Here is a 143,310-nt window from a genome sequence, read left to right on the forward strand (position 1 = left end):
TAAATAATGACTTGTAAGGGCCAGAAGAAGGATGCAAAATATTGAGGTGTATAAGTCCCATGTCATTCCCTCCCCCAGGTGGGCTGTTGTTGATAATATCACTAGAAAAAAAATACCTTTCTTTGCCTATTTAACCCAGATTTATCATTGCATTACAGTTGGATGGAGTCTTCTCAAGGTACAGGGCATACTGGCATGAAAAAAATAGACCAAAAGCACGTAAGTCACATTTGTGATGCCAGATCTTAGTATTTTCTCCCTTAGGAATGTTCTCTTTTATTTTGATCTTATTATAGCCAGACAAGGCAGAAGTTTTGTTAAAATAAAGCCATTGAATGTGGATGGATCCTTACTAGTCAAGAAGTCACGTTTATAATGAGTTCTTCTGTTGCTGTACAAGTGTTATGCCCAAGTCGCGAAATCTCCCAATGACCACCAGGGAGCCGATATCCGATGCAAAAGCAAGAGAGTTTTTATTACCAAGCTCGAGCTGGGGCTCCCACTGTTACTGACGCAGCGGCTAAGGAAAGGAGCTGCGAACTCTGGGTTATATTGCTTATATAGGGTATTCTCGCACGAAAAATTAGAAAAACGGGAGTTTCCGGGTTGGGAGACGTCTAATTGGTTACCTTCTGTGGAAGGGTTAGGTGTTGGGTTCTGATTGGTTTTCTTATTTCCACGGTAAATCATTACTTCCAAGGTAAATCACAAATGTAACTCATTACTTCCAAGGTAAATCACAAAGGTAAATCATTACTTCCAAGGTAAATCACAAAGGTAAATCATTACTTCCAAGGTAAGTCACAAATTCTTGAACTTAAAGTCAGGAGGTTTAAACTAAGGGCTGATTGGCTCGCGCACAGTGGGGCAAGTTTAGGCAATATCCAAAGTCTAAGTCTGTTTGCCTGGTACCTTTGCAAAATGGAGCTCTTTTACAAGATGGAGTAGCTTAGGCTCTTCACAAGAAGGTAGGTAAGATATGACAGAGCCGAACTGGAACGTGAAACTGAGCAAGTGAATGTCTTACATGAGTGTGAAGAATCGGCCTTAAACCAATTTAAGTCGCCACCTGAGGAAAGGGCTCTCAAAGTCCTTTAGCCTCTATGAAATGGAGTAATCTATTATTCGTATCTTAATTTTTTTTTTTTTTTAAAGCAAACAAGCTATCACCAAGGAATGAGCTTTGGGTCTTAGAGTCTCCTAATGATTAGGGTTCTGATGCTTTCAATTCAGGGAGGGGCTGGTAAGGGAGCATTATTTAAGCAATTATCAAATGATTCATCAAATCAGTGACATCCTCAAATGCCTGTTAATTCCTCTGTTGGCAGCTGCTTTCCACCCAGGCTTCAGGGAAGGAAACAGCCTGGGCCCCAGGCAGTGGCAAAGGAGTTCTAGGATTCTGGGCCACTCACTACTCAATTCCTTTTCCCTGTTCCATTTTGCAAATTTATTTTGAGACCATCTATTTCAACTTTGTCGCAGGCTGCTGGGACCTGGAGGTTTAAAGGGCTCATTTAGCATTTTAAACCAGATCTTGGCCTGTATTGGAAGTCTTCCTGACTTTTCCCAGATGCTCTCAAGTTACTGACATCTCATTTAAGAATAAGGAATGGCATCAGTGCCAAATCCTACTTGCTTCTTGTCTTACCTCATAATATTTTCTTTATCTAAAGGTAGAATAGGAATAAAGGGATTTAGGCTTGTATTGGAAGCTCAGTTCTGTTCCACATTAGCTGTGTGATGGCTGGGGTAGTTATTTAACTTCTCTGGTCAGAATTTTATCATCTGTGAAACTGAGCTAGAAAGTGTAATCCCAGGTTGACTGTGAGGATTAAACAAATATCAGTGTGAAAGGCTCAGGTACTCCGATGGTCTAGCACTCATCAATCCTAGTTTTCTCTGCTAAACTATGACCCCCATCTGACCTGCGAGGCTTTAATGAATATTCTCTTGAGTAACTTCTTTTTCCCTTCTGGTTTGATTTCTCATATTTAAAATGAGAGCCTTGGGCTGGATAATACCTGAAGTCCCTCTTAGTTGTAAGAGGGACTTACAACTTTTTAATTTAATTTTCATTTTTTTAAGGTTTTAAAAATAACATTTGTTTCTGAAAGCTGACATGTACGTAATAAGAAAACAAACAAACAAAAAACAGGAAGCAAAAAAAGTCATCCATAATCACAAGCAATTTAGCATTTGCTGTGTGAGAGCCTTACAGCTTGCTTCAGGCCCTGGCTACTTAGCTCCTGTTGCTGTGTCCCCAGGTCTCCTTTTTTTCCGAGACCAAAATTGGCAGATGAATTTTCTACAGCACAGGGATTCTTTACATCCCTGCCTTGACCCTAAAGGAAGTTTTAAAAGAAGTCTATACATCTGCATCACTTTATGCTGATTCTGGACCCATGGTGGGGAGCATAGGGAATAGCCGAATATAGGGGTTTAAATGACATCATTAGAACTTTGCATTGCTTGGTTCTGCTTTCCTATGTTAACTCTCTCCAGAGGGCAACAAAAGTAGCCACGGGCCTCAGAGAGAGAGCGCAGTCCTTTTCCCTGACATTTCTGCCAAAGTAGAGAAAGGACCCTGACTCTTCTTAGGTCACATACTTGTCTCTGGACTAACCACTGTATCTCTTAGGAGGATGACAAACTCTGGTCATCTTGAGGAACAGGGCCATCTTGAGGCATGAGAGGTGGAGGGCTGTAGGACCGATGGCCCCACTAGACTTACGTGGAACAGGAAAGAGCAGTTTACAAAACAGTATATATTTACCACTCACATGGGCTGCACACATCATCCCAACACACTCACAGCTCCCTTCACCACATGCTATCATCTTGGGATCTGAGATGAAAGAAGGCACAGTCCTCGGCTTCTGGCAGCCACAAATTGAAAGTTGACACAACCCCCTGCTCCCACCCCTGGCTTGTACTGTTTGCCTTGATGGGAGAAAAAACTATCACATTCAAGTTGAATAGTTACTAACCAAGGACCTTTGGCAGAAACTTGTCTAGAAGCTGTAGGATGTACTCTTAACACTGGCTAGAGTTGCCAGGGTCCTGAGTCACTTCCATGTCCCGGCTCCCCAGTAGACCACTGGCTTCTGCTGCTCTTTCATTGGTTGTATTCTGGGGTAGGAGGCCAGGGTCAGGGCAGAGGAAGGGCTTTGGGAGTTGCCTAAAAAGTCAGTAGAGCAGCTGGATTTTTATCTGCTACTTTTTATCTGCATTTCCATTCTTGTTAACAACTTCTCTAGGTTAGCAAATACCCGGAGGATAACTTAGTGACTAGGGACTGGAAAAACCTTAACTTTTGCTTTTAAGAAACCATGAAGGGGAAAATATTCGTGACAGAACAAGGGGAGGAAATAGGTCACATACTAAAGAGTGATCCCTCCAGCTTATCAGGAATAAGGGAAGAGACCCAAGATTTTGAAGAGAGGTCCCTCCCAATAGGCACCACTATCTGAATACCCCACCTGAGAAGCTATTAGTGTATGTCTCACATGAATGAAAAAAGGTGCCCCCTGAAAATGAAAGTTTTTAGCTCACAGCCACCCCTGACTCTGGGGCTCATGTAGGTCACAGATGTGCAGCCTAACAGGGTGGGGACCTTGTTTCTCACCAGAACATGAGGTTCTCTAGAACAGATGCTGTTTCTTTAGTTCTCTATTATGTACCCAATAAAATTCAGCGTACCTGCAAATTAATAGGATCCCAATAAAATTGGGATGAAGGAATGAAACCATGTGTCATACTCTGAAAAACAGAGGAAACAACTGCTTTTGCAGCTGAGTTTAATGGTCAAGTGTGTGGTCTGTTGAGACTGCATCTGGCTTTTGGAAATGTTCTGATAGATATCCTGCTGCCAGTCTGTGAGCATAGTATATCACATGGATAATAATTAGCGGAACATAAACATGTTAATGTTTTCTCATATAATGTTACAGATTATCATTCTTTGCTAACCAAAAAGGAATTGAGGTTCTTGAGGTCTTCCATATCTTTTCTTTAGAGGGTTTATTATTTTTGGCCACCAGAGGGCAGTCTTTGAACAGTAAAATTTTAATTTGTCCTTTGTTCCAAATCTTTTTGGGAAAGAAGTTTTATGTGAGTCTTTTATACTTTATGTTTGCTTTTCTCTGTTTTTATTTTATTAAAAAAATTTTTATTTTTATTCTTTTTTTCTGTAATTCTTTTATATTTTAGAATCAGTGTTTTAAAATAAAATATAGAGGGGTTTAAAAAATAGGCTTATGTGTGTTTAATTGATCTCCTATTTAAGATAGAAGTTTGACAGAAAGCCACGGTACAGATAAGAATATAAAACGCACATGATTGATAGGGGAGGCCATTTGGTTTGGAGTTAATGAACAGGGAGGCCTGGTGTGCTGCGATTCATGGGGTCGCAAAGAGTCGGACATAACTGAGCGACTGAACTGAACTGAGACTGAAATTGGCTAGAGTCAGGGTTGAGGTCTGATTCTGGCACTTATCAGATGGGGATCTTGGACATGTCTGGTGCATGGTAGACACTGAAAAATATGCTAGTTCATTTCCTCCCATTTCTTAAGTTGATCCCAAGGTTAGTAACTCTTGTTCCTATCACATATATACCAGGAAGCAGCACTGGAAATAGACACTTCTCCTGGGCATATCTTTGAAAAGTGTCTTTATATTTATTTGTTTATTTCTAATTGAAGGATAATTGCTTTACACTATTGTGTAAGTTTCTATCATACATCAACATGAATTCTTGAACCTCCCTCCCACCTCTACCCTATCCCACCCCTCTAGATTGTCACAGAGCCCTGGTTTGAGTTCCTTAAGTCATACAGCAAATTCCTGAAGAAGTGAAGTGACGTGAAGTTGCTCAGTCATGTCCAACTCTTTGTGACCCCGTGGACTGTAGCCCGCCAGGTTCTGTCCATGGGATTCTCCAGGCAAGAATACTGGAGTGGGTTACCATTTCCTCTTCCAGGGGATCTTCCTGACCCAGAGATTGAACCCGGTCTCCCGCATTGGAGGCAGACGCTTTAACATCTGAGCCACCAGGGAAGCCCAGCAAATTCCTACTGGCTATCTATTCTACATATGGTAGTGTATAGGTTTCCATGCTGCTCTCTCCACTCATCCCATGCTCATCCCATGCTCTCCTCCCCATCTCCCCTATGTCTATATGTCTGTTCTTTATGTCTCCATCTCCTCTGCTGCCCTGCAGGTAGGTTCATCAGTACCATCTTTCTAGATTCCATATATATGCATTAATATGTTTGTTTTTCTCTTTATGACTTACTTCATTCTGTATAATAGGTTCTAGTTTCATCTACCTCATTAGCATAGACTCAAATGCGTTCCTTTTTGTGGCTGAGTAACATTCCATTGGAAAAGACCATAATGCTGGGAAAGATTGAGGGCAAGGGGAGAAGGGGATGATGGGGGATAAGATGGTTGGATGACATCACTGACTCAATGGGCATGAGTTTGCACAAACTCAGGGACCTAATGAAGGACAGGGAAGCCTGGTGTTCTGCAGTTCATGGGGTCACAAAGAGTTGGACATGACTTAGCCACTGACAACAATATTCTACTGTGTATATGTACCACAGCTTCTTTATCCATTCATTTGTTGATGGACATCAAGATTGCTTCCATGTCCTAGCTATTGTAAATAGTGTTGCAGTGAACATTGGAGTACAGGTGTCTTTTTCAATTATGGTTTTCTCAGGGTATATGCCCAGTAGTGGGATTGTTGGGTCATATGGTAGTTTTGGGCTTCCCTGGTGGCTCAGATGATAAAAAACCCACATGCAATGCAGGAGACCTCGGTTCAATCCCTGAGTTGGGAAGATCCCTGGAGGAGGGCATGGCAACACGCTCTAGTGTTCTAGCCTGGAGAATCTCCATGGACAGAGGAGCCTGGCAGGCTACAGTCCATGGTGTTGCAAAGAATCAGGCACAACTGAGCAACTAAGCACACACACAGAGTAGTTTTATTCATAGTTTTTTAAGCAATCTCCATAAAGAGGCATTATGTTTACAGTGATGTTAATTTGATGGTTCAGTATTAGAGGAAGCATTGTCAAAGTGAGATGAATGATCCAGAGAAGATGAAGGGCTATGTGTGCATTTTTCACAGGCTGCTGCTGCTGCTAAGTCGCTTCAGTCCTGGGATTCTCCAGGCAAGAACACTGGAGTGGGTTGCCATTTCCTTCTCCAATGCATGAAGGTGAAAAGTGAAAGTGAAACCGCTCAGTCTTGTCCAACTCTTCGCGACCCCATGGAGTGCAGCTAGTTTCTCTCGAAGCCTCTTTCTGATAAATTAACCTAGCTTCCTCTCTGTCCTCCAGCTCTTCCATTACTTCTGTCTTTTAAGCAGGCAAAATAAGTGCCCCAACCTCAAATAATATCAAAATATTAGAGCTGGAAAGAACTTGACAAACCAGGGCTCCTGAAACTTTGATGGAGTCACAAATTCTGAGAATTTGGTGAAAGCTATGGATCCTTTCCACATATGTACTTTTTATACAAATCAATAATATTTGGATTTCCTAGTAGAGGTTCTCAGCTGGGGTGTGTGTGTGTGTGTATGTGTGTGTATCCCTTAGATTGTTTTGAACCATCTGGTAGGGCCTTTTTCCAAACCACATACAGAAATTCATTCTATTACTAATGGGAAAACATCTAATACTCCTGTATTTTGGAGGCAGACAAATGTTTAATCTCTTTCCTTAAGAAGTTATTAAAATTCTTTAGTCTAATAGCCTCTGATATCCCATTGAGTTATTTGGGACACAGAAGTAATTGTTTTAACACCAGTGACAAACTTAAGTCTTTATAAATACCAAGAATGCTGTTGTTGTTGTTTTTTGAGGCCACTAAGCTTGTGGGATTTTAGTTCCCCAACAAGGGATTGAACCTGGGCCCTCAGCAGTTGGGAGCACAGAGTCCCAACCACTGGACCTCCAGGGAATTCTGTAAACACCAAGAATGCTTATATTCCTAAATTCACATTGAGACAATATATACTAAAATATTAATTGGTAATCTTCTCTGGATGATGAGGATGTGAGTAACTTAGATTTCATTATGTTGTGCATATTTCTAATTAGCTACTATGAATATGTATTTGAGGATGTGAGAAAAACCAACTTTTATTAAGAGTCATAGGTCACAAGGGAATGCAATCAACATTTAGTTACTTATATTAATAGCTGGTAAAGCCAAACATGGCCAATAATTTTAACAAGTCATATCAGTTCTTCAGGCCTCTACAGACTGAAAAACATCCTGCAAGTCCACATTCCAAGCCTTTAACAGGTTCACTTGGGCCTTAGAATGACACAAATGAAGGTAATTCATGTTCTGGACCTGGTTTCTCTATCACTAGGTTTAGAAAAGTAGATCTTCTCTGTTTGCCCACAGCCACAATCGCTTTTTGCAGAGATATCAACTACATTTTGTTCAGAATTGTTGTACACAGCGACTTCCTTTTTGTATTCACAAACGTCTTTTCGGCAGCCACTGAAGTTCCACGATCTCGTGTGTTATATTGATGTGGCACATTACTAGTGTATTAAGTTTCCAAATACTGAACCATCCTTGAGTTTCGAGAATGGATCCTCTTGATTCCTAAGGGCTACTTTTAATGTTGACTTGGACTCAAGGAGACATTTTTGATGATGTGGGAATGGGTGATGAGGTTTATAGATTAGTTCATGTGTGAGTGCTTTGTGGCCTGGAAACCAGACTTCAGACATAAAGTATCATGAGAAGTGGAGGAGCAAATTAGATCTGAACATTAGGAGGAGAATGGTCAAGATTTTGGTTTTAGATATCCTTTGTGGCAAAGAGTTCAAGTAATGAGAGAAGTGGAGAGGTCACAAAAAGAAGTCAGGGAAACTAAACCAATCTACTTAATGAGAAGGTAAACATTTGGGGAAGACCAGCCCATGGACGGAGGAGCCTGGTAGGCGGCAGTCCATGGGGTCGCTAAGAGTTGGATACGACTGAGCGACTTCACTTTCACTTTTCACTTTCATGCATGGAAATGGCAACCCACTCCAGTGTTCTTGCCTGGTGGGCTGCCGTCTATGGGGTTGCACAGAGTGGAACATGACTGAAGCGACTTAGCAGCAGCAGCAGCTCAGATGATAAATAATCTACCTGCAATGCTGCAGCCAGCCAGTATATATGTTATTGGCTCTTACACAGTTACTCTTCCAGATGTACCTTCCCTCCAACTCGTCAGATTTTATTTCGAAATATCACTAGGCTTTTGACTTTGATGGTTTTTAATTTATCATCTAAAGGGAGGCATATTAACCATATTGGATTGTCAGAATGGATTCTGATGACAGGAGCTAGGTCTCTAGTGGATATTATGGGTGTGTGTGTGTGTGTGTGTGTGTGTATGTATAGAATGATGGTGGTGGTGGGAGATAAAACATAGAAGCCTTTCCTTTAGCCTTGAAATGAAATATGTCATTTCAATAGGCATTTTAGAGGAAAAAGCGAATTTATTTGGTAAGTCAGCGCTGATGAATTTTATGAGACAAAACAATCTATGTGTAAAAAGGGGTCAAGGCCAAATGAGCCAATATAGTTTGATTTAAAGTGTTAATATATTATAAAATCACTGAATGCACATTGAAGAGTTGCCATAGTAACAGTGATGTTCATGAAATGATTTTAGATACTAGATTCTTGAATAATGGCATGCCTTTTTATTTACTTCAAGGCATCTTTAGTGCTCTCTCCTTCTCTCCCTTGTCTCCTCAGAGGATAGAATACAGGACAGGGTACAGTTGTACCTGACAATTCTTTGATTTCAAAATTATTTAATTAAAAACTTGAAATCAATTTAAATTCATTTAAGCAAAAAAAGCATATTTATAGGATCAAAGGATGGTTTACAGAGTTGAAGGACTGTGAAAGAGGGGGTCTTCAGTGGAGTCAGGATTATGGAGCAACTCTAAGAACCTGGGAAGCAGTAATCATGACATAGCCTCATCAGGGCAATCAGGACGAGGAGTGAACTTGTATCGTTTTTGGTATTGTATCCCTTTGTTCAAGGCTCAAATTCTAGGGAGTTTCTTATCTCCTGGTTTACAAAAAATGTGTACATCACCCTCCCCACCCCCACCCCCACATTTGTTTTTCTTGTAGTAAGGATTCTTACGGAGAGATTCTCATAGTCGTTTACAACCTCTTCCAAGTTATGAGCCACAGGTAATAGACCAAAGATGGTCATATAAGAAATGCCAGTTTCAAATGGAGAAACACCTTGTGCTTGAACAGGTTTACTTTTATGTGCAGGTTTCTTAAAACTTGTCTTTCTGTGGGATTTTCTTTCACACTCATATATATATGTTTTCTTGCTGTCTTGTCTTGTTTTTCTTCACTCCTGAATTTTCACTAGTGAATTTCATTCATGAGTGTGTTCTGCTCTGTTTTCTTCCAGAGACCTCCACTGTGGCACCTCCCCCAGCCCTTCCTCCCTCATGGACAGTGTCCAGAATGCTATGTATTTTTGGACCCCACTTTCCCCCTTTCCTTCTGTCCTGTTTCCTTAGTGAATTCTTTTTAAGTCTGGCTAAATATGAAACCTCTTCCCAGAAGAATGATGGCATGTGGAGCACAGTTGCTCCCCCATAGCACACACCCACAGCATGAGGCTGAGCTGTCCCATCCCACCGGCAGACTTATGAATGTGAGAATAAATGCTTCTTGTTGCATGCCTCTCTGTTTTGGGTCAATCTGTTAAGCAGCATTTTAGGGGCAATAGTTAACTGTTACATTACTTTTCTAGCAAATGTATTTTCATTTAAACTGGAGTATTCTGGAGTTCATGCCTTAATCTTTGTGCATATTTTACAGAGTCTTTTGCAGGGTAGGGGCTTCCCTGGTGGCTCAGATGGTGAAGAATCTGCCTGCAGTGCAGGAGACCTGGGTTCTATCCCTGGGTTGGGAACATCCCCTGGAAAAAGAACGGCTGCCCACTCCAGTATTCTGGCCTGGAGAATTCCGTGGACAGAGGAGCCTGGCAGGCTACAGTCCATGGGGTCACAAAGAGTTGAACACGGCTGAGTGACTTTCACTTTTGGGCTTCTCTGGTGACTCAGCTGGTAAAGAATCCGCCCGCAATGTGGGAGACCTGGGTTCGATCCCTGGATTGGGAAGATCCCCTGGAGAAGGGAACAGCTACCCACTCCGGTATTCTGGCCTGGAGAATTCAATGGAGTATATAGTCCATGGGGTTGCAAGGAGTCAGACATGACTGAGCAACTTTCACTTTCACTTTGTAGGGTAGGCAAAAAATGCTGAGCAGAAGGTATTTTTTGGGGTCCTCTCAGTATATAACAAGGGGCAAAAACCTACTATGTGCATGCTGGTTTCACACACTAAATAATCAGTATTTTTGCCAGAGAAGTGAAGCAGATTCTGGAAAGCCTTTATACACCATGTAATTATCCAGAGTTTTTCCCTGCTGAGTATATTGTCATCATGATTCTAGTATAGGTTGAGCTGTGGCTCTGGTTAGTATAAGCTCCTTTGATGGGCTTTGAAACTCTGCTTAATATACTTTCCAGCAGATTTCCAGGCAGAAGTATTCCAAGGGGAAAGTCATCAGCACTTTCCTGGATTTGTCCTATCTATGAGGTCAACTCTGAGTTGACTCTAGTTTGTTTGTGTTTTATCTCTATAAAAAAATCAGTGTTTATTAAGAATCCCCTTATTTGTGGCAGCAGATAGTATATAGAGGAGTATTTATCTATCATCCATGATTTCTAGGAGCTCATTCTTTGAGAAGACAGCATGAATTTTATTTTAATGTTGTTATTGTTTTTTATGCTTATGAAAAATCTGCTTCTTATAAAATAGTCAAACACATAAATAAATGACATTGAAAGTAAAAGTCTCAGCAGTCCTACACCTTAAGAAAATGATTCCTGATTCCTTAAGATATTTTTTCTAGGCATATGCAAAAATATGCTTTTTTCTTTTTTTTTTACAAAAATGGGGTTACACTATAAATGCCATTTTGCAGTTGTTTTTTTCTACCTAACAATATATTTCAGATCTCTTTCTTGTTAGCTATTATTCTAGTTTTGTTATTTTTAAATTTTATTTAAAATTTTAAAATGTTTATTTAATTTTCTTCATAGAACTATTTGTAAGGTGATTCTCTTTGAGGCATAATTTGTTTTCTTTTCAAAGATTGTATCCTAAAGCAACATAATTGGTTTTTTGCAACTGCTGAAAGCAGTAAAAACTTGGAAGAAAAAAAAAATGTTGGATAACCAAAGTCAGTGCTAGCAGGTCCAGGCGATAGAAATTCACAATCTTTACTCAGGGATGGACCTTAGTCTGAGCCAATTTTTTGCTTTTACTTCACACTCAATTTTTTTTACCTTAGTATAAGCCCTTAGTTGAAGTTAGAGGGGAGATGAATTGCTAGAAGCCTGTGTGATGAGGGCAGCAAGAAGTGACAGGTGCCATTCTGTTTGGAGGAAGAATTCAGAAAGAGACATTTCAAAAGATCCAACAGTTTGAAAAAAAAAAGTCATCTAGAGCATTTTATTGATAGTATAGAGAGAAAGTATCAGTTGTTTTTTAGAGTTCCTGACGGTAGTCTTAGGAGGAGGGCTTATATTCATCAAACTCCTGAGCCATAGGAAATGTTTCATTATTGATCTTTCTGTTGAAACAGGAAAATTATTATGCATAAATATGTGTAAAATTAAAAACTTAAGTGTTTAAAGGGCAAGCTCCCCTTATAGGAAGAAGTTAATAGGGAAATTCTTTCTTTGCCTATTGAATAAACACAATCATCTGTTCTTTTTATAAACCCAATCGTCTGTTCTTTTTGTCGGGGTGGGGAAGTAATGTGAGCACCCTTCCCAGGCTTCCTTGCAATTAGGTTGGCCTTGAGACTGAGTTGTATCAAGGGAATGTGAACAGAAGTAAAGGGCACCTCGATCAGATCTGGCTCATAAACAACATCCTTCTTCATTTTCTCTCATCTGCTGGTGGGACTCCGATGTTCAGGGCAACCTGAAAAGCCAAGTGGTGTAGATGGCAAGGGCCTCCATCAACCTGGCTTCTCTTCTTTCTCCTTATCCCAGGCTGATTGGACTTCTAAATAAGCAAGAAAGTAGTTTTCATTTTGTTCAGCTATTGAGAAAATAGGTTTCTCTTTCTTTACAAATGCATTACTTGCACTAACATAGAGGAACATAGTCCTACCCCAGGGAATCTGGAAATCTGTGGAGATAGTCCAGCTCCACTTGATTATGTTTGTGTGAAATCTGATTACTACTAAAACGTGTTGACAGATGGACCTGATATGCCTTTGACACAGTGTCTTCCCCATTGTCCAGTCCAATGACTGATGACTAGAATCCTGCAGGAAGCCCAGTTTTCTAGGTTTGGGCATCAGTAAGTCACTGGTTTTGGTCTTGAATGGGGTCTCAGATGTCCTGGCAAACTTCAGTCTTAAAACTCTTGCAATTCCTGGAAATAGTCTGATTCATGTCTTCCTTGATGACTTCCAATATAGTTTTGTAACTTTCAATCTATATCCTCTACATTTCTTCTTAACTTTATTCCTAGTGGTTATTCTTTATATGTAAAGATATTCTGTTGGCAATAGGAGTGATTTATATTTTTCACCTGTTGCTAATATAAAGTTAGTAACTTGTTTCATAACTAGCTCCTTAGTGAACAGTCTGATTAATTTTAATTAGTTCTGATTGATTTTCCAAAGTTTTTAGACAGACTGTCATGTGTTAATTCTCTCCGCTCTGATAGTAATACTTTTGTTTTTCATTGCCTTCTTCTCACTCCCATTTATCAAAATATTCAAGGCAGTGTTAAATGATAGTTGTAATATTGGATATCCCGGTTTTCACCCTAAAACATATCTATATAAGAGGTTTGGTTTCTCATTTTCTGTTTTTCTATTCAGGGATATGTGAGTTTTATTAAATGAAGGGAAACTGTTTTCTAAGTTTAATGCCCTATAAATGGATTACAGAACATGGAAATTATCTGTACCTTGAAAATGTGTTATTTTCAAATTATGTCTACTGGGGTGTTAGAAAATCACATAGATCTTCATTAGGAAAAAGGAAAATTGTAAGAACAGAAATAGGATTTTCCCCTTTAAGAACGGAAGTCACCTTAACAGTAAAGTGCTCATTAGCTAGATTTTAAAGGTTCAAGAAAAGTCTCCAAGACAAGTGCATTTGCTTTGACTGAAGTATTCTCCAGCTTCTGCCCCAAGGAGAAGATAAGAACTTTTCTAGTCCTAAAAAAAAATCCTGTTAGTTCTTTTTCTGTAGCTCACAATAAAGCCTTTGTTTCATCATTATCTCTGGCACCTATGAACTATTGTTTAGAAAATTATATTGTTATTATTTTAAACTCGTGTTTATTTTTTTAAAGATTTTTTTGATGTGGACTTTTTTATTATAAAATAACAGTCTTTGTTGAATTTGTTACAGTATTGTGTCTGTTTCATAACTAGCCCCTTAGTGAATAGTCTGATTAGTTCTAACTAGTGGTTTTTGTTTTTTTGGCCATGAGACATGTCGGGGAGGCCTGTGGGATATTAGCTCTCCAATTAGGGATCAAACCCGCACTCCCAGGATTGTAAGGCAAAGTCTTAACCACTGGACTGGCAAGGAAGTCCCAGAAAATTTTATTATTTATTAGTGGTTTTTATGAAGAGAAATAATGAATGGCTCAAACATTGTTCAGTGTTGTAATGATTCACAGTAAATTTCCAAGAGCTTCCTTAAAGGTGAATTGTAACCAACATTTATATAAAAACACATTGCTGATTTCTTCTTCAACAGTAGATTTTTTAAAAAGAATCTTTGCCCCCTGAAACAAACACAATGCAATAAATGATAGAGTGAATAATTACACGCTCATAGACAACCCCAAATTGCGCTGTAAACTGAACTCGTTAAGTCAGTGCACAAAATGGATTTATATAAGCTTATTTGGCCCACGTTACATTGGGAACTAGGTGCACACTTCTTAGTTATGGGCATCACCCACCTTCCTCAGTCCTGTGCTCTGCCCGCCTCCTTCACTCCACTCCTCCTTTTTGAGAAACTCACTTGCAGAGAAACCCACTCAGCCTCATCTCGCGTTAATTAACTTCCTTGACTTTCTTTTCCCTCTCCATCATTTGCCCTCCCTAGGGCTAAGCTTGAAGGCAGGTGAGGTCACTTTTTAGCCTTAGGTTTTTTAATTAGGAGAATAAAAGAAATAGAGAATAGTCTGTTAGGTTTAAGAGAGTGTTCAGTGGACAAAGGGAGTGTAACTCAGGGCAAGTTGAAAAATCTTTTTTCCCACTGGTGTGTTGTGAAGTTCTTCTTGACTCTGTGCGAATACTTTTTTTTAGCCTGATGTGGTCACTTGAAGGAGCCCCAAGTCAGTGAAGGGTGGGAAACGCTTGTTTCACCCCAACAGCCTCTCTCCCATCATTGAAATTCTCCTCACATATTAGTCTGGTTATTTTCTTTTGCATTTTCACAAGGCATCTATGGGATGAGTTACAGTAAGGGGCTCATTATAAGAATGTGCCAAATTACAAAGTATTTTCCCCCTCTAATGGCAGATTCAAAAATTTAAAATTGTAGTGATTCAATAAGCTTTAGAGCATGATTTTTGAAGCCCCATACCTATATTTTGCTAATATAAACTGGAGTTTTTACTATAAGATTAATTAAAATTGTTATTTAATTCAAGCATTCTCAAATTTAAAACAATTGTCCCTACAGAGTTGTACTCTTCAAACTGAAATGAAAGTTACCATAAATGGATGCAAAAAGGGAATCACAAAAACAGGTGCTGCTTTACTACTAGTGTGTGGAATATGTGGGATGTGTATGCACGTGTGTGTATGCATGTGTTTGTGTGATTTGTGTGGCAAGGATGTCTTATAGTATATGTGTATTTATGTGGTGGGTGTGTGGTTTGTATGTTGGGTATATACGTTATGTATATATGAATTGTACGTGTGTGTATTTATGTTGTATTTTTTGATGATGTGTGTGTATCATTTGGTTTAAGTGCATGGTTTGTGTAGTATATGTATGTGATGAATATAGTGTGTGTGTGTGTGTGTGTGTGTGTGTGTGTGTGTGTGTGTGTGATCTGCAGGGAGCTGAGATCCTGAACTTAAGAGTTTTTATTTTAAAAGTATCTCTGCATTGAGATCAATTGGTAACGTCTTTTCAAATGTTTCATTTCCCCAGAAATCATTTGGAATGTATTTTCTTAAGAACAAATGTTTGTTTTTCAGGAAGAAACTTCAAATGTTATAGACTGCTTTAAGTGAAAATGATTGCTGAAGTACTTTAGTCTCAGCAGACCCTGTAGTTTAATTTAGCAGTCAAAGGCACTTGCATTCAGAGTTATTATGCTCAGAGCTTCCAGAGGTCCCATCTCCTCTGCTTCTGACATGAACTCCATTTCCCCTGTTTTGTTGCAACAATTTCTTTCTCTCCAGAGGCAGTTGTGGGGGACGAGGTGCTTATTTTGGCATCTGTCCTCACTGATCCAGCGCCATCTCCTGGGAGACAGTGTAGCTTAGAGGCTAAGCATGAAAGCTCTTGCGTAAGAATGCATGGGTCCAAATGCTGGCTCCACCAACTGGGTGAGAGCTTAATCTTGATGAGTTTCCTCATCTGTGAGATGGGGTAACAGTGGCTACTTACCCTGCAGGATTGTAGGAAGGCTTTCATGACATAATGATGTAAACATAGTGCTTGGGAGTTACTAAATGTTCAGTGAGCACAAACTTTGGTGACGAAGTGGGTCTTGTATGGATCTGGCTGTGCCTCTATAGGTATAGGAGAAGTAGAAGCTGTTAATGGACCATTTCTTCCAAGATTTATGGTGGATTTATTCCATTTGGCCTGCATAGAACAACTATATACCAAGATTTATGAGTGACCTCTCAGCTCTTGCATCTGATTTGTTGGTGGGGTAATGCTTAGAAGGGATTTTTGAAGATGCCAGTGGTTCCAGGTCTGGTCCAATGTTAGGGCAACAAGTCCTCCAAGCAAAAGTGCTCTCCCTCACATGTTGCAGCTAGCCTACTATCTGTCTCCTGCTCTGGAATAGGTAAGTGTCTCAGCACTGGTGAACTGTACTTTGACAGCATTAAAACCCACCACCCCAAAACTCTGGCATGTTATATAAGTTACTCTGACTAACATGCAGTTATTTGGCACAATTTTCAAATGAAACTTCACATTTTGTCCCTGCCATTTCGGGACCCCTCTATAGACATTAAAGTCTGAGCAGTGTATCCAGTAGAAGGTTCTGGGTGCAGAAACAGAGGGTGTGGATATGGGGCATCTGCTTTTCATTTTTGCTTTTTCCATCCAATTTGGTGGGAGGGTCTTGGCCCTTCTCTTGGTGGAGGAATGCAAACTGTAGATTTTGGAGACATGTCAGGTGGTTGGGTGGGGATACCTACATAGAAATACCTGGAAACTTAAGACCTTGTACTTGTCTAGCACTGCAGCTACTCCCAAAGAGTTTTGTGAAGACATGGAGTGTCCAAGAACTAGAAAGAGGCCAGTGGGGACTGTTGCCGTGTCCACCATACCAAGATCCATCAGAGAGGGAGCAGCCCTGCCAGGTTTCTATCAGAATTTACATCTCCCTCTCTCTCTCTTTCTTGTCTTGTCTCCCTGACTGCAGTCTAGGGCCCACAGGACCATCTCTAGGATTCCCTCTTCCAGGCAGTTCTCAAGCAGTGCTAATGAGAAAGCCTTCGGCTTTAATCCCAAATTTATCTCACCTCCCCTCAACCCCATTCACTTTGCCAAAGGGTTTTCATTGTTTCTCCAGTAAGATTTGGATCTACATCGGTAGAAAAATGGCTGCACTGTAAACCAACTACACTTCAATTTAAAAAAGGATGACTAACCCAACAGAACGAGCAAATACTACGAATAGGCAAGTCACAGAAAAGGAAACTTCATTTTAAAGTGAATAGCTGAAAACAATAAACAAAGATAGTAAGAGAGTAAAATGTCAGTTTTACCCACCAGAGTGGCAAACATTCAAAAGGACAACTACATCCAGACTGATGGTCTCGTGGGAACTGGGTTTTCTCGGAGACAGTGAGTGTTGCTGCTACCATTAGCCTGTATATATTAACATTAACATGACATATTCTCTTTTACCTTACAATCCCAATTTCAGAATCTTTTATACCAATAAAAGATTAACAGTGAAGGTAGTTTAAGTAATATTTGTCTAGTTGTAGGTCCATGAAAAGCAACTCAAGAGAGACTAGCATCAGATCTTTTCGCAAAGAGATCCTATTTGGGAAAATAAGGGAAACACAGTGGATGGAGTGACTGTTTCTGGACTTAAGGAAGCCCTGAAACAGCAGTCAGGATGCCTCTGCATCAGCTCTAGGCTAATTTTATCACTTCTGATTTTATTATCCATTATTTTTTTATGACTGAATACACCCAAATTATAATTAGAGCCTGGAGAGTGATTCTTAATTATAGGCCATGGAGTATTTACTGCTTTCATTCATTTCTAGCTTGTTCCACTTCCATCAGCGGTAGCTAAACTGCCACGCTGCTGGCACAGAGCTGGACCATGGTGGTGGTGGTGTTGGGGTGCAGAAAAAAGACACCACCTAGCAAGGGAGAGATGGTGGGCAAAGCAGAAAGAGATGAGCAGATAAACGTAAAGTTCTTTACTTTCTCCTGGCCTCCTCCTCACTCCAAGAAAAAAAATGAAGCCCAAACCCCACACCTGACTGCCTAAGTCCGTGATAGAAGAAAAGTGACTAAACAGCAGTGTCTGCCAAAAAGATGATGAATTCTATATGAATCAACCAAGTGACTCAGCAGCTAAATAAAAGATTATCTCGAGTGTTCCGGCAAGGGAGCAGGTGGTCCTGCTCTGGCCTGTGGTCAGTCCTCACTGGTATTGGCAGGCCAAGGGCTCAAACGTGGTAACGTGCAGAAGGCCAAAGGGTTGGGGAAGAATTTGCAAACAATGACAGAGCAGGCAGCGAGAAACCTGGGGAAATGCTGGGAGAAACGACCAGATGCCTTTGAATAGCTAAGGGCTAGCAGTGGGGAGATGGATTGGGGTTTCTCTGTGTGATTTCAGAGGACAGACCTGGGTTTGAGCCTGTCCCTTGCAGGAGCCAGTCCCTGACTTCACCAAGTTCTATGGACAGTTTTCTAGATGATTTCGTGCATGTAGGTAGTGAGCTCCCAGTTATTGAGAGCATCCAAACAAAAGCAGGATGACTACCTGATGGAATGTGGCAGTGGTGGTGGTGGTTGGTGGGGAGTTGAGAATCAAGTAGTGGAATCTAAAAAAAAGAGGACTTCCCTGGTGGTCCAATGGTTAAGACTTTGCCTTCCAAAGCAGGGAGTAGAAGTTCGATCCCTGGTCAGGGAACTAAGATCCTATATGACCTGTGGCCAAAACCCAAAACATAAAACAGAAGCAATGTGGTAACAAATTCAATAAAGACTTAAAAACAAATTTAAAAACGGTACAAATGAACATCTCTACAAAACAGAAATTGAATTATAGATCTAGAAAACAAACTTATGGTTGCCAGGGGTTAAGGGGAGGGGAGGGATCAATTGGGAGATTGGGATTTACGAATACACACTACTATATATAAACTAGGTAACAAATAAGGACCTACTGTATAGCACCGGGAACTGTTCAATACTCTGTAATGACCTATATGGGTAAAGAATGTAAAAGAGTGGATATAAGAATATGTATAACTGATTCACTTTGTGGTATACCTGAAACTAACACAACATTGGAAATCAACTGCAGGTCAATAAAAGTTAAAAAGAAAGAATCAACTATTGGGTGAGGGCTGTACCAACTGGCCTCCGTGATCTATTTAGACTATTTAAAATCCAGTGATGCATTTACAGTGCACTCTTTTCCTTCAGGTTTTATCTTCTGAGCCTTGTGTGCTTAAGAGCTGGAGTCATCAAGTAATTCCTCCCAGAGGACCACAGTTGAAGCTGTGAATCACGTTCTTTTCTCCCAATCCTGTCTTCTCCTCCCTTCCCCTACTTTAGCTGACTAAGGCAGATCTCCTTGCCTTGTCCTCCAAAGTCTGATTTTTTAAAATATAATTATTATAGATTTGTGCCTCCTGTATTGGATGCTGGGGGAGTCACAGAACAGAAAAGTTACCAGGAGCATGCTCAAAGAGAGTCCTTTTGGCCTTGGCCATTGATAGGATGCTAAACAGGAGGTAGTTTCCATAGAAAATGTAGCTGTTACTGATAATTAGACTTTTTCAGGAAGATAAAGTGAAGCCTTAAAGGAGAAATACTATTGCAAATTCTGGCTGGATTTTTTCCTTTTCCTTCTGGGCTGATGATCTTCTCACACTTGGCATTGCTCCTGGTGAGGTTGAAGAGGACCTCAGAGATGATACATTCCAGATTCCTTACTGTCCAGAAGGAGGAAACTGAGAACTGAGGAGCAGGGGGTGGAACGTGAGGGTTAAATCTTTGGTCTGGCCAGGGTCACCCAGAGCCTCAGGACAGAGCTGAGACTGCGTCAGAATTCCGTGCAATGCCCCACCCCCACTTGCTCATCCCTAGAAGCTCCCTCTGTGCTCCTTCCTGAAAAGGTGGGAGGGGGGTTTCTAGTTGCCCCCGGACCTTGAGCAACCAGAGACGGGATCTGAAGCTGTATATTGAAAATTATGAGCAGGAAAACTCAGCCCCTGGCCGTACAACTCTCCTCTGAGCCCCTCAACTTGCTGGTTTTCAGTTGGCGAGTGAACGATACTGCCCACACCTGCCCTGTGCCCCCATCTCCCCGCAGCCAGCACCAGAACCACACTCAAGCCCCTAGACCTTTCTCTTAGGGCTCAAACATCCTGGGTCAGAGTGCCTGACTGTTTCTTCCCCAGGAAGTATTAATGGCTATGCCTGTGCAGCTTCTGCGTTGGTCCTCTCCCTGCTAGGGAGTGGCATGACTGCTCTCACCCCTCTGCCCCATCAAAGGCCCCTGCCACAGAGAGTCTGTTGGCAAGCTTCCTCCTGCCAGCAGAGGGAACTTGGGGCTGGTGATCAGTAAGTCCCTTTGCAAATAGGATCAGCAGCATAATTTGTGAGGCTCCATGCACTATGAAAACGCAGGGCCCCTTGTTCAAAAACTATTGAGAATTTCAAGACTTGGACAGTAGCTCATCAAACAACGCATGGGGCAGCAGGGTCCCGTGTTCATGAAGCCCACCTGGTTTGGCTGGGTCTCAAGTGGACCACACTTACTTCAAGTCTGGGACTCAAAGCCAGGGAGGCCTTCTAATCTTCTAAATGAATGTTCTGTTCATCCCTAAGAACCTGTTTCTGTTTCCTGCAGCCTAGCAGGTCTGCCAAGGGACCACCAGGTCACTGTAGTGGTTTGGGAAGCCATCATTTCATACTTTCTGTGTTGCATCACAACATCGCTCTCCATCACACCCCCGATATTTCTGATGCTGTTATATGGAGCCGGAGGAGTGGCACATTTGAAAAATTAAAGTTCAATCCCGCAGCGGAACTGAGGTTTTATTTGGGGGCACCAGACAGGGGCGCGGAGCATCCCTCCACTCCTGCGGAGCTGGGCGCTCGCCGTGCATGTGAACTCAGGCTCTCCCCTCCTGGGGCGCCGTGCCCCAGCACTGAGCGCCCTGGGTGCGACCCAGCACCCCAGCGTCTGTCTCCACCGGAGCCTTTTGCTGTGCCGAACGCCTCCCCTCCTAAGCCCCCGCGGGGTGCTGCACCTGACCCACCTCCCCAAATGCCCACCCCCCCGCATCTCCGCACCGCTTCCCGCGCCGGCTTCCGGAAAGCTCTCGGTGCTTTCTACGGCATTCTTCGGGCGTCCTGCAGGTTTGGAGCCATTCCCAAAGTGGGTGTACACGCAGCGGAGCGCTGTAAACACGGGAGCCTCACCGTGCAGTGCACGCGGGGTCGCCAGAAGCTTGTGGGCGGCGCTGACGGGTGAGATGTCCCCACCCTTCCAGTCCCCTGCGCAGACCCCCGCCGCCGGGAAGATGAGCGTAGGGGTGGGGGTGGGGGGCCGCCAGGCGAGGAGAGGATGGTCGCTGGTAGTCCCAGGGCTGTCAGGGGGTGCTTTGGGTGGAGTCGGAAGATCCAGGGAAGGGAGGTGGCTGGAGCCCCATCGCCAAGGAACCTAGTTGGGGACCGAAAATTGTGGGGTCGGCGCACAGGCAGGGACTCGGGAGCCCCTTTGTTCATGAACTCCAATCACAGTTCTGTGGGGTAAACAGGGTAGATGTTAGTGAACCTACTTTTGTGAAGATGGGGAAACTGACATTTGGAGAACTGACGCTGCTGCTGGAGTGGCAGAGCTGCTTCCTAATGCACCAGAGTACATCAGAGAAACGTCGCGCAACCTCCTCAGATTTCAGATGCGCCAGAGTACATCAGAGAAACGTCGCGCAACCTCCTCAGATTTCAGATGCGCCAGAGTACATCAGAGAAACGTCGCGCAACCTCCTCAGATTTCAGACATCTGATTCAAACTGTCACATCTTACAAATGAAAATCTGGAAGGATAAACAGAAAGAAAAATCTCTAAAGATACCCAGAAAATAGGTATCAGAATTGAGATTAGAACCCAAGTCTTGACCTTTCAGAATTTCTGGACCTATTGAAAAATGAAGCTGATTATTACTATTTAAGAGTGGGGTCAGGAATTTAAGAGTAAGTGCTGGTATTGTAACAGGATGCTTTTGAGAGTTCGTTATAATAATAGTTGGAAATTACAGACAATTTAAATGATCAGCCACGTGGGATGGCAAAATAAGGTACACCAGGTAAGAGACTATTACACAGCTGCAAAACTGTGCTTTTAGAGTGTATTTGAAGATAGTGGATGTATAGGATCCAATTGTATGCAAATACACAGAAAAGAGGAAAGAGACCACAGTGCTACTGGTTGCCTCTGGAGGGTGTGAATTACAGGCGAATTGTTTTGTTTTTCTTTTTGGATGAGTTTGCCATATTTGGGGAGGGAGTAGGAGAGGAACTTGGGCTTTGGGCTTTGAACCCTGCAGCTTAGTCTGCGTGACAGTGTCTTCCCCATGGCTTCCTTTGGGGAAAGGAGAGCTTTTGAGAGGCTTGTTTAATCAGTTCAGTTCAATTCAGTTGCTCAGTCGTGTCCGACTCTTTGCGACCTCATGAATTGCACCACGCCAGGCCTCCCTGTCCATCACCAACTCCCGGAGTTCACTCCAACTCACGTCCATCGAGTCGGTGATGCCATCCAGCCATCTCATTCTCTGTCGTCCCCTTTTCCTCCTGCCTCCAATCCCTCCCAGCATCAGAGTCTTTTCCAGTGAGTCAACTCTTCGTACGAGGTGGCCAAAGTACTGGAGTTTCAGCTTTAGCGTCATTCCTTCCAAAGAACACCCAGGGCTGATCTCCTGTAGAATGGACTGGTTGGATCTCCTTGCAGTCTAAGGGACTCTCAAGAGTCTTCTCCAACACCACAGTTCAAAAGCATCAATTCTTCGGCACTCAGCTTTCTTCACAGTCCAACTCTCACATCTATACATGACCACTGGAAAAACCACAGCCTTGACTAGACGGACCTTTGTTGGCAAAGTAATGTCTCTGCTTTTCAATATGCTCTGTTTAATCAGAGCAGTTGGCAACCAGGTGCCCTAGTCTGGAGATGGGAGGGAAGGGGAGTCAGTGCAAAGGGAGGGCAATTTGGCCCCACAGCCACTGTTCTGGTACTGCCCTTGGGCTAGTATCAATATCATCTGCAAGCTTGTTAGCACAGCAGTCTCGGAATCAGAATCTGGTGTGATAACAAGACTCCCGGCTAATTCCCAGGTACTTTAAAGTACCTGGAGCAGCAGGGAAGGACCACAAGTGGCCTCTGTGTGCCTGCTTCCTTTCCTCTGTCCTTCTCTCTGTGCCACCTCCTCCCACTTCCCCAAAAGATACTGTGCCAGTGCCCACAATTGGTCCTACGTCTACTTTTGAAGGAGTCAGAATTTGCAATGATGACATAAGACCCTTGTGTTTACAGAACACATTCACATCTCTGAGATCTGTATTACGTCCATTTTACAGATGGAGAAACTGAGGCTTAGATATCAGTGGCTTGGTGACAAGGAAAGAACACTGGGCTGGAGGGTTGGGAGGGCTGGGTTCTCATCCTGGGGTTGCCACCAGCTTGTTGCAGGCCTTGGGGAGCCCCAGCCTGTGTCTGGGTTCTGCCTTACCTCTGAGGTGATTGGGTGGGAGACAGGTCCCTGTCCCAGGTCTCAGCTCCATGACACTCATGGTCCCCAGGCTCCTGATGGGAGATCCTGTACTGACCCCTGCGTTTCCCGACTCCTCATCCAGTGCTCCTACCTTTGGCTTCCCTGTGTTTCTTTTCTTCAGGACCCAATGCCCTGTCTTCCAGTCACAGCCTATTTCAAAGGCTGGGGTATGGATTTCTACAAAGCCTTCACTTATGGGGGAGGAATGCTCTGCTGGAGAGGTGTTTCTCTCTGGCGTGACAAAGCCTCTGTCCCTGCTCCAGGCGTTTCAGGCCTCAGTGAGCAGCAGGGGCAGTGCCTGGCAGGCCTAAGATAGCACCTTGGCTTAGCTGCCCACCCACCATCTCTGAGGAGGGCAGTGACCCACTCTCCTCTCCCATGCTGCTCAGGGACCACAGCCCAGCTGCCTTAATAATTGTGTCTCAGGAGAGACTTGCCTTATTCATTTTTCTCCCAAGGGTTCCAGCGGACCTGTGGAGGAGCTGAGAATGGCTTCAGGGTGTGCATCGTTTCAGGAAGGGGAGAGCCCCTTCCCATTCTTGTTAGGGTGAAGCGGGTGAGTTCAGATGAGCAGTTGTGAGGAGGAGGGGTGCGGGGTGGGAGAGGGATGCAGGGAGAAGGATTTTTGTTTTGCAACAACTTTAGCTTTGGGGGAAGGATCCATTGTGTAAGACCAGCTGGTCCAGGGCTCAGGGCAGCCAGCCAAGTGATGGTGGGAGGACCTTGGGAGAAGCCCTGCTGTGGGCTTAGAGGGAACAGCCAAGTGAAAGGGACCTGGTGGAGCAGAGAAGCGCTGCTCCCAGCAGGACTTCTTCTGGGGAGTCTCCTTGCCCCTCCATGCTCCCCCCACCGTGCCCCCAACCCACCAGTCCCTTTGGCCTTGCCCCTCCCTCTCTATACTCCCTGAAGACCACTGTCCTCCTCGCCTCACTCTACTTCCATCCATGCCTCCTGCCTCAAGTCTCACGCTGGGGATGATAAATGGATTTATTTCCCTGTGTCAGCTCAGAGGGTCTGAGGCTGTCACTGCTTCAGGCCCTTTAAAAGCACTTTCGGGAGGTGTTGAGGCTTGGTTGGGGAATGGTGCTGTGACCCCAAGCCCTTTCTGGATCTTTTATCTCATCTGGCTGCTCTGTTCCCAGTCAGCTTGGCCCAGTACCCACACAGCCCCCCATGAAGCTCCATGAAGCCTGGACCATTGGGGCCTCTGTGGACTTCCCTCTTGAGTTTCCATAACGCTTACTACCTGTGTCTGCCACCTTTCCACCTACAAAACCAATGCCCTGGGTTCAGGAAAGAGAAAATGTCATTCATTAGGAGGGCTTGTCATCCTTCGGAGCCTAGCTTTTGGTTCCCCTCTTCTGCTAGGTCCTTCCTGACACCTGTCTTCCCTCTGCTCCACTCTTGTCCTGTGAGCTGACCAGCTCTCTGGGGTAGTAGTTAGAAACCCAAATGTTGAGATCAGAGGTGGGTGGGAGTCTATCTCCACCCTCCCAGCTGTATAACTGTGGGTGAGTATCTTGATCTCATTATGATTCTTCATCCTCATTTATGCAATGAGGTGAAGGCGGTGTTGAGAGTCTTAGATAAATCTAACATGTATACTATCATGTGAATTGAATCGCCAGTCTATGTCTGACGCAGGATGCAGCATGCTTGGGGCTGGTGCATGGGGATGACCCAGAAAGATGTTCAGGGGAGGGAGGTGGGAGGGGGGTTCATGTTTGGGAATGCATGTAAGAATTAAAGATTTTAAAATTTAAAAAATAAAAAACTAAAAATTAAAAAAAATGCATATGATAAAATGCATTAGATAAATCTTAGATAAAATCCAGCATGGTGCCTGGCCCAGGATAAGCACTGGAGAAGCCTGGGCTATTACTTTCCGTACTTTGGTAACATTGTCTCATTGTATTTTTCAAACGATGTGGTGTGTCTGATCACAGTCTCCTTGTGGAATGGTGTAACTAAGTCAGCTTGGTGTCCCCGTCACCTGACACCGTGCATTGGAACAAAGACCACCGAAGTTCAGATGTTTCCTTAAACTGCATTCCAGAAAGGACTGTATCCAAAAGGATATTATTTTATATTTTGATGCTTAAACATCAAATTATCCTTCCAGGATTTTTTTTTTCCTTGAACATTTTCTTCTGCAGTTAGTTAGGCTGCTCCTCCAGAGCCCCAGGGGCAGACTGGGTTATTTCTCTGGGTGTGTCTGCTCCAGTGTTTGCATTTCTGAGCAGCTGGGTAATTGATTCTCAGGCCCTGGGTCTTTAGTGCGCCCTGGAAATGGAACCTGGAATGGAACCTGTGTCAGAGTGAAGCTGGGACCCTGAAGGCTGCTTGCCAGGGGTACCCCAGCTATGGCAGCCCCTAGATCCACTGGACTTTCTGACCCTTTCAGCTGGTTCCAGGATTGTATTCCCAGCACCACCCGTTCATATCATCCACCTCTCTGCCCTTTTCCTGCAGAAACGTCCACCGAGGGGAGTAAGTATGTGAATAAAGAAGTTAAAAATGCCCTCAAGGAGGTGAAACAAAGACCGGCATAGAACAAACCAACGAAGAGCGCAAATTACTGCACAGCTCCCTAGAGGAAGCCAAGAAGAGGAAAGCGGTGAGGAAGAGCTCCGTGGCCCCAACCTTGATCCTCTGTGCTGGAGGGAGGGAGTGGCCCTTGCTCTTCCAGGTGCCCTGCCAGGTTGCCATGGTGACCTGCCCTCCTTCCTTTCCCACTGTGTCATCTGATACCAGGGGCTGTGGTTAACAAATAGGGAAGGTTTATTCGCTTTTGAAAGCTTCAAGAGGTGAGATTTTGGATCTGGTTTCCTTATAAGCCTGCTGCCAGATTCATTTCAATAGATTTTTCTAAACCCGGATTGTGTGCAAGCTCCAACATCGGCTTTGGGTAGGGTCTGTCACTGTCACGGGTTAGAAGGGGGATGGCACCCTACCTTCAGGAAGCTTATCTAGTGTGGGTAATACCTTTGGGGGTATAGCAGGCACACACTGTATTGCCCACATCTGAGTTCTGGACTACTTTGTAAAGAGACACCTAAATCAACAGTGAACATACACAACTAAACCAGTCATTCAACAAACAGCTTATTTGTGCTGTGCTCAGTCCCTCAGTTTTGTCCAACTCTTTGAGACCCCATGGGCTGTAGCCCGCCAGGCTCCTCTGTCCATGGGATTCTCCAGGCAAGAATACTGGAGCAGGTGGCCATTTGCTCTTCCAGGGGATCTTTCTGATCCAGGGATCAAACCCACGTCTCTTAAATGTCTCTTGCCCTGGCAGGCATGTTCTTACCACTACCGCCACCCGGGAAGCCCAGCTTATTTAAAAAATCAATAGTCTTTGTCACAGTATCCTCAAATTCTACTCTGATTGCTACCCTACCCCTAATGACAGAGATGCTGAGATGGAGCCAATGGTCTCTAATGTGTGGGGTGAAATCATTATAGACTCAGAGAAGTTCTGCAGTAAAGAAACACATGTAACTTCATTTAACCCAAGTGCTTTCCAAATCCAATTGACCAGGAAATCCATTTATTTTTTTTCCTGATAGCTTGTAGCACAATTTCATGGTAGCCACTTGCAGAAATGTTGGCCTGGGTGCAGCTCTAACTTTCTCTGAAACTTAATGCCCTTTCTTGGCGTGAGTAGAAATTCCTGCCATGCTATGAGAAACCTCCTAGAGTCCACTGAGAAGTGGCAAGTCTTGTTCTTGAATATTTGTGTTTCTCACTGGAATTTGATATTTGACAATCCAGGTTCTATAAAGCACATCATGTTTGGAAAAAGACTCCATGACAACTCCGTTGAGAAATATGAGAACCGGAAAGAAAAGAATTGCCTGTGAATTGGCCTCATAGAAGGTGTGGTAGCCTTCCCCATTTGGGAGCAAGAGGCAGTGGACACAGACCAGGGGACAGGGGACATGGAGCAGGAGATTTCACATGGCTCCTCCTGGCCAGACATTCCTAGTGCAGCTTCATCTGGGGGTATAAATGGTCTACTTAATTCTTTGAAGAATAAAACAGTTATTTTTCAAGATTTTAATGTAGAAAAGCAGAAGAAAAGTTTTTCCATAATCCTTTTACTTTAGGACGATTCCTTAGGTATCTAAGGGTACCTAAGTTTGATCTATTTCTTACTACTTTTTCTCTTCTATACTTTTTGGACAGTGGCTGTACTCAAACTCATGAATTTTTTAACATGAGAAATGCTTATTGTAATATTTAACACTTATTACAAACATCCTTGGTAATGTTGTCCTTGCTACAATTTGTAGGTACAACTGTTTCCTTAACTTGTCCCCTAGTTTTGAACATCTGAGTTAACTCCATTTTTTTTTTTTTGCCATTCATGAATCTTGTAAAAAATATCTTCAGGCATACAGATTTTTCCTTGATTGCAGGGATTCCTTGGGATAGATTCTTGCAGAATTCCTGGATCAAATGTCATGGTCATGTTAGAGACTTTTGGTAGAAGGTGTGATTTTGATTTCAGAAACTTACCTATTCCCATGGCATGCTGCAGACTGTGGTTGCCATAGAAAAATAAGATTCAAGGAAGCTTTGGAAGATGACATTTAAATTCCTGAAGTTGAGAGTAGAAAGTGGGGTATTTAGTGAGAAGGGGGAAGTCTCGGGGTAAAGACAGTAGGTGCGGCATCAGAGAAAGATGTCTAGACGGGCTCTAGTGGCCAGAAAGGACCAACGAGCAGGATGAAGATGGGAGGATGTTTAAAACCAGATGAGAAGGGACATCCTGGTGGCAAATGTGGGACCTGTGAGCCAGAGCGGGATGGAAATAAGCACCCCCTCTGCCCAGGTTGGGCAGAGTTGGGGGTGGGCACCCATGCCTGCTTCGGGAGGGGGAAGCCCATGGTTTCTGTGGCTAAGCCAGCCTGTGTCATCCCCCGGAATGCCCTGAATGACACCAGGGATTCCGAAACCAAGCTGAAGGCATCCCAGGAGGTGTGCAATGAGACCATGATGGCCCTCTGGGACGAGTGTAAGCCCTGCCTGCAACAGACCTGCGTGAAGTTCTATGCTCGTGTGTGCAGCAGCAGCTCAGGACTGGCTGGCCACCGGGTGAAGGGGCCCCGGCCCTTCAGTACAGCATGGCTCAGGCAGGGGAATGAGAACTGAATATGCTTCTTTGATTCTGCATTGAGTTCCAAGGGTGGGGCTTTCCCTACCAAGGGGTTCTCCCACACCAGCCGGGTGCCCTGCAGTTCAACTCAAGTTGAACCCCATCTACCTAGAGACAGCGTCAGACCCCGCAGCTTCAGGGCTCAGTCCCACAAGTCTGCCCCGCCACGCCCACCCCCGACTTCAACCGCCAGTCATGAGTCCAGGTGCTCACCTGTGCTTCTGACTGGCTGGCTGTAGATTAGAGTGTTCCATGACCGCTTCCTTTTATTGTTGAGTCACTAAGTCGTGTCCAACTCTTTCCAACCCCATGGACTGTAGCCTGACAGGCTCCTCTGTCCATGGGACTTCCCAGGCAAGAATACTGGAGTAAGTTGCCATTTCTTTCTCCCAGGGATCTTCCTGACCCAGGCATCAAACCCATATTATCTCCTACACTGCAAGTGGATTGCCCCCTTGAGTTCAATTAATTTATTCAAGAAGCCCACAGAACCTGGAAAACATTTTACATACTGGATAATCAATTTATTATAAAAGGATATAAGTTGGGTGACTTCCCCGGTAGTCCAGTGGTTAAGTATCTACCTTGCAGTGCAGGGAACATGAGTTCGAACCCTGGTTGGGAACTAGGATCCTAAATGCCACAGGGCAGTTAAGCCCGTGTACCACAATGAAAGGTCCCACGTGACACAACTAAGGCCTGACACAACCAGAGATAAAGTTTAAAAATCAAAAATAAGTAAAATCATTTTTTGAAAAGCCACCAATGGATGACTAGCCCATTGGTCATCCATTATAAAAAGTAATAAAAATAAAAGGGTATAAGTCAGGAACAGCTAGATGGAAGAGACGCCAGAGATAGGGATGGGAGGGGTGGGGAGCCTTCCTGTCCTCTCTGAGTCAGCAGTCTCTTGTGTCTCATTGGTGCATATGTTCATCAACCCAGAAGCTTCCCAAGCCCATCCTTTCAGATTTCACAGAGGCTTTGTTACACAGGCACAATTGATTAAATCCTTGGCCATTGGTCATTGATTTAATTTCCAGCCCCTCTCCCCTCTCTAGAAATCAGGGGCTGGGGCTGAAAGGTCTAACCCTTTAATCATGTAGTTGGCTCTCCCAGCAATCAGCCCCCATCCTTAGTTACTTTCAAAAAGTTACTTTCCTAACATAACAAAGACACCTTGATTGCTCTTATCATGGGAAATTCCAAAAGATTTAGGACCTCCTTGTCAGGAACCAGACCATATATATATTTCTTATGATAAATCACAGTATCACAGCTTCATTTCACAGGCCATTTGCAACTGATTAGTTCTGGCTGCATTGGAGCCCAGAGTGTTGTGATCTATTGGTAATGTCTGCTATGAGTGCAGTAATGTGGGATGGTGAAAAGCACCTGTGTCAGGTATTTACCATCTTAGAAGACTCTCATCCAGCAATTCTTAGCTGCATAAGGTAACAAATGGCTCCACGGTAGGACAGAGCCCTGTGTCCACTTTAGCAAAAGGAATTAAGAATTTTTAGTATGTTAATTTGGAGAAGGAAATCGCAACCCACTCCAGTGTTCTTGCCTGGAGAATCCCAGGGACGGGGAACCTGGTGGGCTGCTGTCTATGGGGTCTTACAGAGTTGGACACGACTGAAGTGACTTAGCAGCAGCAGCAGCATGTTAATATCCATCTGGACTTCCCTGGTGGCTCAGACGGTAAAGCATCTGCCTACAATGTAAGAGACCTGGGTTCAATCCCTGGGTCAGGAAGATCTCCTGGAGAAGGAAATGGCAACCCACTCCAGTATTCTTGCCTGGAAGATCCCATGGACAGAGGAACCTGGTAGGCTACAGTTCATGGGATTGCAAAGAGTCAGACATGACTGAGCAACTTCAATTTCCAGTATCCATCTACACTCCCCTATAGGCCTTGCTCAATTAGGACTCATGAATTTTGCCCTTCCCCAGAGTCCTGTCAGTTTGCACTTGGTTGATTGGGGAGGCGGTCAAAGAGGACAGCAGACTAGTCTCACCTGGTGGGTCTTGTGACTTTCTTGGTCTTACAGGTCTTCCTGCTCCTCCACATTGGAGTCAGTAGATTGGAAGGGGCTGGGCTGGACATTTCAGAGATGGGGAGCCATTCCCAGCCAGGCTTTCTACCCCCTGCTGGGACTCCTAGATGTCCCAGGTGCAGCCGGGACAGGCCTGGCTCATCTTGACAAGGGAGGCACCTCTGATTATCCTCCATCTCCTGTCACAGCTTGAGGATTTCCTGAACCAGAGCTCCCCCTTCTACTTCTGGATCAATGGTGATCGCATTGACTCCCTGATGGAGAATGACCGGCAGCAGAGCCATGTGATGGACGTCATGGAGGACAGCTTCAACCGGGCATCCAACACCATGGATGAACTCTTCCAGGACCGGTTCTTTCCCCAGAGGCCCCAGGACACTCAGTACTACTCCCCCTTCAGCTCATTCCCCAGGGGGTCACTCTTCTTTAATCCCAAATCCTGCTTTCCCTGGAACTTGCCTTTCCCTGTGTTGGAACCCCTCAACTTTCATGATGTGTTTCAGCCCTTCTACAATATGATCCACCAGGCCCAGCAGGCCATGGATGCCCACCTGCACAGGACTCCCTACCACTTCCCCATGGTGGAATTCGCAGGAGGTGAGAAGGAGGGGGTGAGAACTCATGGTTCACTGAGATGCTTAACCCAGTCAAATGGGCTGTGATGCTAAAGAAAAGTACAAATAACTAAGGAGCTAAGGGATTGTGGAGGTAGGGAGCATTAGATTCTCATATCTGTGCCCAGGACTTGGCCTATGCCATCTGAACCCCCACTAGCAACCTGGGGAGGGGGCTACCATCCCCTTTGATGGAGAGTGTAGGAGCATTCCCAGAGGTTCACGGACTTCCGTGGTGGTTCAGCGGTAAAGAATCCACCTGCAATGCAGGAGGTGTGGGTTTGATCCCTGGTTTGGGAAGATCCAAACCAGGATTTGGGCTGGTCAAATCTAGCCCTACAGGACTTGGAACCAGTGTTCTTTTGAGTTTTCCAGGTCCTTCCAAAAATTGGTGGGCATGACCCTATTTCCTCTAGAGCAGGCATCCCCAACCTCTAGGATCTATTGCCTGTTGATCTGAGATGCAGCTGGTGTAATAATAACAGACATAAAGTGCACAATAAATGGAATGTTCTTGCATCATCCTGACACCCCCTCCCCTACCCCTCGGTCCATGGAAAAAATTGTCTTCCACAAAACTGATCCCTTGCTCCAAAAAAGTTGCAGACCACTGCTCTTGAAAACTAGATCCCTTTGTTTTGGGAACTCAGGTGGCTTTATGTGGACACCATGCTTATACTGGCAATGAATTGTATAATCAGCTCATTGTACAGTTAAGAGAGCTGTTCGTGGCTATAACCTTAGGATCTGGTAGAGAATGGACACACAGTATCTTTTGAATGAATGAACTCTAACATGGACATGAAAAGCCAAAACTTTTAGAAGTGTCTTCTTTCAGTGAATCAATAGACACTGGTTGGCCAACCCAATCTCCTAAATGCTACAGTTTGACTGGCACTGGGGTTTGGCTTGTAATGGATTGGAAATACAGGAGCGTATTGGCTTGAATGGGCCTCCCTGGTGGCTCAGTGGTGAAGAACCCACCTTCTAGTGCAGGAGACATGGGTTCAATCCCTGGGTCAGGAAGATCCCCTGGATAAGCAAATGGCAACCCACTCCAGTATTCTTGCCTGGGAAATCCCATGGACAGAGGAGTCTGGCGGGCTACAGTCCATGGGGTCACAGAAGAGTCAGACATGACTTAGCGGCTAAACAACAAATTGACTTGAATAAGCATTTACTGCATATCGTAAGGTCGGGGCAAGGGGTGCCCTGTGTTATAAGGAGGTTCCAAGGTGAATCTTACTCCTGCCTTCAAGGGGCTTGCTGCCTGGCCAGAGGGAGAGAAATGAGCCAGACAGAATGCAAAGCAAAACAGGTTATAATACCAAAGAGAAGTATGGACAGCTCGGAAAATGTGGAGGTGGGAGAGGTGTCAACAGGTGGAAGTGGTGAGAGGGAGGCCATACCCAGCTCAGGGGGCCCCAGGAACCACCTCCTGGTCCTGCTGCAGGGAGTACCACTGCTGACCCAAGCCTGTGTCTTTCTGCAGGCAGACAGCCAGATGCCAACCTGCTCTGCCTGCAGAACCATCTCAAAGGGCCAGACAGTGGTATGGAAGGGCTCAGAGAGATGGGGCGGCCCATGTTGCTCTGTGTGACTTCCCTTGTGTGTCCTCAGAAAACAATGACCGCACCGTGTGCAAGGAGATTAGCTACAACTCCACAAGATGCCTGTGGATGAAGGGCCAGTGCACGAAGTGCCAGGAGATCTTGGAAGTGGGTGAGTCGGAGACCCTCTGGTCTCCTATGTCCTCAGGCTCCCAGCACCTCACTGAGGCTGCCTTTAGGGCATCAAGTGGATGGGAGTTCAAATGCCAACTCTGCTACCTTCCAGTTGTAGCTCTTGGTGGGACAGGGGTCCTTTGCTTGGTTCTGCCTGGATCCCCCTCTGGGGTCAAGGGTCAAGATGCAGTTCAGTTCAGTTCAGTTCAGTCACTCAGTCGTGTCCGACTCTTTGCGACCCCATGAATCGCAGCACGCCAGGCCTCCCTGTCCATCACCATCTCCCGGAGTTCACTCAGACTCATGTCCATCGAGTCTGTGATGCCATCCAGCCATCTCATCCTCTGTCGTCCCCTTCTCCTCCTGCCCCCAATCCCTCCCAGCATCAGAGTCTTTTCCAATGAGTCAACTCTTCGCATGAGGTGGCCAAAGTACTGGAGCTTCAGATTTAGCATCATTGCTTCCAAAGAAATCCCAGGGCTGATCTCCTTCAGAATGGACTGGTTGGATCTCCTTGCAGTCCAAGGGACTCTCAAGAGTCTTCTCCAACACCACAGTTCAAAAGCATCAATTCTTCGGCGCTCAGCTTTCTTCACAGTCCAACTCTAGCATCCATACATGACTACTGGAAAAACCATAGCCTTGACTAGACGGACCTTAGTCAGCAAAGTAATGTCTCTGCTTTTGAATATACTCTCTAGGTTGGTCATAACTTTTCTTCCAAGGAGTAAGCATCTTTGAAGATGCAGAGTTGTCCCCAAAGTTGGGAGACAGAATACAAAGTATCGGGTTGGCCAGAAAGTTTATTCAGGTTTTTCCATAACATTTTGTGGAAAAACCTCAAGAGCTTTATGGCCAACCCAATACTTATTGCATCAGTACATGGTTAACAGGCTGACGATAGGAGAGGCAGCTGTGCTTTCTAAAAAGCTGTCATCTTGTGACTTCCTCCAGTTAGTCTGTCCCCAAGGGCTAAACCCAGTAGACATCCTCATTTTTGGCTGCAGATGATGAAAATTTAGACAGTATGTTGCTGTTACTGTTGTTTTGTCACTAAGTCGTGTCCATCTCTTTGCAGCCCTGTAGACTATATAGCCCACCAGGCTCCTCTGTCCATGGGATTTCCAAGACAAGAATACTGCAGTGGGTTGCCATTTCCTACTCCAAGGGATCTTCCCGACCCAGGGATTGAATTCGAGTCTCCTGCATTGGCAGGCGGATTCTTCACCACTGAGCCATTGAGGAAACCCTTCGACAGTGTGGACTCTGTTAAACTCTTGCCAAATGTTTGTTACTGAACACTCTTCTTCTAAACACTTCATATTTACCCTTCTCCCTTGGATAACTGGGGTGGCTGCCTGTCTTACAGAGGAGACTGAGTTAGAGAAGGTCCAGTGACCTGCTCAGGATTACAGGCCATCCCTCCTGTGGGGTGCCTGGAGTGTGTTCCCCACCAGTGCTGCTGTGTTCTCTGCCCTGAACATACAGGTCTCACTTTGTGATACCTTCACTTCCTGGCCACCTTCCCTGTGGTTGGTTGGTCCCCGAGGCAAAGGAAATAGCTCTCTTCTGCTGTTGCTCTCTGTTTTATCGGGGGAACTGAATTCTTCCTACTTGGAGGTAACAGCTATAAAAGCAGAGACACACTTCCTGGCTCACAAAAGTTTATGCTCAGAAGGAAAGAGTTAATAGCCCCCCACTACCACTCCAACAAGTGGATCGATCCTGTGGCTTTGCTGTTACTTAATTCTTTTGGGTGCCTGGGCAGGCCTTCAGAGTCTGGTTAAATATTCCTAATCTCAGTGCTGTGATTTTAGAAGCCACTGCAAAAGTATAAGTGCTATATGAGGCTGATCTGTGAAGAAGTAAGGTGAGTCTACAAGCACGCTCTTGGGTTTAGCCCATAAAATATCACAGCTAGAAAGCCGTAAATCGCACAGTGCCTCGCAGCGAGAAAGTCACCTTAGGGCCAGGAGAAGAGACCTACCGGTGCCCAAGCTCAGATCGGTGCCCCTGGTACTGATCTTAACGGTCACTGATCACAACTTCCTGAAACACTGGTTTTCTTTTCTGCACTGAGGAAGATTTATGCCTTCTTATCTAAGGTGCTTGCAACCTTTGGAGCGTGTGCTGCCTGGGACCTCCAGACTGAACTTTTGCAATTTCCATTCTCCTGGCATTTTGGACCAGATCATTCTCTTTTTTATGATAGGTTTCATAATTTTTTAAATATTTATTAAAAAAATTTTATTTATGTATTTGGCTGCTTAGGCTCTAGCTGTGGCATGCATGACCCTCATTGTGTCATGTATTGCAGTGGGTGGGTTCAGTTGTTGCAGCATGCAATGTGGGATCCTAGTTCCCCAACCAGAGATCAAACCCATGACCCTGCATTGCAAGGCAGATTCTCAACAACTGGACCACCAGGGAAGCCCCTGGACCAGATCATTCTTTGTGATGGGGGCTGCCCTGGGCACTGTAAGGTGTTTCACAGCATCTCTGGCCTCCAGTAACCTCCCATCCCCTACCCTGCCAGCTGTGACAACCAAAAGTGTTTTCAGACCTTGTCAAATATCCATGGGGACAGCACTGTCCCAGGTGAGAGCCACTGCTCTAGACTTCATCCTGGTTCTCAATGACTGTCCTTATTTTCAATGACTCTCTGGCACAAAGAGTTAAGGTTAGTCATTGTACATATTTTTCAACCCAGGTTATTGTTCATAATTCTATGTCTTGCTCCACCTGATGTTTTATTTTAATTTAATAGAAATGATTAAAGGGCTTCCCTCATAGCTCAGTCAGTAAAGAATCTGCCTGCAATGCAGGAGACCCCGGTTCTATTCCTGGGTCAGGAAGATGCCCTGGAGAAGGGCATGGCAATTCACTCCACTATTCTTGCCTGGAGAATCCCATGGACAGAGGAACCTGGTGGGCTACAGTCCATGAGGTTGAAAAGAGTTTCACACGACTTAGTGATTAAACCTAAACCAATAGAAATGATTACAACCAGCATGATGAAGCGTGCATAGAACTCCTCCTTTTCCCTGACTTGCTTGAGTTTCATGTGCTCTTTTGGGGATATTTTTCAACAGTTAAGGGAGAGAAAAACAGTAGTTTTTAAAGAGAGAGTGCATTGTTTCCAACCCTTGTCTACCTGACCACTTGCAGTGGCTGGGGTGGTGGGGTGGGGGGACCAAAAGCAATGAACTTCCCTACTCTCTGGTGAGCTTGGCAGCCAGCCACACTGGGCAGATGGGCAAACCTGGACCCCCACACTTCCTGTGTGTTTGTGGTCTGAGGATCCTGGCTGGCTCTTCTGCTAGCCAGGTTCTTGGGGCCAGAATTTCCAACTCTGTAGATACAGGCAAACTTGGAGAACTTTGCAGAGCCACAGACTCAATAGGAAGAGCCCAAGTTTAGGAGTTAAAGCCTTGAGTTCACCATCCTGACCTGCCAAATAATTCATCCTGTGACTTTAGGCAAATGATTTAGCTCTGTGCTCCTCAGTTTCATTGTTGGACGTCAGAATATATCAGACTATTAGAGATTACCACTACACAGCGTGTTCGGTGATGCCTGGGGCATAGCGGTACCACACAAATGGCAGCCACAGGCAATGTCCACCGTTTCTGGAAATGACTCCTGGGGGGACAGGGACAGCAAAGAGGAGCTCCTAGTCTTTGCACACGGAGCCCTGAAGTCCATGCTTCTTGAGATGTGGACAATGTCCCTCCTTGCCAATCTCCAGGGAGGCAGGATCTTGCACCCAAAGAGAAATCAGTGATGTTACTGAAACAATTTACTTCAGCTGACACTGTCTCCCAGAGCAAGACTCTTTTGATGAAGATAGTATGTGCTGATTCCCACTCAGGACGAGCTCTCTGCTTTGTCTTGGGCTGACAGTGAACACACGGTGGAAAGACAGCGCTCAGAGTAGCTCTGCCTTAGGTACTGGCTGTGTGACCCGACTGCCATTTGTCTTCATCCCTGTTGAGCTCTCCCTTCACATTTCTGTCATTTGTTTGTGTTCTTTCCATCTCTGGGCGGACTGTTCTGCCAACATCCCGACTCAGACGCTGCTGTGCCAGCAGCTGAACGAGTCCCTGCAGCTGGTGGAGAAGTTCAGCAGGCTGTGCGACCAGCTGCTCCAGTCCTACCAGCAGAAGATGCTCGACACGTCGGCCCTGCTCAAGCAGCTGATCGAGCAGTTCACCTGGGTGTCCCAGCTGGCCCACCTCATGCAGAACAACGACCAGTACCATCTGCAGGTCTCCACGGTTAGTCCGTGCTGGCCACACATGGCAGCTGCACTCGCGGTGCAGCCTGGCGGTCACGTGTTCCTCCCCCGGGGGTGAAACAGGATCAAGATGCTCACAGGGGCATGTCTGCTTTGATGGAGCACTTGTCCTACTGCAGGAAGCAAACACTCAGGTGCAGCGGTGCACAGAGACCTCATTGCCTGATGAGGCCGAGTGTCACAATCCTATTTTATGGGTGAGGAAGTGGCGAGGTTCAACAGCTTCCCCAGCATCTCCTACCTGAGGGGTGATCACCTAGGTGTTTGAACCTGTCTGCCTGGCTGCAGAGCTCTCTTTCCGGAGAGCTGCCCTGTGCCATGTAGGATGCCTCATGAATTGATCCATTGTTCTCCTCCAGTGATAAGCAGCATCTCTCTAGTACCAGGAAACGTTTCTTTTTCTCTCCCTGATTCCTCTTCTACCACTGCCTGGCTTGTTGCTGCCCAAAGGAAGCATGGCAGCTCGGAAACCATGTTTTACTTGGGGGGGCTCCCCCTGGGCTGGTCCTTTGTGGAAGGCATTTACCCCAAAAAAGTAGTGTCTCTGAGGGCGTTTCTGTTCACCAAGTTGTCTAGTTGTGGAGGTTAGGGAAAAGCAAAGGGGTCCACAGATTCGAATGAAGCCTTACTTTAGTTGCCAGCTGAGTCTGGGTTGACCATCTTCCCCACCTCCTTGTTACTTTTTCTCCTTCCAATTGAATCCCCACAGCTCTGACCCCAGAATTCCGTCTGGCCTCACCAAGGTGGTTGTGAAGCTCTTCAACCCCTTCCCCATCACTGTGATGGTCCTGCAGGAAGTCCCCAGTCCTAACTTTATGGAAAACGTGGTGGAAAAAGCGCTGCAGCAATACTGCCACCTCGGGCCCTCTGGGGCGAACAGCTCCTTGGGGGTCCAAAACACAGGGCAGAGGCGTCACTGGAGCTACAGCCAGAGCCCACGCAGGAAGTTGGGAAGCTACTAGGAATTTGTTTCTTTCTTTGGAGGATGTTCTTTCTGGGTTGATGAGAATCAAAGTGTTGGTTGCTGCTTCTCAGTGATTATCAGCCCTCACCTTCCCCTCCCCTGTTTCTTTCTCAGGGAGGAGTGAGGCGTGAAAGTTGCTTTTCTAAGTATGGGGGCATCTGAACCCACTTGCCCCTGAGATGAGCTTCAGGCCCCTCTAGAGAGTTCTGCACATCACCAGGTGACCAGGCCCTGGGCTCGAGGCCCTCCTGACGCCACCAGCCCCTCTTTCCTCTGAACTCCTCTGAAACGCACTGATGCCTGCGTTTGCTGATCACCGGAGGAACTTGCTCACATGCCCCTAACTCAATAAACCGCCTTGTAATCTGAATGTTTTGCTGTGTCTTTTTTTTAAATTTTTTTGGCTGCGCCCTGAGGCATGTGGGATCTTAGTTCACTATTGTTGTTGATTAGTCGCTCAGTCTCTATTGACCTCTATTATGACCTATGGACTGTAGCCCACCAGGCTCCTCTGTCCATGGAATTCTCCAGGTGAGAATATTGGAGTGAGTAACCATTCCCTGCTCCTGGGGATCTTCCTGACCCAGGGATCAAACCCACATCTGCATTGGCAGCTGGGTTCCTTACCCCTGAGCCACCAGGGAAGCCCCTTTTAGTTCACTGACTAGGGATCCAACCCACACTCTTGGCATTGGAAGTGTGGCGTCTTAACGTCTGGACGACCAGGGAAGTCCTGGTGTGTCCTCCTTAGGCTGCTTGTTTTGTTTGTTTTAACCCCCGAATGTCTTCATTTGAATATGGGAAAAAGAAAAGAAAAACCAATGGCTAAGATGGTATAATCTCAAGTAGTTGAGAATAAAAGGAATGGGATGATGAAGCTGGTCCAGTTCAAGGATTTCCTGCTTTTAGGAAGAGACGTGCCCAGCAGCCAGCTAAAGCATGTTTCTGAAAAACGAACCGTTTCCATTTTCTTATAAAGTGGATACATACTATGATCGGGGTGAGGATGATCTCCCGAAGGAATACATTGAAAATTAGGGTGTGTAAGGGTAAAAATAAGGCATACTGGTTATTTTGATACATAATTGATATTTTCTTTCTGGAAAATGTACTCCTCCCCAAAAAACAAAACGAGGTAATTTTCTTTTAGTTGTGAGAGCTTAGAATCCCTGTGAAACGTTCTTGACTGTGGCATTGCTTGTTTACTGTCTGTTCTATACTACGTTTATATCTGGCCCCCAACCTTAAGAATTTCTCCTCTGCCTGGGTTTTTCTTGATAACTATTCACCCCTCCGGGCTTCTCAGGTGACTCAGTGGTAGAGAATCCACCTGCAATGCAGGAGACACTAGTTCAGTTCCTGGGTTAGGATAAACAGGAGAGGGTGAGATGTATGGAAAGAGTAACGTGGAAGCTTACATTACCATGTGTAAAACAGATAGCCAATGGGAATTTGCTGTATGGCTCAGGAAACTCAAACAGGAGCTCTGTTTCAACATTAGAGGGGTGGGATGGGGAGGGAGATGGGGGGAGGTTCAGAAGAGAGGGGATATATGTATACCTATGGCTGATTCATGTTGAGGTTTGAGATAAAAATAACAAAATTTTGTAAAGCAATTATCCTTCAATTAAAAAATAAATTAAAAAAATTTCGCCCCTCACACTGAAATATAGCTGGTCTGCAGTGCCCCCAGATTGCCAGCAGGTGGCACCGACTAACTGCAATTCTTTTCTCCACATTAAGAAGCTTTTCCATTTATGAATCTTCTCTAAAGAATCCTGTTCATCAAATATACATCAAAGGGAAATGAAAACCATCTGGATGCACGCCAGGTTTGTAACAAAATCCACATGTAAATTAAAAGCTTAAAATAGTCTTAGTTTACTATTCGTTTTCTCTCTCTCTGTTGCCACACAGATGACAATATCTATTAGCTTATGTCCACAGAAGCTAGTACTTTAGTACTGCTATCAAGGAAATTCAGAGGAAGGTAAGCGTGTGTGATTCACTTAAAGATATACATTAATTAGGGTTATGGTTCAGAGGGCATTTGCTAAAATGATCATAATTGTAAATTATATATTACATTAATGTCACTTATTACATTTCACAAGTTATTTTCTGTTTTCCACTATGCTGCTGGATTTTGGAAGTCACTATACCCCCAGTTGTTGCTTCTTTTTATGCAACTCCCTTTAAATTCTAGACTTGCCCCTTAAAAGACAGAGCCTAGGACTTCCCTGGTGGTCCAGTGGTTAAGAATTTGTCTGCCAATGCGGGGAACATGGGTTTGATCCCTGGTCCGGGAAGGTCCCACAGGCCATGGGGCAGCTAAGCCCATGCACCACAACTGCTGAGCCCATGCGCCTAGAACCTGTGCTCTGCAACGAGAGAAGCCACCACAATTAAAAACTCACGCACCACAGCTACTTGCCCTAACTAGAGAAAGCCCACATGCAGCAATGGAGACCCTGCACAGCCAAAAATACTACCTGATGCAAAGAGCCGGCTCATTGGAAAAGACCCTGATGCTGGGAAAGACGGAGGGCAGGAGGAGAAGGGAGGCGACAGAGGATGAGATGGTTGGATGGCATCACTGACTCAATGGACATGAGTTTGAGCAAACTCTGGGAGATAGTGAAGGATGGGGAAGCCTGGCGTGCTGCAGTCCACAGGATTCGAAAGTAGACACGACTGAGCAACTGAACAATACAAGGGGAAAAAAAAAAAAAAAAGGAGAGAGCCTGAAGCTGACTCTGAGTTTCACTGGATGCCCCTTTCCCCTTCCTGTTTCCCTCTTTGCACCGTGACCTGGTTTGAGGGTCCTTGGATGTCCCTCCATCCCTGATGGAAATCCCAGCCGGAGGCCCCAGAAAGCCCTGAGGCAGGAGACAAAGTCACCATGGTACTGGATGAGACAGGGTGGGGGTCTTCCAGCTGGGGGGTCTGTGGATAATGGGCCCTTGGTTTCTAGCTTCTAGGATCCTTGTGGCAGAGAGGGAGCAGGGCTTGATGTTCTGAGAAGAGAGGGCTGCTTAGTGGAGGTTGGGGTGGGGGGCGCGGAATCATGACCCCTGCTGTCAGCCTCTGCATCGCCACTTGACTGTCTTCTGCCAGAAACCCATAGTTGGGTATCATCTCTGATGACCATGAAGTGAAGTGACACCAGAGTTGTGCAGTGTGCAGCCTGGGCAACTGTTACCAGGAACCCTGGGCCAATCACAGTTCTCTAATCCCTGGGCCAATTATTTTGTGTGATCCCATCAGTTCCCCACAATTACCCTCAGGGCAGTGGTTATTTCCTCCACAGCATAAAAGCTGCCGGGGGTGGTGGGGGGAGCTTTCACTTGAGAAGTGCCTAGAGGGAAGAAGACCCTGCCCCAGTTCCTTGTGGCCCACAGAGGCTATAGAAGGAGACCCCGGGTTGCGGCCCTGCCCTGTGAAGTAGCAGGGGATAGGGGAGTGGTGGGAGCCAAGAAGCCTCCCATGCAGAGAGCGAGAGCCGCCACCTAGTGGTGGAGGTGGGGATGACAGACAGTCACTCAGCTCAGGACTCCCCAGGCTCCTGGCATCATCTCTCCTGGGGTTACATGGTTGGAGTCAGTCACAGTGACAGGATTAGAAAAAGGCGGTCAACACGTAACAGAGCCTTTGGTCGCCCTGAGGGGGCTGGAGACTCGGATTGCTGGCAGGGGCCTATGGAGGACACAGGTGCCAAGTTTAAGGCCTACCCAGGGACACCGTTCACTTGTCTGTGATGGGAAGAGATCAACTGGCGGTAGCAGCCCAGATCAACAGACCAAGCAAGACCCTACCGCGCCTCAGAGGAGCTTGACCAGGGCGAGGAGGACGAGGGAGGGGGCGTGTCCAGTGTGGGACACGCCCCCTCCCTACTCTGCTCCGCGTTCTCAGAAGGTGAGCAGGGCAGCCTGTGTGCCCCTCACCTCCTGCACCCCTGCTCCTCTGATGGGGCAGAGAAAGAGCCTGGCTTTGCACGGGAGAGTGACGTTCCAAAGTAAATGGATCCTTTTATTACCTGTGAGATGTTCAGGAAGTAAGACAATCTGCTCTAGCTATTATCAAGTGAAGAGAACAGTGGTCAGAATGAATAAAATTGCTTCTTGTGTGCGCCTCCGAAGGAATGGAAACTCCACAACAAACAGATTCTGAGTCGCAACCACAGCTGAGCAAGAGCTTCAGACAGGAAGTGGACCGAGGAGAGGTAATTGCCAGTGTGGGTGCAGACATAATGTGTGTGCTCAGTTGCTCGGTCGTGTCCCTACCCTTTGTAGTCCCATGGACTGTAGCCTGCCAGGCTCCCGTTCATGGGATTCTTCAGGCAAGAATACTGGAGTGGGTTGCTGTGCCCTCCGCCTCCAGGGGATCTTCCCAACTCAGGGACTAAAAGTGTGTCTCTTATGTCTCCTGCGTTGGCAGGTGATTTCTTAACCACTATCGCCACCTGGGAAGCGTAGAGATAATAAGAACCATTTATTTGCAGAAATGCAGAATTGGGATCACACCCAAGTCTGACTCTGGGGTCCGAGGCACCTGCCCCAGTGTCCTCTCACGACCGAGCGTTTGCCTGGTGTTCTCTCACTGTGACAGAATGGCTTGGTAAACCCAGGAAGTATCAGTATTGAATAGATCTAAAGACAACTCGAGGACTCAGGTCTGCAGAATATTTATTCATAGAACTGACAACTGCCAAATCAGTCAATAAGAAAGTAAGGAAATGCTAGGCCACATGGAACAAATTTACCAGGCTAATAATGGACTCTTTGTTTGCCTCTGAGATATCTCAGCCCCTCGGGTACAATCCTTCCAGATGGTGACATTGATCTCGGTGGGGTAGGGGTGGGCAATAACAGTGACTCCTGCCCCACCCCCACCACTCTTACTCACTAATGGTCAACACTTGCCTTCAGCCAGGTCAAGTCCGCTGCAAGGTTGGGGAGAGGGCGTCAGGCTGCATATAGGAGAGGGAGACAAGTCAGCACATTTCTTGCCCTCACTTCTTGCCTCAGGGCTTCCCAGGTGGCACGAGTGGTAAAGAACCCACCTGCCAAGGCAGGAGGCTCAAAAGATGAGGGTTCGGTCCCTGAGTCGGGAAGATCTGGAGAAGGGCATGGCAACCCACTCCAGTATTCTTGCCTGGAGAATCCCATGGACAGAGGAGCCTGGCGGGCTAGGTCCATGGAGTCGCAAAGAGTCAGACATGACTGAAGCGACTTAGCATGCACGTTGCCTCCAATATCAAAGGAATAAAGGCAGTGATCTTCAAGTGGTACCAGATGTTCTACAATCTCCTCTTGATCTCCAGACCCTTCGGTGCCCAATTCAATAAAAAAGAGCACTTGACCCAGTCTGACTGCCAAGCAGGCATGTCACACAGCAGCGGAGGTGACAGGTGAACCACATACTCCAGCCTCGCGTCCATGAAGAGACTTTTGCCTTCTTTGTGAAGGACTTTGTGCATGTGGACAGCATCACAAAGATGCCCTGACAGCATTAAAGGAAGATATTTCTCCCCCAAATTCAAGCCTGCACCCCTACCACCAGCCTGGAATGAACACGACATCATTCTTTAAAACAATGTCCTGCGATTATCCAGAGCCCAACAAAACATTCTCTTACTCTGTGTATGTAAAAGTATCCACTTGTGGGTGTCAAAAATTAAAACTAACCAACAGTTTGATAATTCTCTTTGAGAACTTTCTGGAAATGCCTGGGTCTCTCTTGACCCTGTCACATGGAGAAGAAACCAGGGTGGAGATGAAGATAAGCCAAGCTTGGGTATTTAGTGCAGCTTTACTCAGGCACTGCCTTGTATTCATCCCCTTTAGTTTATGGGTTCCTCAAGGAACTATTTTTCATAGCTATTTATCCACTTTCCACTGCCCCATTCTTGTAGCTCCTCCTTTTGGCCTCATTTTCGTGTTTGGCGCTAGTGGTAAAGAACCTGCCTGCCCATGCAGAAGACATAAGAGACACAGGTTCAAGCCCTGGGTCAGAAAGATCCCCTGAAGTAGGAAATGGCAACCCACTCCAGCATTCTTGCTTGGAGAATCCCGTGAACAGAGGACCCTGGCGGGCTACAGTCCATGCGGTTGCAAAGAGTCACACATGACTGAACAGACACAGAGACCTATGGGTAAGATCTTCCTGGTAGGGGACCCAGCGCCACCCCTTCTAAATTTGTTTTCTTTTTTTTTTTTTTTAAAGACTCATCTGTTCTTTAATTTTTGGCCAGTTCAGTTCAGTTCAGTCACTCAGTCAAGTCTGACTCTTTGGACCCCGTGAGCTACAGCACGCCAGGCCTCCCTGTCCATCACCAACTCCCGGAGTCCACCCAAACCCATGTCCATTGAGTTGGTGACACCATCCAACCATCTCATTCTCAGTCGTCCCCTTCTCCTCCTGCCCTCAATCTCCAAATGCCCAAAGCTCCCAAATCAGGAAACCTGTAACCTTGCTCCCAGATGAGAATGGACAACAGCAGTAGCTACTGTGTAGAGGCTGGGCTTTGTGCTTACCTGTTTGTATCTGTCATCTCCAACACTCCTGTGTGGTGTCATTATCCCTGCTTTATAGATGAAACCAAGAGAGCTCATAGAACTGAGTCCAAACATGTACATAAGCCCTCCCCCAGTGACAGGAAAACCATCTGAAGGGAAAGTGACACTGAAGGGTCAAAAAAATCACCATCTTGGTATAAACAGTAATGAATTATAATAAATGCTGACTCGGAAATTGCTGAAGAACAGGATCTAAGAATATTTACTTGCCGGGAGCCAGCACACGAGGTCCCACCCATGACAAGGTCATGAGGAGACGACCTGACAAGCAGGCAGATCAGGACTCCAGGGATTTCGAAAAGCTGCCCCGGCGCTCACCTTAAAGATGATATCTATCTTTCTGATGCTTGCTATACTAGACTGTGCCCTAATTTCTGTGATATAGGCAGAAGGCCTTCCCCGATCTGTTTCCAAACAAATCAACTTGAAACTTAAATCAATATGTCCCCTGGACGGTGGCATCCTATAAGATTATCCGGGATAAGAAGAGTATTTCAATCTAAACCCCTTTTGCTAGCATTTTAGTTTGCTTGACAAATGTGTTTATGCCCTTGGTATTAATGCACATGACTGTTCACAACACCTTAATCATAAACAGCATAAAGAACCTGAACACACAAAAAAGCCCTAATAGGCACAGAGCCCTTCGGGGGGTGAAGAAGCCCTATTAGAGAACATAAAAAATATTATTCTGTAAAGTTGTTACTGGATCCATGTTTGCTTGCTGTGTTTTTGCTCTTAATGTGCTAAGGTTGTACAATAAAAACTATTGTTAATATGGAAAATAAGAGTTTAGCCCTAGTGTGAAAACAATAAGACAATTGTATAAATTTAGCTGGTGACTTCTACAAAAGAACTGGCTTTTCTGTTATATTTCTACTATGTTGCAACCTGCTGTACCCTTATCCTATGAGACTGCAACTTTTCTGTTAAGCTCAAGGCAAAGAATAGATTATAGAAAACAGGGTTTACATTCACCTAGCCTGCAGGAAAAGGTCATAAAATGCTGATAGGCCCCAAGGCCAGAAGACAATGCACAAAAATCTACTATGGAAAAGACTCTCATAAACAAAGAAGAATGCAGAAAACATCCTGGGTGTCGTAAAGGACAAACTGATGTAGTGTTAAACTAACTTTTACTTGGTCATCCTTAACGTGCACACTCAGGGTATAAAAACTCCCTGAGAAAATAAAGTAGCAGACCCTGCTTCATACCCGAGCTTGGTCTCTCTCTCTCACTGACACCGTCCATCCTGAGGGTATCCTTGGATCCTGCTGAGGCTGGACCCCAGCATTTACTGGTAAAAGATAGGTGTTCAAAGAGGGCCTATCTTCCATCATTGCCTTTAATAATTAAATGCTTGCTATTCATAAATTCCGTGACTTTAACAAATTCTTATTCTACACAGATATAGGCAGGTTTGTGTTATCTAACTGCAAATCTAATTAGGTTTAAAATCCTAAAAGTAGAACATTTAAGCTAAATCATAACTTTCCTAACACTTTTTTCAGTTTTTTTTCCTTTTATGATGGCACCTCATGGAGACAAGCTAACAATGCGCAACCTTAGAATCATCACTGACTTCCTCTGCTCGTGTGTGTGTGTGCATGCACGTGTGCTGTGCCACATGGCTTGTAGGACACAGCTGTGGGATCGTAGGTCCCTGACTAGGGATTGGATCCATGGCCCTGGCAGTGAAAGCCTGGAGTCCTAACCACTGGACCTCCAGGGAATTGCCTGTTTTTTTCAGTTTGAAACCTAGATAGGTGATGAATATACTTAAGCCTGAGTGAAGCATAAGTGGACACTGGAACAACTCTTTACCTGCTCCCCTCTCCCAGTGTAGGTCTATGAGCCCGTCCTTGCGAAGAACAGCAATCCCTGTTTTCCCCAGAGGCTTTCAATACTAAAAACACTGATGGCTGAACTTGCATCTTTAAAGACGTATTTCAGGATTTGGGCGTTTCTGGAACCATAACTTTAACCCAGCCGTCCATGACAGTCTTTTTACTTTCTAGCACAGATCATGACACTGCAACAACGGCAATGAACTGCTTCAGCTTTTTCACTTCTGCAGAAGCTAAAACAACTTCCCCAGCATATAAAGGGGCTGGAAAGTTAATTTTCTGGGAAAGAAATACACAGCCTGGCCCCGGCATTTTAGTACCGAGGAAAGCTGAAATAAGTCCATTGATCAAAACTCTATGGACAATTGTCTTTCTAAATCTGGTGTGTTTTGCAAATCTTCGTCTAAGTGCAAAGGGTTGACATCCCCTGTTAATTCTGAGAAGGTGGCCATGTCCCTCTGTATGAAGGCCCTATTGAGTTCAGCCCAGTCTCCGACTCTGAGGAGCATGTGCTCTAAGGGCTGCCTGTTTGGTACTGATTGGCTCAGGCAGATTCTCCTGTGAAGCCAACCCCACCAAAGGGGTTGGACATTACTGGGGGCATCTTCAGCACTCTCAAATTCCATCAACAGGAGCTTTTGGGCTGCTTCAGTCTCCAAACATTATGCTGGCACCAAAAAGTACTTTTGAGAGTGAGGAATATTTTCTCAAATTGAAGACTACTCAATTCTAGTTCCCTACTATTGCCAGATAATGCAAGGAGAAGTGGAGAAAACTGAATCACTCTGAAAGCATAGTTCTTGCCTTTATAGGATCCTAACAGGGTCAGAGAGCTCCACAATTTGACAAGACCACTGCTGCATATCCTTAGGATGGCTGACAGGGTCTTCTCTTCATAGGTCAGAACGTCCAAGGGTAACGCAGCATCAACCTCGCCAAACAGGTCCTTCAGCGCTGAAATAAGCAGCTGTTTGAACTGTGCAGCATTCAGTCCAATCCCACAATCTTGAAATTCTAGGCGGACTTTCATGTAGTGGTACTCAGAGGGATGTTTGTAAACAGTTCTTTTCCATGTGGCAGCTGAGGCTGGCATCTTTTTCCAGTGCTGGTCACATTTGTATTGAGTCAAGAGGGTGTTGGGCGCTTAAAGTCGTTTTCAACTTTTTTTTGGACTAACTTCTGCCTCTGATTTCTCCCCTACCTGGGGCCAGGTGCATGCTCTCTGCACACGTGGTCTCAGTCCTCTCCGCCACCCTATGCGACTGAGACCGCGTTGTAGAGAGAGGCCTGGGATGTTTCACGGCCTGGCCTCGCCTTAGTCGGTGGCATCCACGGCCAGAGTGGGAGGTACCCAAGGCCGCACCTTGCTGCCCGCCACCCCTCTGCCTTCTGTTTTCATTTTTTACTTTTTTATTATTTTATTTATTTGACAGGGACCAGATTTCACCGGGGCAGGCAGGATCTATTTCCTTGATCAGGGATAGAACCCAGGGCCTATGCATTAAGAGCAGGGAGTCTTAACCACTGGACCACCAGGGATGTCCTCCACCCCTTCTCAATTTGAAACCTATGTTTGCCGGGAGAAATCTCTTCCCTCTTGCCCACCCCCATCCTCCAGGGTTTTCCCCCTTTTCTGAGGCCCTTCTGGTGGCTTCAGAGTTTGAGACTAGCCAGCTTCATGCCTTTAGGGTCAGCCTTGCTTGCCTTCGTGTGGGCTCAGTTGTGTCTGACTCTTTGCGACCCCATGGATTGTAGCCCACCAGGCTTCTCTGTCCTTGGGATTCTCCAGGCAAGAATACTGGAATGCGTTGTCATTTCCTTCACCAGGGGATCTCCCCAACCCAGGGGTCGAACCTGAGTCTCCCGCATTGGCAGGCAGATTCTTTACCACCACTGAGCTACTTGGAAAGCCTTTTAGTTCAGAGAGGGAGGCTTTGTTTCTCTTGAGCCTGCACCTCGCAGGATCCCGACAGCTGCCACCAGGAGGCGCCATGAGTCCCTGTTCCAGGGCTGACGGTGGATGCTGACCTTGAGAAGGACCAGAGCTGTCCTGTGGCTCCGCAGATGCTGGGCTTTGCTGCACTGCCCCCTCCCGTCAGCTGACCCATGCATTCCCTTGTCTATCTTCCAGTCCGAGCCTCTGCAGGTGGCTAGGTTGACTTGGCCGTTTTGGGGTTATCCCCATGCAGAGACACCTGCAAGTGAAGTGAGGGGGCATCCGTCTTGGTTTTTAAATGTCCCACATCTTTGCATTTGGGGAGGCTTTCTGATCAGTGGTGCATCCTTCTGGGACTGTCAGAGGTCACCTGGAACCCTCCTTTTCTCTGCTGTGCACCTGTAGGTTGCAGGGGCCAGGCGGCCACTCGAGGGGAGAAGCTGCCCACAGTCCACTCACTCCACTCGGTGAAATTTGCTTGTTACTTTTCAGCTGATGACTGCTCACCCCAAATTCAACTTTGGGAGCCGCCCACAGCTCAACAGCCCTGATGCTGTACTATGACTGAGCTTCACACTGGCCCAGGAGGACTTTTCCTCATCCTTCCAGCCTACTTCAAAGATGCTGCCGACAATCACTGTTTACTGTTAGAAGCACAGGTTCTGAATCTCAGCACCCACAATTTTCCAAGTCTCCTGAGGTGAGGAGAGTGTTTGCCACTGGGACATAATATGACCCGAGGCTTGGGCCTGAGGACAGCACTGGGAGAGAGGGGAAGCCAGCCAGTGGGAATCTGGACCAGCAATAGCCAGCAGGAGGCGAAGGAGGAGAGAAAAAGTGGATCTGCAGCAGTGGCGGCTTCAGGAGCACAGTTTATGGCCTCAGTATACACTCAATCTCAAAAGGACTCTGCAACGAGAATTTGCGGGGGGTGGGGGGTGGGGGTGGGGGGGTGGGAGGGGTGGGGGTGGTGGGAGGGGTGGGGGGGGTGGCGAAGATGACCTTCAGGCTTTAAAAGGTCTCAAATCAAAGGAAGACTAAATTATAATTCATCAAAATCCTGATCTAGGAAGGGGCCTCGGGTTCTCTGGTAGTTAGAAAGTCTATTTCCAGAGTATTCTTTGACCTCAGCATTCCAGGAGTTGAAGTTTAACTGAATCTCAAGGTTTTGGGCGTAAGCCATTGCACTGGGTACTCCTTAAATGTAGGGAACAAAGTATAAAGAAGGTTGAGAAGTGCTTGCAAACGAGACTCTCAACCAGGGCTGAACATTCTTGCAAACGAGATGTTCTGCCCAGTGTAGGGAACTAGGTTTAAGGAAGATTGAGAAGTGCTTGCAAACGAGACTCTCAACCAGGGCTGAGCATTCTTGCAAACGAGATGTTCAGCTAAAAATCCTGTTTGTTCCCATGGGAAAAGAACATTGCTTGCACACAAGGATGTTTCTCTGATTCCTCAAAAGGAACAGACCTTGGGACAAAACGGATTCTAAGTTGATAAGGAAGTTCCCCAAAACAAAGTCTTAGCTGCAGTAAATAAGCCAAGGTAAAGGTTATCTCGCCCTGCGCCTGCGCACTGTATAGTCTCTGAATCATAGTGCTTGGCAGCTTGCCCTGTAGGTTGTTGTGCAAGGGATATAAAATTAAGCAGCTGTAAGAAGCAAGTGTTAAAAAATATAAAGATTTAAACCACTCTGCAGTGTGGGTGTTTCATTCCGTCGCCGGCACGTAAAGCCTGCACTTGTCCCCCTGGGGTTCATGAAAGGGGCCATAAACCACACACCAAACATGGCACTCCTGCCTAGGGCAGAAATGCCATCTAAAAATTTGGAAAATAAAACGCTGCTCAAAAGTTTAAAACACGATTACACAATGGAATAGAATACAAAATTCACAGATTTAAAAAATTTAATTCAAGCTATTGAAAATATGGGTTTTGAGATGTACCTTGATTGAAATATTTAGGGGCACTGTCTTTCCTAAATTGCTGTGTGACATTGAACAAGTTTCCTCAACTCTCTGAGACTTGGTTTTCTCATCTCTACAACAGGGAGTGGCTTGAACTCCGCCTTTTCCTGAGCCTCAGGGTTTAGCCTACCATGCTTTTCTTTGTATTAATGTCACCAGTTCATCTCTTTCCTTATATGTCAGCCAGGTCCTCTGGAGAAATAGAACCAGTGTACATGTTTATGTTAAACTGACGTCAAGGAGCTGGCTCAAGTCTGACAGTTGTAGGGCAGCCCCACGGGCTGGAAACTCAGCTAGCAGCTCTTGAGATAGAATTTATTCTTCTCTTAGAAATGTCAACTTTTGTTTTGAAGGCCTTTCTAATGTTGCACGAAGCCCATGTACACTGTTATTGTTCAGTTGCTAAGTCATGTCTGACTCTTTGCGACCCCATGGACTGCAGCACGCCAGGCTCCCCTGTCCTCCACTATCTCACTGGAGCTTGCTCAGATTCATGTCCATTGAGTGGGTGATGCTATCTAACCATCTCATCCTCTGCCACCCACTTCTCCTTTTGCCTTCAATCTTTAGCATCTGGGTCTTCTCCAATGAGTCGGCTCTTTGCATCAGGTAGGTAAGTATTGGATCAGCATCAGTACATTATTGAGGGTAATTTCCTTTAAATTAACTCACTCTAGATGCTCAGTGCTTCCATAAAATACCTTCAGAACAACCCCTAGGTCAGTGTTTTTTTTTTTTCATCCAACAAGAAGCCATAACTTTATTAATGATAGAAACAGTACAAATTTCAAACCCAGCTGCAGTTACTCTTTTGAAACACACACACACACACAAAAAGGTCCTCTTTTCAGATGGTTACATTGTTAATTCCATAACAGCATTTACAATATCATTACTGTTGTTCTTCAGGGCTGCTGCTAAGTCACTTCAGTCGTGTCTGACTTTGTATGACCCCATAGACGGCAGCCCACCAGGCTCCATGGTCCCTGAGATTCTCCAGGCAAGAACACTGGAGTGGCTTGCCATTTCCTTCTCCAATGCATGAAAGTGAAAAGTGAAAGTGAAGTCGCTCAGTCGTGTCTGACCCTCAGCAACCCCATGGACTGCAGCCTTCCAGGCTCCTCCGTCCATGGGATTTTCCAGGCAGAAGTACTGGAGTGGGGTGCCATTGCCTTTTCCATCTTCAGGGCTAGGACTGCCTTTGCTCTCGACGCATTTGCTTGTGACATGACCAATTCTATGTTCTTAACTTCCACACCTGTTTCATCAACCTCTTGCTCTTCACTCTCCTCTTGTACAGTTGGAGTCTGTGTGTTTTCTTGGATGTTTGAGACAGCTTCACCTTGAACTTTGAATTTCTCTGCAGCTGCTAACTGTGCTTGCTGAGACAAATCCTCAATCTTGGCTTCCCCCAAAACAATGTAGGTATCTGATGCTGGGCTCTTGTACACATCTGGTTTTGTGATGATAAAAAGGATATTCTTAGATTTCCGGATAGTGACTCTAGTAACCTCTGTAACCTGTCGAAGACCCAGTTTGGACAGAGCCTTCTGTGCCTTCTTTTCACTCCAGCTGTTTTGCTTTACTGACTGGTTCTTCATCGATTTCAGCTGCTGCTGCCAGCTGAGCTTGTTGTGTGGTTGCCTGTGTAGAATCCTGTTCCTCAAGCTCTGGGACTGATGCATCACTATCAGATTCTGTTCCAGACCCTGTCTCAGCCTGGGGCTGTGGCAACTCCTGCTCTGTAGCAGGGACGGTTTCTGTGGCTTCACCAGGCATTTTGTGCGGGGAACGCGGAACCAAGACGGCGGCAGGCCTAGGTCAGTGTTTGATGAAATGATTCAGACTGTTGTCCAGTAAGGGGACATGTGCCTACCAGCTATGCCTGGCGGTGGGGAGCAGGGCTGGTTTCATGGGTTAGCTTAGCCAGTGCTGTGCTTAGAAGATCCCTGTGCTTTTTAATTGTATATTTTAGTTTTGGGTTGCACCGTGCAGCATGTGGGATCTTAGTCCCTTAATCAGGGATCCAACCCACAGCCCCTGCACTGGAGTATGGAGTCTTAACCATCGGACCAGCAGGAATGTCTCAGAAGGCCCTTGTGCTTGGTTGAATGCTCTGTTGTCACCCTCTTGAAATTTGTTTTTTAATTCAAGTATAGTTGTCTTCTTGAAGTTCTTCATTGCCTTGTGCTGGGTTCTGTGATTCATATAGCCTGTCCTACTGAAGGTGTAGTTTTTGCCCTTGAAATCATGGACTCGGATCTTGAACCAGTCTCTCTGGGGAAGTTGAGTCCATGGGGACTGACCAGGTCTCCATGGTTGTGCCATTTCCCTAACACTTCATCACACACTCCCTGGCTTGGCTATTTAATGTCCTATGAATGTTAGTCTTGTTTCCCTGAATTAGAATATACATTGCTTTATTTTTATTGGTGTAGAAATATATATAATATAGAATGTACCATGTTGACCATTTTTCAGAGTGCAGTTCAGTGGCATTAAGTACAGTCAGTGTATTTTATTTTTTCACATTTATTTATTTATATGGCTGTGGCGGGTCTTCATTGCAGCATGTGGTATGGATTGAACCTGGGCACCCTGCCCTGAGAGTGCGAAGTCTTAGCCACTGGACACCAGGGAAGTCCCAAGGACATTCACTTTATTGTGAAGCCATCACCAGTCTCCAGAATTCTTCATCTTCCCCAACTGGAAACTCTGTACCAGTTAAACACTATCTCCTAGCCTCCCAGTGGCACCCTACTCCAGCACTCTTGCCTGGAAAATCCCATGAACGGAGGAGCCTGGTAGGTTGCAGTCCATGGGGCCGCTAAGAGTCGGACATGACTGAGCGACTTCCCTTTCAGTTTTCACTATCATGCATTGGAAGAGGAAATGGCAACCCACTCCAGTGTTCTTGCCTGGAGAATCCCAGGGACTGGGGAGCCTGGTGGGCTGCCGTCTATGGGGTCACACAGAGTCAGACACGACTGAAGCGACTTAGCAGCAGCAGCAGCCTCCCTTTCTCCCAGCCCCCACTATTCTATTTTCTGTTTCTGTGAGTCTGAATATTCTAGGTACCTCATATAAGTGGAATCATGCAGGATTTGTCTTTATTGTGACTGGCTTATTTCAGTTAGCAGAAAGCTTTCAAGGCTCATTAATTGTAGGATATATCAAAATTTCCTTCCTTTTTAAGTCTGAGTATTATTCCACTGTATGTGGAATATGAGTCCACATTTTATTTATCTAACCATCCATCAATGGACATGTGGGTTGCTTTTATTTTTTGACAGTGGTGAACAATGCTGCTATGAATATAGGTGTGCAAATATCCGTTTGAGTCCCTGCTTTCAGTTGTTTTGGGTGTATGCCCAGAAGTGGAATTGCTGGATCATGTTTTATGTTTTTTGAGGAACCTCCAAACTATTTTCTTTGGCAGCTGCACTATTTTATTACAGTTTCACCAACAATATACACAGATTCCAATTTCTCCATGTCCTTGACAACACGTGTTATTTGCTGTTGTTGTTGTTTTGAAAAGAGTAATCCTAATGCATGTAAAGTGACATCTCATTGTGATTTTATTGTCATTTCCCTAATGATTAGTGATGTGGAGCACCTTTTCATGTGCTTATTGACCATTTGTTTATTTTCTTTGGAGAAATGTGTATTCAAGTCCTTTGCCCATTTTTGATTAGTTTGTTTTTGTGTTGATAAATTGTAGGTGTTCTTTGTATCTTCTGCATATTAACCTCTGATTAGACATATGATTAGAATATACATTTCTTGATCCAGCAGCCTGTCTTAAGGTTCTTTTAATTCCCCCAAAGCACTTGGCACCTTGTAGATAGTCAACAAAAGCTTTGTGAAAGACTAGCCACAACATGTGGGAGGGCAGAGGCCACTCGAAACTGCAAAAGGAATATGAAGAACATTTTCCAGGCAAGTCCAAGACCCTGGAGGGAAGCTGGGGAATCAAGGAGCCTTCTGCTCCCAAAGGATTACCTTGTAGATGGAGAGGAAGGAGCAGAGACTAGACTAAAGGAACTCTTGGCCTTTATTAAAAAGAAGGCAAGGAAAGTCCCCCTTTCCAAACATCCCTGGAACAGACATGCTGCAGGTTGGGCTATGGGAGATCAGGCGGACAAGTGGACCCCCTGGAAGAGGACAGTCCCAGGGCAGGGCACATGCCTTTGAGCATCTGAAAGACCCTGGAGGGTGAAAGGAAGCAAGGCACAGCACACATGACCTCTGTGTCTAAACGTATGCTGGTGGGACTCCTCCCTATGAGGGTGGGCAAGGCGACCCCTGGAGCTCCAGACATCCAGCCAGCGGGTGGAACCTGTGAATGGCCGAATCCTTACCTCATAGACAAACAGAACGTTTGGGGGCTTCTCTGTCTCTTGGGAAAAGGATGTGGTGACTGTAGGCTTGCGCTAAGGGGATGCTGCTGGAGAGGTAAAGGGATTTGGTGCTCTTCCTTACACGGGGTGCTGCGAGGATGAAGAGGTAGGGGATGCCCAGAACCAGGTTCCTTGCTGTGGGTCGGAGCAGCTGTGGGTGTCCTGGCAGAGGGCCCCAGGGGAGATGTCTGTTCCCCATCAGGACAGCGGGACATTGAGCCTTGCCCTGTGAGAGGTGGGCCTGGAGGTGAGATGAAGTAGGCTAGACTTGTTTTCTGTTTGTGCTTCAGTAGAACACCTTCTCCAGATAGGCGTTCAGGAACATCCCTGTGGGGTCGAGCTTTTCTCGAATGGCACAGAACCTCTGGAAGGCCGGGTACATTTTCTCAAAGTCCTTCCGGGTGCAGTTGTGAGCCTGAGGAAGCAACAGGAGACAACAGGCCTTGTTTCCCGGAGCTGGCATTTCAGCGGGGCTGCAAACCTGTGTCTGTGTGCCTGCATGTGTGATCCCCTATCCCTAGGCATGCACAGAACACATGCGTGCAGGTATATGCATGCACACACTCACAACCCCCATGCGTGTGCCCACACCCACGTGTGCATGTATGCACATGTATACATACATATAGGCTCATGCACAAACCCACGTGTTATGTGTGTGCACATATGCACACACACACACATGCATGCACATACACATGTAATGTAAAGAACCCAAACAGGAGGGAGGAAGTTCTTGGAAAGTAGAGAAGGAAGCGGTTAAAATGCAGTATTAGAGTTCCCGTTCCATTTGCCATCGGGCAGTGGAGGGGGCTCTGGCACAAGTTCTACTGCTAATTAGTAAGTCCCATCATCTCTGAGAGACCCCTAGTTTCCTGTCTGCTGAATGGACTCATTGCCTTAGCCTGCTTATAGGGTTTCTATGAGAATTAAATGAAAGGTGAGCACTAAAAACTCGAAGGGAACTACAGTCACTGGGCTTCTGAAACATGAATGCAGAGAAGCTGGTCTAGTTAAGGTAGTGGAGGCCCTCCTTCCTATGACTTGCTCAGCTCACGGTTTCCCCTGGAGGCTGGAGCCCTGGGCAGGCAGGACAATAGGGAAGAGAGGCGCCCTCTGCTGGAAGCCCTGGCTCACAGTAGCTGCCCGGCTCCCACCCGTGGTGAGGCTCCGACAGACGTGTCTTACCTTGGCCCAGTGGGGCCTGCCTCCCACCTTCTTCATGATGTTCTCATAGGCCAGCCAGTAGTCCAGCCGTGGTACGTCCTTGCCATAGGGCCTGAGGAGGGGGCAGAAGGAGGTGAGGCTATGCTCTTGTCTCTGTGGTCTCACCCATGGTTATCAGGCATCTTGCCCAGCGCTTGTCTACAGAGCACGGATGGCAGTGACTCAGCACCCTGCAGCTTTTGCTCAGAAGGATTTGGAAAAAGTTTACCTCTTACACATATTTTAACTGTCAACTGAAAGTTGCCGTGTTTTTGTTGTTGTTCAGTCATTCAGTCATGTCCGACTCTTTGCAACCCCATGTGTATGAGTGTGAATAATTTTAAATTAATATATTTTTTCCTCTGTGTGTGTATATATACATATACATATATATATATACACACACACACACACTTATTTGGGCTTCCCTGGTGGCTTAGTGGTAAAGAATCCACCTGCCAATGCAGGAGATGGAGGAGACATGGGATGGGAAGATTCCCTGGAGGAGGAAATGGCAGCCCACTCCAGTATTCTTGCCTGGAAAATCCCATGAACAGAGGAGCCTTGTGGGCTACAGTCCACAGGGTTGCAAAAGAGTTGGACATGACTGAGTGACTAAGCACAGCACATACACTTAAAGATTTGAATTTTAAATCTAAATAGTTTAAAATGTAAATTAAAAAAACTTAATGCAAAGATTATTTAAAAGATATATATAAAAATCTTTATAATAAATAAATAGATATATAAATATCTCTATCAGAATCACCTCATTTGATGCATGGAAATCACGGCCAATGTAACCTAGTTGGTCAGTCCTTGCTGCAACGTCAGACTTACTGACAGAGAAGAGTCAGAACTCGCAAAAACTCAAATGTTATGATGCAGCCCCCAGGCGAATTTTCTTGCTTCTGAATTTGCATTCACAGGCAGGGACAAAACAGACAGATATCTTGAGGACTGAGCCAGGCCCTCAGTTTGTTCCTGCGTGAAATGAGCTGCCTCCCATTCGATGTGGGTTTCTGAAATTCTCTTTTCTGGCTTCAGGACCCCCCCTCCAGGACAGTGCCCTCTTAAACTGTCCCTAGGGATCCCCTGAGTTTGGGGGTATTTTACAGACTGGAGAGATAAAGCATAGTAAGATTCAGGCTAGGTGAGAGGTGGTCTGTTTGTCTTTTACAAAGTCAGGGAAGGACTATTATCAGTGGTGGAAGGGAAGGAAGAAAGATGTGTCTTAAGCAGGGAGTTTTAGAAAAGAAGAGTTTCTTAAACTGTGTGTGTCCATAAGCCTCATACGGGAGGTCATTGCACACCAACTCAGGAAATAATAGCACAGTATGAGCATATGGTGTCTGCCTATGGCCCGGTGGAGCTGGTGAGATGGCACCATGTCCAGGCATAACTCTCCTGGCCTCACAGTCCTTCTCAACCCGATGCTCCGGGCTCTCAGAATCATTGCCTAGGGCAGCACATGAGACAGCATAAACTTGTCAGTCCTGAATATCAGTTTTGCAAAGGGTAGCTTTGCATATTAACATTAATATTAACATTTGCCTGTATGCTCACTCAGTTGTGTCTGACTCTTTGTGATCCCATAGGCTACAGCCCGCCAGGCTCCTCTGTCCATGGGATTTTCCAGGCAAGAATAATGGAATGGATTACCATACCCTCCTCCAGGGGAATCTTCTGGACCCAGGAAATTGAACCTATGATTCCTGCATTGGCAGGTGGATTCTTTACCACCAGAGGAGCCCATTATGTGTTACATATTAATTAATAGTACATATTAATAATATCTCCAATAATAACATTAACAATTATAATTACTAGGATCCTCTATGATCCACCTCCCAGAATTCTGGACATAAAAGCAAAAATAAACAAATGGGATCTAATTAAAATTAAAAGCTTCTGCACAACAAAGGAAAATATAAGCAAGGTGAAAAGACAGCCTTCTGAATGGGAGAAAATAATAGCAAATGAAGCAACTGACAAACAACTAATCTCAAAAATATACAAGCAACTTATGCAGCTCAATTCCAGAAAAATAAATGACCCAATCAAAAAATGGGCCAAAGAACTAAATAGACATTTCTCCAAAGAAGACATACGGATGGTTAACAAACACATGAAAAGATGCTCAACATCACTCATTATTAGAGAAATGCAAATCAAAACCACAATGAGGTACCACTTCACACCAGTCAGAATGGCTGCAACCCAAAAATCTGCAAGCAATAAATGCTGGAGAGGGTGTGGAGAAAAGGGAACCCTCCCACACTGTTGGTGGGAATGCAAACTAGTACAGCCACTATGGAGAACAGTGTGGAGATTCCTTAAAAAATTGCAAATAGAACTGCCTTATGACCCAGCAATCCCACTGCTGGGCATACACACCAAGGAAACCAGAATTGAAAGAGACACATGTACCCCAATGTTCATTGCAGCACTGTTTATAATAGCCAGGACATGGAAACAACCTAGATGTCCATCAGCAGATGAATGGATAAGAAAGCTGTGGTACATATACACAATGGAGTATTACTCAGCCGTTAAAAAGAATACATTTGAATCAGTTCTGATGAGATGGATGAAACTGGAGCCGATTACACAGAGTGAAGTAAGCCAGAAAGAAAAACACCAATACAGTATACTAACACATACATATGGAATTTAGAAAGATGGCAATGACGACCCTGTATGCAAGACAGCAAAAAAGACACAGATGTGTATAACGGACTTTTGGACTCAGAGGGAGAGGGAGAGGGTGGGATGATTTGGGAGAATAGCATTGTAACATGTATACTATCATGTAAGAATCGAATCGCCAGTCTATGTCCGATGCAGGATACAGCATGCTTGGGGCTGGTGCACGGTGATGACCCAGAGAGATGTTATGGGGAGGGAGGTGGGAGGGGGGTTCATGTTTGGGAATGCATGTACACCCATGGTGGATTCATGTCAATGCATGGCAAAACCAATACAGTATTGTAAAGTAAAATAAAGTAAAAATAAAAATTAAAAAAAAAGAAAAAAAGAAAAAATAAAAAAACAGTTATAATTACTATATGTAAGTAAAACAATTCTAATTAACAATAATATTATATATTAATTAACATTAATGACCACATTAACACAGTACAGCTAGAAAGGGTAGTTGCTGGAACGGGAAGGAGAGAAAGACTATTTTCTGCTGCTAGGACCAGGGAAGTCTCCCTGGAGAAGGTGGCATTTGAACTGGCCTTGAAAGCTGAGGAAGGAGGGAGGGGCTCTTCGAAGCGGAGGGACCTGCTTCCGAGGCCCCACCCCCTTCACTGCCGGCTTCCGCAGCCCCGCCCCATCCACTACCGGCTTCCCCAGCCCCGCCCCGCCCCGAGCAAACCATTCACCTGTACATGATGATGTTCATGTAGCAGCTGTCGCGCTGGAAGCAGGGGCTCAGCAGGATGTCGTCCGCGCGAGTGAAGCGTACCTCTACGGGGTAGTGGGCCACCACCTTGGGGTTCGCCTCTAGCGTGGCCTTCAGCTCCAGCAGGGCCACTTTGGTCTTCTCTCTGCACTCGGCCCGGGGTGGGAGAGGGGATGGAACCCAGACCTGAGGAAGGGGCCTCTGGAGATGTTCCATGAGGCTCAGCACGGCCCCCAGGAAGCCCCTTCCTCATGGCTTCTGCTCTTAAAGTCCTTCTCACAGAAGCAGAGAGCTACCTCCTGCTCCCACTCCAGTCCCCAGGACCCCCACCCAATTGGAAGCTCTGCTCAGGTCTCTTTTCTGGCCGCAGCTGTCCCAGGCCGTGGCCTCTTCTTCAGATAGGAGCAAGCCACTCTGATGCCAAGATTCCTACTTTTTCTAATAGTCCAGCCCTGAGAGTTTGGTGCCCCAGCCTCTGAACACTGTGACAGAGGGATCTCCTGAGCCCTGAGCATTGATCCCCCTTTTCCTGGAGAAAGATAAAGAGGGGCGATTCAGAGAGGAAGCTGCAGTGAGTTGGGTACAGACCTAGCCTCCATCTCAAGGGGGTCCCTCCCCATGAAGAGTCCTCCAGCCTGCCAGGTGGGCTCTGCTAATGGAGGGACTGAACACAGGGTACAGTCTTTCAGAAGAGCAAGATGCTGGCCATGAAGCCCTATGTTTCAAGTCTAAACCAGCCAGGGGCCAATGGGGAGAGTGGAGTGGATCCCCTGGCTGGTTTCCCTAGAGGCACAATGGTGCAAGGACACTGGACGGGAATTTGGAACTTCCCGTTTCCCTCAGAAATAACAGGTAGGATGGGTAGCCTGGTTGGCAGTGCATGGGCTGTGAGCATGACCCAAAGGGAGCTATATGTTGCTGACCCACCCACAGGGTGGCCCGCTCAGCCCTTACCTGGGGATGGCCCAGTCCTGGACATGCTGCTTGAAGCGGCATTCGTAGTTGAAGATCTTGTGGCTGAGGTTGCAGTTTTCCTTCTTCCCGTTGAACAGGAGCCAGAAGAAAAAGCGATTGATCCAGCCCACAAGGCCTGGCAGGAAGGTGCTGGGGGGCAGGGCAGAGGGGTCCTGATCATCAAATTATCGAGCGGTGGGTAAGTACCGGCTGTGTTGCGGTCAGTGGACCGAGTCCTTTACAAACCGGGGCTTCATTCCCTACATCCCGTGCCACATGTGCTAATCTGCAGCCTGGAAATCCCTCCAGGAAACGTGAAGATCCCCCTGTATCACTCTTTCTGTGGCTGCCCAGGGCTCCAGTTATGGATTTTAGCCTACATTTTATTCTTCTCTCCTTCTTTAATGACTAGGTTGTTTTTAGTGTTAGAGTGTTTCATTTTAATCGTGATTTAAAAGAAAAAACCACATAATGTAAAATTTACCCTCTTAACCATTGTTTAAGTGTGCAGTTCAGTAGTGTTAAGTATATTCACATCACTGAGCAGTGGATCTCCAGAATCTTGCAAAACTGAAACTCTGTCTCCACTAAAAATTAACTCCCCATTTCTCCCTCCCTCCAGCCTCCGGCAACCTCCATTCTTCTTCGGCAACCCTCCATACTTCTCCTCTCTGTGAATTTGACTACTCTGGCTGCCTCATATAAGTGGAAGCACTCAATATTTGTCCTCTTATGTGTCTGGCTTATTTCAGTTATCATCATGTCTTCAAGATTCGTTCACATTGTAGCCTGTGTCAGAATTTCCTTTCTTTTTGAAGGCTGTCTAGTTTTCCATTGAATAGCTATATGTCCCATTTTGTTTAGTCATCAGTTGGATAGTAATGTTCACTTTTTGGTTGTGAACACAAATGTGCAGATATCTCTTTGAAATTGTGCTTTCAGTTCTTTCTGACATATAGTCAGAGGTGGAATTGCTGGGTCATAAGGGAAATTCTATTTTTAACTTTTTGAGCAACCTCATACTGTTTTCCATAGTGGCTGCACCAGTTTACCTTCTCACCAACAGTGCATGTGTCCTAAGTCGCATCCGACTCTCTATGACCCTGTGGACTGTAGGCCGTCAGGCTCCTCTGTCCGTGGGATTTCTCAGGCAAGAATACTGGAGGGGGTTGCCATTTCCTCCTCTAGGGGATCTTCCTGACCCAGGGATCGAACCTTCATCTACTGCACTGGCAGGCGGGTTCTTTACCACTGAGCCACCAGGGCAGCCAAATCACCAAGACCCAATCCTTTATTTCGTGTTCACTGCTGCATCCTTGGGGACATGGTTCAGCGAGCAGCAGAGCTGCAAGGGTGAGGCCAAGTGGACGTAGTTTCCAGAAGCCACTAAGTGAGAGCCACATGGGTGGGGCTCAGAGGCCATGGAGCTCCCTCAGAGCATCCGTCCCAGCCTGGGATGTGGCCACCGTGATTTAGAGCTCAATTTATTTGGATGCTTCCTGGCTTGGACTCCACAGACACAGGCGCATAAAGCTGCCAGGCTGCTGTGATGGAAGGGGAGAGGTCTGGCTGGGCATTTTCCACTCTCACCCCTAATCCATCATCTGATGGAGCAATGGCCTCCAGGCTGGACTCACTGTCTTTAATAAGACCCCAAAGTCTCCAAGATAAAAGAATAGATGGATACACTTGACAATAAGTTTAAATGTCTATACACCATAAGGGCTTCCCAGGTGGTAAAGAATCTGCCTGTCAGTGCAGGAGACACAAGAGAAGTGGGTTTGATCCCTGGGTCAAGAAGATCTCCTGGAGCAGGAAATGGCAATCCACTCCTGTATTCTTGCCTAGGAAATCCCATGGACAGAGGAGCCTGCTGGCCTACAGCCCAGGGGGGTCTCAAAGAGTCTGACACAACTTAGTGGCTGAACAACAACAACAACAGCAACATACTTTAAATATGTGTTGCCTATATTATTTATGTGTATGAAACATTTCAAAAGTTTTTATCAGATGCCATTCCATGTCTTGGCTGAATATAGTGTCACTGCTCAAGGACCCATAAGGCCTTCCTCATCACTCATAGTTATGTGTCTGGTACTTGAGCCTGAGCACAGACTTCAGGCTGGGAAGGAGGTAAGAAACTGGACAATATGAAGGTTCACATCAGCCATGAGCCAGAGTGTGCAGCCTGGGCATGGGTATTTTTTAAAAGCTCCACAGTGTTGGAATTCACTGCTCTGGACCATGCAGACAGACCAAGTTTGCATGTCTGAAGGTGGGATGTTGTTCTTCTGATGGACCACACCCCCAGCAGTAGATGGCAGGTGCTGGGAAAAGATACAGTGGCCTTCCTACCTGATCCAGAGTAGGAACTCCAGTAAGTAGAATCCAATAGCGTAGTCCCAAAACCAGTTGGCTGAAGAGGAGGGCGGCTGGGAAGCAGAGTCTGTGGTCAGTTCCGAGCTGGAGCTGAGTGTCCCAGGAAAGGCTGTGTGTGTGTGCTGGGGAGGGGGGGCCCACTGGCCAGGACGATTGAAAGCCTCATTCTTGGTGGCACTGCCGATCCCCATATCCTGTCCCCTTCTGTTTCTTGCTTATGTGATCATTTTGCTTAAGACCAAGAAATGCCTATGTCTCTTCTCTGCAGAGCTGATGAGCCTGGTGTTCGGCAGTCACCCTTTATGAACCCTATGCCAGCCCTGTACACATAGTAGGTGTTCTGGCCTTTGTCTGACTTGTCTGGTCAACATCTTCCTGCTGCTGCTGCTGCTAAGTCGCTTCAGTCGTGTCTGACTCTGTGCGACCCCATAGATGGCAACCCACTAGGCTCCCCCATCCCTGGGATTCTCCAGGCAAGAATACTGGAGTGGGTTGCCATTTCCTCCTCCAATGCAGGAAAGTGAAAACTGAAAGTGAAGTCGCTCAGTTGTGTCCAACTTTTAGCGACCGCATGGACTGCAGCCTACCAGGCTCCTCCGTCCATGGGATTTTTCCAGATAAGAGTACTGAAGTGGGTTGCCATTGCCTTCTCCAACATCTTCCTAAGTGAGGGCTTTATTTTATTCTGCTGAGAAGCAGCCTGTTTGCCAATGACATGGTGGTGAGGAGACAGAACCATGGGTTTCTTCCCCTGGGGGTGGGAAGGATGGGGTGCTGGAGGGAAGGTGGGATGTGCTAGCTGGCTTCTGAGGTCTATCCTGACTGCTTAGGACTCAGTGGCCAGTCCTGCCAACACCTCCATCTCTGCTCCCCACATCTGGATTGTCCCTTGGCCTCCTACCCCTGTATCCCTCCTCACAGACTCGTGGACCCTTACTGGGACCACCTTCCCTCGTCCTTCCGCCCTCTGCATTTAGTGCTTCTCTCCTCATGCTCAGGGATGCTCACCCTTTGCTTTTCCTCTCATCTCTCACCGGTCATCAGGATGGTAATAGGTGTTAGGTGCCCTGGGAGCTGGGCAGTGGGGGAAAATGGGGAAGATGCCCATGGCTACCTTGTTGGTGTGGTCCTGGTAGATTACACTGACGTTCTCACTGTGTGGGAACCAGAGAAAGCGGAAGTATTCAGATTTCTTCAGGTGACTGTCCAGGTTGTCAAGAACCTGAGAAAGGAGCAGATTGTGTTGGTCACATTTGATGGTGGGGATGCTGGAAGTTGGGGCCCCCCATCAAAAGAAAATATCCAAAATTGTCCTAACATTGCCAAAGAGCAAGGGATGTGTCTTATAAGATGCTGGATGTTAAGTGGTAAGGAATCTACCATCAATGCAGGAGATGCAAGAGACACAGTTTTGATCCCTGGGTTGGGAGGATCCCCTAGAGAAAGGAATGGCAACCCACTCCAGTATTCTTGCCTGGAGAATCCCATGGAGGGAGGAGCCTGATGGGCTCCCGTCCATGGAATCTCAGAGAGTTGGACATGACTGAGCACACACGTGCCACAGACATTAAAATGATCCACTTATAGGCTGACTTCATTGAGTTATGCAGAGGATAAAAATGAGTTCTCGTTTGAACAATGACTAGCTGTATAAGTCTGGGCAAGTGCCTCAATTTCCTCATCTGCAAAATAGGATTAACAACAATATCTATGTCAGGATTGTTATGAAGAGTAAACACACTAATGCCTAGAAAGCCCTTAATATGGTATCTTGAGCACAGTAAGCTCCATACAGGTGTAGCTGCTGCTGCTCCTATTACTCTGACATTGTCATCATCAGCATCACTGTCATCCTCTCTTATTCCCACAATCCCTGACACCACAGTGGGCTTTAATAAAATGAACAGGAGTGTCTGACTCTGAATGGCTCATCCGTACACGTGGAGATGTCATAGAGCAAATCATGTCTCCCTGACACCCATCAGGCTGACACATGACAAATTCTGAGCCAAAGGAGATGACAGGCAGCTGGGAGGGAGAGGGAGAGTGCTGATTTTGGAGTAAGTTCTGGATTCAAGTCCTGGCCTGGTGACTTGCCAGCTGCACAACCTTGCTGGATCCATATCCCTGGAGCCTTGGTTTCCCAGCCTCCCCAACAACACATGGGCAGTTGTGCAAATGAAATGAGATAATCTATGCTGAAGCTCCTGCGTAGAGTGCCTGCCTGTGGCATGTACCCAGTGGAGAGTTTAGGTTCTGAATGTGAGCAATCCTGGCACACATTTGGGGATCCAGCCCTATTCCCACTAGGTTCCCAGCTGTGAGTTTCAGGAAGCAGCATCTCTTCATCTGTAGAACCAAGACAGAAATAGCTTTTTGTCCTTTTCTTCCTTCCTTCCTTCCTTCCTTCCTTCCTTCCTTCCTTCCTTCCTTCCTTCCTTCCTTCCTTCCTTCCTTCCTTCCTTCCTTCCTTCCTTCCTTCCTTCCTTCCTTTCTTCCTTCCTTCCTTCCTTCCTTCCTTCCTTCCTTCCTTCCTTCTTTCCTTCCAGGACTGTTGTGAGAACCAAGGGAGGTCATGGATGTGAAAGTAGTTTACAAGCTGTAAACACAGCAAGGAGATCAAACCAGTCAATCTGAAAGGGAATCAACCCTGAATACTCATTGGAAGGACTGATGCTGAAGCTGAAGTTCCAATACTTTGGCCACTTGATACAAAGAATCAACTCACTGGAAAAGACTCTGTTGCTGGGAATAATTGAAGGCAAAAGGAAAAGGGGGCAGCAGAGGATGAAATGGTTGGATGGCATCACTGACTCAGTGAACATGAAGTTGAGCAAACTCTGGGAGTTAGTGAAAGACAGGGAAGCCTGGTGCGCTGCAGTCCATGGGGTCACAAAGAATTGGACGTGACTTAGCGACGGAACAACAACAAAAACAACCTGTGATTTCCATATCTGACCAGAAAGGAAGGAAAAACCAAGTGAAACACCAAGGAATGAGCCCATCTAAAACTTCAATTTGGAGCACCTGGGAGAAGTGGAATTTTAGAATTCTGCATCCTGGTCCTCACTTCGGGGAAGACCCCTGACTTGTTAACTGATGCTTGATGGGGCCCAGGAAATACAGGAATGGGTGGACCATTGTCACCTTCCAGTTACCTGGCTGTCATCCCGAACCTCCCCTGCCACACATCAGCCCAGGCTGTGGGTCACCCTATTGCATCTCTGTTCATATCTCTCCAGCCTTCTCCTAAAATCTGCTCCTGCTAACGTGGCTTAGCCCAGGCCCTTCTTAGCTCTCACTGGCTCTTCTGCATTAGCCTCATAATTTGCCCCATTTTTCATCTTTCCAGACAACATCTACAGGGAAGCATTCCAAGACACAGCTCAAAAATCCCCAGCAGCACTCAGTTCCAATGGAATCGAGCCCCAATAGTTCAGCACTAAGAGGACTTCTTCCACAAACACTGTCCAGTACTGTTGCCACTGCCCACAAGTGACCACATGGAAAGGGTCAGGTGCTCAATTTAACCCCACCCCTACCCCCACCAATGCTGTCTCCTTCCATTCTAAGTGGTTTTTATTTATATTACATCCATCACAGAAGTATAGTATAGGTACTGAAGCATACATCTGTCCTGAAATTCATCAAGCCTCTCATTCACATTTGGTTTCTTCTCGAGGGCAGACATCAGCACATTTTTTTCTGTTAAGGGCCAGATAGTAAATATATTAGGCTTTGCTCTCTCTGTTTCCTCACCTCTGCTGTGATAGCATGAAAGCAGCTCATTGTGGTGTGTCAACAAAACTTTATTTACAAAAGCAGGTAGTGAACCAGATCTACCCTGTGGGCCAGTTTCCCAAACCCTCACCCTAGAGCTGCTGGCATAGGGACTTGGACACAGTAAATGCGGCAGGGTTCTTTGTTGTTTAGTCGCTCAGTAATATCCGACTCTTTGCAACCCCATGGATTGCAGCACATCAGGGTTCTCTGTCCTTCACCATCTCCTGGAGTTTGCTCAAACTCATGTCCATTGAGTCAGTGATGCCATCCAACCATCTCATCCTCTGTCATCCCTTTTTCTTCCTGCCTTCAATCTTTCCCAGCATCATAGTCTTTTCTAATGAGTCGGCTTCGCATCAGGTTGCCAAAATATTGGAGCTTCAGCTTCAGGATCAGTTCTTCCAATGCATATTCAGGGTTAATTTCCTTTAGGATTGGCTGGTTTGATCTCCTTGCAGTCCAAGGGACTCTGAAGAGTCTTCTCCAACACCACAGTTTGACAGTATCAATTCTTTGGCACTCAGCCTTCTTTATGGTTCAACCCTCAGATCTGTACATGACTACTGGAAAACACTATATGGATCTTTGTCCATAAACTGATGTCTCTGTTTTTTTTACTATGCTGTCTAGGTTTGTCGTAGATTTTCTTCTAAGGAGCAAGTGTCTTTTAATTTCATGGCTGCAGTCATTGTCCACAGTGATTTTGGAGTCCAAGAAAATAAAGAGCCCTATGATTCCATATTTGAAGAGGAGGCCCTCTTCTGCTGGGCTGTAGATCCATGGAAAGTTCCAGAAGAAACACCAGGTCCCTGTCACTATCACTTCCATCCTGACTGGGTGATGGACCCATGGCCCATCACCTCTGGGCAGAACCATTTCTCCTGGGAGAATAGGAACATGGTCTGGAGCTCTGCCTGAAGGATGGGACTGAGAGAGCGGAAAATCCCCCCTTCTCTCCTGTCCCAGCCTCCAGGGCCTTCCTAGGTTGCCCAGAATCTTAGCAGTAAAAGTAATGGTGGCGCCCCTTTCTGGGTGCCCAGGTTCCCACCCAGAATGGAGTAATGAGAACCACTTTCACATCACACTTTGTGCCTCTCTCCTGGCATCTGTCACTTCTTTTCCTCCCTGCTTTAGAGGGACAAGGCATATCTTTTCCCCCATGCTAAACTCCAAGCTCCTCCAGGCAGGCAGCATGCCCCCTCCAGCTCTGTGCCCCTGTGGTCCCTAACTGAGCACTGTGTGGTCACTAAAGGATGGAGCCCCCTGCCCTGGACCCATCCCACTGTGATTCTCTTCAGGGCCTACAAACAATCCTATCTGGGGGAGGAGGGTCCCCAGGATCAGGTTTCCTCAATCTAACTGGTGGTTCCTGGGAGTACTATCAAAGGGGGTGGGCCCCAGAGGAATGTCTTCCTTGGCATGCCATTGGCAGGAAGGGTTCTAGAGGGTTCCATCCCCTCCAAAATTAGCACCGCTGCTGAACTGACTCACGAGAACTGATTACCAGGCCTGTGAGCAGAAGCTGAGGGCTCCCTGTCCCATGGTTGGGGGTTACCCAGTGGTCAGTGGCCGGCCACCCAAGAGAGTGGGCGGGCATTTGGATGCTGCTGACAAGGTTGGTGTGTCCCAGGGACCAACCCTGCTTCCCGCAGCACTGGGGGAGGTGCTGATGCAGGCAGCCAGCTGTACTTCTCACATCTCATTATGGTTTGCGTGGCATAAAGGGTTGACAGCCATTTCCAAAATCCTCTAGTCTTCTCGCTGACTGTGATTTCATACCAGTTAGACTGCAGAAAGTTGGGAATGCTGAGACCTTGTCATAAGAAGCCAGGGAGGCCACCCTTTTCTTGGCCCCTCTGCTCAGAAGCACTGATTCCGACTCCCCCTTCCCCTCATATGGCTTTGAGCAGCCTTCAGAAGCTGTGTTGAGGTGCAGATAAGAGAATCAGACCTGGGAAGCAAGGAGCTGCATCTGAGATGGACCCCACACAGCACAGGGGTGGGCAGGAGAGGGTAAACCTCAGAGAGGGGTGGGTGTTTAAAATTCTTCCTTGTGGCTCAGACAGTAAATCTGCTTTCAATGCGGGAGACCCGGGTTCGATCCCTGGGTAGGGAAGATCCCCTGGAGAAGTGAATGGCAACCCACTCCAATATTCTTGCTTGGGAAATGCCATGAACAGAGGAGCCTGGTGAGCTACCGTCCATGGGGTTGCAAAGAGTCTGACATGACTAAGTGACTAAGCACACATTGGTTCTCAGGCACCTGCCTGCTCCTGGAAATGAGGTCTCATCCTTTTTCTTTTCAGAAGGAAAACATTCAGGGGGAGCAAGAGTGAGGAGAAGCTGCTCCAGTGACAGTTTTCTGATTGGTCCTCTTTCCTTCCTCTCTGGACTGCTCTCCTCCGAGGGGAGCAGCCTGGGACTCAGCTTCCCACCTGCATCTTACTCTTCCTCCCAAGCATTCCCAGCCCCTTGAAGGGGCCCTTTAAAGGCTGCTCTGAGCAGAGAGGGTAAAAGAAAATTGAATGCAGGGCCATGGACAGCACACGCCCCTGGGAGGAAATCATAGGGTTGTAAATGCCACCCACCCTCTGTGCAGTCCTTGTCTGTGGCCAGAGCCTGGGTAGGGAAGGCTGGTCCATGGGCGTGATGATAGACACTGATGATGGCCCTGGTGGAGACCCATGCAGCTCCGGGTGGAAGAGCAGCTGGAGCTGTGCAGAGGGGAGAGAGAGAATCCACAGAGGACCTGCTGACTCAGAAGAGGAGGAGGAGGAGCATCTAGCCTTGTGAGCCTTTGAGGGATGGGCTGGGGCCGCAGGGAAATGATGGGAGACTCCGCACCAGGATTCATGCCCCTCCCCAGGAATAAGACCCAAGAACATCCCCAGATGCCCCAGGCGAGAGAAGGACCCTCTGTCTCCAGGGTGGGGCACAGTTTTGTATCCAAGTGCTGCACTGGTTTATGTAATGTCAGGGCTGGAAAAGAAGTCAGGTTCATCTAATTTGACCCTACTTTTAAAATGGCAAAGAAGGGACTTCCCTGGTGGTCCAGTGGCTAAGACTCCATGCTCCCAATGCAGGGGACTTGGTTTCGATCCTTAGTCAGGGAATTAGATCCCACACGCTGCAACTGAGACCTGACGCAGACAAATAAATAATTTTAAAAATAAAAAGTCTCCAAAAATGTGAAGGGCTTGGTCCAGGTCACACAGAGGGAGCTGCACAATCAGGCTTGGGGCTGCCTGCCTCCCCAGAGCCCCTCTAAATACTCACTGAGCATTTATTGCTGTGTAATTGTGTGTGTGTGTGTGTGTGTGTGTGTTGGGGTTGGAGGACAGCCTGAGATAAGACTGCAAGAAGCAGGCCTTAGGTGTGGTCAGTCTTAGTACATCTCTGCCAGGTCAAAGAAGGAGCAGAAAGAGGGTGGAGTCTGTCTGTCCACTTGGTTCTAATGCCCTGGTAGGAGCCCAGGGGCCAATCCTACTGGCTAAAGAAGAAGCAATCTCTTTATCTCTGGGTCAAATTATTCAGCTTAAAAATGAACAAGTTCTGACCTAAGTGAGAGGCTGGAAGGTGGTCCCTTTCTGGTTGAAGGTGATCTCTGCCCATCTCCCTTCTCTGCCTGAGATGCTGACCCCTTAACCTGCCCACCGCTCCATTGACACCATGCTCACTGAGGTCAGCAGTGATCTCCTGATGACCAGACCCTGGTGTTGCTCCCCAGCTCCTCACAGCATTGGACTTGTCTGGCTGCTCTGTTCTGGACACTGAGCACTAAGGCTCCCTTCTGTCCTCACCCAAGCCCTCTCTCTGTGGGTGACCACATCTACTGCCGGAAGCCAGCACGGGAGATCCCACCCATGACAAGGTCATGTGGAGAGACCTGATGGGCAAGGCAGGTCAGGTCTCAAGGGGTCCTCTGTCTGAGCATCTACCCCGAAACCAAAATCTGTCTGTTTACTGTCTGCTATACTATACTCTTCTGACATTACCACCTTTCTCTGGAAAGAGTTAACTCAGAGCTCCAGTTAACAGTCTCCTGCATATAAAAAGAATGTCTCAGTTTAAACCCCTTCGATGGCTTTCTAACTTACCTGACCAGTCTGCCCGGACTTTTACAACTTGTGAATTGTTTACAGCCCCCCAACTGCAAGAGGCATGAAGCTTAAAACATCTTAAAGATATAGAGCCTTTTACAGTTAAGAATTAGTTTGGTGAAGAGTTTGTTGAGTTAATGTTTGCTGCCAGGCCTCCATATCCTTTATCTTTTAGGCACCTGGGAGGATATTAATCAGGATGCAAAAATAGGAATATAGTAGTTTTGATGATAGCAACACTAGACTTTTGAGTTAATGAATTTTCTCTTTGTTATAAATCACTGTGCTCCTCTTTCATTGTTATAAATTGTTGTGTCCTTGCTATGTAAGAATGTAAATTTATTTAGTGCTTTCTGAGAGTGGCACCAGACTTTGGGAAGAACAACACTATTACCCTTGTCAGAAAAGGGCTGTAAAATGTTAATTGGCCCTCTGGCCAGAAGATGATGTAAATCACCTAAGACTTGTGTATACAACTAGGTATGCAGAGAGAAAGTCTGGTCTCGAAAAGAGTCAGGGCTGCTGACACTGCATAATTTTATATTATCCATTGATCTCTATGTACAAAAAAAGTATAAAAAGCCCTTACGAACAATAAAGGATGGACCAGTTTCTCAGACCAGCTTATCGAACTGGTTTCTTGGAAATTTGGCTCTCCCCGTGTCAAATCTCTCTCTCTCTCTCTTTCTCCCTCTCCCTCCCTCTCCTTTTCAGGCTGAATTCCCATCGGGGCGTGGAGGCTCTCCGAGTCTACTTACTTGCCCTGGCTTCTAAGACCCACGCGAGAGGGAGCCCAAGGCAGGGCACCCTCCACTATTCAAGTGGGCGCCGGTGGCCTAATGTAGATGGTACAAGTTCCTTGTCTTGGAACTTAATTGGTTTTCCACATAAACCAAGTTATTCAGCCTCTTTTCTCCACTAAATTTTCCTACTATACTATTTTTTCCTAATCTCTCTTTATATTTCTAAATAAGTAAGTTTTTCCTCGCCTACTCCATCTCCCCTTCAAATTACCCTGGACCCGCCGGGGCTGGACCCTGACAATCAGCTCGCACAGTCTGAGGGGAGTGTCGACCTCTGCTTTGCGCTGAATTGCATTGACCTAAAATGCAACGTGTAGAAGCCCTCATCCTTGGCATGTGACTATATTTGAAGCTAGGGCCTGCTTGGAGTGAACAAGAAGCTTAGATCAGCCCCTTAACACTGGTCTGGGGATGTGGCTAGTTGGAGCAGGCTCTTGAGGTGGCTCAGAGTCTGGGGTGGCTCCACGTGGACTGGTTCTACCCTCTTGGAGCTCCCTGGCTTAGCCACACTGTATCACTGCCAAACAATTCCATGAAATGTCCTTGTAATCCTTTCTTGGGCCAAAGCATCAGGCAACTCATTTGCCAAGAGTGGCCCACACGTGCTCAGCACTGATGCTCTAGGAATCAGTGCCACATCCCCTGGACCAGCATCCCCACCCTTTTTGGCACCAGGGATTGGTCTCATGAAAGACAAGTTTTCCAAGGACCGGGACAGGGGTAATGGTTTCAGGATGATTCAAGTGCACTTTATTTCTGTCATTACTACATCAGCTCCACCTCAGATCATCAGGCATTAGATCTCAGGGAATGGGGACCCCTGCCCAACAGCATCCCTGGAATCACTTTGTCAGCCACCAGTGGAGAGTTCTGGGGCTAAAGTTCCACAAACACCATGTGCTTCAGCAGGTTCAGTTGTGTCTGACTCTTTGCAACCCCACCCACTGTAGCCTACCAGGCTCCTCTGTCCATGGGATTCTCCAGGCAAGAATACTGGAGTGGGTTGCTGTGCCCTCTTCCAGGGGATCTTCCCAACCCAAGGACTGAATCCGCATCTCCTGTGTCTCCTGCACTGCAGGCAGATACGTTACCGCTGAGCCACCAGGGCAGCCCCGCCAAACAACATGCCTCTGCATAAAGGACCTTCTGCATTTAAATCCTTTGCTGTGAGGTTTATAACGTGTTAGAAATTCCAGTGGTAAGGATTTCTTTAGAGCAGATGCTAGATAACAGTATTTTCCATTTTTCACTGACTAGGTACCCTGGGGAGCACACTGTAGTACTGAACTAGATACTTTACAAGTGTTATCTGAGTTAATGCTCAGGTTCACTACTTTAAGGTAAACATGATTTACTCTGTTTTTGCATGAGGAAACTGGGGCTCAGCAAGGTTCAATGGCTGACTCAAGGTCACAGCTTGGGGGGTGGTACTGCCAGCATTCAGTTTGACCCCAAATTCCACCATAACTATGTGGGGCCAGTAGTGTTCACATCACTACCAACTCCATCTGTGCAGAGGGTCTACTCATATTGAATAGTGAGGTGACTATGGAGGAGCTCAGATGCTGAGGGACTTGGAACCATAGATCTGAGTCCTGTAGCTTAGCAATTAGCAGGGATAGATCCATGCTTACCAGGCATTTCTGGTCTACTGCATGCTATCCATCCATCCATGCATCTATGCATCAATCCATCATCCATTCATCCATCCATCTGATCATCTGTCCATCTAGTCATCCATCCATGTATCCATCCATCCATCCATCCAATCATCCATTTTCCCAGCTAACCAACATGGGGTTTCATTCATTCAAAAAACATTGCTATCATTCAGAAGCCATCTTATCTGCCCCTCATCACCCAGCTCCTCTGAGCTCCACTGACCTGCTCACAAAGGGGTACTGCCACAGTATTCTGGGGTCAAGGAAGGGCTGGTGAGGTCAGTTCACTTCCCCATTCTGGGGACCTGCAGAGCTCAGAGGAGCATGACTTATTAATGTCCTCCATTTCTTTTCTGAGGCTGAGCAGTGGCAAATGAGAGACAGTACCTCTTTCAAGGTTGAGGGGAAGGTGGTCTCCTGCAAGTGGAACTGGGGCACACACTGCAGTGTGACTGTGAGGATGACTCCGAGGCAGCCCAGGTGCACGCGCGCAGCCTGGAACACCTCTGCGTTGCTGGACTCTGAGCACTCGAGGATGGTCCCATCGGCTGTCAGCAGGGTCAGTGCCACCACCTGGCGGTGGGAGAAGAGCCACGCTTCAGCATCCCCAGGCTTCTGGTAAACCCCTCCCTTCCCTGTTTGTCCTTGCAAGTGAGGCCAAGTGTCTCCGATTCCCAGATGTATCTGGCCCCGGGGACTTTCCCAGCTAGGTCTCCAATCACAGCCCGAGGGAGCCTCAGTCTTGGGGGAGGGTAGAAGGAGAAATGGAGTGAGGGGGGCTGTGTCTGGGTGGCATCAGCCCTCAGCAGGGAGGGGGCCCATCCATCACAGGCATTTCCATGGCACCCCAGTGGCTTGCCCTCCCCCAGCTGCCTTGCTCATTCTGTGGATTTCAAACTCAGGATTCAGCAAGCTTGTCCTCTGCCTGGAAGAGAGCTAAGATGAGATCGACTCCATAGAGCCACGAGGCCCCGGGTGGAAGTGGCTCATAAAGGCAAAGGGTGTGCGTGCATCTGGGGGTCTGGAGCTGGCCCCGCTGTCCCAACACGCAGCCCTGGGGACCAGAGTCCCTTGCAGGCTGTCTGCTCATTGCCCTCCTGAGCACCATCTCAGCCAAGTCTAGTCCATTTTCTCCTTTGGGGACCTCTCCCCTGCCTTAGGAACTAGATTCCCCTACTTGGCCCTACCAAACGCAGAATCTCTGGGCTCTGCAGAGTGGGCTCCCCAGTTGGAGACAGGTGATGAACATCACTCTCCTTGCCCTCGGCTCCTGTTTCCAGAGGAATCCTCTTTCATTGCCTGCTGAAGTCCCTCCCCACACTCTGCTATCTGCTCACTGGGACGGAAATTGCTTTTGACATGTGCAGTTGGCGGCGGGGTGCCCAGGGTGAGAGAACAGATAAAGCTGAACTAATTCTGATTAATAGTGACCTAAACCAGAGAAGAGAAACTGGCAGAAGTGGGGCACAGTGGCCTGCTCTGGGAGTGAGGGTGTTAAGATGATTTTTATTAAAAAACAAAAACAGACTTTGTTGGAGATTTGGGGCTGAGTTGAGTGCTGGCCAGTGAAACACAGCAGTGGGGTCCAGCGATAATAAAGGTGGGCACTGACTCACCAGCTGTGTGATCTTGGATGTATGACTTAACCTCTCTGTTTCCTCATATGTGAAGTGAGGGCTATAACCGTCTCAGAGAGATTAGGTGAAGCACCCAGTTAAGTGCTTGGGGTTCAGTAGATATTAAAGATGCCAGTGTCTTCCCCTTGCTCCCTGCCATCAGCATAAGTGTAGAATTAAACAGAGGAGCTCTCAAACCATCCTGGAATGCCTGCTTGTCAGGAGCATCGATGACAAGGGTGAAGGGGCCTTGACCCATCCTCCCCTCTCCCTGGTGGTCAGCATCGAAGCAAGTGAACTCACTTGTGTGGCCAGGATGCCGTGCTTGATCCCCGTGTTGTGGGTTCCAGACCCGATGACACCACCTGCGGTCACGTCTGACACAGCTCCCAGGCTGGGGAGAGGAGGAGGGACACAGTTAGGCTTCCTGGGACAATACCTCCCAGGGTTGTGGTGCGAGGCCCTTCGGAGCAGAACAGCTGATCCATCTCCTGCCTGGGAATCTCATCCCCAGTTTAGCTTGCAAGGAGTCAGACATGACTGAGCAACTAAACAACAATTTTTTTCTATTCTCATATAATAGCCCCTGGACACCCGGGGATGGGGAGATGGGTACCCTGTGGGGATGGGACAGGGATCCAGAGAAACAGGTGCATCCTAAAAGTGCTCCTCTCTGGCCCCTGCCAGATCCTTGAGTGTCTGGCTGAGGTCAGGGTTGGGAGTGATGGTCATCACTGGCACCCGCCCTGGGAATGGGTGAGGGTGAGGTGGCTCTTACTTGGACAAAGCCAGGCCGTGCTTGTCCAGCTGGTGGTTCAGGTCAGCTAGGAGGATGCCGGCCTCCATGGTCACCTGCTTCTTCTCTGTGTCCACCTGCAAAAGACCGGCACAGGCTAGGATGAGCTAGGCTGTCACCTAGCCCTCGTCCTGCAGCCACTCAAGGCTGTGAGTACAAGCATGTCTGTCCCAGCCCACAGTCATCCCAAGCTGCCTCCCACTGCAGGCAGCCAAAAGGAGGTGCAGGCAGAGCCCTAGAGTGCTGGGGCTCAGGGACTGTCCTGTGCAACCCTTCTAGTCACAGGGGAAAGAAATAAGGGGCAGGGAAGAGAAGAGGTTTACTCAAGGTCACCATAGGGCTGGGACTGGCACTCAGGTCTCCTCAGCCATGTGGGAGAGTTCTATGCCCTGAGACCCCCATGGCTGGTGGTGGTGGGGGAGGGAGGGGAGGAGTAGTCTCTCCATTTCATAGCATGGAGACTGAAGTTCAGGGACTCTAAGTCACTCGCCCAAGGTCACACAAACATCCGCAGTGGAACTGAGATAAGGATTCACATCTGTGGACTCCAAAACACAGCTTTCACTGACCCTGAGCACACAGCCTGGGCAAAATCAATTACCAGAGCCCGGTCCTCACTAATTAGCGATCAGAGTTAATTCCTCCCATGACTGATGTTTTGACCAGAGCATTTTCTACGGGGTGGAGATGGTTGGCCTGAGCAAATCAGGAAATAAATAGTACAGAGAAATCTAGAATCTCTTCTAGCAGAGCTGGAGGGGCGGGTACCAGGCAAAAATGACAGCTCAGAGAAGCTGGCCCTGTCAGGTGAGAACAAGAGCACATGCCTGTACTCTCACTCCCTGGCAGGCTCCTGGTTGTGGATGGGGCAGGAGAGGGGGTGTGAGAGGCCTAAATTAATGTATCCCAGTACAGGGCTGGTGTCAGACTCCTGAGTTTGCGGCCAGCTCTGCCGCTGGTCAGCTGTGTGACCTTAGGCAAGTCACTCCCCTTCTCTGATCTTCAGTTTCCCTACATGCAGAACAAGTTAGGCGCAAACCCTGGATTTGTCATGAATCCACCTTTGGGGCCCTGACTTGTGGACATCTTCTCTGTGGCCACAAGGGTGCACACAGACCAGATGTGAGGCTTGAAGGAGTCCAGGGCAGGCCCTGTCGGGGGTGAGGGTAATCACAGTGGACCAGGAATTGGGGGAGGTCACTTTGGGACTCAGAGGCCAGGAGGGGATGAGGCATGAGGGAAAAGGAGCCTCCACCTCCGCCCTGGAGTCTGGAATGGAGTGGCATGGGGTGCAGCAGAGGTAGGGAGCCCAGAGCTCCGAGTACCTTGAGGATGCGGTTCATCTTGCCCATGTGGATCATGAAGCCATCAGTGCAGGCGATGTCTGAGGGCGAGTGGCCACCGCCCACCACCTTCACCCGCTTGTTCTGCTGCCTGGCCAGGGCCAGCACCTGTGGAGGCAGCATCTGCATCAGCCTCAGCCCAGGCCTTTCTCTGAGAGGCAGCCGGGCCACCCAGGCGTTGCACCCCCAGTCCCCCAGGTGCTGCTGGCTGGACGCCGCCGTGCAGGCCACTCCGAGAAAGAACTAGAGAGAAGGGCCAGGAAGTGAGCGGGGTGCAGGCCAGCACGGCTCAGAACAACCTTTGCATGCAGGACATCAGCCCTCAGCTCAGTATGAAGCCTGTTTTCTCGGCATTCAAGGACCTCGGATCCATTCAAAGCCACTCCACCTCCTGGCCTTCCTCTTTTGCCCTCCCTGCTCTACAAACACCCTTATAGGTATGGATGGGGACAGGTGAGACCACAGATATGAAGCAGGTGGTGCTGATCACCGGTGGTAACCATGTCATTCCCACCACTGTCCTCTGAGTGCCCTCACACACACGTATGCACAGGCTCACAAACACGTGAATCTCTCCCCTCTTTGTGCTCTGCTAATCCTAGCGAAACACCTGCATCGTCTGGGTTAGTCCTATGCAACCTGTCTTATAGGTAAGCCTTTCAAAAGCAGAGGTTGGGTCTTGTCCATTTGTTCATTCATTCACTCATCCATTCAACAAATATTCATTAAGTGCTTCCTGTGTGCCTGATAAAGGGCTATGTGTGCTAAGGATGCAATGGAAAACAGGAAAAATGTGGCCTTACATCCTTATGAGGGAGAGAGAAAAAGGCATGAAAAAGTTCATGTCAGTGAAATAACTGCAGGTTTTGAATGCAGTGAAAGAAATAAGCAAGGAGCTGAGATGCAGAAGATGGGGACATCCTCAGATGAAGTGGTCTGGAAGTCTCTGAGGAGGTGATTTACCCTGAGTGCTAAAGGATGCAAAGGAGTTGGTCCCGTGACAAGTGAAGGGACAGGCATCCCAGGTAGTGGGAAAAGCAAGGGCTAAGATACAGAGGTAGGAAAAAGCTTGGTTTTTCCTGTGATCACAAGTAAAGAATCTGCCTGCCAAAGCAGGAGACGTGGGTTTGATCCCTGGGTCAGAAAGATCCCCTGGAGAAGGACATGGCAACCCACTCTAGTATTCTTGCCTGGAAAATCCCCTGGACAGAGAAGCCTAGTGGGCTACAGTCCATGGGGTCACAAAGAGTAGGACAGAGATCAGTGGGGAGGCCATTTCAGGCCATGGCAGGTGGGGAAGGGGTGGTGGCCTGGGCTTAGTGGCAACAGTGCTGGAGAGAAGGAGGTGGTTCTAGAAACTTCCAAGCCAGGACTTGCTGAAGTCAGGTAAGGGTAAAGAAAGGACAGTGACCTACTTCCTGGCTTCTAGTTTGAGCAACCAGGTAGTTGGTACAGAGTTAGGAAGACCACAATAGAATAGGTTGAAAGCAAGGAAACATCAAAAACATCTTTCGGGGCATCAAAGTTTGTTATGTCTCTGATGAAAGAAGTCATATGCCAATTTGCAGCTTGGAGAGGAGACCTGAGCCAGAAATAACAATCAGACAGTCACTGGTGGACATCCCAGGTGGTCACGTGACAGTAGAGTTCAGTTGGAGCCAACCTCATGGTGCTATTGCCTGGCTAGCAATTCTGGGATGGGGATGGGAGTCTTAGCTGGGAAGTTCTCTTCTCAGCCTCCTCTCTGGGGGCATTTCTGATCCACATTTCTGATCCAGATGGAATTGGAGGTCTGGTGGCTGGACCATCGGGTGCTGTTCTGAGACAAGATACTCACCTCTTTGACCTCCTCCACGGACATGGGCTGAAAGTACATCTCTGGGCAACAGCCGTAGGTCCTTGCCCAGTTTTGGAATTTGACCCCCTTGTACCCGTGGACCTATGTGATAGGACAAAAGCTGGGTCACCTCCAGTGAGTGGTCTCAGGCTACCTGTCCCCCATCCATCCACTGCCCTGACATTGTAGAGACGGAGGCTGAGGCCACAGCGCTGAGCCAGCCTCCAGGTTTGCCCTCGACACCCCTCTGTGCCCCTGGGAAGCCTAAACACATGTCAGTTCTGAAGCCAAGTGGCCATGTGGGGACTTCTTACTACCATTTTCTTCGATCAGCTCATGGCGGAGCGGGACGGTTAGGGGGTTGGGCAGATCATGCAGTGAACTCAGCACTCTCAGGAGAAGCAGGGAGATGAGATCAGTTTGCAGCTGGAGAAAGCAGTATTTGGGTTCCTGCTCCGGTGTGGTGAGCCCTCTGAAAGACCCAGTAGTACAAGGTGCACTGGGCTGAGTAGGACAGTGGGGGAGGGGCTGCATGAACTGGCCCGGTGGCCCAAGAAGGAAGGAAACTGGCCATCAGCTTTCCCACCAGTCTTCTCCTGCAGGAAGGGGCACGTCTGGGAGACTCCATGGTAGCCTTTCCTGGCCTGGAGGCCAAGCAGGGAGCCCTGGGAAATGGATTCCCATTTGAGGGACCTCTGCTGTGTGCCTGGGTTCCTCCACATGCCATACCTTTTTAGGGCTTATAGCAATACCACTGGATGGATGATATCAACGCTCATTTTCAGGAGCAGAAACTGAGGCCCAGGGAGGTGGCCTTCCCCAAGCTCACACAGCAACTGAGTAAAGACACAGGAGCCCAACCCCGGCCTTCCTCTTCTATCCCTTCCCCAGCACCCCAACGGCTCCTTGGAGCCTTGAGTCCAATTGGAAGGCTTCCCTGTGGCCACCCCTCAGCCCCACACCTGCCCAATTTTTCCCCCCTGCCCCAAGCCAGGTTCACGGGCTCAGTCTGGATGTAGCCGGTGGGGCTGACTGGCTGAACTGACCCGACCAGCAGTGCCATTTGGTCCTACCATGGCTCCAGTGGTGGGTCAGTGGCCTCGGCTGACTCCGGCTTCCTCTGGGAAGAGAGCACAGGGCAGCAGGGCCCTGGGGCAAAGCAGAGAGGCTGGAACCAGCAGAGAGGTGACAGTGAGCACAGAAGCTCAGGGAGGCACAGAGGGGCCCGCGGGAGGCGGATCAGCAGTGTGACGACGGGCTCCACCCAGGCAAACAGCCACCAGGCCCGCCCTCTGCCCCTCAGCCCCACTCAGGCAGCAGGGTGGAGAGGCAGGCTTCACAGGGTGGCCGTTTTTTTCCCCAAAGCTGTGGAGCTTCGATTCCAACAGGGTCTTTGGGGGCTTTCTGGAGCTGAAGGGCCCCTGGCCTTGAAACTGAGTCCGTAAAGCCACAGATGAGGGGAGGCTGTGACCTGGGGCCCATGTGTCGGTTCATTTGTCAGAGTTGGGGGAGGAATTCACCAGGCTGCCCACTGCCACTGGGAGACAGGACAGGATGTTGGTGGCTGTAGCGGGGGATGGTGTGAGGGGGAGGAGACGGACAAGTGACACAGCCCAGGCAGAGTCTTCTAGCTGAAGTCTTCCCTCTCCAGGCCTTAGGGCAGATAGACCCGGGTTTCTCTTTCGTGCTTTGCTGGTTAACCTCCACGAACCTCAGTTTTGTCTTCAGTAAAGCGGGGGCATGTGTATGTGTGCTGAGTTGCTTCAGTCGTGTCCAACTGTGTGTGACCCCGTGGACTGTGGCCCACCAGGCTCCTCCGTCTATGGGATTCTCCAGGCAAGAACAGGGGAGTGGGTTGCCATGCCCTCTCCCAGGGGATCTTCCTGACCCAGGGATCAATCCATATTTCTTAGGTCTCCTGCATTGGCAGGCGGGGTCTTTACTACTAGTGACACCTGGGAAGGCCTAAAGTGGGGGCGCTTTTGCCTGCTTCTCTGGGCAAACATCAAGGTTAGAGCAGACATCTGGAAGCACTGGGACACAATCAGAGCCTGAAATGGTATAAAGCTCTTGCATTTGCTCCTGGCTCTGAGCTTCCAGTGGCAGATTCCTTGGGACATTCCTGTCCACGTCACTGCCCCTTGGCTCCGTGCCTGGCACCACACTGGCCTCTGAGGCACGTTTGTTCAACAGAGCAGATTAATCATCACTGAGCACCTTGGCATCAGATCTGTCCAAGCCAAGAGCTGGGGTCTAGTGGGAAGTGAGAGCAACAACTCTGGGGTTTGGGAGGCGAGGCTGGGCTGGAGGAGCAAAGCTTGGGGTCAGATACATACAGGAAAAGTTCTGGGATGGGGGTGTCAGAGTCGCACCTGTGTTCTCAAAACCAGGGTCTCATAGAGCTGCCAGGTGCATGTGCGTATTCATGTTCATGTGTGTCTGTGAGTGTGAACATGATCACACTCCCCATCTGCAAATGTATGTGCTGGGGGAGGGGAGGGGTGGCAGCTACATGCGCCCCACAGGGAGATCCCAGCTAGTGGAGATGCTGCTGTTCACGATCTCTTAGAGGCAGCTCAACAGCAGAGAGGAAAGAATGGGATGGGTAAGGAATCTGCAGAGCTCAGGGCCACAGAACAGAGCTGACTGGGAACAAGAGATGGAGGCCCTGTTATGGGCTGAATCGTGTCCCCCCACCCCAGCCCCTTAAGTTTCTAAGTTGAAGGCTTAATCCCCAGGGCCTCAAAAGGTGACCATGTTTAGATAAGGTTTTTAGAAATAACGAGGTTAGAATGAGGTCATTAGAATGGGCCTTGATCCAAAATAACTCTGGATAAGAGGAGATTAGCACACACACACACACACACACACACACACAGAGGCTTCCTAGGTGTTGCTAGTGGTAAAGAACCTGCTTGCCAATGCAAGAGATGTAAGAATTTGTCTCCCACACTTCAGGCAAAATGTGTCCTTCCCCCCCCCCCCCCCCCCCCCCGCCCCACAAATGCCTCCTACAACTACAGCTGAAGCCAGGTTTCTCCTTTGGGCATATGCATTCCGAGGCAGTACATTCCAGAAGCTGGGCACCATGGGTGTGGGTACACCTGGACTGTGCCCCCAAACTGCCTGGGGGCCTTCTTCTGTGCTCCGCTGAGACCCCCCCGGAGCCTGGAGTCACCCATCAGGCTTGCTCTGTTCACTCTGCTGTGGCCCTTGCATGGAACTCATCTTCCTTTACCTCCCTCAAGCCAGGAGCATCACTCCTATAAATTGCCCTTATTGAAGAAAATAAAATGACATGAAAAGAAATAAGAAGATCAGCAGAAATGGTGTCTATCAGTTAATTCAATCTGCGTCGCTGCCATCTCGTGGTTGAGGTCGATGGTTTATTGCTTACTCCTTGTCTGAAGGACTCAGCTTGTTCTATATGTGCTGAGTCTTAACTTTTTCAAACATTTGCTGGCAAGGGAAATTAATGTTACTGTCTTGATGGCCACTGAAGCTTGTTTTTATCTTTTCCCCTCCTGTGCTTATTAATCAGTGAAAATGAGTCCTTAATATACAATAAATTAAGGGGAGGAGGAGAAAGGGGCAACAGAAGATGATGGTTGGATGGCATCACCAACTCAATGGACGCTAGTTTGAAAAAACTCCGAGAGATAGTGAAGGACAGGGAAGCCTGGTGTGCTGCAGTCCATGGGGTTGTAGAGTTGGACATGATTTAGTGACTGCACAACTTAACACGTTTCTTTGAAACACCGTGAACATCTGGAAGAGTGTTTAATGATTTCTGATTGGCAGATACTACTTCCTTGACCTGCTCAGCCAGCTCATTCTCTTTTAATAAATTTTGTCTAAATGGTACCATCTACACAGCACTGAAAGTGAAAAGAGAAACTGTTAGTCGCTCAGTCATATCTGTCTCTTTGCGATCCCATGGACTGTAGCCCACCAGATTCCTCTGTCCCTGGGATTCTCTGGGGAAGAATGCTGGCGTGGGTAACCATTTCCTTCTCTAGGGGATCTTCCCAACCCAGGGATTGAACCTGAGTCTCCTACATTGCAGTTGGATTTTTCACTCTTCTGACAGAGGGGCAAAGGCCTATGCACCCAACATCTGAAACATGGAAATATGGATGGAAATTAGACAAAATGTATTTAGCTAACATCGGGGAGAAACTTCCCAATTGCTAAGAAAATATTTTATCATTTGTGGCCAGCTGTGTTCCCTTGAATAGCGAGCTATGATATTTTCCACGCAACTCTTATTTCTTTTCTTTTTCTTTCTTCCTTTTTTTTTTTTTTTTTTTGGTGTGGGCCATCTTTAAAGTCTTCTTTGAATTTGTTGCAATATTGCTTCTGTTTTACGTTGTGGTTTTTGGCCCCGAGGCATGTGGGATCTTAGTCCTGGATCAGGGATCAAACTACCAGCCCCTGCATTGGAAGATGAAGTCTCAACCACTGGATCACCAGGGAAGTCTCCAATTCTTGTTTTTAAAATCTTTGAGCTTCTGATCTATATACTTTCTTCTCTGACCTACATATTTAACCAGTTTGGTTTAAATTTGTTTTCATATTAACGTCAGTGTGAACAGTGGGCCTTAGAGTCACTGCCAGGCCTAAAACCATGGCTTCATTATGCTCCAAGAGAGACAAAAATAGCTTTTTGTTGCGTGTTATAAATAGATCCACTTTTAGAAGACATTTCTCCTGGAAACCTTGGACACTGCTGGTTGGCAGTCACTGGGTGTGAGGACAGTGCCTATGAGTGAGCTTGGCATTCCTGCCCCCAGTGGGATGTGGGTGTCATAGAGAATGTGGGGTCTGCCATGCTTCTTTCAAAAGGCTCACTAGGTGGCTCAGTGGCAAAGAACCTGCCTGCCAATGTAGGAGATGCAGGTTTGACCCCTCGATCAGGAGAGTCCCCTGGAGAAGGAAATGGCAACACACTATAGTATTCTTGCCTGGGAAGTCCCATGGACAGAGGAGCTTGGCGGGCCACAGTCCATGGGGTCCCAAAAGAGTTGGACATGAGTGAGCACTAGCTCCCTCCACAGAGGTGAAGACACTTTGTTATTTATGCCTTCATAGTCTGAAATAAAAAGAACATTAAAAAAAATCAAAGCAGTTTGAACATACATCAAACAAATTGTACTTAACATGGCCTCTGAAAAGTATTTTTGGGAATGACCTAAACACTTTTCCCCGATGAAGTAATTTTTTTTTTTTTAATGACCTGCAGTCTTGTACGACTGGTGATATTTGTGTTGCAGTCCTATGAACTTGATTCATCTGGCCCTTATTTGCCAAAAGAGAATTTCTGAACACTTTGAATGGTTTACGGAGATTTCTGTGTAGAATTCTGGAAACGCAAATAGGTTGAAGAGGTTTGCCTACTTGTGTTTTTTCTGATGAAAGATGTTTTAAGATTCTTCTTTCCAGCAACTGGGCTTCCCTGGTGGCTTAGACGGTAAAGCGTCTGCCTGCAGTGCTGGAGACCTGGGTTCGATCCCTGGGTCCGGAAGATCCCCTGGAGAAGGAAATGGCAACCCACTCCAGTACTCTGGCCTGGAAAATCCCAAGGATGGAGGAGCCTGGCGGGCTACAGTCCAGGGGGTTGCAAAGAGTCGGCACAACTTAGTGACTAGACTTTCACTTTCTTCCAGCAACTGCTCCCTGACAAATAAGCCTGGACACAGTTAGTGAAATAATGTTATCTCGATTTTGTAGTCATCACCCTCTGGGGCACATATTTGCATTTGATATGAGTCTTTTAATTTTCAGATCCAAAAGAGAGGAGCTGGTGGTGGAGTGGTTGGGAGTTTAAAGTTCTCAGAAACCTTGTCCTGGGATAAACTGGAAAGTTCAGTTCAGTGGCTCAGTTGTGGCAGACTCTTTGCGACCCCATGGACTGCAGCACCCCAGGCTTCCCTGTCCTTCACCAGCTCCCAGAACTTACTCAAATTCATGTCTGTTGAGTCAGTGATGCCATCCAACCATTTCATCCTCTGTCATCCCCTTCTCCTCCTGCCTTCAGTCTTTTTCAGCATCAGGGTCTTTTCTAATGAGTCAGCTGTTTGTATCAGGTGGCCAAAGTATTGGAGCTTCAGCTACAGCATCACTCCTTCCAATGAATATTAAGGATTGCTTTCCATTAGGATGGACTGGTTTGATCTCCTTGCAGTCCAAAGGACTCTTAAGAGCCTTCTCCAACACCACAGTTCAAAAGCATCAATTCTTGAGTGCTCAGCTTTCTTTACAGTCCAACTCTCACATCCATACATGACTACTGGAAAAACCATAGATTTGACTATATGGATCTTTGTCAGCAAAGTAATGTCTCTGCTTTTTAATATGCTCTCTAGGTTTGTCATGGCTTTTCTTCCAAGAAGCAGGTGCCTTTTAATTTCATGGCTGCAGTCACCCTCTGCAGTGATTTTGGAGCCCAAGAAAATAAAGTCTGACACTGTTTCCATTGTTTCCCCATCTATTTGCCATAAAGTGATGGGACCAGATGCCATGATCTTAGTTTTCTGAATGCTGAGTTTTAAGCCAGCTTTTCCACTCCCCGTCTTAACTTTCATCAAGAGGCTATTTAGTTCCTCTTCAGTTCAGTTCAGTCGGTCATTCGTGTCCGACTCTTTGCGACCCCATGAATCACAGCACGCCAGGCCTCCCTGTCCATCACCAACTCCCAGAGTTCACTCAGACTCATGTCCATTGAGTCAGCGATGCCATCCAGCCATCTCATCCTCTGTTGTCCCCTTCTCCTCCTGCCCCCAATCCCTCCCAGCATCAGAGTCTTTTCCAATGAGTCAACTCTTCACATGAGGTGGCCAAAGTACTGGAGTTTCAGCTTTAGCATCATTCCTCCCAAAGAACACCCAGGGCTGATCTCCTTCAGAATGGACTGGTTGGATCTCCTTGCAGTCCAAGGGACCCTCAAGAGTCTTCTCTAACACCACAGTTCAAAAGCATCAATTCTTCGGCACTCAGCCTTCTTCACAGTCCAACTCTCACATCCATACGTGACCACTGGAAAAACCATAGCCTTGACTAGACGGACCTTAGTCGGCACTTTCTGCCGTAAGGGTGGTGTTATCTGTATATCTGAGGTTATTGATATTTCTCCCGGCAATCTTGATTCCAGCTTGTTCTTCATCCAGCCCAGCATGATGTAGTCTGCACATAAGCTAGACAAGCAAGGTGACAATATACAGCCTTGACGTACTCCTTTCCCAATTTTGAACCAGTCCATTGTTCCATGTCTGGTTCTAACTGTTGCTTCTTGACCTGCATACAGATTTCTCAGGAGGTGGGTAAGGTAGTAAGGTATTCCCATCTCTTTAAGAATTAAAAACGGAAATCATACAGTTAACGCTTTGGAACACTTTCTCTGTGCCAGGCACTGCTTTAGGGGTCCTGCATGTATTCACTCATTTAATACAACTGTTGGGGTCACTATGAAGAAAGCAGGAGAGACTCCATCTTGAAGCCTGTCATACATCTTAAAGAAAGGATGTGAACTGGGCCTGAACTCTGCTCAAGAATGAAGAAACCATTGCTAACAAAAACCAGGTCTCCTTCCCTCCTTATAGATAGCAAATGGAGATTATAGTTGAAGTCTGGTTGCTCCTGTTAGATTAACCATGGAGACCCCCCCCCCACCCCCACCTAAGATGTATAATCATTGTTCCCACCCTTTAACCTTAACTGTTTATTCTCCTAGTACCTGCTTGTTGTAAAGCTCAATCATACACATCAAAGAGGTTGCTAACATGTAACCAGTCATTTAGCTAGAGGTATAAAACTAAGTCTCTCAGAAACATCAGGCTCCTTGTTGGGAACTGATTCCCCTTGGACCCGCTGGAGTAATAAACTGTACTCCACTGTCCTGTGTGTCCTTCGAGATATGTTTTGTGACTCCAGATTCCACAACACAACCACTAAGAGTTTAGTGCTATTAATGTCCTTTTTTTAACAGAGGAAGCTGAGGCAGAGGAAACCCATTCTTGAGGTCACACTGTGATCGGTGCCCAGCAGAGTTTGATCTGGGTAGTCTGACTCCAGATTTAGAAAAGAGAAGAGCTTTTGCTGGAAGGAGCTCTGCTTGAAGAACCAGATACCATGCATATGAATCTAGGCTCTGTCCCACACTAGCCAAGTGACCTTGGGCAAGTTATCCGACCCTCAGTTTCCTAATCTGTTAAATGGGAAGAATAAGAGATGGTCTGTATGGGGCTCCAGGCACACAGAAGTACTTAAAAATGAGCTTCTGGGACTTCCCTGGTGGTCCAGTGGCTAAGACTCCATGCTCCCAATGCAGGGGGCCTGGGTTCAATCTATGGTCAGAAAGCTAGATCCCATATGCTGCAACTAAAGATCCGTGCACCACAACTAAGACCAGGCATAGCCAAATAAATAAAAATAAATATTTTTTTTTTAAAAGAAGAATGATAGCTGCTAACATTTCTAACCTACCCCTCGCTTTCTGCATATATCTAGATACACATGCTGTTTTTTCCCTAGTTAATTTCTATTCATCAGAATTCAGCCTGGTGACACCACCTTGTCCACAAGACTTCCCTGCAGGAAGAGCAGCAAGGGAGGTGAGCATAAGTTACTGAGGACACCATGCCAGGGGAGCAGGGAGACAGAGTGAAAGGCTAAGTGTGGCTGGCTGGTGGCACCTCTATCCGACAGCACAGAACAGATCATTTTTATAACATCAGAAAGTTCTACCTGACAGCGTTGTTCTAGGCCATGCAGAGTCTTGCAGACACAAGAGCAGAGGGAATTGGATTCACCCGAACAGGATATTTTCTTAGAACAGTTACCCTGCCTTCCTCCCAAGAGTGAAAACAGCAGTATCATCATTGCCTTTGCTTTATTGAATAAAGGAGCTCTCATCTCTGCTGAAAAGCTTCTCAATTGCTGATTCTGCATCATCAAAACAGTGAATCGATCCGTTAAAGAGAAATCACCCCCTGATCATCTCATTCTGAACCCCACAGAACACTAACCATCCTTAGAGACAAATTGATGCCTTTGTACCCAGAGAATTAATCACATGTGATTTTTTCCATATCTAAAATTAGGTCAAACTTGACTCATTTCATTGAAAGAAAATAATTCTTGGCTGCGAACCCCTTCTGAATGATGCTGTTGGTTGTGAGACACACATGTAAAGCTTCATGTGGGTACCAGAGCAGTGCCCCGGCAGGTGAAGAGGTCAGGACGCCTGCTGGCAGCTGACACATCGCACCTTAAAGCTTTGAGACCACCGGCAGGTCCCGGGCGTCAGTCTCCAGCCACTCAATGAGGATCCGATTCAACTCGGTGGGTCTGGAAAGGGAACAGAAGGTGATTCCCATTTGTCTCCACCCACTCACCTGGCTTGCGGGCAGGTAGGGGTGACAAAGCGAGCGGCTTATTGGAGGTGAACAAGGAGCCCTGATGTCCCCCACCCAGGGACCCTCATCTCCTTACTTCTCCATCTGTGTCCAGTGTCCACAATCCTTAATGTGTCCCCTTTTCAGGTGGGGAATCTGGAAGAAAATCCCATCCAGAAAAGTAAATGGCAGAAGGCAAGTTTTCTGCTTCCCACAGGCCACCCTGCTGAAAACCCCACATTATTTACAAAAGGAATGACCACTGCTCAAGCTCCTACTATGTGTTAGGTGCTCTAAACACACTGCATCATTTCACCTTGACCATGATCTTCTGGGTAACTTGAAGGCTCAGAAAAGAAGCTAGGTGACTGGCCCAAAGCCACACAGAAAGTGGCTGAACTAAGACTCAAATTCAGGCTGACCCATACTCATCACAACAGATTGCCTCCCTTCAGAACCATTAGGCCTTGGTCCATTCGCTGCCTGGAAAAGGCCAAGTCAAGCTTGGTTCACTCTTGCCCTGCAGCCGTGATCTTGTCCCCTCCCCAGGCTGCCTCCCTCCTCGCTGGTGGTCTGTAGGCAGGGCTGTTCCGCCTCTCTTCGGCACCTGAACCCCCAAAGTAGGTCACAGCCCTTTCTTGACTGGTTCCACAGTCCACAAAGGGCGTCCCTTGCAGCAGCCCTTGAGACACAGTCTCTCTGTCACACGAGATGATGCTAACAAAGCCACGGCCAAGTGCAGGCGAATGCTCTCAGTATCCAGCCGCGATACTTGAGCAGTCATGGTGACCTCACTCAAGACCTCCCAATTCCCACCAACCTCCAAGCTTTCGGCAGAGAACACTTCCAAATCACAGGTTTGACTCTTGAGAGTCTCTTGGACAGCAAAGAGATCAAACCAGTCAATCCCCGGAAATCAACCCTGAATATTCATTGAAAGGATTGGTGCTTAAGCTGCAGCTCCAATACCTTGGCCACCTGATGTGAAAAACTAGATCCTGGGAAAGATTGGAAAAGACCCTGATGCTGGGGAAGACTGAAGGCAGGAGAAGGGGACAACAGAGGATGTGGTGGTTGGATTGCATCACGGACTCAATGGACATGAGTTTGAACAAACTCCGGGAGTTGGTGATAGGGAATCCTGACATGTGGCAGTCCATGAGGTCACAAAGAGTTGGATGCCACTTAGCGACTGAACAACATCAATTCCACTTCAGTGGTCCCCATGCACTTAGGTCCATGCAGCTCAGCAGCTCCCAGTGGGCTCAGGGAAACCCTGATGCCTATAGGGTTCCTGTCATCCTCTGAGCTCTTTCAGCTACCCTCACCTCTCAAAACCCCATCTCCTCTCCCATTCTCTCTCTGCCAGGAAAGCCTTAAGAGTTCCTCAAGCCCAGAAGTGGTGGTCGGCGTTTCTGTGAAGCCCCTGCTCCCAGGTGTGCCCCCATCCTCCCAAGCCTCTTAGGTACTGCATTAACTGCTGGCCCTGAGCTCCTGCATGGCAGGCTCTGTACCTTCTTCGTCTTTACCCCCGTGCTACCTAGCACTATCCCAGGGCGTCTCAGTGCACTGTAAAAGCCCATGAGATGAAAGAGTGAGTGAGTGGTGAGAGACTGCAGAAGGGTGGTGGAAAGGAAGTCTTCATCGCTACTCCCAAAAGGTGACTATCTCACTGTGGAGGAAGGCCTTATCAAGCAAGTGGTTTCCCTGAACATCCCACTCTGCATCCTCTGGGACATCTGAGCCCTCTGCCAGGAAGCCCCGATGACCCTGACTTCCCTTACCCAGTCCTCCATATGCTTGGACAGCTCAGGAGTGAGCACAAAGTCCTTCTCCGCGGTGACCATCAGGGCTGGAATCAGGATCTGGGGAGAGATTAACAGGAAGTAGAAGCAGTCTCCCTGCTTGGGCTCCCCCATCACCTGGGAAAGGAAATGTTATTTTCACACCCTGTAGCTTCCTCCGCTTGTTTAGTCACCAAGTCATGTCCGATTATTTTGTTACCCCATGGACTGTAGCCAGCTAGGATCCTCTGTCCATGGGATTCTCCAGGCAAGAAAATTGGAGTGGGTTGCTATTTCCTTCTCCAGGGGATCTTCCAGACCCAGGGATGGAACCTGAGTCTCCTGCATTGGCAGGTGGGTTCTTTACTCCTGAGCCACTCTTAATTCCTCCCCAAAGACCCCTCACAGCACCACTGTGGTCTGGTTTTGTTTTCATCATGCTTTGTGCGAAGGAGGCACCACTATTGAAGATCTACAATGACTGTGTAAGAGATTAGAAAATGTATTAATATATCTTGGTCTCTGCCCCTGGTGCTTGACACAGAGCTCCTGAAGCCCTTGTAAATTCCTAAGTGGTAAGAGTTCTCAGAGCATCTTTTGTTCTAATGAGGTGACTCTGGGTGGGTTCCTGGATGGGGGCTCGTCACCAGAAAGATAAAGCCAGGATTAGAAGCTTGGGATTTTCAGCTACCTCCCCCTCCCCCACGTCTGGAAGGGGAGGGAGGGAGGAAGGGCTGGAAGTGGAGTTAATAATTGATCGCACCTACATGAGAAAGTCTCCATGAACATCCACCCAACTCCAGGAGCATGGAATTCAGAGACCTTCTAGGCTGGTGAAATCCACACTGAAAGGGTAACATGTCACAACTCCAGGGAGACAGAGGCTCCTGTGCTCGGGACCCTCCCAGATCTTGCCCTGTGCCTCCCTTCATCTGGCTGTTCATCTCTGTCCTTTATTAAATTCTTTTATCAACTGGTTAGGGTTAGGGTTCTCCAGGGGATCTTCCCAACCCAAGGATCGAACCTGGGCCTCCTGCATTGCAGGCAGGTTCTTTCCCGACTGAGCCACCAGGAAAGCTCAAATAACACTTTATAAACTGGTAAACAAAAGTGCTTCCCTGAGTTCTGTGAGCCACTGTGACAAGTTAATAGATTCGGGGGGTGGGGTTCTGAGACCCTCCAATTTATAGCCAATCAGTTGGAAGCACAGGTGGCAACCTGAATGTGGGGTTGGCATCTGAAGTCGAGGGGTCAGTCTTGTCAGACTGAGCCCTTAACCTGTGAGCTCTGATACCCTCTCCAGGTAGATGCTGTCAGAACTAAGTTAAACTGTAGGCTACCCAGGTCGTGTGGCAGAGAACTGCTTGGTGTGGGGAAAAACCTCCACACATTTGGTGGTAATAAGTGTCAGAAAGAAAGTGTTTTGGGGACTTCCCAGGCAGTCCAGTGGATAAGATTCTCTGCTTCCAATACATAGGGCTTGGGTTCAATCCCTGGTTGGGGAAATAGACCTCATATGTTGCACCTAAGACCTGGTCCAGTCAAATAAATAAATAAATAAGTTTTTTTTTTTTTTTTAAAGAAGAAAGTGTTTTGTGTGAAAGTAAAAGAGACACAGAGAAGGAAAAGACTGTTTTTCTCAATATGGATGGATTCGGGCATGTAGTGACCACTCAGGTTCCGTGTATGTGTGCGTAAGTACATGCATGTGGTCTGCTCCGGGGACTGATATTTCTGGAACCAACCAAATGGCACCAGGAAGGAGGAAGATGCCCTTGCATGGATGGAGATTGATATTCCTTTTCTTTGAACTGAACGGATGCTTCAGAGGGGCAGCCAGAGTGTGACTGGGCCAGCCGCATGGAGACCAGCGTGACATTCGAGGCAGCTAAATGACTTCACCTTTATCCACTGATAAACGGGGCACTGCCGGATTGAGAGGACCCCTCTTTATTCTTGTTCTCATGTCACCATTACAACTTCCGGACGGCATTCATTGTCTCTGGTTAAGGAATTTGCACTTTTTATTTTTATTTTTATTTTTTTACCTACAATGCAGAGCTGTGTGCTTCCCACTGCTCCCCCTCCTCTAAGGAGTGAAGACCCAGGGGTGGCTTTGTGGCTGAAATGAATCCTGAGGCTGCTGTGGGGGTGTGTGGAGGGACGCCCTCCACAGTGTTCCAAGGGAAAATGTGAAGGCGTAGTACAGGTGTAGAAGGAGGTGGGAGAGAAGAGCTGGAAGGAAACCTCAGAAGAAGGGGTCCCCAACCTTAGATCCCTGGGCTTCACCTCCCTAAAGACCTCATCTTCATCCCTCACGCTATGAGACAATCTATCGATCACACTGGGGTTTTGTCCATCACAGAGCAGAGTGATGACTGGCGCAAGAGCATTAATTAAGCCACTATTATGTATCAAGCATTGTTCTAGCTCAGCATTCCATATGCATCAACCCACTGTATCCTTACACAGATCCTGAGGAAGGCACTGCTCTTGTCATTTCCATCTTAAGCAGCCACAGAGAACAGAGTGGGTAAGTGCCTTGCCCAAGGTCACACAGGGATTACAAGGCCATCGTGCCCATCCTGTTCTTTTTTCTTCTTTTAAATTTTATTTATTTGGCTGTCAGGTCTTAGTCACAGTACATGGGATCTTTAGTTATGTGTGCTCAGTTGAGTCTGACTTTCTGCAGCCCCATGAACAGCAAGCTGGTAAGCTCCTCTGTTCATGGGATTCTCCAGGCAAGCATGGTGGGTTGTCATGCTCCTCCAGGGGATCTTCCAGACCCAGGGATTGAACTCAGGTCTCCTGCATTGCAGACAGATTCTTTACCGTCTGAGCCACCAGGGAAGCCCAGATATTTAGTTGTGACATGCGAACTCGTAGCTGAGGCATGTGGGATCTAGTTTCCTGACTAGGGATCAAACCTGGGTGCCTGCCTGCACTGGGAGCATGGGGTTTTAGCCACCAGAACACCAGGAAAATCCCTGCTCCACCTGCTGTTAACTACTATGTTTCATGTTCTCCTGCCTGAATACCTGATTCCGAGCGGTCAGGACCGCCCTTGTTTTATTTGTCTGGTGCCCCAAAGTCTAGCACAGTTCGTGGCACATAGAGGATGTTCATTTTCAACTGAATCAAGGAGATGGCTGGGGTTACTGAATGAGCTGGGGAACGTGAAAATGCAATTTCCCTTAGATTTTTAATGCTCTGAGTGTAAACCTGGGACTCCATTACTCCGTTTGCTGACCTGGAGACTGGAAACCTGACTTCTGCTTGACAAATGAGGAAACTGAGACTCAGACTGACTTGGTCAAGGTGACACACCGAGGGGTTAGAGCCCTATCTCTCCTGTCTCTCTCAGAGCATGTGATGCTCCTGTGAGCTGGGGGCTTCAACCTTGTGATCTCTGGGGGTTGCCCTGGACCACCTGCACCTGGAGCTGGGACACCACTGGGACACCTGGGTGCAGTCACCTGGCAGACCCCTGTCCCCCTCCGCCCCACCCTCTGCCATTCCAAGAGAAGCAGCTGCGCAGAGGTCCTAAGAGGAAACTCTGCAGTGGAGGTGCTTCCCAGAGCAGCTGGCAGTCTGTCCACCCCCAACCCTGACCAGCTAAATTGGGTTCATGGATGCCCGCAGGGTGACTTGGGAGAGAACAGCATGGGACTCACCTTTCTCCCTGAGCCTTTGCAGCCCCACTCCCAGTTCGTGTCCATGTTCCGGTACCAGTTTAGAGGCCCCCTGGGAGGGGCAGATTGGGAAATAAAAAGAGGAAAGCTTTTAGTAGATGTTTGTGCTACAGACCCCACCAGCAACCAGCTCAGCGTCGAGCCAGTCTTCCCAGGAAGAGCCAAGATTCTGGCAGGGGATCGAGAACACAGCCTGGGAGTCACTCCCTGGTGCCCTATAGGCCTGCCAGGCTTTATGGAGCACAGCCTGGTGCAGGCATGGCCCTGGACTGAGAGCTGACACTCTCTGAAACCAGCATGGGGGGACACACAGAAGCCAGCCCCACAGGACTCTCTGCTTCCTCCCAGGGCTGTCTCAGAAGAGGGTGGGAACTTGCCTTAGTGCCCTCACCAGCCAGAGCCACTCTCCCTGCCCCAGGAAACCCAAAAAAAGGGATACGGGGAGATGCTTCATCCTAACGGGACACCAGTGAGTGATGCCGAGGTGTCTCCACCGGACTAGCAGGGTGGCCCCAGGGCTGTGCCTGGAACATTCTCCCAGTCCTCAAGCACAGGAGGGGTTGGTGCTGTTGGGCCCTTGAGACTTCTCCAATGTGAACAAGGGCCTGGAAAGACCCTAGATGAGCCATGTGTCCTTTCAGCGCGCACGCTTCAGCTGTCTCCATGGATGGTAGCCAGGTTCCTCTGTCCATGGGATTCTCCCAGCAAGAAGACTGGAGCCGGTTGCCAGGCCCTCCTCCAGGGTATTTTCTGGACCCAGGGATCAAACCCATGTCTCCCAAGTCTCCTGCACTGCAGGCAGATTCCTTACCACTGAGCCAGCAGGGAAGCCCCAAGTGTGTGTGAGTGGTGTGCTCAATTGTGTCCGGCTCTGAGACCCCATGGACCATAGTCTGCCAGGCTCCTCTGTCCAGAGGATTTTCCGGGCAAGAGTACTGGAGCGGGCTTCTAAGTTCCCTTCCTATGAGAGGAGGGGCTGGAGCAGATTGCCTTCTACGCTCCTTTCTATAGCACATCTGTGCCCCAGTCTGAGGCTCCTAAATTGCTACCCACTTCAGAAATACATATGCAGTTTTGAGTTTATGTGGGTTTTTATGTTCTTTTGAAGTAAGAACTCAGAACTGTCTTCTGATCCTCACTGAGATCACGACTGAAAAAAAGCTAAAAATATGTGCTCTGAAAGGACTCCTAAGCATAAGGGAGAACAAACTGAACTCTCCAAACTAGAGCAGGCTGAGCATCGTCAGTAAAGAGCCTCCTGACACTGGAAGCATTCAAGCAGAGGCTAGCCAGACGTTGAAGGGGGCTGAGCTGGAAGATCACTGGGCTTTGCCCTGTACGTGTGAGCAGAAGAAGCTGTCTGCCCACCTTCTCTCTCCTGCGTTTGGGGCGCTGTCCTCTTTACCTGAAACCAGACTTCTTGAACTCCTGCACATAGAACTGGATGTCCTCCTCAGTGACCATCTTGCTGAGGGTGGGCTCCTCTGGGGTGTTCACAAGGAGTCCTCCTGCAAAAAGCCACTTGTTTCTTCTCCACCATCCCCTTCCCATTGTTCTTCACCACCATCCCCTCCCCGGGGTCAGATGTCTGAGTTATAACACCTTGGTGTCTCTTGAGACCCTCCACCACCTCTCCTTGTCTTATTACGGTGCTTTTTGCCTCCTCAAGAGACTATATGGCAGAAATCAACACAATATTGTAAAGCAATCATCCTCCAATTAAAAATAAATAAATTTTAAAAAACAGACTGGGACTCCCTAAGGGCAATGACGCTGTCCCATGGGTTTGGATACCTGCTCCCGCTTTTACACCAAGTGTACACTTTAAGTGTTTGAGGAATGAAGGAATGAATCAGTGACCATGTGAATGAGTAAAGGGGTGAAGGGAGGGAAGGGAGAGGTGTTCCTGACTAGTGACAGAAGTTTAACCCCAGCCTGGACACTTTGGACAAACTCTGGCACTCTTGTAAGACTCATTTTTCTCATCTGTAGAACAGAGATAATAGTGAGAGTTTTCAGGGATGTCATGAGGATCATAAATAATATAACTAAAAAGGGCTAGCCCAGTGTCTGATGCACAGAGTAGGTGCTCAAACAAGTGGTAGTGATCATTGTTATTAATACAAAATACTAGGGAATCATGGCAAAGTCACAGCCTTGGTGCCAAGCAAGGTTCTCTGGAAACAGTGCTGGATCCAGGAGCGGAGGGGATGAGCACTTGGTCTGCTTCTGGCTCTGGCTCCTTGCTTATTTCCAAACTGCGAGGGAGAACGGGGGCTGTTGGAACAGAGCTTGATGGAGGGGAGGCCAGGGAATTGTGACAGAAGCGACCTGGCTGGGGTCTGGCCTGATTTCCTCCCTACCTGCACCAGGTGACCATGCAGAGGTCAGGTTCTATCTTGGGTCTCTGTCCTAATCAGTAGAGGATGCTTTGACAAGCTCTGAGAGTTCTCCAAGCTCTTGGCTCTAAAACTCTGTGGGTAAAGGGAAGCCGGGGCCTCATGTTCACCCTGGGTTAGGGTAAATGTGATTTACCAGCAGAGGCTCTATGTTAAGCATGTCAGAGTTCAGGCTGGCAGGTGACTGCTTCTGCCCGCGGCTGGCAGATGGAGAAACAATCATTTAACGTTCAGCTGGTTCCTGCCATGGCCCCTCCTGTCTCCCTTTCCTCCTGAGAATGTCTCTTACCCATTTCACAGACTCTGCTCACGGTGATGAAAGTCTGGAGGGAGAAAAGTTAGAAACAATGTCATGGGTCAAGCAAAGGAAATACATATGAACAGGGTGTCTAAAAGCCCTGTGTGTGCGAGCAGACCATACAAATATTCTAAATGCCCAGGAGAGCTAGGCGGGTCCTGAGTGCTCAGAGTAGGGATAGCTCCCACCAAGCTCCAGGTTACAGCCACTTCTGGGTGTTTGCAGGTCTTGGCAATGTAAACCCTGGGTGTACCAACCAATAGGAACAAGAGATTAGGCCTTAGGTCTATGGCAGATGGGAAGTTAAAAATCAGATTGTCCCTGCTATCCACAGAGTCAATCTGGAGTCATCAGTTAAAGGGTGGACTAGGAAAAACTTTGGAGAAGGAAATGGCAACCCACTCCAGTATTCTTGCCTAGAGAATCCCGTGGTCACAGGAGCCTGGTGGGCTGCTGTCTATGGGGTCGCACAGAGTCAGACACAACTGAAGCGACTTAGCAGCAGCAGCAGGAAAAACCCACCCACCATGATAGAGAGAAATCAAGGGAGCTGTCTATTCAGTTTGACACTAAGAAGACGCTAAAAACACTTCCCTAGGAAATCACAGCTATAAGTCTGCCTTTGCATGTATTTGAGTTTGAATCCACACTGTGAGATCTGGAAAGCCCCAGTAAGTGAAGTAAAACACAACAGTAGTGAAAGGGAGCTTGGGCTGGTAAATTCCACCAGGAGGCCTGGCAGGAGCAATAAATGCTGGACCACCCAGGAAGGGCATTTCCTCCATTTCATCTGAAGCGGGTTGGAGCAGATTAAGTGCTACTGAAGATGAGCTCGCAAACCAAAATTACAGAACTCTCTCCCCTACCCCCACATACACAATAAGGCCCCACTGCAAGAGACAGCAAGCAAAGCAAACAGTAAACAAGACTCTTCAAGAATACTAAGTAATAGAACCTGAACAGAGAGAGAATAAAAAATGAGTATGCTTAAAATGATTAATGTGGCTTCCCTGGTGGCTCAGATGGTAAAGAATTTGCCTGTAGTGCAGGAGGCCCAGGTTCAGTCCCTGGGTGGGGAAGATCCCCTGGAGAAGGGAATGGCAACCCTGGCCAGTATTCTTGCCTGGGGAATCCCATGGACAGACCGTGGAGTCACATGGAGTCAGACTAAGACAGAAGAAGGGACTGAACAACAAGACTAGAACCGAGACTCTATGGACAGGGATCTGAATGCTTTGAAAAATAATCAAATACAACTTTCAAAAATTAAAAAAAAACAAAAAACTGTTCATTGAAATTAAAACCTCAAAGATGGGTTAAACTGTGGATCAGACATGACTAAAAGACAAACAATACACAGAAGGTAGACTTGAGACTGATTTCTTACCAACAGTGATAGAAGTTTCTAGAAGAAAATAATTGTCAACCTAGAATGCTCTGATAAACTCTTCCTCAGGCCTAAGAGCAAATGGCAAAACCAATACAGTATTGTAAAGTAAAATATAGTAAAAATAAAAAATTTAAAAAAAGAGATATTTTTGAGACCAAAAGATGATGAGTTTTTTCCTAACAAACACTTATTGAAAAAACTACAAAAGAAGGTACTTCAGGAAGAAAGAAATTGAACTGAGTATCAAAGAGTGAGGTGCCAGAAGTGCTCAGCAAAGAAACTGGCAAAAATCGGGACATCTGAGCAGGCACTGACCAGACAAAGCAACAGTGACTCCTAACACATAAGACAGGACAGTGGGATTACCACAATAAAGCAGACTAGGTTCTTGCATTGCTCCAGAAAAGAGTTAGAAGCATCAATTCACTCTGTACCTTCATAAGCAATTATGCATATGCAAATGATAATGGTAATAACTTCTTAACTGTCACCATTATGACCAGTTCAGTTCAGTTACTCAGTCGAGTCTGACTCTTTGCGACCCTGTGGACTGCAGCACGCTAGGTTTCCCTGTCTGACCAACCGTGTTTGACCAGCTCCTGGAGCTTGCTCAAACTCATGTCCATCGAGTCAGTGATGCCATCCAACCATCTCATCTATATATATATTTCGAAGCCTTCCTGGTGTGTTTCAGTTAGGACCAGACCTTTCCCCATTATAATGAAGGGACCAGTGGGAATGAGGACCCCAATCACCCTGACCACAGAAGTCAAAGAAAAGCAGGCCAGTTGCTAACTGCCAGACCCTGACACCCCCATCCTCCCATCCCTGCATCCTCCCGCAGGAGGCAGATGCACCCCTGAAGCTCCCACTTTCTGCTGAAAACCCACCCCACGCCCCGCACTCCTCACCTCATCGCTTGATCTGAAGAAGCTTTTGAAAGTCCGACTCAGGTTCTTTTCCAGTTCAGCCTCAGCCACTCCCTAAAACAATCAAGAAAGCAAAATGAAAGATGCGGCAGAGATTTCGGAAACCTATCTGACCCAAAGCAAGAAGCCCGTGACCTCTGTCCCATCCAGCCCAAGATTCACCAGAAGTGTACAATTTTGAATTTTCATATTGAAAAACATTTTTTTTAAGCTTCAAATAAAATATGGGATTCTGACAGTGGTCCCCTCTACTGCTACTGCTGCTGCTAAGTTGCTTCAGTCGTGTCCGACTTTGTGCGACCCCAGAGACGGCAGCCCACCAGACTCGCCTGTCCCTGGGATTCTCTAGGCAAGAATACTGGAGTGGGTTGCCATTTCCTTCCCCAATGCATAAAAGTGAAAAGTCGAAGTGAAGTTGCTCAGTCGTGTCCGACTCTTAGCGACCCCATGGACTGCAGCCTACCAGGCTCCTCCATCCATGGGATTTTCCAGGCAAGAGTACTGGAGTGGGGTGCCATTGCCTTCTCCAGTGGTCCCCTCTACCCCACCCTAAACCTGGGAGGTAGGTTTATGGCTATCACTTTTTTTTCTCTTTTTCTAAATTTTTACAACGAGAATGTAATACTTATAATATTCACTTTATTATTATAGACTGGGGCAGGAATGAAGTGTTGGGGGCAGAAGGGTGGTGAGGGGAAGAGGAGGGTTCGGAGGAGGCCTAGAAGCCAAAGGCGGTTCCAACCATGGGTCTCAAATTGCCATAGTAATGTCAAAACCAACTCCTTTGATTTGGACCCAGGTTGTCTCCCCAAGAACAAGACAGTAAGGTGTCTTTGGCTAAGGAGCTGGGACACGTATCATTTGTGCTCCCAGTTCTTCCCGCCACATGAGAGCTCAAGTTGGTACACTGGACTCTTTCATCCATATCTGATTCTTTGGTCATTTCCACGCCTAATCAAACCCTGTACCAAACCCTGCCTTCTCTTTGAAGCCCCACCTCCCTCATGACAATAAAACAGCTCTGCTCTTCCTGGTGTGTTCTCTGTGGTCCACGCTGAGAAAGCAGGAAAACATCCACTCAGGGGGGCATCTGTGACTGGTCTTGGATGGACCAGAGGCTGGATGCAGTGAAAGGTTTATTCGTCTCCTGCTAGTAACATTCCCAGAGAGTGTTAGCGAAAGCAGGGTGTGGGGTCTGGCTGCTTGCTGCTCAAAGGTCAATAAACAGGCCAGGTTGGTGGAAAGGAAAGTTTGCTTCATTTCAGTTGTCGACAACTGGAGGGAGAGGGTGGCAGATGTCTGTCCAAAGGCTGACTCCCAACCCCGACTGGCAACCAGTGGGCAAGAGCTTTTATAGACAGAAGGTGGGGGAACTACATGCAGAAACAGCACAGTCAGCTCTGACAGTCATCTTTCAAATTGGTCATTGGTGGTCCAACCAGCATCATCTTGATTGTTTTAGGTACAGTCAGTCTTCAGTTCCAGGGTCCATTTGCTTCCATTTCTCTGAGCTCAGTTCTTAGAATTGTGGCAGCTTACATCATGGCTGTTGGAGAAGGCGATGGCACCCCACTCCAGTATTCTTGCCTGGAAAATTCCACGGATGGAGGAGCCTAGTGGGCTGCAGTCCATGGGGTCATGAAGAGTCGGACACGACTGAGCGACTTCACTTTCACTTTTCACTGTCATGCTTTGGAGAAGGAAATGGCAACCCACTCCAGTGTTCTTGCCTGGAGAATCCCAGGGATGGGGGAGCCTGGTGGGCTGCCGTCTATGGGGTCGCACAGAGTTGGACACGGCTGCAGCAGCATGTCATGTCTATAGTTTGGTCATCATGTAGTTAACATCATCAACCTGGGATTTCAGTATCTATAAGACAACTTAACAGGAGATGACTCAGAATATTACCTATAGCCCTTGAGAAAGAACTAAAGGTCCTCAACTATGCTTAATGAGTACATTACTGTTATTTGGTTTCTTTTGACTCTTTTCCTTTGTTTTAACTATTTCTCACTTGTCTGATTAAACTTATTCTCTGACTACAGTTTTCCACAGACAAAAGGCTGGCAGACGATATGGGTGGGGTTGGGGCAAGGACCCTGATAGGGTCCTGCTCTGTTTTAAGAGGAGGGTCCTGTAAGCCAGGCTGGCAAAGTGTGCTGGTGGCCCTCAGACCCTGCACACTTTAAGAGGTCCTGCTACCTTGCACTTGTTTATTGTGTAGGTTGCACATCACGAGAGCTCTGGATTTACAAGGCAGCAGCACTACAGGCAAGGAAACATTTATCACCAAGCAGCACTGCATCGGCGGTTTGAGGTTTTCTGATGAAAGCAATGTTGGCATGTTAATCATAATCCTTTGACAAGCATAAGATTCCATCAGGATGGAGAATCAGTCGTGGCCATCAGTGACGTGATGAATGTCGAGGACAGAAATAGCCATGGAAGGCAGTGCATTTTATGTGCTCAATAAAGGCCCCGCATGTTACCACAGGTCATCATTCTTCTTCTTTTTATTGGTTTCTTTGCTTTCTTATTTATTTAATTTTGACTGTGCTGGGTCTTCACTGCTGCTCAGGCTTTTCTCTAGTTGCGACAAACCCCCAGAGGCTACCCTTCTGTGGCAGTGTTTAGGCTTCTCATCGTGGTGGCTTCATTGTGGAGCACGGGCTCTAGGGCGCCCAAGCTTCCATGCCTGCAGCATGTGGGTTCAGCACTCTTGCGGCTCCCAGGCTTTAAAGTGCTGGGTCAATAGTTGTGCGCTTAGCTGCTCTGCAGCATGTGGGATCTTCCTGGATCAGGGATTGAACCTGTGTCTCCTGCATTGGCAAGTGGATTCTTTACCACTGAGCCACCAGGGAAGCCCCATCATTCTTATTTATTGTGAGCATTCCCCATCTGGGAAACAGCTTGGTGTTCCTGAGCTTGGGATATGTCTCAGCGTGTGGAGGAATCTCCACGGGGTCAGAGGTCTGGATAGGCTGCAGAGTGCAAACAGTCCATAAAAGAGCAAATGAATATCAAAAGGGTCAACCAGAAAATCAAAGAGAACACAAAGGTAAATAAGTCTGTCCACCTACATGAAAGCATATCAGATCAACAGAGGTGATGAGGACAAAGGTGAGGGCCAGAGGGGGAGATAAGAGCGTTTGCACTCTGGTGGTGTGCCCTGTTGATATTCTCGGGCTCTCTGTAATTTATAAATGGTGTTACTCTATTTTTAAGTCCCACAGACCAATGACGAGCCTCCTGTTAGTTCACTGGATGGGGCTCCTCCCTCTGTGCTCCTGATCAGAAGAATTAAAGGATGAACTTTGGAATCCAACAAACAAGGTTTCAAGCCCCACTGCAAGTGCTAATCACGTAGTTGGGTCCAGCTCTTTGCAACCCCATGGACTGTAGCCCGCCAGGCTCCTCTGTCTGTGGAGTTCCCCAGGCAAGAATACTGGAGTGGGTTGCCATTCCCTTCTCTGGTGGATCTTCCCAACCCAGGGATCAAATTTGGGTCTCCTGCATTGCAGGCAGATTCTTAACTGTCTGAGCCACCAGGGCAGCCCCACTACTTCTCCTTATTAACTGGGCAACTTAATCTTCCAGAGCCTCAGTTTCCTTATCTGTAAAATGGGAGTTTTATAAGGATAACAGGAGATAATGCCTGTTTCTGATCATGCCTGGTAGAGTATATATAGGAGAGATGCCAATAAATGGTGATTATTGTTGTTATTATTACTGCCATAGTTAAAAGTAACTCGGATTTTCTTTTGTTCCATTTTTGAAGGCTTTTTCCTTTCTTTGTCTTTTAGCCACCACCATTTTGGACTCCTTTTTTCCTATTCTAACTACCTAACAGTTAAAAGTTATTTGATTGCATGAGAATTGTCTAGTTTGGGATCTGGTCCCCTCACAAGCCTGGGGATTTCTTAGGGACACACACTGTATCTTACTTATATTTTTATTCCCACTGTGATAGCCTGGGTAATAAATACATCCCAACAAAGGCTAGATGGATGAGAAGAAGAGAGGAGAAAAAAGGAAAGAATGTGAGATAAATACTTTGGTAGGAATGTCTTCTAAATGACCACATGGATTGTTTTATTTTTTTGCCCTCTACTGTAGGCTCCTATTTACCAAAGAAAGTGTGAAAGAAAATGCAGATTTTATGGCAGGAAGTGAAGAAGAACTAAAGAGCCTCTTGATGAAAGTGAAACAGGAGAGAAAAAAGTTGTCGTAAAGCTCAACATTCAGAAAATGAAGGTCATGGCATCTGGTCCCATCACTTCATGGCAAATAGATGGGGAAACAGTGGAAACAGTGCTGACTTTATTTTTCTGGGCTCCAAAATCACTGCAGATGGTGATTGCAGCTATGAAATTAAAAGACGCTTACTCTTGGAAGGAAAGTTATGACCAACCTAGACAGCATATTAAAAAGCAGAGATACTACTTTGCCAACAAAAGTTCGTCTAGTCAAGGCTATGGTTTTTCCAGTGGTCATGTATGGATGTGAGAGTTGGAGTATAAAGAGAGCTGAGCACTGAAGAATTGATGCTTTTGAACTGTGGTGTTGGAGAAGACTCTTGAGAGTCCCCTGGACTGCAAGGAGGTCCAACCAGTCCATCCTAAAGGAGGTCAGTCCTGGATTTTCATTGGAAGGACTGATGTTGAAGCTGAAACTCCAACACTTTGGCCACCTGATTTGAAGAGCTGACTCATTTGAAAAGACCCTGATGCTGGGAAAGATTGAGGGCAGGAGGAGAAGGGGACAACAGAGGATGGCTGGATGGCATCACTGACTCGATGGACATGAGTTTGAGTGAACTCCGGGAGTTGGTGATGGACAGGGAGGCCTGGAGTGCTGTGGTTTATGGGGTCACAAAGAGCTGGACACAACTGAGCGACTGAACTGAACTGAACTGATGGCAGGACAAGAAAAATTTAGACATAATTTTTTTTTTCTGTGCCTTTCGGCCTCCTCTCCCCCGACACTGTGCACTGTATATCTGCATTAGACATGGAGCAAATCCTCATCAGCAGAAATACCTGCTCAACCTGCTCAACCATAAAGAACAACATTCTTCTCACATCGACAACTCCTTACAAGATAACCTTGACCTTGTAAGGGGCCACGATGAACCATGATGACTCACTAGATTGTGTAAACTGTTGATAAGATATCATTTAATATACAGCTCTCTGTCTCAAAAAGTGTAACTGTGTCTAGACCTCTAATTGGTAGGACAGTTCTCAGAATTTTCTGAGAGACTGTTTCTGGATTATAGTCCTCAATTTGACTTGGATAAAATTGTGCATTTCTGGGACTTCCCTAGTGGACAAACCTAGACAGTGTACTGAAAACCAGAGGCATTACTTTGCCAACAAAGGTCTGTATAGTTTTTCTAATAGTCAAGTACAGATGTGAGAGCTGGACCATAAAGTAGGCTTAGTGCCAAAGAATTGATGCTTTCAAACTGTGGTGATGGAGAAGACTCTTGAGAGTCCCTTGGACAGCCAGGAGATCAAACCAGTCACTCCTAAAGGAAATCAACCCTGAATATTCACTGGAAAGATTGACACTGAAGCTCCAATACTTTGGTCACCTGATGGGAAGAGATGACTCACTGGAAAAGACCTTGATGCTGGAAAAGATTCAGGACAGGAGGAGAAGGGAGCAACAGAGAATGAGATGGTTGGATGGCATCACTGACTCAATGGACATAAGTTTGAGAAAACTTCGGGAGACAGTGAAGGACAGTGGAGCCTGGAGTGTTGCAGTCCATGGGGTCACAAAGAGTTGTACACGACTGAGAGAGGGAACAACAATATGCTTAAGTACAGGCACACTTAAAAGCATAGTTTTAAAACATCTGGGAAATACTCATCAAGCTATTCATAGTAGCTAGTTCTACAGAAGTGAAGGGGGATCTGACTTTTTATTTTAGACAACTCAGTACTTTTTTTCAGATAGCAACCATGAAATACCTAAAGAATAAATGATGTAACAAACCACCAGCAGTCTCTGTAGCTCAAGGAATTACTGTGTTCTAGGGATTAAGATGGAGAAGGCGATGCCACCCCACTCTAGTACTCTTGCCTGGAAAATCCCATGGATGGAGGAGCCTGGTAAGCTGCAGTCCATGGGGTCACAAAGAGTCGGACACGACTGAGCAACTTCACTTTCACACATTGGAGAAGGAAATGGCAACCACTCCAGTGTTCTTGCCTGGAGAATCCCAGGGATGGGGGAGCCTGGTGGGCTGCCGTCTGTGGGGTCGCACAGAGTTGGACATGACTGAAGCGACTTAGCAGCAGCAGCAGCAGGGATTAAGAAAGATTCAAAACATCAAGGGTAATGTGGATGTAGATGGTAATGTGGATGTGCATGTCAAGGTTCCTTCCTTCTATCTCAAAACCATCTCTGTTAATTACCTATAATTTCCCCCTAAATTTTCTCTCTATTCCCTAGTTTTTCAGCTGGTTAAACACCTGAAAGTGTGTTTGGTGCTTGAAATTTGCCCATAGCTATGGTTTTACACACACACACGTGCACACCCATGGGCACCATGAAATCTCCAAAGAAATACAATATAAATACATTGCTAAGGAGAAATAAAGAGGAAGCAGTGTTGGGGGTGGGAGAAAGCAGGGTTAATAGGACACACTGGACGTGCTGAGATGTCCCGAGGGTCAGAATCTTAAGATTAAAAAAAAATGGAACAGGTCGTACTGAAGTCACCCTAGCTGATTCTATTTGTCTTTGCTGTCTTGAGCTGCCACTGACTTCTCCTCCTCCTCCTTTTCTTTCTACAAAAAGGTGAAGGTCATAATCCCTTCCCTGAGAAAAAAAACACAGCTTTTGATTTGAGTTTCCACCAGACTTGGAGAGTTCCCAGGACAGGACAGGACAGTACATGTTGGCTAACAGTTCAAAGAGCTGGATCTCAACGTGGAATTTGTTTAAGCTACATCCCGAGGTGCTCGGAAGAACTTGACGTGGGAGGGCTGGGGACAGGAGTCTGGACCCCTGAGAGCTCACAGCCGCCACCTGCAGGCTGGAGAGAGGTGGCAGCTGGGGTAGGGAGGTAGGAGGGTGGTGGTGGTGGTGCAGGGTACGTAAAGGGTGGGAAAGAGGGGCTCCCAGTGCCTGCAGGTGTGCTGAGTCACTCAGTCATGTCCAACTCTTTGCAACACTATGAACGGTAGCCTGCCAGGCTCCTCTGTCCATGGGATTCTCCAGGCAAGAATACTGGAGTGGGTAGCCATTCCCTTCTCCAGGGGATCTTCCTGACCCAGGGATTGAACCCGAGTCTCTGACATCTCCTGCACTGGCAGGCGGGTTCTTTACCACATAGGAAGCCCAGGGCTCCCAGGGCCCACCCCTGAATCAAAGAGTTGCTTTATGTTGTGTTTTGTTTATTGGCCTGAATTCAGCTTATCTTTAAAGCTATCACTTGGATGAAAACTATCCAACCAGACCCACCTTTTTCAAATGAGGAAACTGAGTGTAGAGACAGAAGCAGACAGGGCTTGTCCATTTCCTCACTGAGCAGGGAGTATACAGGCTGGAGGGACGCATCAGCCGCCATGGTTTCTCCTTAAGATCGAGCTTGGGGCCCATCCTACCAGCCCCAGATACTGGATTCACTCAATCTGGTCTTCTAGTAGCCAGATCACTAATTTGAATATAGAACACTTCCCTGCCAAGAAACTTTGTCCTTAAGAACAAAGTCAGCCCCAAACAGTGACCACAGAGCAATAAAGGTACTGATTTTTTTCCACAATGACTGTAACAACCTTTGAAACAAAAATCATTGCTCTACAATGGCTGCTATTGGTAAGCATCCTTCCCCCTCCCCTGAGGTCACTCTGACCTTGAGCTTATCCTGGGTTGCCCCTCCCCTCCCTGCTTGGATGCACAGGACGCACAGATTAAATCCAAACTCCCTCTGAGTGTGGCTGAAGAGGAGGTGTGAGGGCTTTGAGGACAAACAAGGCAAGGTCAGCATCCTGACCCAGTCGAGTGTCTGGTCTCAGGCCGCTGAGTAAGACTCCTCGAGCCAGCTCAGCTGAAAAGATGGGAGAGAAGGCCACGTGATGATGCCAACAGAACTACCTGGCCCGACAGGCACCCAAGCGTCCACAAGGGAAGAATGGATGAGCCACATACACGCACCGTGGGAAACTGCGTGCACGTGTGCATGCTTAGTCGTGTCCCACTCTGGAACCCCACGGACTGTAGTCTGCCAGGCTCCTCTGTCCATGGAATTTCCCAGGCAAGGATACTGGAGTGGGTTGCCATTTCTAACTCCAGGGGATCTTCCTAATCCAGGGGACGTGGGTTAGATCCTTGAGTCAGGAAGATCCCCTGGAGAAGGGAATGGCAACCCACTCCAGTTTCCTTGCCTGGGAAATCCAATGGACAGAGGAGCTTGACAGGCTACAGTCCATAGGGTTGCAAACAGTCGGATACAACTTAGCGACTGAGTGCGCGTGCGCGCGCGCACACACACACACACACACACACACACACACACACACACATACACACGAGTGGCAGACAGGCAAAGGCTGGATGATAGCTGTGGTGAGATGCTGTCATGATCTTTATCATGACATCCTTCTCTCTTTGGAGTGTTAGGGAGCATCTTTTATCCTTTCTGGAATTACCCAGACATAGCTGGGCATCAGAGTGCAGGGCCCACAAACGGAGGAGGATCAGATGAGGGCAGCTGCAGGAGGGCAGCCAGGCTGGACGACGTTGCTCTCAGGGAATCCAGGGACAGGTGGAAAGCAGCCACATGCGTCACACAGCACTCAAACCCTGGGAAGCAACTCTGAAAGGCATCCTAGGCTTTGAGGCACACAGGTGATACCTAGAAGCCTCCCACATCTTTCAAAGGACATCTGCAGGGGATCTGGTGAGGGACTTTTAGGCTCCAGTGCTGTCTAACTACAAACATCACTCCTCAGTACACAGAAATATCAGGTCCCAGGCAGGAAGCCAGGAGGTGTTCACAACTAGAGGTGGGTTTCACCAGCCGCTCAGCCACAGAACTAAGAAGAGGTGGCTCCAAATGAACACTCAGCCCCCTGCTTTCCCATTTCAGAGAAGCAGAGAACCTCATGCACCACACTGCTGTTCCATCAACACCCCAAATACACACACACATGCAGAATTGCCATCACTCAGGAAGGACTAGCTGAGCTTAGCTTCACCTGAGCCTTCTTGTGAACACCTTTCTCACTGAAGCCACAGAAAACTCAAGAGGACAGAGACAGATCAGACCATCAGGGAGAAGGAGGGAGGAAGGAGAAAGAACAAAACCCTTGGTGGGCTGGCAGGGCCCCGAACTTACTGGTTCCTGGAAGTAGAGCTGATAATTGAAGGCGGGGTTGGCCTTGATGATCTCCATGGAGGACACTTTGGGATTTGACGGCATGAAGGGAGTATTCAAACTGGCCACTGCCCTGTGGGAAGAAGAGGTGTCAAGACACAGACCCTATAAGGAGACAGTCTGCAAGGACCAGAAAGGATCTTATGTGTCAAAACGTGAGCTCGGAGTTGGGGAGTTCCACATACATGATCTCACTCCAGCAGTGCATGGAGTACAGGACCTAAAACTAAACCACCGTTTTTTAAAATTTAATTTTTATGTATTTTATATACCCCAATACAAAACCAAAGAGATTTTTTATTGGGGTATGACCAATTAACAATGTGTGGTAGTGTCAGGTGGACAGCAAAGGGACTCAGCCTTGCATATACATGCATCCATTTTTCCCCAAATTCCCCTCCCATCCAGGCTGCCACGTAACATTGAGCAGAGTTCCCTGGGGTGTACAGCAGGTTCTTGTTGGTTATATATTTTAAATATAGCAGTGTGTACACGACCTTCCCAAAGTTCCTAACTATCCCTTCTCCCCAGCAACCATAACTGCAGTATTTCTCACCTACTTGCCTTCGACAAAGACATGCACACAAGCATGCCCTCATGTACATTACATGCAGTATATCTATCTCGATTAGAATAAGCGCATGGCATAATCTTTCTCTAGATTTTAAAAACACAGTCATTTTTCCTTCCTTCCTTCACTCACTGTTTCCTCTGTGTTGAGTGTAATTCCATGCCACATACTAGGGGAGAGAAAACATAAAACCGATACTCCAGGAGCTCGCCATGGTCTAACAGGAAGCCTAGACAAATACGTGCATGTGTGCTCAGTACTGCCTGACTCTTTGCAATCCCATGGACTGCAGCCAGCCAGGCTCCTCTGTCCATGGGATTTCCCAGGGAGGAATATTGGAGCGGGTTGCCATTTTCTTCAGGGAATCTTCCTGACCCAGGGATCAAACCTGGGTCTCTTGCATTGCAGGCAGATTCTTTACCATGTGAATTACTAGGCTTCCCATAGGAATAAAAGAGAGGGTGTATTTGAAAGACCCCATGAATGCAGAACTAACAGAAGTTGGCCAGGAATACAGTTAGCTTGACTGGTTGGCAAGAATTCCATATCCCACTCTTACCTTGGGGAAACTTTTCCTATGAAAGAAACAGATATGTAGGGGACTCTCTTGGTGGTCCAGTGGTTAGAGCTCTGTGCTTCCAATGCAAGGGGGGTGGGTGTGACCCCTGGTCAGGGAACCCACATGCCACTAGGCACACCCTCCCCCTCCCCCCGCCACCCAAATAAACAGTTAAGAAAAATCCAATTAAATAAAAAAAACCAGATATATGAAATATATTAAAAAACAGATAGATAAAAATATACATATTTTATATATAAAATAGGAGCAATGGGATAATCAGGGCAAAAAAAATAATCAGAGGAATGACTGGTAAGGCTTACTCCATACTAGCCAATAGACATATAATTCAAACCATATATGATTAAAATTTTCTAGTAGCCTGCAGTGCAGGAGACCTGGGTTCAGTTCCTGAGTTGGAAAGATTCCCCTGGAGGAGGGGATGGCAACCCACTCCAATATTCTTGCCTGGAGGATCCTCATGGATATAGGAGCCTGGCAGGCTACAGTCCACAGGGTTGCAAAGAATTGGACACGACTGAGTAACTAAGCACAGCATAGTAGCCAAATTAAGACCAGTAAAAAGGAATATGTGAGATTAATTTTAAACATTATTTAATATTAGTTAATTTGATATTAATTTTAATTTAATGTTAATGGAAATGTTAATTTAATATTTAACCTAATATATAAAAATATTAATAATTTTAATATGTAATCAATATTAAGAATTATTAAGAAGCTATTTTACATTCTTTTTTTCATACTAAGTCTTTGGAACCTGGAAGGCATTTTCTACTTATAGTAATCTCAATTCAAAACTGGCCACATTTCAAAGGTTCAATAGCCATGGTTAAGTTATATTTATGCCTATAGGTTTCTAATGATACCATAGTGAACCCATTTTAAACATTATTTAAGTCACAAGTCAAGAAATTGTAACTTTTACTAAATAGAATGGGACAGAATGGGGTTTTATTTTAATATTAAAAAACCATCACTAAATGAGACAATAGCATGTAAATGAAAATGTTGGCTTAAAGCTCAACATTCAGAAAACTAAGAGCATGGCATCTGGTCCCATCACTTCATGGGAAATAGATGGGGAAACAGTGGAAACAATGTCAGACTTTATTTTTGGGGGCTCCAAAATCACTGCAGATGGTGATTGCAGCCATGAAATTAAAAGATGCTTACTCCTTGGAAGAAAAGTTATAACCAACCTAGATAGTATATTCAAAAGCAGAGACATTACTTTGCCAACAAAGGTCCTTCTAGTCAAGGTTATGGTTTTTCCAGTGGTCATGTATGGATGTGAGAGTTGGACTGTGAAGAAAGCTGAGCGCTGAAGAATTGATGCTTTTGAACTGTGGTGTTGGAGAAGACTCTTGAGAGTCCCTTGGACTGCAAGGAGATCCAACCAGTCCACTCTAAAGAAGATCAGCCCTGGGCTTTCTTTGGAAGGAATGATGCTAAAGCTGAAACTCCAGTACTTTGGCCACCTCATGCGAAGAGTTGACTCATTGGAAAAGACTCTGATGCTGGGAGGGATTGGGGGCAGGAGGAGAAGGGGACAACAGAGGATGAGATGGCTGGATGGCATCACCGACTTGATGGATGTGAGTCTGGGTGAACTCTGGGAGATGGTGATGGACAGGGAGGCCTGGCGTGCTGCAGTTCATGGGGTTGCAAAGAGTCGGACACGACTGAGAGACTGAAATGAACTGAACTGAACTGAAATACTTAAAGACTACTTAGTACATATAAACTGCATTAAGATTACAAAAAGCTGAACCATAGCCTCCTGGCAGCAGCATCTTTAGGTGATTGTTAAAGAAAGGATATAAAACAAACAAGTGAGTACATCCTTATTTTAAATAGGTCCCCAAAGCTTATTTCAGTAGAAAGGCAAAACCATGATTCAAAGAAATATTCCACACCAAATGTTGCCTTTTCTTTTTCCTTCACTCATTGTCTGAATAGAAAGGCAAAGATCAGTGCTGTCAACAATATTTTTTAATAAAAGATGCTCCCAGACCCAGAGATGCGCAGTCCCATTCTCTGGAGACCCAGAGATGTGAGACCCTGAGAGGGTCTCTGCTCCTTTACAACCTCCCAGGAATAAGGTAACAGGGCTGATTTGATGAGAGCAGATGGAGGAGAAGCTACTACCCCAGAACCAACAGCAGACATGGTGGAAATGGCACAAGGAGAAAAGAAACAGGAAACCAGAGCATGCCTGCATGTCTCAGATCTGATGTTATTATACACAAAATTTCACTTGGCTCATGTTAAATCTTTTAAAATTCTCACAGGAGAGAAAGAGACAAAGAGAGAGAGACTAAGTTTAATAGAGTAACAACATTGTGGAGACCATATGTTGTTGCTCTATTTCTTTTTGTTCCCTTCAAGAAGCATCCAGGGACTTCCCTGGTGACCCAGTGGTTAAGAGTCTGCTTTCCAATGCAGGGTCTGTGGGTTCAGTCTCTGGTTGGGGAACTGGGACCCCACGTGCTGAAGGGCAACTAAGTCACAACTAAGGCCCAGCGCAGTCAAATAAATAAAAAAAGAAGAAGAAGCACCTAACACAGTCTGCAGAGTAACTTTTTGGTGAAACTGATTCTTAAGAGCTGATTTCTTACCTTCCTTTTGAATGAGAGAGAGAAAACAGAGAAGCTAAAGAGATCAGAAGAACAGAGCACAAAAACTTTAAAACTATTTTAGGAAATGTTTCATTTTTTCTGGTCTTTGAGATCACCCAACAGTATGAACTGGGGTTGAACTGAGCATAAATATTTTTAAAGTCTCTCAAGTGTTTCCATTTGTATAAACTCTGCCAATCCAAAGGTAATTGGGTTAGTTAGGGAAACACAGATGACTGCTAAGGATGATGTTTTAGTTAATTTGCTAAGATAGAAGGCTGAAATGGGAGGTCAGACAGGCTCTAACTGCAGTTACCAACTCAAGTGGTGTGTGGCCACAAAGGTCACCTGACCCTCCAGGTTCAAAACAAGTCATCTGAAAGTTCCCATGGGTGCCTGAAATGCCATCCTGAAAATGATCATGAGTGATGTGATCATGATCATGAAATATCACTCCAACCTGACTTCTGTACAGCACTTTGCAGGCAGGGTAGCCATGTGTGAGTGTATGTGTTCAATCGTTAAGTTGTGCCAGCTCTTTGCAACCCCCTGGACTGTAGCCCTCCAGGCTCCTCTGTCCATGGGATTCTCCAGACAAGAATACTGGGGTGGGTTGCCATTTCCTCCCCCAGGGGATCTTCCCAGCCCAGGGATTGAACCTGTGTCTCCTGCAGCTCCTACATTATCAGGCAGATTCTCTACCACAGAGCCACCTGGGAAGCCCTGGAATAGTTGGGTAGGAGTGGCAATCACCACTTTGTGGTTGAAGAAACCAGGGTCTAATGGGTGAAGTGAGTTGTCACACAGCCAGTTCAGGGCAAAATCAAAAGCTGCATTTTCTGACTCCGACCAGGGCTAAAGTCTCTCCTGGTCCTCAGTTCTATAAGCTGACATCCCTGCTACCTCACCCACTCCCCTCAAAGTCCACCCTTATTGTCCTGCATTCTGGCTACTTGGGTGCTGCAATATTCACTGCATTACTGGTGACTGGGACAGACCTTGTGCCTAAGACATTAGCTCATTAAACTGTCCTTACTAAGAAATGGAATATTTTCTGCCATATCAGTCAACAAAGGATGTCACAGTCATCAGCAGCTGCAGCCCTCCAAAGTGAGCAGGTAAGCCCCGAGGGAACTCAGGAAAGAAAGAATACCTACCATCTAAGAGTCTGGATGCTGGGAGCCAGCGTGAGGAACTCCGCCCATGGCAAAGGTCATGAGGAAGGAGGCTTCAGCATATGCAAAGGCGGGATCGAGCCTCAGGAAACCCCCTGTTCCCGAGCATCTACCCTCAAAACCAGAGTCTACCTACTTTACTGTTTCATGCTCTCACCTATACCTCTGACTTTACAGGGGGCTGACCCCCATTACCTCTCTCGGAGAAGGAGTTAATTTACAGCTCCAAGTCAATAAAAATTCCTGGGCGTGACAAGAGTGTTTCAACTTATGAACTCCTCTGAAGGTTATCTAGCCTGCCTGTACGGGTTCGTCTGGACACATGTGATTGTTTGCAGCCTCCCACCAGTGAGAGGCACGAGATGTTTTAGACTTACTAAAGGCAGATTCTTTTGGGAAGTTAGAAATTATTGGTATAGTGGGTTGGTTAGGAATTATATTGGTGAAGGGTTTTTCATTTGTTGTGCCAATAATTGCTGCTAATTCCCTGCCCTGGGTGTGACAAGGGTGTCTCAGGTCAAACCTCTCTGCTGACAGACTAGCTTGTGTGACAACCTCTCAACCATAAATAGCACAGAGAGTTTGGAGTATTTTGAAAGTCTTAATTAGCATAGGGCTTTTCTCATTGTTGAGTCAATGATTGCTGCCAGGCCTCCATATCCTTAGGCACCTGGGAATATATTAATCAATGTATTTGGAATATAGAAAAGGAAATATAGTAGTTTTTGATGTTAGCAATACTAGACTTTTTGAGTTAATGAATTTTCTCTTTTGTTATAGATCACTGTACTTTGTTATAAATCACTGTGTCCTTGCTATGCAGAAATGTAACTTTATCACTATCTTAAGACTAAATAGATCTTAAGGGGAACATTGGTGAAGGGTTTTCATTTATTGGGCTGATGTTTGCTGCTAAATCTCCATATTCCCTGCCCTTATAATGAATATAACTAGCATATAGGAGAAATAAGTATTAACCTTTAAGCATATAGGAGAAATAAGTATTAACCTTTAAGATTAATCATGTTAACCTTAGGTTAAATAAATTCCTTTCTTAGTTGTAACCCACTACACCCTCACCCTATAGGAATGCAACTTTATCTGCTACCTTCAGAGGGTGGTGCCTGGTTTAAGAAAAAACACCCTTGGAAAAAATGAGTTTTTTGGTTATCAGAAAGAAAGGATCATAAAATGTCAGCAGGCCTCATGGCCAGATGATGATGTAAGACCCCTAAGACCTTTATGTATACTTTTATGTGAAGCACCTGATTTTGATAAAGGTCAGGACTGCTGACCCCTGCATGACTTTAAAATTTCCATTTATCTCTATGTATAACAAAAGGTATATAAGCAAACCTAAAAAATAAAGAAATCGGATCAGTTTCTGGAAAGACTGATTCCCCTGTGTCATTTCTTTCTTGCTCCCCATTTTTCTGGCTGAATTCCCATCTGGAGCGTGGGTGCTCGCCACGTCTACTTACTTGCCCCAGCTTTTAAGCTCCACGCGAGAAGGAGACCAAGGAGGGGCACCTTCCGATATTCAAGTGGCACCAGTGGCCCAACGTAGATGGTGCAAATTCCTTGTCTTGGAATTTTATTGGTATCCCATGTAAACCAAGTTATTCAGCCTCCTTTTCTCCACTAATATTTCCTACTACACTATCCATTTCTAATCTCTCTCTATATCTGTAATTAAATAAGTTTTTTCCTAGGACGCCGATTCCATCTCCACTTCGAATTACCCTGGATCCACCGGGGCTGGACCCCATAGGACACAACTGAGTGACTTCACTTTCACCTTTCACTTTCATGCACTGGAGAAGGAAATGGCAACCCACTTCAGGGTTCTTGCCTGGAGAATCCCAGGGACGGGGGAGCCTGGTGGGCTGCTGTCTATGGAGTCGCACAGAGTTGGATACGACTGAAGTGACTCAGCAGCAGCAGCAGGAACCATCAGACTGCAGCCACTCCCTATGTTGAGCCCTGAGAAAACTCAGGATGTAAAAACACAGCATGCTGGCCTCAGATAGCTGAAGTGCATGTCAAAGGAATGGTTTCAGTGAGCCCAGACTCTTGCATCTTCCCATACATGGAAAAGTGCTCAATTCCCTTAACTTGAGATATCTCATTTTCTTTAATTAACAATCAACTTTAAAAAATTATTGGAAGATAGTTGCTTGACAATATGATGCTGGTTTCTGCCATATATCTGCCATCTGCTGCAAAACTGCTGTCCAACCTGGCCCCCTCTCACCTCCTCAGAGCAGTTTCTCAGAGCTATCTGAAACACTGTCTCCAGGCTGCAGTCCTCACTTTGCTGCAAATAAAACTTGCAACACTTGAGTTGTGAAAATTTTTTTCAATGCTACTCACACACCAGTGAGCTAAGGGAATAAGGTTTTACCTTTTCAGATAACAACCTACCATTTTCAAGATGTTTTCTAGAACTCAAGACCTGAGGAAGGATTTTAGGGAATTCAAGTCCAGTCCGACCCAAACTCTTGATGCCCATTGCCTAATTACCTCACTCTCTCGGGGTGGAAGAGAGCGATGGTCCACACCAGCATGCCGCCCCAGTCGTGGCCGATGAACACAGCCTGAGCGATGCCCTAGGAGGACAAAGAAAGGGGAAGAGTGTGAGCAGGTTCCTGGGATGGGGGATAGGTGCTGAGAGCTGGAGCCCTGGTTCTCCCCTGAGGTCCAACCACAGCAACTACTTCCAATGTCCACTGTCTTGAAACCTCTGTCCCCATGTGTGGGCCCCACAGACCTGCCACACAAACTGGCCTTTCAAATCTTCTTGGAAGACTGAGGCCACTGGCCACGAATTCCCTCTTTACCTTCTCTCCAATCAAAATTTTTTTCACCTTCTTTCCTCCTATTTGTCTTAAAGTGAGAATGACTCCCCTCCCCTCCCCTCCTGTGCTCATCTCCCATTGAGTGGTTATTATTCTGTTCCCTATTCTTTTGGGATCTTCTCTCCCCTAAGTAGCCAGGAGAGCCTCAAAAGCATCTTATATCTCCTGATTTTTCCCTGCATCTTCCTCTTCTCTGCTGCTGTAACCACGAGTGACCGCATTCCCATCCATGGAAGACCTACTGAGTCACAGGCTCTTTGTTTTCTAACACACATTTTGCAAATGAAACGACGGCTCACAGTGGTCAAGAGACTTGCCCATGCTGCATGGATGATAAGTGGCGGAGGTCCCAGGTAGAGGTCAGACCCAGGTCCCCCAACCTAAGGACTTCCTAGGTGGTGCTAGTGGTAAAGAATCCACCTGCCAACGCAGGAGACATAAGAGATGCTTCCCTGAGTCAGGAAGATACTCTGAAGGAGGGTATGGCAACCCACTCCAGTATTCTTGCCTGGAAAATCCCATGGACGAGGAGCCTGGTGGGCTAGTCCATAGCATTGCAAAGAGCTGGACACTACCAAAGTGACTTAGCATGCACACAGCTCCCAACCTAAAACTGGGCTCCCTCCTCTGTCCTACCTACTGATCACATTTAGGGCCTTCAGATCCTTCCAAGCCTCACTGGAAGGAAGTGGGCAGGGCACAATCATTAAAAGAATGATACAACCATTAACAGCAGGATATCACAAAAATCTGTTAGAATGTACTAGGCCCAAGATGGCAAAAGGTTTGACCTCCAATAGACCTTGAGCCTCATTATATGCTCAAACATTCCAAACCATGTTAAATGAAGGCATTAGATTTTAAATATTTCAAAAAGGGTGTAACTTTTTAAAACTCGTGTAATATTGTTGTTCAGTTACTAAGTCAGTTCAGTTCAGTCGCTCAGTCGTGTCTGACTCTTTGCGACCCCATGAATCGCAGCACGCCAGGCCTCCCTGTCCATCACCAACTCCCGGAGTTCACTCAGACTCACGTCCATCAAGTCAGTGATGCCATCCAGCCATCTCATCCTCTGCCGTCCCCTTCTCCTCCTGCCCCCAATCCCTCCCAGCATCAGAGTCTTTTCCAATGAGTCAACTCTTCACATGAGGTAGCCAAAGTACTGGAGTTTCAGCTTTAGCATCATTCCTTCCAAAGAAATACCAGGGTTGATCTCCTTCAGAATGGACATGTTGGATCTCTTTGTAGTCCAAGGGACTCTCAAAAGTCTTCTCCAACACCACAGTTCAAAAGCATCAATTCTTCAGCGCTCTGCCTTCTTCACAGTCCAACTCTCACATCCATACATGACCACAGGAAAAACCATAGCCTTGACCAAGATGGACCTTAGTCGGCAAAGTAATGTCTCTGCTTTTGAATATACTATCTAGGTTGGTCATAACTTTTCTTCCAAGGAGTAAGCGTCTTTTAATTTCATGGCTGCAATCACCATCTGCAGTGATTTTGGAGCCCCCAAAAATAAAGCCTGACACTGTTTCCACTGTTGCCCCATCTATTTGCATGAAGTGATGAGACCGGATGCCATGATCTTAGTTTTCTGAATGTTGAGCTTTAAGCCAACTTTTTCACTCTCCTCTTTCACTTTCATCAAGAGGCTTTTGAGTTCCTCTTCACTTTCTGCCATTAAGGGTGGTGTCATCTGCATATCTGAGGTTATTGATATTTCTCCCGGCAATCTTGATTCCAGCTTGTGTTTCTTCCAGTCCAGCGTTTCTCATGATGTACTCTGCATATAAATTAAATAAGCAGGGTGACAATATACAGCCGTGATGCACTCCTTTTCCTATCTGGAACCAGTCTGTTGTTCCATGTCCAGTTCTAACTGTTGCTTCCTGACCTGCATACAGTTGCTGCATAAAGTTGCTAAGTCATTCATGTCCAACTCTTTTGTGACCTCATGGGCTGTAGCCTGCCAGACTCCTCTGTCCATGGGATTTCCCAGGCAAGAATACTGGAGTGGACTGTCATTTTCCTTTGCCAGGGGATCTTTCTGACCCAGGGGTCAAACCCATGTCCCCTGCATTGGCAGGAGGATTCCTTACCACTGAGCCACCTGGGAAGCACTGTGGGAATATTAAGATATTTTCCAAACTTCTTAACCTGGCACTAAAGCTCTCCACCTGGCTTAAAGCCAACAAAGATATCCTATCCTTTGGAAGATGCTTTTCATAAAACAAGAACCAAAACAAATTCATCTGTGTATTCTCCAAACCTGTCTTTGTGGTCCCTTCCCACCCACCACCGCCACTTCCCGGCCTGTGCCACTCCCTTGAGAGCTCTGACAGATGACATCTTCTAGGGTTATATCTTTTCTGTAACTGCCCAGCCCCAAACAGAATTCTCCAAAGAGATCAGCTCAAGATAACTTACCAATTTATCCAGGAAGGTGATCATGTCCTATGAAAGAAAACACACAGCAAAATCAGAACTGTAGCCATCCAACTTAGCAGCTTGAAGATTAGAATTACTGTGTTTGCCTTTGTTACAGTCTGAATTGTGTCCTCCCCACCCCTAATCCCATCCCCAAATTCCCCTAACACCTGGTACTTCAGAATATGGCTGAATTAAATATCTGAAGGTAGAGTCATTTAAAAAGTGATGAAGTTAAATGGGGTCATTAGGATGAGCCTTAATCCAATATAAAAGGGAAAACAACTATGGCTTCCTGTTTCTCAGTCCCGCTTCTTCAAAAAGAATCCCAGATAACTTGTCACAACATCTCTGTTTGTCTGAGCCAAAGCAAAGGGCTTCTGCTCAGTACAATAAGTCTACAGAGCTGCATATACAGAGCCCATAAGGGTGGGGCCTGAGCCAGTAAGATTAGTGTTCTTATAAGAATAGCCCCAGAGTTGTTCTCTCTCCCTGCCATGTGAAGACACAGCAAGAAGGCAGTCACCTGCAGGCCAGGGGGTCCCTCACGAGAACCTGAGCCTATTGGAACCAGAACCCAGACTTTCAGCCTCCAGAAAGGGGAGAAATACATTTCTGTGGTTTAAGCCCTCTGGTCTGTGGTGTCTTGTCATGTAAGCTCGAGCCAACTAATGTACAAACTAATGGGGAATTTAGCCGAGGGATTCTCAGAAACTCCATGACATGCAAAGTGGCAGCACCCATGAGGTTCCTGACTAACAGACTGTCTGATGTAAGAGCATCTCTAAGGGGTGAAGGGTGCAGAACTGTGGTCCAGCTACAGTGACTGGGGTGATCTGAGTCCCCCATGAGCGAGAAAAACAATTAAGGAAGAATGTGGAAAATGAAATACATGCAGGAACCCCTTTACCTTTTCCTCCTAGCTGATATTGTCCATACCACTCCCTCAGCACTAAACTTGTATTCGTAGCATCTCTCCACTTCCTTCTTTCCTTATTATTCCCTTACTTTCTGGGTTCTCAGACTGGTTCCTCAGACTTGCCTGTGCACGGGCACTGTTTGCCGAGTCCACAACCCTGCTTTGGAAGCAACTCAGAGCATGGGCTTTGCTTTTTGGCAACTTACAGAGGCTGTTCACAGGCCAGAGTGAAGTCAGGGTCACTAATTCCAGGGAAGCCAGAATCCTGTGCTGTTTCTGGGACCATTTCATTTCTAACAAGAAACAGCATCATTCTCACAGTTCCCTGAAGGATCTCTGGTCCTGGGGAAATCATTTCCAGAAGGAAGGTCCTGGATCCATACATATTCTCAGGGATCTACCCAGATAACTATCCACTGGAAAACTCACTAAGTGTACTTTTTCTGTATGACAGGTAGGCTTATACCTGGGCAGGCCACAGTCCCCTCATCCTGCCAGTAATAAAGCGTCTGTTCAGTTCAGTTCAGTTCAGTTCAGTTCAGTCGCTCAGTCGTGTCTGACTCTTTGCGACCCCATGAATCGCAGCACGCCAAGCCTCCCTGTCCATCACCAACTCCCGGAGTTCACTCAGACTCACGTCCATCAAGTCAGTGATGCCATCCAGCCATCCCATCCTCTGTCGTCCCCTTCTCCTCCTGCCCCCAATCCCTCCCAGCATCAGAGTCTTTTCCAATGAGTCAACTCTTTACATGAGGTGGCCAAAGTACTGGAGCTTCAGCTTCAGCATCATTCCTTCCAAAGAAATCCCAGGGTTGATCTCCTTCAGAATGGACATGTTGGATCTCCTTGCAGCCCAAGGGACTCTCAAGAGTCTTCTCCAACACCACAGTTCAAAAGCATCAATTCTTCGGCGCTCAGCCTTGTTCACAGTCCAACTCTCACATCCATACATGACCACTGGAAAAACCATAGCCTTGACTAGACGGACCTTAGTCGGCAAAGTAATGTCTCTGCTTTTGAATATGCTATCTAGGTTGGTCATAACTTTCCTTCCAAGGAGTAAGCGTCTTTTAATTTCATGGCTGCAATCACCATCTGCAGTGATTTTGGAGCCCCCAAAAATAAAGCCTGACACTGTTTCCACTGTTGCCCCATCTATTTGCATGAAGTGATGAGACCGGATGCCATGATCTTAGTTTTCTGAATGTTGAGCTTTAAGCCAACTTTTTCACTCTCCTCTTTCACTTTCATCAAGAGGCTTTTGAGTTCCTCTTCACTTTCTGCCATAAGGGTGGTGTCATCTGCATATCTGAGGTTATTGATATTTCTCCCGGCAATCTTGATTCCAGCTTGTGTTTCTTTCAGTCCAGCATTTCTCATGATGTACTCTGCATATAAGTTAAATAAGCAGGGTGACAATATACAGCCTTGATGCACTCCTTTTCCTATTTGGAACCAGCATCTGTAATTTTAGCATAATCAGTGGCATCACCAGTTTTCAGGCCACACAAGAGGCTGTTTCTTCCTCCTGGTCCCTCCAGCCTTTGCTTTTGCTCTAGGGCTGACGGAGGTTTGGGTGCAAGCTTTGAGATGAGGGTCCCCTTCCTAATGGTGCTATTGCCTCAGAATAGAAAGACCACTGCAGTCTCCAGTCCACACATTCACTCCCAGGGTCTGACCAAAAACGTCTTTACCAAAATAAAGTGATTTTATAAAATTCTCAGGATGGAAAGGTGATATGGTGGAGTAGTTAAGAGCAGGAGCAGGGGAGTTACTACAGAATTCAAACCTGGCTCTAAAACTGTTGACCTCAGGCAAATTATATGACTCCTCGTACTCAATTTCCTTTTCCATCAAACACTTAGAAAAATACTTGATGTACAGGGTGTGCGTGCATGCTGAATTGCTTCAGTCATGACTCTTTGCAACCCTATGGACTGTAGCCTGCCAGGCTCCTCTGTCCATGGGATTCTCCAGGCAAGAATACTGGAGTGTGATGCTATGTCCTCTTCCAGGGAAGCTTCCGAACCCAGGGATCCAACCAGCATCTCTTACGTCTCCAGCTTTGGCAGGCAGGTTTTTTGCCACTAGCACTACCTGGGAAAACCTACTTGATATACAGTAAATGTTGGCTATTATTTCAAAATATTTCAACCTTCAGAAAGAACTTATACCCAAATGCTGTGAAATGCTGCATTCTTAGGACTTAAATCACACTTCTGTCTTTTATCAATGAAAACACAGGATGGAAAAGAAGTTACAGATGCTACCCAAAGACCCTTCTTACCTTGCTTAACACTTCTAAGGAATATTCTTCTATTTCTGCAATTATAAATAAAAGAAACATTTAATTTAATTTAATTTGTGTGATTAAAAATTCAGTTCAGTTCAGTCGCTTAGTCATGTCCGACTCTTTGCAAACCCATTGCAGCACAACAGGCCTCCCTGTCCATCACCAACTCCCGGAGTTTACCCAAAATCACGTCCATTGAGTCGGTGATGCTATCCAGCCATCTCATCCTCTGTCGTCCCCTTCTCCTCCTGCCCCCAATCCCTCCCAGTTACCAGCAAACTAAAAAGGCCCCTTTCAAAAAAAAAAAATGTATCTTATTACATGATTAGATTGATATAGTCCGTACAAGGGATTCAGGGAAGATTACAACAGAGATGAATGAAAACACACACTTAAATAATTAAAGAAAATACCCTTAGACATCTTTCCTGAATATCTGGACTGAGTCCTGCCTTTTATCTAAAATGCTTCTGCATCATTCAAGAGGTAGTAAGCTGAGTTGACATGGGACATGATGACATTTAGGAAACAATCACAGAGGCACACTCTTGCCATGATAGGCTGAGTGGCCTGGAGGTGGCCCCTGAGTGCCTGAGAGCCCCAGCCCATGTCAGCGGGCTTCCAACTCAACATAGCAGGGCTGATGTGAATGTGGCTGCAGCAGCTCAGGAAAGGGGTGGTGAGCCACTGCCTGGGCTCACTAAGCTGCTAAGAGCATCCTTGACGACAGAGGGACCAGCGACTCTGCTGCACACCTGACTGCTTCCCATTCCCTCCTCCACATGACATTCTTAAAAGTTGGGGGCTGAGGATCCCTCTGACACTGATAAAGACAATGCACTCTTGGGCAATCCAGTGGTTAAGACTTTGCCTTTCAGTGCAGGGGGTGCAGGTCGATATCTGGTCAGGGAGCCAAGATCCCACAGGCCTTGTGGCCCAAAATCCAAAAACATAAAACAGAAGCACTGTTGTAACAAATTCAACAAAGACTTTAAAAATTGTCCTAATTAAAAAAAAAATCTAAAAATATAATGGATTCCTTCCTTCCCAGGGAAAATGCTCATAAACCCACACATGGTCTCAAGTGTTCACAGGCCCTGACATCCTCAGATTGGCTCCCTCTAGAACCCATAGATGCTGGGTTAAGTAAGAATCTGGCCTACAAATTACTGTATTTCCACTTCAGCAATTCCACTTCTGGGTATATACGCCAAAGAACTGACAGGAGGGATGCAAAGAGATATTTGTACACCCGTGTTAACTGCAGCATTATTCACAATAGCCAAAAGGTGACGCCATCCCAGTGTCTATCAACGGATGCATGTATAAACAAACTGTGTCCATTCATACAACAAAATATTGTGTGTGTGTATGTGTTCAGTCCCTCAGTGGTGTCTGACTCTTTGCAACCCTAAAAACTGTAGCCTGCCAGGCTCCTCTGTCCATGGGATTATTCTGGAAAGAATACTAGAGTGGGCTGCCATGCTCTCATCTAGGAGATCTCCCTGACCCAACAGTCAAACCTGCATCTCCTGAGGCTCCTGCATTGGCAGACATATTCTTTTATCACTGATCTACTAAGCCTCCCACAATGGAATATTATTCACCCTTAAAAAGAAGGAAATTGTAATACGAAGTATAACATGGATGAACCCTGATGACATTATGCTAAGTGAAATAAGTCAATTACAAAAGGATAGATACTGTATGATCCACTTAGATGATGTACCTGGTTGAGTTTATAGAATCAGAGAGCAGAAGGGAGCTTGGTGGGAACTGAGGGGAGGAAGAATGGGGAGTCACTGGTTAATGGTCCAGAGATTCAGTTCTGTAAGATGAAAAAAGAAGCTAGATGGTACCAGTTACACTCTATATCCTCACTGACTCACAGGAGACTCCCTTGGGGGCACAGACCACTGGATTTCTTATATTCATTCAGAGTATGAGGACCAGGGTTGTCTGGGGCCCAAAGTGTACAGACATGGACACTGCAGGAACTGGGAGGGGAGAGGGGATGTCAGACCTCTTGGAAGGGCTGCCTGCTCTGACATGGGACCAAGGCATGGCCCACACAGGAAAAGCTGTAAAACAGCTAACTCACCAGGAGGAGCAGATGACTCTCCATAGCCTTTCATGTCCACGGCTAGGACCCGGAAACCCGCCTGGGCCAGAGCAGGGATCTAGAGCACAAACATTTCAGAACCCTTCCAGTGTGGTCTCATCAGTATTTTTTGGACACTCCCTCTTTGCTTCTTATAAATGGCTTGGTTCTAAGTGCCACATGACCCTACCTGGAATCCTTGCCATGGGGTTGGAATCTCACTGGGATGGGGCTGCCATGGATGGTGGTAGGGTTTGTACACTGCACCTAATGCAACACCAAAGAGAGCAGCTTTCCCTAGCAAAGACCATGCAGATTTTTCTAATCATTACACACTTCTCAGCAGGTGGCATAAAGCATCTTGAAGAAGTTGACCTTTATGTAATCTGCAAAGGGAATACAGGGACTAGCACAGCTCTGAGCTCTGAAGCCATCTCCAACCCCAATATTTCAGAGATATCATGGTCATCCTTGGGAGACTATGCTCCACAGCAAGGTGTCAGCTTCTTAATGATATCCAAGGCTGGGTCACACCACCTAGATGCTTCTCTCCCCTCACCTGACCGGGGTGTACCTTCTCCCAGTTTCCCTTACCTGGTACCTCCAAGAGAACCAACTCTCAGGAAATCCATGGCAGAGGCACACGACAGGGCCGGAGCCCAGCTCCACAAAATGCAGACGCACCCCAGGCTGTAGAAGAGAGGGGGGAACAGGGAGTGATCAGAGCCTGCAGGCCAGAGGGAACCAACACCTCTTCCCCAGACCACACGGCCTTTTCAGTATGCTCCCAGATCACTTGTGCCTGGCCTGGCTTTCTCAGCAAAAACCCCCAATGTTAGAAGAAAACGTCTGAGAAGAAACAAATGGCCAAACTGTGCAACAGAAATAGGCAGTTTCACTGGAACAAGAAAGGCATGAAAAGAAGATCATAATGTCAATCACTAAGAAAGAAAATGCCAAATAATGCTCAAACTACTGCACAATCGCACTCATCCACACGCTAGAGTTAAGTGATGTTCAAACCTCTCCAACCCAGGCTTCAGGATTACGTGAACTATGAACTTCCAGATGTTCAAGCTGGTTTTAGAAAAGGCAGAGGAACCAGAGATCAAATTACCAACATCCGCTGGATCATCGAAAAAGCAAGAGAGTTCTAGAAAAACATCTATTTCTGCTTTATTGACTATGCCAAAGCCTTTGGCTGTGTGGATCACAATAAACTGTGGGAAATCCTGAAGAGATGGGAATACCAGACCACCTGACCTGCCTCTTGAGAGATCTGTATGCAGGCAGCTAGAACTGGACATGGAACAACAGACTGGTTCCAAATAGGAAAAGAAGTATGTCAAGGCTGTATATTGTCATCCCGCTTATTTAACTTATATGCAGAGTACATCATGAGAAACGCTGGGCTGGAAGAAGCACAGCTGGAATCAAGACTGTGGGGAGAAATATCAATAACCTCAGAAATGCAGATGATACCACCCTCATGGCAGAAAGTGAGGAAGAACTAAAGAGCCTCTTGATGAAAGTGAAAGAGAGTGAAAAAGTTGGCTTAAAGCTCAACATTCAGAAAACAAAGATCATGGCATCTGGTCCCATCACTTCATGGCAAATAGATGGGGAAACAGTGGAAACAGTGGCTGGTTTTATTTTTCTAGGCTCCAAAATCACTGTGATGGTGATTGCAGCCATGAAATAAAAAGACACTTACTCCTTGGAAGAAAAGTTATGACCAACCTAGACAGCATATTCAAAAGCAGAGATATTACTTTACCAACAAAGGTCCCTCTATGGTTTTTCTAGTAGTCATGTATGAATGTGAGAATTGGACTATAAAGTTGGACTATAAAGAAAGCTGAGGGCCGAAGAACTGATGCTTTTGAACTGTGATGTTGGAGAAGACTCTTGAGAGTCCCTTGGACTGCAAGGGGATCCAACCAGTCCATCCTAAAGGAGGTCAGTCCTGGGTGTTCATTGGAAGGACTAATGTTGAAGCTGAAACTCCAATACTTTGGTCACCTGATGCAAAGAGCTGACTCATTTGAAAAGACCTTGATGCTGGGAAAGATTGAGGGCAGGAGGAGAAGGGGACAACAGAGGATGAGATGGTTGGATGGCATCACTGACTCAATGGATATGAGTTTGGGTAGGCTCCAGGAGTTGGTGATGGACAGGGAGGCCTGGCCTGTGGTGGTTCATGGGGTCACAAAGAGTTGGACATGACTGAGTGACTGAACTGAACTGAATTGAAGTGAACATCAGAAACAAACTGACTTTGCCTTACTCCCTAAAAGGCCCTCATATCCTGTCAGGGTTTCTGGTACCATATGCCACGGGGCAACTAAACCCATGCACCATAACTAATGAGCCTACACTCTGGAGCCCAAGAGCTGTAACTACTGGAGCCTGTGCACCCTAGAGCCCATGCTCTGCAACAAGAGAAGCCATGGCAACAAGAAGCTTGAGCACCACAACTACAGAGTAGCCCCCTGCTTGCTGCAACTAAAGAAAGCCCTCGAACAGCAACAAAGACCCAGCATAAACAAAAATAAAATCAATCAATTAATTAAAAATAAAGTAAACTGGGGGCTGATCTTGTGCAGGGCATAATATTCTCATGAAGGTGCAGAACACCGTGATTGTTCCGTTTGAAGCTGTTTGTCTCTTGAATATTCCATTTTTTCCACAGCTTTGCTATACTTCTGGTCTTTTGTGGACTACACAGGTGTGCCTAAGACTGCTCGGGCTGAAAATCCACCTTCTTCTCTACTCCTTGGCTTCTGCTGACATTTTCTCAACCTCCTTGCAGTGGGTGTGGCCGTGTGACTAGCCAGTGCTGTCTGAGTGCAAGAGCCCTGTGTTCCATCTGGGCCATGAACCTCTCTCTCACCTGGTTCCCCCTTGCTTTTCCTATCTACCCAAATGGACTGGACCGTGAGGAAGGAAGAACCTGCAAACAGAAGAAGCCTGGGTGCTTGAATGACTGTGAAGAGACAGCCCATTCCCAAACCACACTGGATTGCGCTGCCAGACAGAAACAAACTTGGGAGTCAAGCCACTGAAAGTGTGGGGCTATTTATTACAGCACCGAGCCGACCCTGACCATTACAGCAGGGTCTAAGCAAAAGAGCTAAAGCAGTATATAGTCAAAGCACCTTATTTTCCCCTCAATATACATATCTTTAAATTTCTAATGGAAACAAATGAAAAAAAATAAGCTCCATCTTATGGAAATCTACTTGGAATGATTCTATTTCACTGCATCTCATACAACTCCAAGGTGGGCATTCCAAACTGGAAGTTTCACTCATAATTCCCAATGAGATATTTTGCTCAAGAAAACATCAGGCTGATGTTTCACAAACTATTTCATGGACAATAGTCCTTTTTATTAAAAAAATCAGAATATGTTCTATAGTCTTTCCTTCAGTACTTGGCAAAGAAAGGGAATTGAACTTTTTTGTTTAGGCAACAGTTAATATGCTTGAATTTTATATGTAAAATTGTTGTTATTTAGTCGCTAAGTCATGTCTGACTCTTCGGCGACCCCATTGATTATAGCGCACCAGGCTCCTCTGTCTATGCGATTTTCCCGGGCAAGAATACTGGAGTGGGTTGCCATTTCCTTTTCCGGGAATTGAACTTAAAATTCTATACTCCTTTATATTGAAAAATATTACAGTGCTGTTGTCCAGTCAAATGATCCTAACCACCCTCTGTTCTTAATGGATCTTAACTAAAAGGTTTGTTCTTCTAGCTGAGTAGCTCAGCAAACACATGCACTTTCCCATTCTTTGAACGATTTGTTAACACAACTGTCATTAAGCCAGAAATCAGGGATCTATTATTAACCCACTTTGAGTTTCATTGGCATCAAGGCAACAGTACCCTCAGAGCCTGGGATCCCCAGAGGCCACTACTCCAGTCCTTAAGTTTGGGGTGAGGCCAGAGGAGGTGGTTAGGCAGCTCTGAATCATACTCCTTCAAGGTCAAATAGGAATCTATTGAAACTGGCTGGATATGCAAACATCAGGAGGATTATGAGAACAAATGCCGTCCACTGGGTTGGAGACGCCCCAGGCAAGGAGGCCCTCATGCTGCTTCAGTATTAGAGATGAGGTCTGGAGGGAGCTTATGAAACCTTCACCACTCCAGGAGTACCCAGGACCGCACTCATTGATGCTCACCAGAAATGCCCTTTCTCACTGTTCAAATCCCACTCATTCTCTGATGCCCGCTTCGCCACTGAGCCTCATCCCCAGCAATTACATTATAGTCACTTTCTCCATCCCCATAGCGCCCATTCTGAGTACCTGAGTCACTGCCAGTAAGGCCACATCTTATGATGTCACCATGGGAAATACTTTCCTGGCAGACTGCAGACCACACAAGCCCTGAGGTCATGGAAGACCTCCATTCATCTAGGTTATTTTTTGAGGTGCTGAACAAATAGCAAATGCTCCCTGAATATCCCTGTGGCTCTCCTCCAGGGCATCAGGCACCACCCCCACCCCCCAACCACCCACCCAGGTCCCAGACCCACACAGCTCAGGACACCTGCTCTCTTTGTCCTCAGCTCTCTTCTTTGTGGAGCATGAGGCACAACACCCCATGATCAACACAGGATAGTTCAGTTAATCCTTACAAGAACACCAAGACCAGGTATTAGCACCATCACATCACATAGCTGTGTATACTGAGGTTCAGGACATTAAGAAATGTACACATATGTGCAGAATTAGTAAGTGCCAAAGCAGGTTTCTAACTGGTTCTTTCTGGCTCCAAAGCAACTGTTGGGTTTTTCTGTGTGTGTGTCAGCTAACCCATAGCTATACTTGATTTCTTAGTTAAATGGTAACAGTGCCAAATGAAGAAAGATCCCAAAATGGACCTGAGTAGATGTCCCAAAGCCCTGTCCTATATGCCGACTGGGTTGGAAGTCAGGGCCCCTCTGCACACGGCCTTGGTCTTGCCGTAGCCCTGATCCCTGGGCTTAAAACTGGCCGTCTCCCTCTTTTTCTTTTCCCTGCAGTTTTCCCAGGACAGGTCTGGTGCCTCCCTGCACCCTTCATATCTGGCTCATGCCTGACACAAAGGAAGGCCCCAATCACACCCACCAGATGAAATAATGAAATTAAGTGCCAGACACATAGGCTGTGCAGGCCGAGCAAGGCCCCCATGTGGCCTGTTGTTTGGTGGGAGTCGGATCACACTGGCCCACGTCTGTTGTCAAGTTTTGAGGAATGATACTTTTGCTGTGTTGTTGTTTAGTTGCTAAGTCATGTCCAGTCTTTTTTGACCCCATGGACTATATAGCCCACCAGGCTCCTCTGTCCTTGGGATTTCCCAGGCAAGAATACTGAAGTGCATTGCCATTTCTTTCTCCAGGGGATCTTCCTGATCCAGGGATCGAATGCATATCTCCTGTATTGGCAGGTGGATTCTTTACCACTGAGCCACCAGGGAAGCTGGATGCTTGTGGGAAAGGCCTTTTCCCTGTAAATAGTGGGTGTGCAGCTCCCCAGGAGAGTTCATAAATGTCTCATGAGTCGTCTTACATGGGCTGGTTGGAGAGGACTCGGCTGACAGCGAGAGTGCATGGACTCACCTTTATGGGCACGTATCCATGGGTCACGGTGCTTGGATCACATGAGATGGGCTGGGGGACTGCGGTTTGGAGAAGCTGAAAGTAAGAGACACACAGTAAGGGAGACGGCTCTACTTCTGTCCACAAGACCTCTGAGTTCACAAAGTATTGCAAGAGAGCCCCAAGCTGTGCCATGGCCTCCTGAGCGGATGACGTGACTGACCTACTGGCCCCCTCTCCCCTCGGGTCATAGCCAGGCTTCACTCCCTCCATTTCCCCTTGGGTCAGTGGAGTCTGGTAACTGAATTCTGGCCAATGGGTAGCCCATGCAACTAGGGGTGATCATATTGAGAGAAGCAACTCAGAAAGAGAAAAATACCATACTGTCACTTATAGGTAGACTCTAAAATACGCACAAATGAACCTAACTGTGAAAGAGAAACAGACGCAGACAAAGAGAAGAGACTTGTGGTTGCCGATGGTGGGGGGTGAGGGGAACAGAGGGATAGATTGGGAGTTTGGGATTAGTAGATGCAAATTGATGCTGGGAGGGATTGGGGGCAGGAGAAGGGGACAATCGAGGATGAGATGGCTAGATGGCATCGCTGACTCATAGAATGCGAGTCTGAGTGAACTCTGGGAGTTGGTGATGGACAGGGAGGCTTGGCGTGCTGCGATTCATGGGGTCGCAAAGAGTTGGACACGACTGAGCAACTGAACTGAACTGAACTGAGATGCATTATATATAAGACAGATTAAACAACAAGGCCCTACTATATAGCACAGGGAACTATATTCAATGCTGTTGTGTAGTCGCTAAGTCGTGTCTGACTCTTTTGCGATCCCATGGACTGTAACCCACTAGGCTCCTCCGTCCATGGGATTTCCCAGGCAAGGCTACTGGAGTGGGTTGCCATTTCCTTCTCCAGGGGATCTTCCCAGACCAGGAATTGAACCTACATCACCTGGATTGCAAGAGGATTCTTTACCGCTACACCACCAGGGAAGCTCATGGAAAAGATTTTTTAAATGCATGAAAAATAAAAGAAGAGCGTGGTCTGACCACCAGACCTGTGAAAATCCACATGCGAATAATGGAGGAAGTAGACTGTGAAACTGATCTCCTTTTAAAAATGGAAGAGTCTGCCTGGGAATCTGTAGAGGGTGAGACTGGTGGGTCTCCACCTATGCAGTGTTCAGAAAGGACCCAGGGTATGGTAGCAGGGATGGGTAACTGGGTACCTCTGACAGTGATGAGGGAGTCAAGACAGCCCCCAGGGCCAGTGTACCCTGGAGTCTTTTTTCTAATGTGTCCCTAACTTCCCAGGTCACACACTAGGGGATGTCTCCCTGATTCCATGGATGGGAAAGGTGGGGGTTTCCTACAAACACATGGTTCTCCCATGTTTTTGTCCAGCTTTAAAGCTCACTCATGACTGATTCCCATAGCCTTTCTGACAGATAAAAGCCACTTCCCTCTTTAAAAAGGAATGATTAGCATTTTTCCTTATACCTTCCCCATGCCTCTTAGGAGGACAAGTGGGACATAGCTTACTTTCCCTATTGCAACAAGGCCAGTGTGTGTGGCTCAGATGTGATGAGGGGATAAATCTCGTAAGTGGGACCAGCAAGTGGCCACTCTAATTCCAGGTTTGGCGCTTCCTTCTCTGCTGCACAAGTCTTCTGGGCTTGCGGAAAGACAAATCAAGCTTGGGAGAGATGCTCTAACATTGTGAAGTCATTGTGCTGTGTGTGCTATGCTAAGTTGTTTCAGCTGTCCCCGACTCTGCAATCCTATGGACTGTAGCCCACTGGCCTCCTCTGAGTCCATGGGATTCTCCAGGCAAGAAAACTGCAGTGGGTTGCCATTTCCTTCTCCAGGGGATACTCTAGATCTAGGAATGGAACCTGAGTCTCCTGCATTGGCAGGTGGGCTCTTTACTACTGAGCCACTCTTAACTCCCCGCAAAAGACCCCTCACAGCACCACTGTGGTCTGGCTTTGTTTTCACCACATGCTTTGTGCGAAGGAAGCACCACTATTATTGAAGATCTACAATGACTGTGTAAGAGATAGGAAAATGTATTAATGTATCTTGGTCTCTGCCCCTGGTGCCTGGCACAGAGCTCATTAAGCCCTTGTAAATTCTTAAGAAGTAAGAGTGCTCATTGAAAAAGCAAGAGAGTTCCAGAAAAACATCTATTTCTGCTTTATTGACTATGCCAAAGCCTTTGACTGTGTGGATCACAATAAACTGGAAAATTTTGAAAGAGACAGAAATACCAGTTGACCTGACCTGCCTCTTGAGACTGTATGCAGGTCAGGAGGCAACAGTTAGAATTGGACATGGAACAACAGACTGGTTCCAAATAGGAAAAGAAGTATGTCAAGACTGTATATTGTCACCCTGCTTATTTAACTTATATGCAGAGTATATCATAAGAAATGCTGGGCTGGAAGAAGCACAAGCTGGAATCAAGATTGTGGGGAGAAATATCAATAACCTCAGATATGCAGATGACACCACCCTTATGGCAGAAAGTGAAGAAGAACTAAAAAGCCTCTTGATAAATGTGAAAGAAGAGAGTGGAAAAAGTTGGCTTAAAGCTCAACATTCAGAAAACGAAGATCATGGAATCTGGTCCCATCACTTCATGGCAAATAGATGGGGAAACAATGGAAACAGTGGCAGACTTTATTTCCTTAGGCTCCAAAATCACTGCAGATGGTGATTGCAGCCATGAAATTAAAAGACGCTTACTCCTTGGAAGGAAAGTTATGACAAACCTAGACAGCATATTAAAAAGCAGAGACATTACTTTGCCAACAAAGGTCCATCTAGTCAAGGCTATGGTTTTTCCAGTGGTCATGTATGGATGTGAGAGTTGGACTGTGAAGAAAGCTGAGCACCGAAGAATTGATGCTTTTGAACTGTGGTGTGGAGAAGACTCTTGAGAGTCCCTTGGACTGCAAGGAGATCCAACCAGTCCATTCTAAAGGATATTAGCCCTGGGTGTTCTTTAGAAGGAATGATGCTAAAGCTGAAACTCCAGTGCTTTGGCCACCTCATGCGAAGAACTGACTCGCTGGAAAAGACCCTGATGCTGGGAAAGACTGAGGAAAGGAGGAGAAGGGGATGACAGAGGATGAGATGGTTGGATGGCATCACCGACTCAATGAACATGAGTTTGAGTAAACTCTTGGAGTTGGTAATGTACAGGGAGGCCTGGCATGCTGCAGTTCATGGGGTCGCAAAGAGTCGGACATGACTGAGTGACTGAACTGGACTGAACTGAAGAGTGCTCAGAGCATCTTTTGTTCTAATGAGGTGACTCTGGGTGGGTTCCTGGATGGGGGCTCGTCACCAGAAAGACAAAGCCAGGATTAGAAGCTTGGGATTTTCAGCTACCTCCCCCTCCCCCACATCTGGAAGGGGAGGGAGGGAGGAAGGGCTGGAAGCGGAGTTAATAATTGATCGCACCTACATGAGAAAGTCTCCATGAACATCCACCCAACTCCAGGAGCATGGAGTTCAGAGACCTTCTAGGCTGGTGAAATCCACACTGAAAGGGTAACATGTCACAACTCCAGGGAGACAGAGGCTCCTGTGCTCGGGACCCTCCCAGATCTTGCCCTGTGCCTCCCTTCATCTGGCTGTTCATCTCTGTCCTTTACTAAATTCTTTTATCAACTGGTTAGCGTTAGGGTTCTCCAGGGGATTTTCCCAACCCAAGGATCGAACCTGGGCCTCCTGCATTGTAGGCAGATTCTTTCCTGACTGAGCCACCTGGAAAGCCCAAATAACACTTTATAAACTGGTAAACAAAAGTGCTTCCCTGAGTTCCGTGAGCCACTGTGACAAGTTAATAGATTCGGGGGGTGGGGTTCTGAGACCCTCCAATTTATAGCCAATCAGTTGGAAGCACAGGTGACAACCTGAATGTGGGGTTGGCATCTGAAGTCGAGGGGTCAGTCTTGTCAGACTGAGCCCTTAACCTGTGAGCTCTGATACTCTCTCCAGGTAGATGCTGTCAGAACTAAGTTAAACTGTAGGCCACCCAGGTCGTGTGGCAGATTGTCAGGGAATGTTCAACAGTAGGATTCCTGTGTGCTGTTTCCTATCTCTCTTGAACCCTCTGTTCCTTATCAGTTCCTGAAAGGAGTGAGAGGAGTGGCAAGCCACTCCCAGGACTGAGGTCAAAGAGATGGGATTCTTGCATAGGATTTCCTTCATTAGCTTTTCTATATGGTGAAAGGGATTATCTACAATCCTTTTTGATATGGATTGCCTTTTGGCCTTATGGCCCCTCAGTTCAGTTCAGTTCAGTTCAGTTGCTCAGTCGTGTCCAGCTCTTTGTGACCCCAAGAATCACAGCACACCAGGCCTCCCTGTCCATCACCAACTCCCAGAGTTCACTCAAACTCACATCCATCGAGTTGGTGATGCCATCCAGCCATCTCATCCTCTGTTGTCCCCTTTTCCTCCTGCCCCCAATCCCTCCCAGCATCAGAGTCTTTTCCAATGAGTCAACTCTTTGCATGAGGTGGCCAAAGTACTGGAGTTTCAGCTTTAGCATCATTCCTTCCAAAGAAATACCAGGGTTGATCTCCTTCAGAATGGACTGGTTGGATTTCCTTGCAGTCCAAGGGACTCTCAAGAGTCTTCTCCAAGATCACAGTTCAAAAGCATCAATTCTTCAGCACTCAGCCTTCTTCACAGTCCAACTCTCACACCCATACATGGCCACTGGATAAACCATAGCCTTGACTAGATGGACCTTTGTTGGCAAAGTAATGTCTGTGCTATTCAATATGCTATCTAGGTTGGTCATAACTTTTCTTCCAAGGAGTAAGCATCTTCTAATTTCATGGCTGCAGTCACCATCTGCAGTGATTTTGGAGCCCCTCCCAAAAAAAGTCTGACACTGTTTCCACTGTTTCCCCATCTATTTCCCATGAAGTGATGGGACCAGATACCATGATCTTCGTTTTCTGAATGTTGAGCTTTAAGCCAACTTTTTCACTCTCCTCTTTCACTTTCATCAAGAGGCTTTTTAGTTCTTCTTCACTTTCTGCCATAAGGGTGGTGTCATCTGCATATCTGAGGTTATTGACATTTCTCCTGGCCATCTTGATTCCAGCTTGTGCTTCATCTAGCACAGCATTTCTCATGATGTACTCTGCATATAAGTTAAATAAGCAAGGTGACAATATACAGCCTTGACATACTCCTTTTCCTATTTGGAACCAGTGTGTTGTTCCATGTCCAGTTCTAACTGTTGCTTCCTGACCTGCATATAGGTTTCTCAAGAGGCAGGTGAGGTGATCTGGTATTCCCACCTCTTTCAGAATTTCCCACTGTTTATTGTGATCCACAGAGTCTAAGGCTTTGGCATAGTCAATAAAGCAGAAATAGATATTTTTCTGGAACTCTCTTGCTTTTTCCATGATCCACTGGATGTTGGCAATTTGATCTCTGGTTCCTCTGCCTTTTCTAAAACCAGCTTGAACATCTGGAAGTTCATGGTTCACGTATTGCTGAAGCCTGGATTGGAGAATTTTGAGCATTACTTTACTAGTGTGTGAGATGAGTGCAATTGTGCAGTAGTTTGAGCATTCTTTGGCATTGCCTCTCTTAGGGATTGGAATGAAAACTGACCTTTTCCAGTCCTGTGGCCACTGCTGAGTTTTCCAAATTTGCTGGCATATTGAGTGCAGCACTTTCACCGTATCATCTTTCAGGATTTGAAACAGCTCAACTGAAATTCCATCACCTCCACTAGCTTTGTTTGTAGTGATGCTTTCTAAGGCTTACTTGAGTTCATATTCCAGTATGTCTGGCTGTAGGTGAGTGATCACACCATCGTGATTATCTTGGTCATGAAGATCTTTTTTGTACAGTTCTTCTGTGTATTCTTGCCACCTCTTCTTAATATCTTCTGCTTCTGTTAGGTCCATACCATTTCTGTCCTTTATCGAGCCCATCTTTGCATGAAATGTTCCCTTGGTATCTCTAATTTTCTTGAAGAGAGCTCCAGTCTTTCCCATTCTGTTGTTTTCCTCTATTTCTTTGCATTGATCACTGAGGAAGGCTTTCTTATCTCTCCTTGCTATTTTTTGGAACTCTGCATTCAGATGCTTATATCTTTCCTTTTCTCCTTTGCTTTTTGCTTCCCTTCTTTTCGTAGCTATTTTTAAGGCCTCCCCAGACAGCCATTTTGCTTTTTTGCATTTCTTTTCCATGGGGATGGTCTTGATCCCTGCCTCCTGTACAGTGTCACGAACCTCCGTCCATAGTTCATCAGGCACTCTATCTATCAGATCTAGTCCCTTAAATCTATTTCTCACTTCCACTGTATAATCATAAGGGATTTGATTTAGGTCATACCTGAATGGTCTAGTGGTTTTCCCTACTTTCTTCAATTTCAGTCTGAATTTGGCAATAAGGAGTTCATGATCTGAGCCACAGTCATCTCCCAGTCTTGTTTTTGCTGACTGTATATAGCTTCTCCATCTTTGGCTGCAAAGAGTATAATCAATCTGATTTCAGTGTTGACCATCTGGTGATGTCCATGTGTACAGACCTTCTTTAGACATTGCTAATTATCAACTGAATAGCCTATTTAATACTTTAAAAGGAGATCCTGATTTAAATAGCCCTCATTCACCTTCTCAAGAGACACGAGAGGAACTGTATTTAGTGCAGAATAAACTACAAAAACAATTTCTTACTCACATTAAACTAGATTTACCTCTAAAAGTATTTTTACTCCCCTCTCTTCATTCTCCCACAGGACTTCTTGCCCATCACGAATACCCAGTAGAAAGGATCTATACTTATTTTAGGGGAAAAAAGTCACTTACACCCTACCTTGATTTAGTTTCTCTAATCATTATCAATGAAAGAAATAGGACTAAAACTCTAATTGGCTCTGATCCTCATAAAATTGTAATACCTATCAATAAATCTCAATTTGAGAACACATTACAAACTTCTACTGATTTCCAAGTAGCTTTTCTGGAATATTTTCGAGAAATTTCATTTCATTATCCTTCTGGTAAGCTGTGGAATTTCTTCAAAAATACTGAATTTATTATTTCTCGCATTATCAGCTCACAGCCTATACCATAGGCTGAGGTTTTTCATATAGATGGGACTAAAAACGCTAAAGCTTCATTCTGGTCTCTTAAGGAATATAAAGTTTTTTATACTAAATTTCATTCTCCTCAACAAAATGAATTATATGCTCTTATTCAAGTTATTTGCCTACATCCTTACCCCATTAATATAGTCTCTGACTCTATAGAATCTGTTTTTGTATTAAAAAATATAGAAACCTCCACCATAGACTCCAATCAACCTATTATTTAAGAACTCCTTTTAGAACTACAATCTGTTGTTAGAAACTGCAATTCTCCCATTTATATTACACATATTCGAGCACATTCTTGTCTTCCTGGCCCCATGACTTACGGTAATGAACAAGCTGATATACTAGCTTCCTTTGCTACTCCAGAGGAACAGCATGCTCTGTTGCATAACAATGCTGGCTCCCTACACCGCCTATGGAAAATCCCATACTGCCAGGCTAAAAAAATTATTGGTAATTGCTCTACTGGTAGATGAAGACCCCTACATCTTCGACTCATTGCACAAGGTATTAATCCTCATGGCTTGCACCCTAATGAACTATGGCAAATGGATGTAACTCATTGCCCTGAACTTTCTCCATCTTCTTCCTTGCATGTGTGTATCGACACTTATTCTTCTTTTATTTGGGCCACAACTCTTCATGGTGAGGTTACACAACACGTTATAACCCACTTATTAGCTTGTTTTGCTGTAATGTGAACTCCTAGTTTTATAAAAACAGACAATGGCCCTGCCTATATTTCTAGACACTTTAAACAATTTTTACAATCTTTTTCTATTAAATATATTACAGATATTCCTTATAATCCACAGACACAAGACATAGTCGAACGAACACATCACACACTAAAGTTACAAATAAAAATAATAATAATAAAAAAGAGGGAATACACAGGAACACTACTGTCTTCCGTATCTAAAGCCAACTTTACTAGATTCCAACATAAGATATTTTTTAAACATATAACTATTGTTAATATAGCTTTGTTTGTTTTAAAATGTTTAAACTTACCACAGGGAAATATCTTAATGAGAACAGGAAGGCATTTTGAGGAATTAAGGACATTTCTCTTCTTCTGCCCATTTGGTACCAAGACGGGTTAATGAAACAATGGAATTCTGGGAAACTAATCTTACAGGGAAAGGGGTATACTTGTATTACCGCAGAAGATCCAGCGAATCCACATGGCTTCCCCTTCAAAAGATTCGACCCAAGAGGGCCCCCAGACTTCAAAAGGAGACGGGACAACACGGACACCAACAGGAAGAAATTCGAATACGGGCCATGGCGGCTCTAAAGATCTCCAGGAAGCACCACCCTCAGAGGGATCAACCATATGATCTCCCCACTTGGGGACAAATAAAAACCTTTACTAATCCAGCTAAAAATGTGGTCTTTGAACAGGAAATGCCTCGTAGTCCTGAAAACCTCAGTTGGTCTGCGAGACCCTTGGTTGAGCTGGATTAACTAATCAGACTTAACTGGGCTTACTTACCCAACCCCCCTTTATTGCAGGCCTTAAAATGGACGAAGAAAGGACCAACCATATCAACCAATGACTTCACCCATATGCCCCCTTCCTGGAATGTGAACAGGGAGGAGGGAAAACTAATTAACACTTCTTTAGGCCATGAAGTACTTCCCTTGTGCCTGGGACCAGGGGAATTATGCTTAAACATCAGCCAACAAACTTGGGCTTTAGTCCTGCCTCCCTAAAAAAATTTTTGGACATTGCTTGGACTATTTACTGCTCTTTCCTTATCTGTGAACCAAGTTTATACAACTGAGACTTTAGGGAAAGTGTTAGGGAAAGAACAAAGAACATTATGCAAAAGGTTTACTTATAAGAACTTTACATATACTCCTGTTTGTTGGGACAACTGTCAAGCCAAATCAGGAAAATTAATAATTGTGGCTAATCATACAATTGTTGATTGGGGACCCCATGGTACTGGTGATCTAACTGCTCAGAGCAGGTTAACAGCATGGTGTGTGACTTTGTTACGCAAGTGACACAGAAGGTCACTGACACTACGATGGAGCATTACCATGACATAGGACTTCTTGGGTGGCTTGATGGTGGATTAGCCCCACCTTGTCCTAGGATTGTCCTTGATAAACAGAGTGGGCCTGAACAATGGGACATTTGGAAACTTGCTGTGAGCACCGAACAACTTGGAACTTGGACCGGACATTTCACAGGGACCAGTCATGTTCATAGTAACTACTTCTTTCGCTATAATCAGTTGTATTTTATACTGGCCTGTGTCCCACTTCCCTTTGTTATAGCCATAGGCAAAGTATTACCCACAGCATCGGGTCTGGAACTATATCGCTGGAGATTGACTTGGTAATTATATTTGTTGTTTTTTGTTGCCTTTTTACAAGGTTGGTTAATACTAAACAAACTCAACTGGTCAGGCTCTCTTTTACAAATATAATAAAATAGGGGGAATTTTCAGGAAGCATTTAACAGGAGGCTTCCTGTATGCTGTTTTGGATTTGTCATGAATCCTCTGTCCCTTATTAATTCCTGAATATTCAGGAATTAAGTGGAGTAGCAAACTATTCCTGGGGGCTTTGGAATGCATGCATTTCCCTCGTTAGTTTTTCCATACGGTGATGCGTAACTATGTACGACCCTCTTCCTTTTTATGAACCATACCTTAAAAGTGATTATTTACAACTCTCTCTCTTTCATATGGATGACTTCATAACTTGATAACTTGTAAGTTTTGACTTTATCTCTGTTGAAAATTGCTACCTTGTAAGACAGTATAAATACTCACAATGTTGAATAAAACACCTTTGCTCCATCAGAACTTTGGTCCCTGTGTCTCACTCTCTCTCTCTTTCTCTCTCTCTCAGGCTAATTCTCTGGAGCGCAGAAGCCGCCTGTGTTCACTTTCCTGCCCAGGCTTCTAAGACCCTCTTGAGAAGGCACTCTGTGCCTTCAGCCCATCGAGAGGGCGCCAGGTGCCTTTGTGAACAGCACAGGCCCTGTGTCAGGAGCTTTATTGGTTTTCTGCGTAAACCAAGGAATATCAGCCTCCTTCTCTCTCCTTTACTTGCTTATCGTCGACTCCGGACCACCAGGTTGCAGTCCATTAAAGGATCCCAACAGGGGAATACACTGGAACATTGCTATCTTCCCTTTCTAAAGCAGACTCTACTAGATTCCAACATTAGATATTCTCTAAACTTATAACTATTGTTAATACAGCTTTATTTGTTTTAAATTTTTAAAACTTACCACAAAGAGATATCTTGACAAGAGCAGAAAGACATTTTGAGGACCTGAAGGACACCACTCTTCCTCTGCCCACTTGGTATAAAGATGGGTTTAATAAACAGTGGAAATCTGGGAAATTAATCTTACAGGGAAGATGCTTGTATTTCCCGAGATGGATCCAACGAACTCACATGGCTCCCTCTTCGGAAAATTTGACCCAAGGGGGACCCTGGCATTCAAAATGGAGACCAAACAACAAAAACCCCAGGAGGAAGAAATTCCAATACAGGCCGAGTCGGCTCTAATGATCTCCAGGAAGTACCGCTCTCAGTGACATCAACCTTATGACCTCCCTTATTGGGGAGAGATAAAAATCCTTACTAATCAAGCTGAAAATCTGGTTTCTTCACAGGGAATGCCTCAGAGTCCTGAAAACCTTTTTATGGCTATGATCCCTCTGTTGGCCTGCACGACCCCTACTCTAGTCGGATTAACTAATCATACTAACTGGGCTTACTTACCCAACCTCCCTTTACTGCAGGTCGTAGAATAGATGGAGAAAGGACCAAACATATCAACCAATGACTCCACCCAGATGCCCCCTTTCTGGAACTGAAAGCGCCCTCACACTCTGGAGAGGAGGGAAAACGAATTAACATTTCTTTAGGCTATGAAGTCCTTCCCTTGTGCCTTGGCCCAGAGGAATTACGCATAAACGTCAGCCAACAAACTTGTGCTTTCATCCTGCCTCCCAAAAAGGATTTTCGGAGTTGCTTGCATTATTTGCTGCCCTTTCTTTGTCTGTGAACCATGTTTATACTACCGAGACTTTAGGGAAAGTGTTAGGGAAACAGTTAGGGAAGAACGAAGAACATTATGCAAAAGGTTTACTTATAAGAACTTTATATATACTCCAGTTCTTTCGGACAAATGTCAAGCCCAATCAGGAAAATTAATGTTTGTAGCCAGTCATACAATTGTTGATTGGGGACCCCATGGTATGTGGCGATCTAACTGCTCAGAGCAGGTTAACAGCATGGTGTGTGACTATGTTACGCAAGTGACACGGAAGGTCACTGACACTACGATGGAACGTTACCATGATATAGGACTTCTTGGGTGGCTTGATGGTGGATTAGCCCCACCTTGTCCTAGGATCGTCCTCGATAAACAGAATGGGGCTGAACAATGGACATTTGGACACTTGCTGCGAGCACTGAACAACTTGGAACTTGGACCGGACATTTCACAGGGACCAGTCATGGTCATAGTAACTATTTCTTTCGCTATAATCAATCATATTTATACAGGCCTGTGTCCCACTTCCCTTTGTTATAGCCATAGGCTAAGTATTACCCACAGCATCAGGTCTGGAACTATAACTTTGCTGATTGTTTGGTAATTATATTTGTTGTTATTGTTGCCTTTCTACAAGGTTGGTTAATACTAAACAAACTCAACTGGTCAGGCCTTGTTTTACAAATATAATAAAATAGGGGGAATTGTCAGGAAGCATTTAACAGGAAGCTTCCCGTGTGCTGTTTTGGATCTGTCATGAATCCTCTGTCCCTTATTAATTCCTGAATATTCAGGAATTAAGTGGAGTAGCAAACTACTCCCAGGGGCTTAGGAATGCATGCATTTCCTTCGTTAGTTTTTCCACACGGTGATGGATAACTATGTACGACCCTCTTCCTTTTTAAGAAACCATACTGTAAAAGTGATTATTTACAACCCTCTTTCTTTCATATGGATGACTTCATGTTTCCTTGAAAACCTGTATGTTTTGATTTTATCTCTGCTGAAAATAGCTTTGCATTGATCGCTGAAGAAGGCTTTCTTATTTCTTCTTGCTATTCTTTGGAACTCTGCATTTAGATGCCTATATCCTTCTGTGTCTCCTTTGCTTTTCACCTCTCTTCTCTTCACAGCTATTTGTAAGGCCCCCCCAGACAGCCATTTTGCTTTTTTGCATTTCTTTCCCATGGGGATGGTTTTGATCCCTGTCTCCTGCACAATGTCACGAACTTCATTCCATAGTTCATCAGGCACTCTATCTATCAGATCTAGGTCCTTAAATCTATTTCTCACTTCCACTGTGTAATCATAAGGGATTTGAGAGTTCCAAAGAATAGCAAGAAGAGATAAGAAAGCCTTCTTCAGCGATCAATGCAAAGAAATAGAGGAAAACAACAGATTGGGAAGGACTAGAGATCTCTTCAAGAAAATTAGAGATACCAAGGGAACATTTCATGCAAAGATGGGCTCGATAAAGGACAGAAATGGTATGGACCTAACAGAAGAAGAAGATATTAAGAAGAGATAGCAAGAATACACGGAAGAACTGTACAAAAAAGATCTTCATGGCCCAGATAGTCATGATGATGTGATCACTAATCTAGAACCAGACATCTTGGAATGTGAAGTCAAGTGGGCCTTAGAAAGCATCACTACAAACAAAGCTAGTGGAGATGATGGAATTCCAATTGGGCTGTTTCAAATCCTGAAAGATGATGCTGTGAAAGTGCTGCACTCAATATGCCAGCAAATTGGGAAAACTCAGCAGTGGCCACAGGACTGGAAAAGGTCAGTTTTCATTCCAATCCCAAAGAAGGGCAATGCCCAAGAATGCTCAAACTACCACACAATTGCACTCATCTCACATGCTAGTAAAGTAATGCTCAAAATTCTCCAAGCCAGGCTTCAGCAATACATGAACCGTGAACTCCCTGACATTCAAGCTGGTTTTAGAAAAGGCAGAGGAACCAGAGATCAAATTGCCAACATCCGCTGGATCATGGAAAAAGCAAGAGAGTTCCAGAAAAACATCTACTTCTACTTTATTGACTATGCCAAAGCCTTTGACTGTGCAGATCACAATAAACTGTGGAAAATTTGGAAAGAGATGGGAATACCAGACCACCTAACCTGCCTCTTGAGAAAACCTGTATGCAGGTCAGGAAGCAACAGCTAGAACTGGACATGGAACAACAGACTGGTTCCAAATAGGAAAAGGAGTACGTCAAGGCTGTGTATTGTCACCCTGCTTATTTAACTTCTATGCAGAGTACATCATGAGAAACACTGGACTGGAAGAAACACAAGCTGGAATCAAGATTGCTGGGAGAAATATCAATAACCTCAGATATGCAGATGACACAACCCTTATGGCAGAAAGTGAAGAGGAGCTAAAAAGCCTCTTGATGAAAGTGAAAGAGGAGAGTGAAAAAGTTGGCTTAAAGCTCAACATTCAGAAAACGAAGATCATGGCATCCGGTCTCATCACTTCATGGGAAATAGATGGGTAAACAGTGGAAACAGTGTCAGACTATTTTTTTGGGCTCCAGAATCACTGCAGATGGTGACTGCAGCCATGAAATTAAAAGACGCTTACTCCTTGGAAGAAAAGTTATGACCAACCTAGATAGCATATTTAAAAGCAGAGACATTACTTTGCCGACTAAGGTCCGTCTAGTCAAGGCTATGGTTTTTCCTGTGGTCATGTATGGATGTGAGAGTTGGACTGTGAAGAAGGCTGAGCACCGAAGAATTGATGCTTTTGCAGTGTGGTGTTGGAGAAGACTCTTGAGAGTCCCTTGGACTGCGAGGAGAGCCAACCAGTCCATTCTGAAGGAGATCAACCCTGGTATTTCTTTGGAAGGAATGATGCTAAAGCTGAAACTACAGTACTTTGGCCACCTCATGCGAAGAGTTGACTCATTGGAAAAGAC

The 143,310-nt window shown here is 46.3% G+C and overlaps 3 protein-coding genes and 2 pseudogenes across 5 annotated transcripts in view; 1 reads left to right on the forward strand and 4 right to left on the reverse strand.

Moving 5' to 3' along the window:
* The first annotated feature begins 20,710 nt into the window (after positions 1-20,710).
* On the forward strand, positions 20,711-38,531 carry LOC138432585 (clusterin-like). 2 transcript variants are annotated; one of them, XM_069573980.1, is made up of 6 exons: positions 20,711-21,041; positions 25,814-25,958; positions 30,751-31,159; positions 32,797-32,898; positions 36,974-37,177; positions 38,276-38,531. In XM_069573980.1, exons 3-6 carry the CDS (start codon positions 30,820-30,822, stop codon positions 38,290-38,292), a joined length of 663 nt encoding a protein of 220 aa, XP_069430081.1. In that variant the 5' UTR covers positions 20,711-21,041; positions 25,814-25,958; positions 30,751-30,819; the 3' UTR covers positions 38,293-38,531. The 2 variants fall into 2 exon arrangements, with proteins under 2 accessions (XP_069430081.1, XP_069430080.1); XM_069573979.1 differs by having other exon boundaries at positions 20,771-21,041; positions 30,557-31,159.
* An 8,681-nt stretch (positions 38,532-47,212) lies between these two features.
* LOC138432328 (ribonuclease P protein subunit p14 pseudogene) lies at positions 47,213-47,680 on the reverse strand (annotated as a pseudogene).
* Positions 47,681-49,170: 1,490 nt separating this feature from the next.
* LOC138432330 (nascent polypeptide-associated complex subunit alpha pseudogene) lies at positions 49,171-52,298 on the reverse strand (annotated as a pseudogene).
* A 2,231-nt stretch (positions 52,299-54,529) lies between these two features.
* On the reverse strand, positions 54,530-80,279 carry LOC138433374 (L-gulonolactone oxidase). 2 transcript variants are annotated; one of them, XM_069575917.1, is made up of 12 exons: positions 79,854-80,279; positions 78,781-78,882; positions 76,926-77,051; positions 75,583-75,677; positions 75,108-75,198; positions 73,576-73,761; positions 63,956-64,063; positions 62,818-62,894; positions 60,463-60,612; positions 59,489-59,653; positions 56,082-56,172; positions 54,530-55,308 (listed from the first exon to the last, which is right to left on the reverse strand). In XM_069575917.1, the coding sequence occupies exons 1-12, from the start codon at positions 79,854-79,856 to the stop codon at positions 55,180-55,182; spliced, it is 1,323 nt and encodes a 440-aa protein (XP_069432018.1). In that variant the 5' UTR covers positions 79,857-80,279; the 3' UTR covers positions 54,530-55,179. The 2 variants fall into 2 exon arrangements, with proteins under 2 accessions (XP_069432018.1, XP_069432019.1); XM_069575918.1 differs by lacking the exon at positions 62,818-62,894 and having other exon boundaries at positions 79,854-80,200.
* A 7,371-nt stretch (positions 80,280-87,650) lies between these two features.
* EPHX2 (epoxide hydrolase 2) overlaps positions 87,651-143,310 on the reverse strand; it is a 75,066-nt gene continuing 19,406 nt past the window's right edge. The window contains exons 6-19 of the mRNA XM_069575916.1: positions 129,215-129,289; positions 124,198-124,293; positions 123,604-123,682; positions 121,497-121,531; positions 118,291-118,317; positions 115,526-115,611; positions 108,017-108,128; positions 98,647-98,718; positions 96,337-96,370; positions 95,054-95,156; positions 93,631-93,700; positions 89,957-90,037; positions 88,270-88,328; positions 87,651-88,125 (exon numbers count right to left, since the gene is read on the reverse strand). Coding sequence (XP_069432017.1) covers positions 88,047-88,125; positions 88,270-88,328; positions 89,957-90,037; positions 93,631-93,700; positions 95,054-95,156; positions 96,337-96,370; positions 98,647-98,718; positions 108,017-108,128; positions 115,526-115,611; positions 118,291-118,317; positions 121,497-121,531; positions 123,604-123,682; positions 124,198-124,293; positions 129,215-129,289 — 1,008 coding nt within the window. The 3' untranslated portion in view covers positions 87,651-88,046. The remainder of the gene's footprint in view (positions 88,126-88,269; positions 88,329-89,956; positions 90,038-93,630; positions 93,701-95,053; positions 95,157-96,336; positions 96,371-98,646; positions 98,719-108,016; positions 108,129-115,525; positions 115,612-118,290; positions 118,318-121,496; positions 121,532-123,603; positions 123,683-124,197; positions 124,294-129,214; positions 129,290-143,310) is intronic.

Source organism: Ovis canadensis, chromosome 2 (genome assembly GCF_042477335.2).
Source record: "Ovis canadensis isolate MfBH-ARS-UI-01 breed Bighorn chromosome 2, ARS-UI_OviCan_v2, whole genome shotgun sequence".
Lineage (NCBI taxonomy): Eukaryota > Metazoa > Chordata > Mammalia > Artiodactyla > Bovidae > Ovis > Ovis canadensis.

Bases quoted from the DNA above. Each gene is read 5' to 3' on its own strand.
- LOC138432585 (XM_069573979.1), top strand. From the start codon at position 30,670: ATGTCCCAGGTGCAGCCGGGACAGGCCTGGCTCATCTTGACAAGGGAG. The intron at 31,160-32,796 runs GTGAGAAGGAGG...GTGTGTCCTCAG, and splicing joins CATGGTGGAATTCGCAGGAG to AAAACAATGACCGCACCGTG. The intron at 32,899-36,973 runs GTGAGTCGGAGA...ATCCCGACTCAG, and splicing joins CCAGGAGATCTTGGAAGTGG to ACGCTGCTGTGCCAGCAGCT.
- LOC138433374 (XM_069575917.1), bottom strand. The intron at 60,613-62,817 runs GTAGGAAGGCCA...CCTGCCCCCCAG, and splicing joins GAGTTCCTACTCTGGATCAG to CACCTTCCTGCCAGGCCTTG. The intron at 55,309-56,081 runs GTAAGACACGTC...TTGCTTCCTCAG, and splicing joins GCAGGCCCCACTGGGCCAAG to GCTCACAACTGCACCCGGAA.